The sequence below is a fragment of the Gorilla gorilla genome, chromosome 3, assembly GCF_029281585.2.
Source record: "Gorilla gorilla gorilla isolate KB3781 chromosome 3, NHGRI_mGorGor1-v2.1_pri, whole genome shotgun sequence".
Taxonomy (NCBI): Eukaryota; Metazoa; Chordata; class Mammalia; order Primates; family Hominidae; genus Gorilla; species Gorilla gorilla.
In genome coordinates, this window is record NC_073227.2 from 149,923,130 (window position 1) to 150,067,308 (window position 144,179).

Consider the following 144,179-nt stretch of genomic DNA (forward strand, 5'->3'; position numbering starts at 1 on the left):
TCCAGCTCATCTTAAATTCCAGCCTCAATCACTACAATATATTCAAATGCATCTCTTCCCTTATTCTCTGTTGGTTCATCTTCTGTATTATATCTGTAATCACCTTTCTAAAATATATAAATGTCATATATGTTTTAATAAGTAATATTATATATATATATGTGGTTGTATTTGTCCATTTTCACACTGCTAGAAAGATACTACTCAAGACTCAAGACTGGGTAATTTATAAAGCAAAGGGGTTTAATTGGCTCACAGTTCCACGTGGCTGGGGAGACCTCAGTAAACTTACAATCATGGCGGAAGGTGAAGGGGAAGCAAGGCATGCCTTACGTGGTGGCAGGTGAAAGAGAGTGAGGAAAAAAAGTGTTACACTTTTAAACCATCAGATCTTGTGAGAACTCACTATCATGAGAACACCATGTGGGAAACTGCCTCCATGATTCAATCACCTCCCACCAGGTTCCTCCCTTGACATGTGGGGATCAAAATTCAGATGAGATTTGGGTGGGGACACAGTGCCAAACCATATCAATGGTCGTATCATTCCTTAGCTTAAAATCATTTGATGGTTCCCCATTACCTGCAAGATAAGAGCCAAACTTTTAGAACACAGCTTAAATATCCCTTCCTGTCTTGGACCATGCCTACTTCTCTAATTTCATTTTCTACCCCTTCCCTTCCCAACTGTATGCTTCAGCAATCCTTTTACTTTTATTTAAAAGGATCACTTCAGTTAGGATGTTGCTGTCCCTACTCAGCCTCTCCTGACCAGACAAGTCTGGGTTAGGTTTTAGGTTCCTCTATAGAACACTGGTTATGTGTCCTTCTTCATGGCACTTGTCACATTAAGTTGTAATTAATTAATCACTTGAATGAATCCCCACCTGACTATATGCCTTTTATGAAGACCTGCCCATTGTCTGCCATGCTTTCCCTTGTATTCCTAGCACCTTGCATTGTGAGGGCACAACACACAACATGGTGAATGAATGAATTCATTTATTTCTACATATTTGTATAAAGACACAAGAGGAGGTGAGAACTTAATGGAAAGATAAATAGCATTTATTTAACACACAGCAGTGTGCTAAATGTTTTAAAATGCATTACTTTTTCAATCTTTGAAAATTCAAAACAAATAGATGAAACTAGTGTTAAGAAAGGTTAAGCAAACTTACTTAAGATAGCATAGATAGCAACTAACAGAGCTAAGATACAAACTCTAAGTTATTCTTTCTTCTGCTCTACAATATTTATTCATTCATGCCAAAAGCTTAGGAAATAATTAAAGGGAAGAAGTAGGAGGCATCATTAATTTCCTTGGCAGAAATCCATTTAAGAGTCTTGGAACATCTTATAATAGTGAGTCTGTGATGGTTGTTTTGGTATCTCGACAGTACTAAAAGCTCCCCTATTTCTATTATTCCAGATCCCATGTCAACAACATAAGATTTGTTTTTTTATTCTATCAGCTATAGTCTTATTATTCAGTATGCTCAACTCAGTTCAGAGATATTTATGAATGTATCACTGAAGGCCATCTGTCCTAGGGGTATGTGAACAAACACAATGACACCTAGAGAGAATAAGAGAAAATGATTGAAAATATTGATCATCATTCTGATAAAATTTCTCAGAATTCTGTGGTACCAAGAAGGAGAGGGGCCCAGCTATCCACTGCTAGTTGCAAATATTCTTTGACTAAAGTAAGAGTTTGTTTTCGTGACATATTTACTATATCAGGCACTGTTCTGTGTACTTTACACCTATTAACTCAATTTTACTGACTAGCTAGAAATAATTTATTGCCATTCTTTAGTTTTATTTAGGAATTTGAGACATAGAAAGGTTAAATAAATTACCTATGCTCACATAAATTTTAACGGATTTGAAAACAAGCAGTGTAACTCCAACGTCTGTGATTATAACCATTATGCAGGGCTTTGGAGAAGTGTTTAAAAGTATCTTTTTCTATGCTACTTCTTTGAATATAAATTTTATTTGTTCTTATTGTTTGCTCGTGTTCTTATTGTTTGTAGTTAAACTCCTTGTTCTCACCTCTGCTAGGGATCCTTTTATTTACTTGCTTGTCACTAGAAAAGTGATATATTGTATCCTGTATTTCAATTCTATTGGATAATAGCAAGAGCAAATTTGTTTATAGGTAAAGAAAGTTGAATTTCTAAGCCTTTCTGCTTTATTTTGTGACTTACATGTTTTTATGTTTATATTTCCATAACCAAGATGGCCTTAATGATCCTCTCAGTTTGACTAAACTTTACAAAAGCTTTTTCCTGTGTCTGGTACCCTGACCTACCTTTTCCTAGAGCATTTATTTTAGAAACCTTGTCATTGTAAATGCCTTTTCTGCTCATTTGAGGTGTGTATTTTTTAAAAAGTCGTTTGCCAATTCCACATCCCAGAAATGTATCAAGCATCTAGGAAACATAACTGCAATGTCATCTAAGATAACACCTTAATCACCCAGTCTCTGTGGGAGGGAAGGAGACCAACCGGTAGTCTTCTTGCTCCAAATTGTAAAACCTACCTCCTGTCATAAATTTTAAGATTTATTTTTTCTCTAAAGCCAATTAGCAAGCAAACACAGGCAGCCTGTGAGCTCCCTCTCAGCCCAGCCTTTAAAAATCCTCCTGCCCTTTGTTGCAATGGAATTGAGTTCAAACTTAGTTCTGGCCTCTCTGACCTATTGCAGTAGCCTCAAAAATGTTCTTCCTTGCCTGTTTAATTTTCTCAAGTGCAATTTTGCTTTGACACCTTGTCTGTAGAAAACACATATTAATATCATGGTGAATATGTTGACAACATAGATTGGTCTTTTCCAGGTCTTAATTCTTTACAAATGTTCAAAATTTTAAGACTTTGGTGAAGAAGATCTAGGTTGTAATGTTGACATTTTTTGAAAGAAGAAGTTGAATCTCAGAACACTCTGGTGAGCTCTTGTTTAAGATCAAATGAGAAAGCATGTTCTGGAGAAGAAAGTACATTTTCTCCATTTTGAGTTGTGAGTTCAAGGCATTACATCTTTTTAAGAGGATTAAAAAGGCAAAGATTGGAAAATATACATATATGTAAGCACATTATTGAGAGGTGGGGGCTGGGTAAATTTTAACTATAAGGAGAGTATAAACCAACAGATGTTAAGAAATAAACATTCAAAAGGGAAAACCTAGATTCAAAAGATAAAAAGCACTTATTTAGTCATATACTTCCTTAGGCAATAACATGATCTACTCACTAGTTTAGTAGGAAGAATCACTGTGAAGATGAGACAGACTATCTGGGGAAATTACGGTTGCTTATAATTGTTTACAGTTATTTAAACATTTTTAATGTAACCAAAAGAGGGAGTGGTATGCTATTCTGACTACTACTTTTGTTTTATTGAAAAATTCTCCAGTGGTTCCCATTGAAGACTGACTGAAAATAAATTTCCCCTTACTTTGGAAGTTTTTAATTATACTCAGTTATTTATCTGTCTTTTTCTTAGGGATCTGTACTTTTTTTTCAAAAACAAAAAGAGCAGTACATACAAGTAGGAAACATTTAATTTTTTCTGTTAAAAAACCCACAATATTTGCATATTTTTCAAATTGCTTTGTGTGCTTTCCAAAGCAGTGTTAAGCAAATCAGCACATTTATCTAAGGAGAAAATGATATCCTAAAATACTTTGAGAAACCTAACTTGTGAAATAGCTTCTAGCGTTCATGTGTTTCTACATGAAAACAAAACAAAACAAAACAAAAATACACAGAACATAAAGAGACTATCAATTAACTAATCAAGTTAATGACTTCTTTTAGGACACTTGAGCAGATTTCAAATGTGCATTTAAGTATTAAAATTAAACATTGAATATTCTGTGAAGAAAACTTCTATCATTTGAACAGAATGTGAGCTAAATTTGGGAGAAAAAATAACAGGGAATTCAGCCCACCAGATTCGATAAAATAATTTTCATGCATCTGATCTCTGGGGACAAATATTAAACTTTGGTTGTTTTCCCATAAGTCTCATCAACCCCAAACATAGAAAGTGTTTGGCTTAAGAAAAAAAAAAACCCCAAAACAGGAATGTTCTTTTTCAACTTATATTTGTTAAAACTATGTGAAATCTATGTTACAGTGCAATATAAATACTATAAGGTGGCTACTTTTAATCAATCATTTTGGTTCCTGTTTCTGGAATTGCTAACTCTGAATAGAGAACATAATAAGGGTGAGTTATCTCTTCTATTAGTTTTGGTACTGTATCATGCAATTTTAAAGCATTCATTCAAAGTAGGCATTTTATATGAAAAAAATAAACTTTATTTTTGAGATAAGTTCTTTCAATCCTCCAGGCATTTTGGATGTGGATACTTACTAGAGCTTCCACCAGAAAGTTGTACTCAGGAGTGATTCTCTGCCAGAGCCATCCCCTGCCTGGAAGGTTAGATCAAAAGCATCAACATCAACACATTTCTCTTCATGCTCACTCTGCCTGACAGTTTAGATTAGAAATATCTGCCAGCTGTTCCTTTTCCTACCTTTCTTAGTTTTGGTAAGGTGACAAATAAATATAACAGACTTATTAACATTTTTTCTATAGCTTAAATGTCAGAGTCAGCTTTCCAAATATGAAAAAAAATCCTAGAATTTAAAAAGTATCAGGAATTTCAGCACATTACACTTAATTTTTTAAATTATGGGATCTCCCACAAAATTAAACAGAATTATAAACCACTTATCTTTTTGGAGGAGTAGAGAAGAGATAAAACACATTACTGTGTTTCTTACTAAAATGCAGAAGAATATAAATATCTCCAGGAAATGAAAATAAACTAAAAGAAAAACACAACTTATGACTAGTTCGTAATTAAAATATCACTTGACAGAGGAGGAGGCTGAGAGGAAATAGGAAGAAACCCCATTTATTGACTGCTTTGATTTTTGTTCTGTATAACCTTTGTCATTTCCCTTAATTTCTATGGTCTTTTTTCCCCTTAATTTCTCTGGTCTTTTATTTTTAAAATAAAAATAATACTTGCCTTTTTCATCTGAAACAATTCAAAGTTAGAATGAAAAACTGTTTATACTATAAAGCATTATGTAATGTAAAAGATTACTACTTTTTGAACCCACTGATTCTGTAATTTCTAAAATAATTATTAAGATATTCAAAATATTTTCACTTTTTCACATATTTAGTATGGATTTTGGAGCTTAGTTGGCTTCAATAAGATCTTGATTAGGGGCCAGGAGTGGTGGCTTACGCCTGTAATCCCAGAATTTTAAGAGGCCGAGGCGGGCGGATCACTTGTGGTCAGGAGCTCAAGACCAGCTTGGCCAACATGGCAAAAACCCATCTCTACTAAAAATACAAGAAAAAAAATAGCCAGGCATGGTGGTGTGTGTCTGTAGTTCCAGTTACTCAGGAGGCTGAGGCACGAGAATCACTTGAACATGGGAGGCGGAGGTTGCAGTGAGCCAGGATCAGGCCACTGCACTCCAGCCTAGGCGTCAGAGGGAGACTCTGTGAAAATAATAATAATAATAGTAATAATAATAATAATAATCTTGGTTGGGAACTATTGGGAAGTTCTAGGTGGCTCTTGCTCATTATAATATGTCTCTGGTTACACTCACCGCTTAACTCACCACCCTTCCTGAATCTTTTTCTTCCTAGTGAAGTTCATTGTAAGCAGTGGCAATATGCCAGACACTAAGGAACATTCTGTGTTTCCAAGCAAATATGTAGTGGAGAGATCTGAATTAGGGTCCAGTTAGGCATCAGTAGCAAGGGATGGAAAACGGGGTGGGAGAGGTAGGGAAGGAGAGAGTGAAATCTTTATGCTGACCTTACAATGAGTTTTGCGTTTTCTCCACAGTGGAAAGCTGACCTTTGCAATTGACTCTAGCATAGATGCTGCATTTGAGAAAAACCGTGTGTTTGGATAACTGCATGTGCTTTCTAGCTGTTAACTATTCTAGAATGTGCCTGAATGAAATCTGGAAGATTGTGATTAAGTTTTCATTCAGAAGGTATGCCCAGGCTGAATCCCTCATTTCTCTAAACCTTAAGTTGGAAGGTCTCTTTGTGGGAGTGCTCTTTTGGTTGTGGGTATGAATGGTAGCTTGAAGTCTCTCTGGCAGGTTGAAACAAACATTAAATACAATCAGGAAAATACAAGGAGGTCTAGGCACTGTGTCAGGAATGTAAGCAAGTCTAAGGAGTCAGGCAAGTTGCTAATTTGCCACCAATAACCATTACTGCCTGGGGGGTTCTGCCCCTTTACCTCTGTCCCCATCTCAACTAGACAGTACATATCTTAAAAATAGAAAGGCAAAGCCACTAGATGCTTAGAAGAGGGCAGTGAGGCAAGGGGAAGTCCTATAAGAGGAGTGGTTGAATCCTTCAGCTGTTGGATCATTCCATCTCCCACTCTATTATTTCTAGCCTGAATCACATAGACATGGTGTGTTGCGGTTAGAGCGGCCAGGTGGAGATGGCCCCATTTCCTCTAAAGGGACTTGATTATTCACTTTCCAGAAGCACAACAGCAACTCTTTTCTCAGGAAGGGAAGCCATTGCAAATCTGGAGAACAATGCTGCCTTAGTCTTCAGGGAACTTCTCTACAGAAGGCCCCTCATTTAGATGATATTCTAAAGGCCTGGGACAATAATCCAGAAAGACAATTTCAATCATCTTCATGATCCCTGAATTATTTCAATTACCTGACCAACCCTTCAAATAAGACAGTGCTTCAAGAAGGCACAATCACATTAATCAGACATCCTAGAATGACAGCATTAGAAGAGACTTTAGTCAAAATTGATCTAAAGCAAATAATTCCTTAAAATAGCAGTGTTGGTAAAACATTATCTATGCTTAAACCCTACACCAGCAGGCGGTGCACATACTCACAGGCATTTTGATGTAGGAGAAAGCACTCGGCTTTGGAGGCAAAAGAGACTTTGGGTCCCGGCTCTGTGCTTTACTATGTGAATGCAGGCTATTTTATCTTTAACTTCCTGATATATTTACAGTGGAAGAGAAAATGGTATCTTTTTCATTTTGCTCATCTGAGCATGAGGTGAGACAATATGAATAAAGCATCAAAGAACATGCTTAACAATTGGTATTTTTCTTTGCAGCCTTTTCATGGTTACAATATGCCTTCTGCCTTTAAGTACTGCCACAAACCACGTGACCTCAAGAAAAGTACTTAACCTCTCTGGGCCTCAACTTCTTCGAATGTAAAATGAAATCCTCAGACTGATTGATTCGAAGGTCCCTCCAAGGACACTTTTTTACTAAAATATGAAACATCATGGTGGATTTCTGAAGGCATTACCTTCACTTTCATTCCCTTACAGCCAGCTGTTATCATAGGCTTGGCTGGGCTAGACATAATTACTTTTTCCGTATGGAGTCAAGAAACAAACTAAATGGCAGTGTCCTTGAATAATTTATTTGACTCCTAGAATTAGTACATTATCATTGTTGCTATGGAAGAAGTAATTTACATTTTGAAAGGGTATTTTACTTCTTTTATCTCTGAATGTATTTTAATCCTTTTACTACTTGGAAGACGTGACTCCATTATTTAATGTCAATACTCCACATATCCCGTTATTTGGGTGGGGTCAGTTATCATCTGCAATGTCTGATGAGGTTAATGCACTGGGACTCTGAGCGCCTACATTCAGTTAATGAATTTGAAGCAGAGTCTCCGGAGTGTGCACACCATGAGTACCTTATCAGTCCCTAAGTTTTTGTTTGCTTTTTGGTAGTGTGATCTGTAGAATAATAGTTTATGTATATACAGTGTTTAATCCTGAAAACTAGGTGTTGGATTTGGGAATGTGTAGTTCTGTGGAAGGAATATATATTCTGTGATCAGACATAGATTCAAATCTAGACTTCATCATTTATTTGCACATGACCCTGGCTAGGCACTTTATGAATCTGAATTTCATTTTTTTGAATTGAAATTCAAAATAAAGACACCTATAAAATAAAGACACTATTGACCTTCAAGATGACTGTGATATTACATGAGAAATTATTTGTCAAAATACCTTTTAAATACATCTCTGTACCAGTGCAATGCCTTATTTTGATCAGTGAGATTACTATCTATCAATTCCAGGAGACATTAGCTTGGAGAGAATTATAGGCAAGAGAAGGTGAATAAGATTTGTATCTTATAGGAGAACTGCTGAAGAAGAACAGCAGTAACTGAAAGTTTGTTAGAATAAGTGCCCTGGAGTTCGTGTTGTCATCACACTAAAAAAAGGCACAATACAGGATGAAAGGCAGTGAAAGCCCTGGAAGCAGCCGTGAGAGATTCCTTTTCAGTCTTCTGACAACCTGACGATAGTAAATATTGGCAGTCAATGCAGTTGTTTTGGTTCTTCTCACCCCGGAAACATAGTAGGATTGTACGTCTCTGCTCCTTTGAAATTAGATGAGGTCTTGTGACTTGCTTTAGCCAATGAGGTGTGCACAATTATGACATGCATTCATGACCAGATGGCAGCCACTCCCTTGACCAAACGCTCACCACCCATGAGGACAATATAGATCAGAGGCCACAGCCGACCAGTGAAAGCCATGAAAAATAAGGACGATGTAAATGTGTGTTGCCTTAAGACATTTGATTTTTTTTGTTTTGTTTTGTTTTGTTTTGTTAGTTCAACGTAAATTAGACTCTCCTGATAGATAGAATAAGTTAAGGTAAGTAACTCATTCAGAGGTTTATGAGAATCTCTGCTTTTTCAATGGAGAAGCCAGAAGCAAGAATTGGAGTGGATCTTAATACGGGGGAGTTTCTGGGGAGTGTGAGTGTGAGAGAGAATCGCGTTCTTCAGAGAAAGGGCTAGTCAAAGGACCTGTATTGTGCTGTATCAAGCAGTTAGAAGTCAGAGGCCCAGATTCTGCCCAGTGCCTGCTCCTATTTTTATTATCCTATTTCTATCTCATTACAATTTATACAGGGCGGGCCATTATATATGTTAATATGCTTAAGAAGAATTTTGTAATTCTCTTAAGACCTAATTTGCTATACAGCTACGATTATATTAAGAAAGACAGCAGCCATGTTTAGGTGTTTTCACATTGGTTAGACAAAGAAGATCATAGTAGCAATGGATGCAAGGGGAAAAGTGGTAGCTTTCATTGATGATCTTACGCATACACCTCAAAACTTTTCTAGTCTATGTAATCTTAGTCTCACTGCCTCTCCAATCTCATCCCATGCTTTCTCCTGTTTTCATTTTATTTCTCTCAGTGAACTCCAGCTTCTTCTTCTAATATCAGCTCAATTGCCACTTTTCAGATGCCTTCCTTGGCCCTTCTGAGTATATGAAATAATCTTGTTAACTTACTCTCATAATTTTATGCACCTTTAGTTTGCAGCACTTACCATGATTGTTATTTCTACATTTAGTTTTGTAATTTTCTGATTAGAGACTATCTCCCTCATTAAGTCTATAAACTACATGAGGGAAGGGGGGTTTAATCTGTATTCAATCACCTTTGTATATTTAGACACTAGCACAGTGCCTAACACGTGGTAGCACTCAACAGGTATTGGTTAAGTGAATAATCAATTAAAGTCACTATGGTGGTCATCTAACATACTCACCTCTTTGACCACTCAAAACCCTGTGACATAGGTAGCTGTCTTCATTTTCAAAATGAGGATTGGTTAACATATTTGCTCCGAGTCATACTTATAGATGGTGAAGCCAGATTTTGAATCATGTTTATCTGACTTCAAAGGCTGTGATCTTTCCATTACATGCCTCTGCCTCACCAGAGACTAAAGAAATGCTTTAATTTCGAGGGAGTTAATAATGCATGGGACCTGAACTGAATATAATTTTATGCTGTTCTGCACTAGAAGAATTTTTTATTATCCAGCTGTAGCTTTGTGCCTTCATGTCTTATCGAGAAGAGGTAATTATCTTCATTAAAAGGCAACCCCTTTTCTCCCATATAACTTTGATGCAGTGGGTAAAACACTATTTTCTTTACTCCTTGCTCCCTATAAAGTACTATCTTCACAAGCTGTCAAAGTTTGCAAGCAGATGGCCAACTATTATTCACTCCTTAAGTTCCTCTGCAGCAATGTATCATCAGGTCCATCAGCAAATAGTAACATATGAAAACATATTGTCTCATCTTTAGTATCTCCAAATGTCGCTTTAACATTTGTTATTCCACTCTGGTTCCTAATTAAAGAAAGCTCATTTCCAATTCCCCTGACTGATATCTACCATTTCAACAATGCCCTTTATGTTTGTCCTAGAATATTCATCATTGTCTTATTAACACAGTTGTCTTCAAATAAAATGGTAACTAACAAAGCCCTTTCCTGACTTTTTAAAAGTCTTTGATTATTTATTTCTATTTGACATCCTCTTCTGTCTTAGGTTATGATTCCACCCTGGACTCATACACAGTGACATCTGCCACCTGAAACTTGATGGGCATTTTTACCTTTTTAAGCTCTTTATCACACTTATCCCTCTCCTGCTGCTGCTAGCCTGAGTGGTATCTTTTCTGCAGCTCCCACTCACTGTCCCCTTTTCCATCTTTCTTCTCCGGGCTGTTTATCTCACACCCTCAGCCTGCCCCACTCTTTGCTCACGTTCGCCGAGGTCTAATACCTCTCATGTCATTCATTTCCCTCTCATATTCATTGAGCTTCTTAAGAATATCAGTTCGTCTGTGTGATTTAATATCTAGTTCTTAATTTTATACCTAAAAGATAATACTCAAAGAAAATCATTCTTACCAACTCTGCTCTGTGTTTGAAAGGCATTTGATCCTATCACAGTGACATTGATTTGCATTTTGAATTTGTTGCCATTTAAAATAAATTAAAATTTTGTCTTAGCTTATAATCAGATTACAGTAGCAGCACGAATCCACCTGACTTTAAAAATCTGGAGAGAGCCATTTGCTTGTATAATAGGTCAACTCAAATATCACTTTGAATATATATTGTAAGGCTGGTACTAGGATTTCTGTGATAATAACTCTGCTTCTAAAAATTAAAGGATTTGAGCATGAGTAAAGACTCTTTTATAGGCACATTAAGTGATAGGGAGTATGTAGCTTTTAAAAAACAGGCTTAATGGCAAGAAGTGCAATGTATTTGCTTTGAGTGAGCTGCTCAGAAAACAGGATGGATGGTGGAGTGACTCTAATGAAGGTGAACCCCTAGCACCAGGGGGCCACTATTCTTGCTCCCACAGCCTTGGGTTGTTTATAACTGATGAGGTCACAATATGGGACATTCAAACATCTGATAATACCCTTTTAAAATGACAGAAATAAACCTAACTGAATTGCCATATAAAAGTTAAGTTTCTTAACTAGGCATGAAGCCCTGACGAATAATGGATTCAAATTAGGGCTAGTGAGAGTAAGGAAATGAACCTAAATACATTTTGCCTATCATTTCAATGCAAACTTTTATTTGCAATTGTATTTTAAGGGAAAATAAGTATGTTTGCTAAGGACATTTGTAAAATAGAAATAGGCACAAATCAAATTGAATCTAGTTAAATATCACTCTGGTTAATGCATATTTAGCTGAATAATATTTTTGAAAATTTTAAGTTTAAAGTAATAATATATTTAATTATACTCTAGACTATATTAACAAAAGCACATTATCCCAGTTTTTTCTGTACTGGTTAACACAAGGTAAAATTCCATCAGAAATACACATCAAATGTAAGCTTGACATTACAAAATTGGACAGTGATGAAATAGAGAACACAAAGAAAAATGACCAAGATGGTATTGCATTTGGAATGGATGTTCTGACTATTTATTCATTCATGCAGATACATTCAATGGGCTCCCTGGAAGATACTAGTGATGCAATAATAAATATGACAAACATGTCCCCAACTTTACAGAAGAAATGAAAAGACTGTTGAAAATCATAATGAGGTGATTAATGTTACAGGAAAAGCAGAAAAAATAGGAGAACATATAGGAAGGTGCCTATTCAAGTTTAGGAATCAGAGGACAGTGTGTGGAAGAAACACAGAATGAAAAAAGAGGCATAATTTATTCTCTTCAGAAGGCTTAGTGAATCAGAGAAAGTATGGTGTCTTGAGAAATTGAGAGCAAATCAGGAAGTTTGGTGAGTAATTTCAAGGGAGAAGAGTAGGAAAGACAAAACAGAAACAGTAGTGGAACCAGATACTGAGAGTTCTATTAGCCAGGCATTGCAGTTTGCATTTAATCCTAGGAACAAATGGGACAGCATCTTGGTATTACACAGCTCTAGCAGGTGATGGCCATTGTGGTCTCTCTATTGTTAGTAACAGCCTACAAAGTCGTGTAGCGCATAACCTGTGCAACTGTCTACATTGATCCCAAATGGGAAGTCCTTTCATATCTGCAAACAGAAGAGTGATATAATTTTGGGGGATTATAACTATATAAGAACACTCTAGCTGCTATGCAAAACACAGATCGTTTGTCATATATATGTATATATACACACATTCATTTATTCACTCATAAGCAAATCTTTATTATATACATGTATTATGAGTCAGGAACTCCCCTACTTATTGTAAGATTCAGCAGTTAGTAAGATAGTCAAGGTCTCCACAAGTATGGAGCTTGTATTCTGGTATGGGGGAAATAGAAAAAAATAATTTATCACTAAGTAAGCAAAATAATTTCAAATGCTAGGTGTTATGTAGAAAAGGAGGTAACACATATGTAGATTTGAAAGATTCAAAGGAGTTAACCATGTGAAGATCTGGAGGCACAGGACATTAGGAACAGTAAGCATGAAAACCTAGGCAAGAATATTCTAGATCAAGGAACAAAAAGATGAGAGTGTCTGGAGCATAGTATGTCAAGGAAAGTGGAGCAAAAGGAATTCAAAGAGGCAGTCTGAGGTCTAATCAAATAAGTCTCTGTAGGGGTGGTTGAAAGAATCAGATGTGTGGATATATACAAGAGAAAACAAATTGAAAACAATAAATATGGTCAAATACATGGTGGTAATTCCATTTAAAGGGGACTTAAAACTAATTCTATATTGCTGCTGTCAAACAAATTAGGTGAAATGGGTGTTGTTAAAAAAAGGAAGATTTTATTTTCACAAACCGTCCATGAACAGAGCTGCTGTCACTTGAGATATTTATGCAGAGTCAGTGCAAGGAAATTCTGCTCTGTGGGAAAGGTCCCCTGTGCAAAAAGTACACAATTTGCTTCTAACGTCACTTCCCACTATAAATATTCTTAGTTCATTTGGGGAAAGTAAGGTGCATAAAGATTTCCTAAATTCAATATCAGAATCTTTTTGGACCATGGTCATTGACATTTGTAGTTTCAGTGTACACATGAAAAGATGAGGAGGCCCACTCTCTGTTGTTCTGAATCCCTACTGAATTTCCACTTTTTTTTTTTTAACGTGGGTTTCAGGCTCTACTTTATGATTGCTTTCATGTGACATAAACCTATCTTGCTATTATTAGTCACAGACAGAAAAATGTTGCATTTTCCTACAAAAAATACTAGTTTAAAATAAATAGGATAATCAGGCTTTAGAAAGGAAAATCAAAACGTCCATATTCTTAAACAAAAGCATTGAGACATTTTTTTCCTTTTCTATTTTTTTAAGCTCATATATTTTTTGATCTGCTTTTTCAGATTATATGTGTGGTCTTCACATCTATGTACATGTTCAAGAGTGAACATCTTAATCTTTCTAAGATTACATTTATTATACAGCTAGTAGTACATTGTTTAGTCAAAGAGTTGGAAGGAAGTTATGCTTGGGTGTCATATGTTTGGTTATGTTAAGCAATGGGTACAAAGGAAAGAGGATGAGCTCACTGAGCATCTCCTTATGGACATACTTCAGCACCTTCCATCCATCTTTAGAATAAAGACATTAGTTTTTCTCTTGGCTTGCATAATCCCACCTGTTCTTGATCCCGTGGCCTCTCTAGCATCTTCTCACAAAAAGCATGCAAGTATCAATTCTAAATTAGTTGTACTTCTTCTTTTCTTAAAGCCTTTGTACTAAAATATTTAAGGGGTTTTTTTTGGTATGGGGTTTCTGAAATATAAAGATTGAAACATTTAAATATCTTAATCTAACTTTCTGTCTCAGTACAGCAGATAATGAAACTAAACATAGGTAGGTTCCCTTTGAAGATTTTAAAAGGGTCGTGTGTCAATGCTTTAATATGGTGCTGTGAAAACTTACAGGTTTTACACTTAAAAATATTATAGAGAAAACACTGCATTTTGATGTGATGCAAAAATAATTCCTTTAGAAGGAGTGGATGCCTTAAACATTTTGTGGACAGCAGAATTTTTTTTAGGACTGATGAGTTGCTTTTGATCATCTTAGTTTTCTGCATTTGTGACTCCTGCTGCTCCATTTTTCAGAATTCATTTAGTTTTACATTAGCCTGTGTTCATTTAGTACAAGATAAGGATAACATTCTTTTGCCAGATCATCAACTTTTAAAGGATTCATCTTCACTAATAAAGTAGAAGATTGTGTCAATTAGTCAAATAATTGGAGCAAAACCTGAACGGTTCTCTGCGTTTTTCCTTCAGCTTTTTAAAGGTATAATTGACAAATAAAAATTATATGTATTTAAAGTGTACAACTTGATGGTTTGCTATATGTATGCACTGTTGAAATGATCACCACAATCAAGCTAATTAACATCCATGTATTTAGTTGCACTGCAGTATCACATTACAAATGTAAACAATTGGCTGCTCTACCTATGGGCTAACCTGCTCTGTCTATGGAACAGCCAATTTCCAATACTCTGTTCCTCTAATAAACTGACTTTGCTTTCACTTAAGAAAAAAAAAAGAGAAATGTAAATGAAGTGTAAATGTAGCTTCGTTAAAGTACATTTTGCATTGCCTTTTACTGGCTGACAGTGGTCAGGAGAACTTCTTTATACCTCAGTCCAATATTGCTATAAAGCTTACAAAGTTAATCTTGTGCATTTAACTATTCTAAGGGAGCTCTCTGGTTTAAAAAATTGAAACAAAAACAAAAAACAAAATCTGAAACACTAAAGTAAAAAAAAAAAAAATTGAACCTAATCCTTTTATAGGTATAATCAATGACTAATTTGTACAATTTAAAAATTTACTTTGATATATCTCTACCTTGACATTTCGATTTTAATTTTTTATGCTTTCTTAAAGTAGCACAGATTCCATTGCTGTTTTAGCTCTATGTACTGTCATCTATACATTTTATTTCCTCTTTTGGTTGTTTTGAATTTCTTTGACTGTAGAATAAAAGAGGGCAGGGTCAAAACCTTTTGTATAATACGCAGCATGATGATATGAATCAATTATGGATAACAGCTATAAATATTTTTTCATTTCCTTGAACAGTTGGGGCTTGGATATAATCTTCACTGTCCTTGAAAGAGTTTTCAAATGGATTTTCTTCCCTATAAAGTGCATATGAGTCTGTATTTGCCCATAAAACTCTTTGTGCAAAATTTCAGCTTTAAAAAATTAAATCTGAAAGTTGCATAGATTCATGCTCCCTGTGCTAAAATTATGTTAGAAATGAAAAGTGCCTGAAAACAGAGATAATACAATGCAAATTGGTCTTTGCATGTCATTAACCTGACATCGATGATGTGCCTTGCTCAATTTCAGTATTTAATAAGTGTCCAATTTTTAAAGTATGAATAAAAATTAGAAACAATAACAAGTAAGTTACTTTCCAATAAATAGACATGTCCTCACTGATTTAAGAATAGTAATTGGGTGTAGCACATTAGCTAAGTGGCCTAGAGCAATTTTGTAATAATCTTCTAAGAGCTTAGGGAAAAAAAATCAACATTTTATTACTCTTAACACACTGCAGTTACTGCTTCTCTTAATTCATTTTAGTGAGCTGTCAATAAATTTCACTCCATTAGATGCTGAATTTAATTAGCTCCAGGGTCACATTTTATGTGATTTCTAAATTGTGTGCTATTTACAATGTCTAGTAAATGTTACCTGTGGCAACATAAATATATTTAATCTATAGCCAGTAGTAGACAATTATTTTTCATTCCCTGGATATTACACATTCAAAACTGCTGTTTCTGATTACTTTCTGAGCTCTTCAGCTATGTTGTATGGGAACAGGACCAGCTACATAATTTGTGGTTCCTAATGCTAAATGAAAACACGAGTCCCCTGTTAAAAAGTTACTAAGAATTTTTAAGATGGGAACAGTAGAATTGGAGCAGGGACCTTTTAAAGAGAGACACCCTATATGACTGCACAGGTCACACACATCCATGAACTCAGCCTGGTGTATGAGTATAGCGTATTTTGAACAAAAATAATATCTAATGTGTATAAATTGTATTATTGGTAAATATCATGCTTGGGTAAATATGGATAACCAGAGATCAGTCTACTATGTATAAAGACAGAAACTGTGATCTCCTTGACTTTCAGCAAAAATGACTTAGGTTTATCATGTAAACAGAATGTTCTTAGAAAAAGATACATTATCCTTTGATCAAGTGTTTGATCTAAAAATCTATATCCCATATAAGTAGATGCCAACACCAGGCATTGTTTTTAAATTTGAACATCTTATTCTAAATCAAGATCCTATTTAACTCAGTTTTTCTTTGAAGCTGTCATGTGGTATAAAATGCCGGTATTCGACTTCCTCTCTATTCTTCTGTTCTTTTTTGGTAACAGAATACTGGCAGGGTGCTATGCGCAAAAACTACATTTACACTCTCTACATTTACTTGAAGAGAGCTGTGACCAACACACTTTAAGTAAAACTCTTTTATTACTCCCTTTCTTCCTGTCTGTCACAACTGTGAAGGCTGAAGCTTCAGCAGTTATCTTTGAACCATGGGGCAACCTTGAGGATGATAGATGTATACAACTTACGGTGCAACAGATAGACAAAATAAGCCTACTTCATTGATGACTTTGAAAACATTTTAAACCAGCCCTGAATTGCCTGTATAAATGAACAACCGCTTACTTTATTTCAATCTCTGAAATCCCGTTTATTAGTTGAAGCACAACTTTGACTGATACCGGAGATAACGTTCCCTTTTTTTTTTTTTTAATTGTGTTTTACTGGATCCTGCTATTGTTGTGGTAATAACAGATAGATATAAAGCATCTCTATATGATAACATAAGTAGAGAAAAGTTCTTTAAAATAAAATAAACGTAACTCCACTTCATTTTGTTATAAGAGCTTTCAAAATCTGGCCAATTGTTTGCTTTGCTTGTTCTATAAAAGTAATTAGAGTTTTCATTTTGTTTTGTATTTGTTTTTTATTTTTGTGCTTGTTTGTCTTATTTTCTTGGTTTCTTTTAACCTGTTACAAATTACCTTAGGGTTTATTCATTCATTTAAGCAGCGACCCAAACTGATGACACAAAAACAAATAACATACGGCATCATCCCTTAAATGACTCAGAGCTTAATGAGAGATTAAATGTGTAAAATACAATTTGAAATACAACTTAGTAAGACTTACAATAGAAGGAAAAAATAATACGGGTTTCCAGTTCCACTAAAACAAATGGCTGCCTTCCTTCCTATGAAACTTAGAAGCGCTAGTAAACATCCAACCTTGATGATCCAACCTAGAATCTGATGATGCCTCTTAGACCCATTGCTAAATAAATAAAACTTTGTTCTTTGACTTTTTCCAACTTTGTGAATAAGAAATGTTAGATTGACTTTATAAATTCTTCTCTCCACCCATGTAGAATCTAAGGATGTGATTTAGATTTTAAAAATTAAGCTTTATATTTAAAAAAAAGGTATTGATTTATTTCAAGAAATAGAGCAGGGTTCATGACTTTCCTTTAGGTAACATGTATTTCCTTCTGTTAAATCTATATATTATGCCTGACAGAGGTGGCATTAACTTTTAAGTCACTATTACTTAGGTACTATTTGGTTACACTCTAAATTTTCTTCTCAGTGTTTCTGCCATTCATTCATTTTCAATATTTTAGTGGAGTTTTGTCCAGCTGAGATAATATATTTCTTTCTCAACAGGATTCTGTAGTAGACTGCTGGAAAGTATAATTTCACATATGTATGATAAAAAAAAAGGAAAGCGAAGCTGCGCTTGATAAGAGACCAGACTAGTGAAGGCTTCAAAATAGATAGAGGATATAGTCTTTATCAGTAGATAAAACTTCAACAACTACTACCTTTTTAGTTTAAAAAAAGAAGAAATTCACAATTTTAAAACACTTCTAGATACATGAAATATCTAAAAGCAAGTCAAATAATGTGACCTACTGAGACTTCAAACTCAAAAACAAAGTAGACAAACTAAAATAATAAATACATTTTCAATGACACTTTGAACACCTAAGGTGTTAGAAAAACATTTTTTATTATATAATCACTATATATACATATATATATATATATACACACACACATATATATATATATATACACATACACACACACACAAAAAAACATATATGCACACACGGTAGAAAACTTGGAGAACACAATAAAACACAAGAAAGACAATGAAAAACAAAAATCACTCATCTTTCCATGATCTAGAAATAAAATTTCATGAGTAATCTGCCATTTTTAATGAATCAATGTCAATAAATCTTTATAAATACACACAAACATGCACACACAACACTGTGGTCTAATTCCACATAGCTTAACACTAACAAAAATTGTGTAAGTTAGTTTTTTATAACCCTGTGGGAGGGTTCTGGGAACAAATAGGAAACATGCAATATGAACATGTATTCTTCCCCCTCCACCTCTAATCCCAGCCTCAATCAACCTACTTCCCCTGAACCTTATGGTAGTTTGTGCCTTTTGTCAATGAGTATAGGCAAGTGAAACCTAGATTTTATTGGAGTTACATAAAGAGGGCTAGCAATTGAAAGCCTTAAGGCAGATATGGGAGATGGAGTATCCTGGGAAGTTATAGGTTCTCAGAGAATTGTAGAAACTGTAGTGACATGAACTTGTCTTAAGATATCTGGTTTCTTTGAGCACAAAGTCAATGAACAGTTGGGCCAAGCCTCACCAGACCCAAGGCAGGTATAATTTAGGGAAATGAGAGAGACTTTGGGAGTTTCAGCAAAGCCTGGCAACCTGTCTTTTTACTTGTCCATGGTCCATAAGGGATGAGATTGCTTTGTCTCCAGCCCCTGTAAGACTACGATGCTTTGGAAAAACAACTAGACCTGAGCCCCATGAGCTCAGTTGGATGAGTTACATCCCATCTAAATCAGCCAGTTCTCCGAGAGAGTAATCAATCTGAACAGGATGATATGTATTCAGTAGAACATGGCTGTTGCATGAGATAGCCACTTGAATAAAATGTAATGACAGAAGCACACAAGAAAAATAAATTCCCTTACCAAAAACAAAATAAAATGAAAAAATGGATTTGCTAGCTAAATAATTTATTAAGTGATTTAAAGATAAGATGTTCACCTAAGATCTGAATTAATGGTCTATAAATTTAAGTGCAAGAAATGGCTCAAAGAACAAGGCAAATTATACAGAGGTATAAATTATGAGAAAAAGGAAAAAATGCATAGAAGACATATCCTGGTGAACTAACAGGTGATTAACATAGTTCCAGAAAAAAATTAATATGTGTTAGAAGTGATAAGTAAAGAAATTATAGAAGAAAGTTTTCCTGTGATAGAGATCTGAGACTCATTGATTAAGTATCTTTGTCAACTTTCAGACTCGACAAGAGAAACAGAATATACTTGGATATAACCTACTAAATTTCTTGTATACTCATGAAAAAGAAAAATTTTGAGCTTCTAGTCAAATAGGAAAAATAACTTAGATTGGTACCAGACTTAATTTGCAACTGTGGGCAGCAGAATACTAAGAGCACTTATGAACTGATGAACAGAAAGTTCTACAATCCAAAAATCCTGATATGCTAACTTTCCAGGGGAAGAAAAAAGATATTAAGAATCAAAAAAACCACATCATTTATGTAACTCCTATGAGGAAAACATTCAAGGAAGAGGCTTTGTGCCAACTAACAATATGTGAACTAGAACAAAGGCCTTAAAATGGAAGAAGAGAGAAAACGGGGTAATTAACGTTTCTGTCTCCTGCCTTCTGTAATAATTGATACTAAATAAATGGGATACACTTAGAATATGCAATATCCATCTCAATATCTGTTACAAGAACTCTTGTAGCAAAAGGGATCTACAATAGGAGAACTTCCAATAATAACACTTACCTAACAGTAGTAAACAATTTCACCAAATCTCTGCATTGGAGATATGTTGAGGAGGAGGGTAATAATACTCTACCCCATATTTTTATTCTTTCTCAGGGGTGAGACCAAGAAAAAGGCAGAAGAGAGACTAGGTAAAGTCGTCTAAAATTTTGTCTTAATGTGGTTAGAAGGAAAAAAAAAAGCTTGATGAGAAAAACAATCTATGTTGTTGGGAGAAATTATGGGTATTTTTTATTCAATGAATTATAAAATTATTTTAATTTGTCTTTTATTTGTTATATATTTTTTTCTGTTTAATTATTTGGCCAGGAAGAAATAACTTTAAAAATTAGGGTAGAATTTCATACTTAGGGAAAAATGGAAAGAATAGTAGTAACGTAAAAGAAAACACAATAATGTAAAAGAAAACACAAAATGATGATGCAAAGAAAAGAAAACACAAAATGATGATGCAAAGAAATATTCAAGTAGATATAAATATGCTTCAATATATGAAACAATTTTATTATACTTTAAAGATTTCAAATTTCTGAAATACTTTATCAAGTTTTCCTACAATCTGAAAGCTAATAACAGCATTTTTGAAATTATTACAAAATCATAAAATAATGTACCTTAATGGATATTATAAAATATTTTAATGGTTTACCATTAAATATATTTCTGTGTACATAAATATTAATGATTCTATTACAGAATTTTGGCTTCTGGACTGCAGTTACCTAAGATGATTGGTTTCTTAGCACTAGAAAGGTATAAATGCCTTGATCCTGGACCACAGAGAAAATTCCCTATTAATTAAACATGCTGTTTAATTAAAAAGTCAACAGCTGTTTAATCTTACGAAGACATATGATAAAAACAAAAGAAATCTTCATTTAAGTTACTTTACTGAAGGTGTATTTGCTTGCAAAGATAAAAGCACAATAGAAAATTATTCTTTATAATAAATAAAAATAAATAATTTTACTTTTTTCTCTTTTAAAAAAAGTTATCTTAAAGTTCAGGAGTAGGAGCCAGGTGCAGTGGCTCACGCCTGTAATCCCAGCACTTTGGGAGGCCGAAGCAGGTGGATCACGAGGTCAGGAGATTGAGACCATCCTGGACAACATGGTGAAACCCCGTCTCTACTAAAAATGCAAAAATTAGCAGGGCGTGGTGGCTTGCGCTTGTAGTCCCAGCTACTCGGGAGGTTGAGGCAGGAGAATTGCTTGAACCCAGGAGACGGAGGTTGCAGTGAGCCAAGATTGCTCCACTACACTCCAGCCTGGAGACATAGAGAGACTCTCTCTCGAAACAAAACAAAACAAAGGAACAAACAAACAAAAAAACAAAGTTCAGGAGTAGGTTAAATTTGCACCTATTTATAACTTCAAAATCGATTTCTATAAACTTATAGATACTTGAATATAAAAATAGGACACAGTATGAATTGTTCTTGTACACAGAGCTCAAGCGGTAAAACTTTGAAAATCTGTTGGAAAATATTTCCTTTGATACTAATTTTAACCTGTATTCTAAAAAGGTTTAATGGAATAAATTAAAAAAAAAACAAAATGTGTTATGAAAGGCATAGAAACTACAAAAGCAACATTCTGAATTCAGTCATAATATTTTAATACCTAAAGTTCTATTCTGAGTTAAGAGCTCTAGATTCTAGAGATATCTAAAGGATCTTCATAGGATCATATTATTTGGGATTTGTTTTCTTTAAATTTGACAAAAAGCATGATTGAAAAGCTTGTTAATGATAACAATGCCATCTTATATTGGTGTATACCTTTGTTATTTATAGAACATTTTTACATATAAACTTCCCTTTCATAGTAATCTTATCAAATAAGGTTAAAAATTAGCAACTCAATATTACAAGGAGAAAAGCTGAAGAGCGGAGGCTTATCATCTGCCACCATTATACATCCAGTGGCAGAATCACGACCCAGAACCAAGTGTTAGAAATTTCTGTTGAGTTTGTAATACACATCACTGTGACTTTATCTTGAATAGGAAAGAGAAGATCAAATTTTTTCTATCTGCACACATTAATATACTTTTTATTCAGATTGTATGCAATCTGAATAAAACAGATTTAAAATATTTCTTTTTAAATATTTTTAAATATTTTTATCTCTTTTAAACTTAAAATATTTTAAAATATTTAAAATAATTTATCTCTCATTTTAAAAATTGCTTATTTATTAAAATCTTTCTGCATATTATTTTGTTATTTCAACACAGGCTTTATAGAGTTCAAGACTAATAAGACATTTACAAGATGACACGAACACTTTATTGGTCACATGAAGTTTTTAAAGTGAAGTAACAGCTTATAAATCACAAATTTATCAGAAAACAGAGATAAGTTGTAAGTACAAGCAATTTAGCATGATAAACAAATAGAAGGAAAGTGAAAACACTCTAGGAAGCATACACAATATCATGTCTTTCTTGAAATATTCATGATATTTTCCTGTATTTCAATTCATGAAGGAGAATTACTCATGTCATTATTTTATAACTAAAAATTACATGCCAAAATTACCAACGTATCAAGTATTTTGCCCAAATTCAGCACATAAAAATATTGGTTTCTGGGCTGGGTGTGGTGGCTCACGCCTGTAATCCCAGCACATATGGAGGCTGCGGCAGGCAGATCACGAGGTCAGGAGATTGAGACCATCCTGGCTAAGGTGTTGAAACCCCGTCTCTACTAAAAATACAAAAATTAGCTGGGCATGGTGGTGCATGCCTCTAATCCCAACTACTCAGGAGGCTGAGGCAGGAGAACCACCTGAACTTGGGAGGTGGAGGTTGCAGTGAGCCAAGAGCACACCATTGCACTCCAGCCTGGCAACAGAGCGAGACTCCGTCTCAAACAAACAAACACAAAAAAATTGGCTTCCTTAAAGTAGGCTTTCTTATTATGAAACTATCATTGCAAAATCAAGGACTATATTCAAAGTATACTTGTCCAATCAGTACTATTTATCACCTTTGAAAGGAATTCTTTTTTTTTTTTAATTATATTTTAAGTTCTAGGGTACATGTGCACAACGTGCAGGTTTGTTACATATGTATACATGTGCCATGTTGGTGTGCTGCACCCATTAACCCGTCATTTACATTAGGTATATCTCCTAATGCTATCCCTCCTCCTCCCCCACCCCATGACGGGCCTCGGTGTGTGATGTTCCCCTTCCTGTGTCCATGTGTTGTCATTGTTCAATTCCCACCTATGAGTAAGAAAATGCGGTGTTTGGTTTTTTGTCCTTGCAATAGTTTGCTGAGAATGATGGTTTCCAGCTTCATCCATGTCCCTAGAAAGGACATGAACTCATCCTTTTTTATGGCTGCATAGCATTCCATGGTGTATATGTGCCACATTTTCTTAATCCAGTCTATCATTGGTAGACATTTGGGTTGGTTCCAAATCTTTGCTATTGTGAACAGTGCCACAATAAACATACATGTACATGTGTCTTTATAGCAGCATGATTTATAATCCTTTGGGTATATACCCAGTAATGGGATGGCTGGGTCAAATGGTACTTCTAGTTCTAGATCCTTAAGGAATTGCCACACTGTCTTCCACAATGGTTGAACTAGTTTACAGTCCCACCAACAGTGTAAAAGTGTTCCTATTTCTCCACATCCTCTCCAGCACCTGTTGTTTCCCGACTTTTTAATGATCGCCATTCTAACTGGTGTGAGATGGTATCTCATTGTGGTTTTGATTTGCATTTCTCTGATGGCCAGTGATGATGAACATTTTTTCATGTGTCTGTTGGCTGCATAAATGTCTTCTTTTGAGAAGTGTCTGTTCATATCCTTCGCCCACTTGTTGAAGGGTTTTTTCTTTTTCTTGTAAATTTGCTTGAGTTCTTTGTAGATTCTGGATATTAGCCTTTTATCAGATGAGTAGATTGCAAAAATTTTCTCCCATTCTGTAGGTTGCCTCTTCACTCTGATGGTAGTTTCTGTTGCTGTGCAGAAGCTCTTTAGTTTAATTAGATCCCATTTGTCAATTTTGGCTTTTGTTGCCATTGCTTTTGGTGTTTTAGACAAGAAGTCCTTGCCCATGCCTATGTCCTGAATGGTATTGCCTAGGTTTTCTTCTAGGATTTTTATGGTTTTAGGTCTAACATTTAAGTCTTTAATCCATCTTGAATTAATTTTTGTACAAGGTGTAAGGAAGGGATCCAGTCTCAGCTTTCTACATATGGCTAGCCAGTTTTCCCAGCACCATTGATTAAATAGGGAATCCTTTCCCCATTTCTTGTTTTTGTCAGGTTTTTCAAAGATCAGATGGTTGTAAATGTGTGGTATTATTTCCAAGGGCTCTGTTCTGTTCCATTGATCTATATCTCTGCTTTGGTACCAGTACCATGCTGTTTTCTTTACTATAGCCTTGTAGTATAGTTTGAAGTCAGGTAGCATGACTTTGTTCTTTTGACTTAGGATTTTCTTGGCAATGCGGGCCCTTTTTTGGTTCCATATGAACTTTAAAGTAGTTTTTTCCAATTCTGTGAAGAAAGTCATTGGTAGCTTGATGGGGATGGCATTGAATTTATAAATTACCTTGGGCAGTATGACCATTTTCACGATATTGATTCTTCCTATCCATAAGCATGGAATGTTTTTCCATTTGTTTGTGTCCTCTTTAATTTCATTGAGCAGTGGTTTGTAGTTCTCCTTGAAGAGGTCCTTCCCGTCCCTTGTAAGTTGGATTCCTAGGTATTTTATTCTCTTTGAAGCAATTGTGAATGGGAGTTCACTCATGATTTGGCTCTCTTATGTTTGTTATTGGTGTATAAGAATGCTTGTGCTTTTTGCACATTGATTTTGTGTCCTGAGACTTTGCTGAAGTTGCTTATCAGCTTAAGGAGATTTGGGGCTGAGATGATGGGGTTTTCTAGATATACAATCATGTCATCTGCAAACAGGGACAATTTGACTTCCTCTTTTCCTGATTGAATACACTTTATTTCCTTCTCCTGCCTGATTGCCCTGGCCAGAACTCCCAACACTATGTTGAATAGTAGTGGTGAGAGAGGGCATCCCTGTCTTGTGCCAGTTTTCAAAGGGAATGCTTCCAGTTTTTGCCCATTCAGTATGAGAGTGGCTGTGGGTTTGTCATAAAAAGCTCTTATTATTTTGAGATACGTCCCATTGATACCTAATTTATTGAGAGTTTTTAGCATGAAGGGCTGTTGAATTTTGTGAAAGGCCTTTTCTGCATCTATTGAGATAATCACGTGGTTTTTGTCTTTGGTTCTGTTTATATGCTGGATTACATTTATTGATTTGTGTATGCTGAACCAGCCTTGCATCCCGGGGATGAAGCCCACTTGATCATGGTCGATAAGCTTTTTGATGATGTGTGCTAGATTTGGTTTGCCAGTATTTTATTGAGGATTTCTGCATCAATGTTCATCAGGGATATTGGTCTAAAATTCTCTGTTTTTGTAGTGTCTCTGCCAGGCTTTGGTATTAGGATGATGCTGGCCTCATAAAATGAGTTAGGGAGGATTCCTTCATTTTCTATTGATTGGAATAGTTTCAGAAGGAATGGTACCAGCTCCTCCTTGTACATCTGGTAGAATTCGGCTGTGAATCATCTGGTCCTGGACTTTTTGGTTGGTAGGCTATTAATTATTCCCTCAATTTCAGAGCTGTTATTGGTCTATTCAGGGATTCAACTTCTTCCTGGTTTAGTCTTGGGAGGGTGTATGTGTCCAGGAATTTATCCATTTCTTCTAGATTTTCTAGTTTATTTGCATAGAGGTGTTTACAGTATTCTCTGATGGTAATTTGTATTTCTGTGAGATTGGTGGTGATATCCCCTTTATCATTTTGTATTGCATCTATTTGATTCTTCTCTCTTTTCTTCTTTATTAGTCTTCCTAGTGGTCTATCAATTTTGTTGATCTTTCCAAAAAACCAGTTCCTGGATTCATTGATTTTTTGAAGGGTTTTTTATGTCTCTATCTCCTTCAGTTCTGCTCTGATCTTAGTTATTTCTTGCCTTCTGCTAGCTTTTGAATGTGTTTGCTCTTGCTTTTCTAGTTCTTTTAATTGTGATGTTAGGGTGTCAATTTTGGATCTTTCCTGCTTTCTCTTCTGGGCATTTAGTGCTATAAATTTCCCTCTACACACTGCTTTAAATGTGTCCCAGAGATTCTGGTGTGTTGCGTCTTTGTTTTCATTGCTTTCAAAGAACATCTTTATTTCTGCCTTCATTTTGTTATGTACCCAGTAGTCATTCAGGAGCAGGTTGTTCAGTTTCCATGTAGTTGAGTGGTTTTGAGTGAGTTTCTTAATCCTGAGTTCTAGTTTGATTGCACTGTGGTCTGAGAGACAGTTTGTTATAATTTCTGTTCTTTTACATTTGCTGAGGAGTGCTTTACTTCCAACTGTGTGGTCAGTTTTAGAATAAGTACAATGTGGTGCTGAGAAGAATGTACATTCTGTTGATTTGGGGTGGAGAGTTCTGTAGATGTCTATTCGGTCCACTTGGTACAGAGCTGAGTTAAATTCCTGGATATCCTTGTTAACTTTCTGTCTCGTTGATCTGTCTAATGTTGACAGTGGGGTATTAAAGTCTCCCATTATTATTGTGTGGGAGTCTAAGTCTCTTTGTAGGTCTCTAAGGACTTGCTTTATGAATCTGGGTGCTCCTGTATTGGGTGCATGTATGTTTAGGATAGTTAGCTCTTCTTTTTGAATTGATCCCTTTACCATTATGTAATGGCCTTCTTTGTCTCTTGTAATCTTTGTTGGTTTAAAGTCTGTTTTATCAGGACTAGGATTGCAACCCCTGCCTTGTTTTCCATTTGCTTGGTAGATCTTCCTCCATCCCTTTATTTTAAGCCTATGTATGTCTCTGCATGTGAGATGGGTCTCCTGAATACAGCACACTGATACGTCTTGACTGTTTATCCAATTTACCAGTCTGTGTCTTTTAATTGTAGCATTTAGCCCATTTACATTTAAGGTTAATATTTGTATGTGTGAATTTGATTCTGTCATTAGGATGTTAGCTGGTTGTTTTGCTTGTTAGTTGATGCAGTTTCTTCCTAGCATTGATGGTCTTTACAATTTGTCATGTTTTTGCTGTGGCTGGTACTGGTTGTTCCTTTCCATGTTTAGTGCTTCCTTCAAGAGCTCTTGTAGGGCAGGCCTGATGGTGACAAAATCTGTCAGCATTTGCTTGTCTGTAAAAGATTTTATTTCTCCTTCACTTATGAAGCTTAGTTTGGCTGGATATGAAATTCTCGGTTGAAAATTATTTTCTTTAAAAATGTTGAATATTGGCCCCCATTCTCTTCTCACTTGTAGAGTTTCTGCTGAGAGATCTGCTGTTAGTTTGATGGGCTTCCCTTTGTGGGTAACCCAACCTTTCTCTCTGGCTGCCCTTAACATTTTTTCCTCCATTTCAACTTTGGTGAATCTGACAATTATGTGTCTTGGAGATGCTCTTCTCGAGGATTATCTTTGTGGCATTCTCTGTATTTCCTGAATTTGAATGTTGGCCTGCCTTGCTAGGTTGGGGAAGTTCTCCTGGATAATATCCTGCAGAGTGTTTTCCAATTTGGTTCCATTCTCCCCGTCACTTTCAGGTACACCAATCAGACGTAGCTTTGGTCTTTTCACATAGTCCCATATTTCTTGGAGGCTTTGTTCGTTTCTTTTTACTCTTTTTTCTCTAAACTTCTCTTCTCACTTCATTTCATTCATTTGATCTTCAATCACTGATACCCTTTCTTCCAGTTGATCGAATCGGGTACTGAAGCTTGTGCATTCGTCACATAGTTCTCGTGCTATGGTTTTCAGCTGCATCATGTCCTTTAAGGACTTCTCTGCATTGGTTATTCTAGTTAGCCATTTGTCTAATCTTTTTTCAAGGTTTTTAACTTCTTTGCGATGGGTTCGAACTTCCTCCTTTAGCTCGGAGAAGTTTGATCGTCTGAAGCCTTCTTCTCTCAACTTATCAAAGTCATTCTCTGTCCAGCTTTGTTCTGTTGCTGGCGAGGAGCTGTCTTCCTTTGGAGGGGGAGAGGTGCTCTGATTTGTAGAATTTTCAGTTTTTCTGCTCTGTTTTTTCCCCATCTTTGTGGTTTTATCTACCTTTGGTCTTTGATGATGGTGATGTACAGATGGGGTTTTGGTGTGGATGTCTTTCTGTTTGTTAGTTTTCCTTCTAACAGTCAGGACCCTCAGCTGCAGATCTGTTGGAGTTTGCGGGAGGTCCACTCCAGACCCTGATTCCCTGGGTATCAGCAGCAGAAGCTGCAGAATGGTGAATATTGGTGAACCACAAGTGTTGCTGCCTGATTGTTCCTCTGGAAGCTTCATCTCAGAGGGGTACCCAGCTGTGTGAGGTTTCAGTCTGCCCCTACTGGAGGGTGCCTCCCAGTTAGGCTACTTGGGTGTCAGGGACCCACTTGAGGGGGCAGTCTGTCCATTCTCAGATCTCAAACTCCGTGCTGGGAGAACCACTACTCACTTCAAAGCTGTCAGACAGGGACGACATTTAAGTCTGCAGAGGTTTCTGCTGCCTTTTGTTCAGCTATGCCCTGCCGCCAGAGGTGGAGTCTGCAGAGGCAGGCAGGCCTCCTTGAGCTGCGGTGGGCTCCACCCAGTTCGAAGTTCCTGGCTGCTTTGTTTACCTACTTAAGCCTTAGCAATGGCGGGCGTCCCTCCCCCAGCCTCCCTGCCACCTTGCAGATCAATCTCAGACTGCCGTGCTAGCAATGAGTGAGGCTCCATGGGCGTGGGACCCTCCAAGCCAGGTGTGGGATATAATCTCCTGGTATGCCGTTTGCTAAGACCATTGGAAAAGTGCAGTATTAGGGGGGAGTGACCCAATTTTCCAGGTGCCATCCGTCACTGCTTCCCTTGTCTAGGAAAGGGAATTCCCTGACCCCTTGCACTTCCCGGGTGAGGTGATGCCTTGCCCTGCTTTGGGTCATGCTTAGTGGGCTGCACCCAGTGTCCTGCCTCCACTGTCTGACAAGCCCCAGTGGGATGAGCCCAGTACCTCAGTTGGAAATGTAGAAATCACCTGTCTTCTGCGTCGCTCACGCTGGGAGCTGTAGACTGGAGCTGTTCTTATTCAGCCATCTTGGAACTGCTGCAGGAATTCTTAAAAATTATTTATGATTTCAAATCCTAGATTTGTATTTTACCACCCAAATATCACCTGTAGAAATGCAAATGGATTAACAGTGTTTAACCAACATAATATGTTTATTAAAAGAAGTGGAATGTAAGGGCATCCAAATAGGAAGACAGAATGTCAAACCATCTCTGTTTCCAGATGACATGACTTTATATCCAGAAAACCCAGAACACCCCATAGTCTTGGCCCCAAGTGTCTTCCAGCTGATAAACAACTTCAGCAAAGTTTGCAGGATACAAAATCAATGTACAAAAATCACTAGCATTTCTATATACCAACAACAGCCAGACCAAGAGCCAAATCAGAAAGGCAATCCCATTCCCAATTGCCAGAAGAAGAATAAAATGCCTAGGAATACAGCTAGACAAGGAGGTGAAAGATCTTTACAATGAGAATAGCATAACACTGCTCAAAGACATCAAAGACACAAACAAAGGAAGAAGATCCCATGCTCCTGGATAGGAAGAATTAATATCATTGAAATGGGCTATACTGCCCAAAGCAATTAACAGATTCAATGCTATTCTGATGACACTCCTCATGGAACTAAAAACTATTTTAAAATTCATATGGAACCAAAAAAGAGACTGAATAGCCAAAGCAATCCTAAACAAAAAGAACAAAGCTGGAGGCATCACATTAACTGACTTCAAACCATACTACAAGACTACTGTAACCAAGCAGCATGGTACTGGTACAAAAACAGGCACATGGACCAGTGGAACAGAGTAGAGAGTCCAGAAATAAGGCCACACATCTATGGCCATCTGATCTTCAACAAAACTGACAAAAACAAGCAATGGGGAAAAGACTTCCTATTCAATAAATGGTTCTGGGATAAGCGGCTAGCCATATGCAAAAGACTGAAGCTGGACCCCTTCCTTACACCATACACAAAAATCAACTCAAGATGGATTAAATACCTAAGTGTAAAACCTGAAACTATAAAAACCCTGGGAGACAACCTAGGCAATACTGTCCTGGACATAGGAGCAGGCAAATATTTCATGACAAAGACACCAAAAGCAATCGGAACAAAAGCCAAAATTGACAAGTGGGATCAACTTAAGAGCTTCTGTGCAGCAAAAGAAAACTATCAACAAAGTAAATAGACAGCCTACAGAATGGGAGAAAATATTTACAAACTATGCATCTGACAAAGGTCTAATATCCACCATCTATAAAGAACTTAAACATATTTACAAGACAAAAACAACCTCATTAAAAAGTGAGCAAAGAACATGAACAGACACTTCTCAAAAGTAGACATACATGCGGCCAACAGGCATATGAAAAAAAGCTCAATATCACCGATCATTAGAGAAATGCAGATAAAAACCACAATGAGATACCATTTCACACTAGTCAGAATGGCTATTATTAGAAAGTCAAAAAATAACAGAGTCTGTCAAGGTTGCAGAGAAAAGGGAACACTTATATACTGTTGGTGGGACTGTAAATTAGTTCAACCGTTGTGGAAAATAGTATGGAGATTCCTCAAAGAACTAAAAGCAGAATTATCATTCAACCCAACAATCCCATTACTGGTTACATACCCAGAGGAATATAAATCATTTTACCATAAAGACACATGCACACAAATGTTCATTGCAGTACTATTCACAATAGCAAAGACATGGAATCAACCCAAATGCCCATCAATGACAGACTGGATAAAGAAAATGTGTTCATATACACCATGGAATATTATGCAGGCATCAAAAATAACAAAATCATGTCTTTTACAGAAACGTGGAGGGAGTTAGAGGCCATTATCCTTAGCAAACTAATGCAGGAACAGAAAACCTCATATCACATGTTCTCATTTATCAGTGGGAGCTAAATGATGAGAACTTATGAACACAAAGAAGGAAACAACACGCACTGAGGTCTACTCGAGGGGGAAGGGTGAGAGGAGAGAGAGGAGCAGAAAAAATAACTATTGGGTACTGGGCTTAATACTTGGGTGATGAAATAATATGTACAACAAACCCCTATGACATGTGTTAACTTATGTAAACAAACCTTCACTTGTGCCCCCAAGCCTATAGTAAAAGTTGAAAAAAAAGTGGGACATAAGCGACTTATTTCGGAAAACAACCACTTCTCTATTTTCAACAAATAAGGCACATTTTCTACAGGTTCATCCTGTCTGAGCAACATAAGTAGGAACTGACCAAAATATTTCCTCTTGTGATCTTTTTCCTGATCTTAGTTGCAAAAAGATCTTATAGATTTTCAACTGTCAATCTCCAAAAAAGACAGGAAAAGTGTTAGATGATGATGTGGTTACAAATTATACTTCCCTAAGAAACTATAAAGTTCTCAAGAATTAAAAGAAAAAAGCAATCCAGCTCTGTCCTCAATGGCATTGTATTTTTATAGCCAATTCCTGCCCAATATTAGATTAAAAACTGGAATTCAGAGTGTGCCAGAGACACAAAGGACATATAAATACCTAGAGCTTCTATGAAACAGACACGAACAGTGGCATTTTAAAGTCAAACTTTATGTATGTGGGTTAGAAATGAAGGAATGTAAATATCCTGTGTTCTAATTTGCATCCATTTGGAAATCAGAAATGGAACCTCATAAATTTCATATTAAATGATACATAAATATCATAGGTTAGAGGACACATTTTCAATGCAATGTTATGCTCCAGAAGTAAAATTCACTAAAGCTAGTAAAATGAATAGAGTTAATGCCCCAGGTATTAAACTGGAAATATAATCTGTAGATATTTAACTGGACTCTGAAAAGCCCATGATATTTTCTGCAGGATATTTAACCAAGTTTCTAAGTTTGGCAGCAGTTTTGTATTCACCTAATTTTCTTCTTCTGAGTTTCAAACAGACTTTCAGAGTTAAAAAGGCCAAGGATTTTCCTGAAGTTCAAGATGCCAATCATCTTCTGAAGTCACTGCTTCTTGGAGAATGTCAGCCATATCCTCACTTCCTCTCACTGCAGCCACTGGAATTATGCCAAAGCAGCTTTGGTTAATAACCAGATAAGGTGTCACTGGATACTACTGGTACAGCAGGGAATAGTGTTGCATATGCCTCTTGCACTTCTGGTCTACTATTTCTCCACCTATGATGCCTGATAAAACCACTTCACAGTTGTATACTGTTAAAGGAAAAACTTCAGCCGTATTACATTTAAGAATTTAATTGAGCAAAGAACAATTCGCCAATCGGGCTGCCTCCGGAGCCAGAGTAGGCTCAGAGACTGCAGCGCAGCTGCGTGGTGGAAGAGGATTTATGGACAGAAAAAATAAAGTGACATACACAAAACAGAAGTGAGGTACAGAAACAGCCAGATTGGTAACAGCTCAGCATTTGTCTTATTCAAACATGATTTGAACTGTTGACCGCAATCGATTGGCCAAAACTCAGTGATTGGCACAAGAATAGATTGTAGCCTGTTTATACTTCCGTTTAGGCTATAGTTCATGATGTACAGATAAATCTTTAGGCTGAACTTAAAATAAGTAAGGAGTCAGCTTTAGGCTAAACTTTATTTGACAATATTGTCCTCCTGGGGCACAAAAGGAAGGCCACCTGAGACATGGAAGGAGTAAGATCCAGCCCAGATCACCTTGAGTCTGCTCTTGGAGAGTTCTCATTTCCAAAATTTATTTACACAGCCTGGATTTCTTAAACATTAAATATTAGATCAGCTTGTGGATTGCAAATTGCCGTGTTCCATATAAAATTGTATTATCACCTTCATGTGATCTTATTTTTCTTCTCTTTGTCCCTCTCCTTTCTTTCATTCTATGTTTCTTCTCGTGTGCTCTTTTTTGCCTATTGTCTCTCCTTATAATGCTTTTTTTTGGACCACAGGTCAGAAAAGAAGGCCTCTGCCATCTTGGTGGATAAGTGGTGCTTTCTCCTGTAAGGTACCCTTCCACACCCTTCCTCATACCTGTATTCTTGGCTGTATTAGCACCATTTTGGAGAGCACCTCTGGGATTCACTATAATGCTGTCTTCAGGGTCCTTATCCTTTGTCTTAAGATGATGCTAGTTCATAAAGAAATCCTTTCAATTCTTCAGTTACAAAACCATCTTTTAAATGAGGTTCAGACCTTTTTTGATTTGAATTCAATTCAATTCTGTAATAAAGAAATTTACTTTCATTTTTAAAAAGTGTGGAGAGTAAGTCCCACCGGAAAAAAAAAAAAAACCTCTCATTTGGTTTAAGACAGATGAATAATAAAGAGAGAAAAAGATAACCAGATTGTTAAAATTTGACTGCAAGGAGAAGAAAATTTTAGCTGGAGAGATGTCAGCACAGAACAGATGAGGGATGATAAAATAGGGATCAGAGATACTCCAGGCAAGTGAGAGTTTGAATGAACATCTAATAATACTGAACAACTTGTGGACATTTTGAAAAAGTTAAGAACTTGGTATCTAAAAGCATCTTTCTCTATACTATGTGTTCTATGCAATATGAGTATGTTAGTAATTCACAGTAATTTATATAAATGTTCAAATATTATTCATTTATCACTAAAGATTACAAAAATTGAAAGGCACGAAAATGACATGAAAGAGACTCGTGCAAATAATTGTTTTTGTTACATTAACATTTATATATACTCATATACAATTGTACATATATATGATATTATATCATACATACTGTTTAGATGTCTCTTTTTTTGTCAATTGGCTTCCTCCTCTATTTGCCTTTCACCTATATTGTCTCTCCCCACAACCGTGTCAATGCCCTACTATGAATTTGTAATATATGATACACCTGTCATCTCCTAGTTCTTAAGATTTTACTCACTTTTTCCACAAAAGCTAAAATCCATGAGGAGTTATTCCTTATTCATTGTCCAAGATAAGGATTCTGTTTTATTTTCTTCCAGATAGAACTTGTATCCCCTCAATTAATAACCTATTTCCCATTTCCCCTTCTGCATTGAATAGAATGGCCACCTTGACAAACACTCAATGTTTATATAAATGGGGATCTACTTCTAAATTATCTTATGTTTCACTGACCTGCTTTCTATTTCTTCTCCAATAACACATCTAGTTTATTGTAATGGTTTGTTAGTGTTTTATTGCTGCTGTAACAATTTACCACAAACTTGGCAATTAAACAGCACAAATGTATTATTTCACAGTTTTATAGCACAAAAGTCTGACATGGGTCTCATTGGGGTAAAATCAAGGTCTTGGCAAAGTTGTCTCCATTTCTGGAGGTTCTAGGGGAAAATCAGTTTACTCACCTTTTCCGCCTTTTAGAAGCTGCCCACCTTCCTTGGCTCATGACCCAATTCCTCTGTCTTCCAAGTCAGCAACAGAAAGTCATCATTCACACACTGACGACTCTTTTATTTTCTGCAGCAGGAAAGAATGCTTTTAAAAACTTGAATAATTAGATTGGATGTACCTGGGTAATCCAGACTAATTTCTCCATCTAGAGGTCCTTAACATTAATCACACCTCCAAAGCCCCTTTAGCCATGTAGTGCAACATATTCACAGGCTCTGTGGATTAGTGTGTAGATAATCTTTGGAGGCCATTATTCCGCTCATCACCAATGGCTTTGGGTTATGTTCTGATATCTGGTCCCATCACTATTCTTTTCCATGCTTTTATCCGGAAGTTATTTTTTCATTTATGCTTTAAGAATATTATATACAAATCTATAAATAATTATAGTATGTTACATTAAATTTGTATTTAATATACATATTTTAGAGAGACGTATACCTTCTGACATCAGGTTTTTGTATTTCTTTTTTTCAGATAGATTTCATATTTAATTTCTTTTAATAATATTTCATAGCTTTCTTTTTACTGGTTCTCTCTGCCTTCTTCCTTACCTTATTCCTAGGTATTTTCTAGTTTTTCTTCCTATTACGGTGATTGAAATTGTGCTGCTATCATGAATAAGATATCTCCTCTCATTTTTATATGTAGGTGCTTTTTGCAAGAATAAGTGAAAGCTGCTGAATACACATGCATACACACATACACACATATGCATATATGTGTATATATGAATACATACACATATATTCATATATGTTATTAAAAATTAGAGCTTCTGAGCTAAACAAGGCATATAATTATTTCATTAGCAAAATGTGATAGCTTTATATATTCTTTTTGAGACAACACCAAATAATTGCAGGAACAAGCACCTCATGTTGTTTTGGATTTTAATTGAAATTATCTAAGTGTTTTAACATTTAGCACATTTGCTATTTGCTATTATGTTTCATAGATAGATAATTTTATTAGTACAGGTATCTAAGTGTTTTAACATTGAGCATTTTTGCTGTTATATTTGATAAATAGGTAATTGTATTAAGTTTTTTCATTCCTATTGTACATGGAATTTTAATTAGACATACCTGCTAAAATGTGTCAAATGAATATTCAGTGTCAATTGATTTGTAATAAGGATTTTCTCCTTTAATGTGCTGACACAATGGAGTATGTTGATAGATTTTTTTTCTAACATTAAAACACCTTTACATTCCTGTAATAAACCCTAATTGTCATAATATACAATTCTTCCCATGCATTATTAGAGTCTATTTTCTAATAGACAATTTAAAAATTTTCATCAATAGTCAATGATGAAATAAGTCTCGTAGATTTCTTTTGTAACTATCTAACATATTTTGGAATTATTGTTATGCTGGCCTTATAAAAATCTGTGAACATTTCTATCTTTTTACATGGTCTGAAATATTTTGAGTAAGTTTGGAGGTATCTGCTCTTTAGAAATTAGATTAAACTCATCTATGAGTCCACTGGGCTCCCTTACTTATTCCAATAGCGTATGTTTAATTGCTTTTGAAAAGTCATGGTTTTCACTTTGTGAAGTGTCAATTTTGTCAATTTAGATCTTGCCAGACAATTTTTCTTTCTTTTAGATTTCAGATTTGTTGCCACAGAATTGTTAGCAGAAATTCCATATAATTTTATCCATCTTTCACTTATTTGTGTTTAGGATATTTTCCCCAATTCTTTAAAACATCTCCCTAAAGCAGCTTTTGTCTGCTCATGCCAAAAAAATATTCTGCTTATTCAGATTTTAAACTCGTGATCAAATGTCTATTTAGAAAAAGTTGACAAAGATTTGCATCACATTTACTTATAAACATATGCATATTTCCCAAGCTTTTCAGAGAACACAAAATACCATGCATATGCATATTTGGCTTTGATAACAATAATCAGAGGAGCATCTTGGTACTTATGGGAACAATGAAAAACAGGGAAAACAACATGTATATGTAATTGTAATGCTATGGTCTGAACGCTTCTGCCCCACCCCCCAGTTCGTATGTTGAAATCTAATCACAAATGTGCTAGTATTAGGAGGTAGGGCCTTTTTAAAGGTGATTAGATCATGAGTGCACAGCCTTCATTAATGGGATTGGTGCCCTTATGAAAGAGGCCCGAGAGAGCTGCCTTGCCTCTTCCTCCATGTGAGTGCACATTGAGTAGTTGCCATCTACAAACCAGAAAGCAGACCGTTACCATGCACAGAACCTGCTAGTGCCTTGATATTGGACTTCTCATTCTCCAAATTTGTGAGAAATAAATTTTTGTTCTTTATAAACTACCCGCTTTATGGTATTTTGTTACAGCAGCTCCATTGGTCTAAGACATGTAATCTTAAGTTTCCATTAAAATGTAGAGTAATTTTTTATTGTTACTGTAAATCCTCAAGGTCCTTATTGTTTTTAGATTGAAAGTGTGGAAGAATGAGACTATGCAAATAAAACACTCTTTAGCGATACATATTCATTTCAGAATGAAATCCATAATGTTTGATTTCAACTGACAGCTCTCTTGTGTGTATATGTATGTATGCCTGTGTGGTAGGGGAGGGTTGAATTGGATGGCATTTGGCTGTCATTGAAATTGTGTCCACCTGTGAGAAGTACTCTTATTTCTTGATTGAAAAAGTTGACTAGCATAATGTTCTTACCAAAGTTACAAGAAAAAGCAATGTTTTTAATAGTGTAGCATCATTAGTGCATACAGACACACACACGTGTATATAAATACATATATAGAGGGAAATCTTTTCATAATCCAAGCTGATAAAATCCATAGTTTGTTTGGGACGTGTATTGGTTACCGTTTTTTGTACTGCTGCAGATCCTCTTGGCCTCATCTATCTCTTATATGGATAGATAACGATACGTAAGACACCATTGCAGTGACCAGTTCTGTGTGGGCTCCAACAGGTTCATGCAGGTTTGACCTAGTCTTAGATTTGTGCCTCTCAGTCTCTGCACTTGTGAAACTTGCAACTTCAGAGGCATTAACACTTTTGGGGATGAATAACTGACCAATGAGGAAAAGAGACTGATGAATCAATGTTCCCCTTTTTCCCCTTAGATGGATGATACATTCATCTGAGGGCTGTAGTCCTCCTTTATAGGACTTTTCCAGGCTATTTCATGATAGCTTTTAGTACTCTTATCTGCCTTTTGCACCTGACAAACCATTCTGGATAAAAGTTTCTGATTTTATTAGGGCATTGTTGCCTAAGTATGATTGGGTATGCGTTTCTCAGCCTGTTTTAATAAAAATTACTTTGAGAGATGTCTTCTATTCAAATATCATGGGACTTCAACTCTCAAGGAGCATTCTTCCATTAATACCTCAGGGAATAGTCTCCCAATGTCTATCTCTTGCAAATTCACCAAAATGTCACTTAAGACAAAATGTACAGAATACTAACTTAAAGGTTTAATGTAAACTTTTATATAACTTTATAAAAGTTATATGGGAAAGAGGTTTGACATTTCTGAATCTTTCTAAATCAAAGTCCAAAGAGTGTATTGATTCTAAATTAAGCTTCCAAGATATTTACTCTAACAAAGATATGTAAAACATTACCCAGTACCTGCTCTTAAGTGTTAGGTTTTTCTTTTTTCCTCATTTAATACTCCTCATATCATATAAAAGATGCCCACAGTTTCCTGTTATATTTGCCTTTTTGTAGGCAATTTCCTCAGGTTTCCTGAATCATTTCTAACCATTAAGTGAAACCTATAGGTGAGTCTTCCCTTAAGACATAATCAGGCCATTTAATGCATTACACATTGCTGCTTTAAGATGTTTCCTCTGAGCCAACAGCATGACTATGCCTTGTGGAGCACGTACGTGACAGTGCCTCAGCACTTAATATTCCTGAAATGCTGAGCAAATGTGTGTTTAATATGGATTTCATTTTTTTGAGTCTGAAAAATTAAAAATCCATAATTATTTTGTAAATTCTAACATTTGTAAATAGTTTAGACCACAAAGTGAATTTGTAAAACTATTTATCATCACCATTTGTAAACTGTTGCTGTGAATTCACAAGGGAACACTTTATAGGCATTAATAGTGTTTCAGAGATTTGGTTAGACATGCCCTCAAGGAGCTCATAGTCTCATGAAGGAGTTTACAGTCTATAAAACTGCCTTATTCAATTGCCTGGAAATACAAGGTACTTTGATTTCTAATCCCTCCATTTAATCTAGGCCTGAAAGAAACATTGAAAAGAAGAAGTACAATATTTTGGAATATTTGGAAATTTAGAAATTTTAGCCTATAAAACATAAGCCATTTTAAGTTGTCAATTGGATGAAATATCTACTAATTCCAAGCATATTTTGAAAAATTTTTACTTCTTCAAGAATTCTATATTACTTATTTTGGGGGAATGAGATTTAACATACATCAGCTTGCAAATAGAAGTGAATTCTTTGCATTGACATGGTTTACACACATGCATCTGTTTGTCCATTTATTTAGGAAACATTTAATAAGTTTCTGCTGTAGACCAGATGTTATGCCAAATGCCAATAATACAGTAGTGAGAAAAGCAATGGTAGTCTCTACTTTCAGGCAGCTTACATTCCATTCTATGACAGTAAATAAGCAAACAAATATGCAAAGCAATTATAAATTATGCAAGGCAAATACAAGGGTGATGTGCTAGGCAATACATGTGGTTGTCTTTTAGATAGGGTGGTCAAGAAAAGTTCTCTAGGGAGGTGATATTTAAGCTGAAAGAGATAAGTACATCAGAAAGAGATGAGCAAACATCTGAGGAAAACACCCTAGGGGAGGCAGAGCGACACTAAATGACTTATAAGACCTCTCCAGGCTGCATTACAGGGGGAAGGATCAGTGTTAAGAAATAAAGGAGATGGAAAATAGAGGCCAAGTATCACAGGGCCTGTAGGCCATGATGAAGTTTCCATTTTATTCTAAATTCAATGGAAAATCAATGAAGAATTTCAAACAGAATTTAGGTTAATATTAAAATATGACCACTCACATTGTTTTCTAAACAGACATTAAAATACACAGAGTTTCAGCTCATTGTAGATATATATATATATACATATATATATATATTTTTTGAAACTATGTGTGGAGCAAATATGGATAGTGATAAGGTTGATGTGATTAATACTGGACCAACAGCAGAAAAATCAATGGGCAATGAAACCAGTTGGAATCATGTGACTCTAGGTCTGAGGAAATGAACCCAGTCTGAAGGAAAGGAAAGTCTCAAAGAAGTCTGAAGAGAGTGCTGTGTTACTAAAATCATCACTGAAGAAAGGAGTAACAAATCAAATTGAATTTAGTTTGGAAGAGATAAGTATTATATATTCTTTGTTTGAGATGAAGAAAATTAATTCTTGGGGGAAAAATCAATTCTTGGGAAAACAGGTAGGACCAATGAGAAGGATTCTGTTTTTTAAAGAATAGTTACAGAAAGAATGAACTTGAAGTAGGGTGACTCTAAGAAAAGAAGCCCAGTGCACATTCAAGGCAGACTGATGACTATGTGGCACCAATCCCCATATAATGTGCAGTCAGAGAATCCTTACATTGCATTGTAATAGCTCTTTCAGTGAAATTGTGTATAATAATTGAAAATATAATGTAGAGCCGTGATCCCCAATGGCTCCAGCGACTGGTTTTGTGGAAGACGATTTTTCAATGGACGAGGCTGGGGCCGTGGTGGGGAATAGTTTTGGGATGATTCAAGCACATTACATTTATTGTGCACTTTATTTCTGTTATTATTACATTGTAATATATAATGAAATAATTATACAACTTGCCATAATGTAGAATCAGTGGGAGCCCTGAGCTTGTTTTTCTGCAACTAGACGGTCCCATCTGGGAGTGATGGGAGACAGTAACAGTTTATCAGGCATTAGATTCTCATAAGGAGCAACAACCTAGATCCCTTGCATGCACAGTTCACAAAAGGGTTCCCTCTTCTATGAGAATCTCATGCCTCATGGGATCTGACAAAAGGCAGAGCTCAGGCAATAATGCCAGTGATGGGCAGCAGCTGTAAACACAGATGAAGCTTTGCTTGCTCACCCACCACTCCCCGCCTGCTGTAAGGCCCAGGTCCGCTGGGGACCCCTAATATACAGAATGTGTACAGTAAAAGAGAGAGTTCATACTCCTTTCCCAGTTATATTTTAGTGCCATGGTTATACCAAATCATGAATACAATGGTGTAAAAAAAAAAAAGAATAGAATAGTGGTTTGCTCATGCACATCAGGAAGTCCATCAAAATCATTAAGTGTCTCTTTTAAGTAGGGACCAAACAAGTGCAGGCAAGGAGGCCAGTCACTGGGAGCCGGGCGCGGTGGCTCACGCTTGTAATCCCAGCACTCTGGGGAGGCCGAGGCGGGCGGATCACAAGAAGATCGACACCATCCTGGCTCACACGGTGAAACCCCGTCTGTACTAAAAAATACAAAAAATTAGCCGGGTGTGGTGGCAGGCCCCTGTAGTCCCAGCTACTTGGGAGGCTGAGGCAGGAGAATGGTGTGAACCCGGGAGGAGGAGCCTGCAGTGAGCCGTGGTCGCGCCACTGCACTCCAGCCTGGGCGACAGAGCGAGACTCTGTCTAAAAAAAAAAAAAAAAAAAAAAAAGAAGGCCAATCACTGGGAAAAAACCTCAAGGGCAGCAGGTATAGGAATGGAGACACAAAACAAAATGTTGAGCAAAAGAAAATCAAGAAGGAATTAGTTTCAATATAATAAAATTGAAATTCAATGCAAACGCGCGCACACACACACACACACACATCCCAAATGTAGGAAGATCTATGCAAGTGATTATGCAAAGGAAACGAAAGGGGTTAAGGGTTGAGGTTTCTTACAAGTAAAATTGCCCAAAGACATTATCTCATGTCAGGCTGGGGCTCATTACTAGAAGATGATTAGAATCAATGCTGCAAAGTCAAGAGGTACCCAAATGAAGAATTTGGCTTATGAAAAACAATAACAGAATTAATGAACGGGCTTTAACCTTTCAGTTCAATACGTATTTAATCTGTTTGTCTGGGCAAAACTTAAATATAAGGAAAGAATTTATTGTTAAAGCCATGTAAAGTGCAATGATTATTATGCTAATAAGACTAGATAAGTAAAATCTCTTGCTTTGTAAATGTTATAGATTAAAAATGGGTTGTGCTAATAATTAGAGCAATGATGATTTTACGATTTTAACACAGATCATTTTACTTCAGCTTTAATTGTCTTTTTTAAATTTAACTATTTTATTTTAATTATGGGTAGTCATATATAATTATTTTGAACTTTACAAAATTATTCACATGCACAACAGTTTAAAGCCTTATGCTAGATATTTAAATGACATGAATCTTTTTCCAGTGCCAGTTGAAGATTTTTTTCTAAAGGAATAGATAACTTAAAATATATATAAGGGGACTTTTGTAAGAGGACAATTTGCTTTAATAGTTGCTGCTTTTGGTTTTCTATCTTGAAATGAAGGCTGTTCATGCTTAAGTGACTCTCATATTTTGAATCAATTATCTCTGGTATTTGCAATTAGTGTACTGGTCACTTTTTAGTTGCTCTCAAGTCTGAAATATTCAGATCAGTTAGAAGAAATTAACTCATTTGTGACCTTTAACATGAATAATGTGTATTTCTGAGATTTCACAGATTATCTTTGGAAGTAATTAAATTTTGTAAGTGAACCGGTTGCAGAAAGTTGGTTTGTGCAGTGTTTGGGGGAGTTGAATATTTTATAATAGATTTTTCAAATTTCCTAATTTTACCACCAAAATACTTCACAAATCATTTCCCTTTCCTCATACTCCCTTCATCCAAACTCAGTTATCCTAATGTGGGCCTGATCATCTTTCATGCACCTAACTTTACTTTCAGTTTCTCCTGCCAATTTTTGCCAGACTGTTGCTTACTTGACCTTTAATATCCACACAGGTATAACTTCTTCAAGTATCTCTCCCTAAGCTACTTTCTTATTTCTATGTTCCCACTGATTAAATTCTATTTTGATCACATTATCTAATCTTCAGGGAAGGCAACCCTATCGCTGGGTAAGGATTTGGTTAAGCCTTGTCAATGATCATTTTAAGAGAGAGATGTGACCAATACTTAATTCTGGCCAATGAGATATGAATAAGTCTGCTGGGGGCTTTCTGAGGAAGTTATTTTTTGGAGAGATAGAAAGAAGAAAGAATGAAAAGAACAATGCCTCTTTGAATGCCAAACATGTCGTATCTAGATGTGGTTCCTGAGTCTGCTGTAGGATAAAACCAACTGATAAAAGAAATTGTTATAAGAATTACAGAGAAGCTGAGCTGGAGTTTTAGTTTTCAGGGCCTAGAGGCTTTTCTACTGATAAGTTTACTGTCATTTGACATAATCAATCTCCTTCTTATTTAAAATATTTTGAGTTATTTAAATTACTCCCCAACTGCTATAAGTAAAATTTAGTACAGCTCAGTGAGATGGGAAAAATGATTGGTAGCAGAAAATTGGGACATAGAATAATACATTGTTTTCTTTTTAAAAAGTCACTGTGCACACTCTTACCAAAGGATATCTGGAGATAAGGAAAGGAGATTATAAACTACCAGATTTGATAGAAATCTAGCCAGACTTGAGAGGAAAGCAACTATGGATGTTTGGGGCAATTGTAAAAATGATGACTCCCTCTTGTTATTTCCTGATTTTTCAAACTGTGAGTTAGAACAATGAATTTATTAATTTTCTGTTGCTGTTAATGAATTACCACAAAATTAGTGGCTTAAAACAATATACACTTGTTATTCACAAAGTTTCTGTAGTACACAATTCTGGGCATGGCTTACCTGAGTTCTACATTCAGGCTCTCACAAAGCTATGAAAAGTTGTTGGTCAGGGCTCTGTGCTCATCTGAAGTCTTGGCTGGGAAAAATCTATTTCCAAGCTCATTTCTGTTGTTGGCGGAATTCAGTTCCTTGTAGTTATGTGACTGAGAGCCCTGGTTTCTTTCTGGCTTTTGCTGAAGGCTGTTCTCAGGCCTGCACTCCCTTGCCACTTGGCCCTCTCCATGGGCAGTTCATATAGCAGTTTACCTCTTCAAGGCTAGCAGGAGGGTCACTCTTGTGTGCTAGCAAGGTAGAGTCTTATAAACATATCATAACCTAGTCATCGGGCCTATTTCATATGCTATTAGTAAGAAGCAAGTAACAGGTCCTACATATATTCATGAAGAGATAATTATTCAGGGTGTAACAATAGGTCATCTTAGAATTCTGCCTACTATAATGAAGTAAATCGATATATTTAGTGAACACAACTTGTACTATTGGTTGGGAGCAAATGGATGTCATTCTATAGCATTCAGAACTAGGTAGGAGTAATGGGAAGAAAACTGTGTGTGCCTTCATTCTTTATGTACATTGTACTAGTATATTGATAAGAATATATAATAAAAATTGTGCTTTCAAGCAAATGTTGGATATAAAATTGTTGGATATTTTCAGTGATGTGTACATTTTATAAACATGCATTTATATCTATCAAAATAATATAAAACAACCTCAACTCTATCTCTAAAACTAATAAAAGGTTAACATTGCTGTTGTGTTGACCTGATTCTGTCTCATTTAACCTCCCCTACTGAAATAATTATTTGTTACAACTTGATATTGAATGAGGAAGCTTCTTTAGATTGAGATTCTGATTTCGTAGCATACAGAATGGTTGAAATTGTTAATATTTGAAGTGGTTGAGATTAATAAGCTGAAATACAAAAGTAACTCTGTGGACCTATTGTTGTGGACTGAATGTTTGTGCTCCCCCCATTTGTAAGCTGAAACCCTATCCCTCAATATGATGGTATTTAGGGGTGGAGCCTTTGGAAGGTAGTTAGGATTAGATGAGATTAAGTCATGAGAGCAGAACCCTTATTAATGAAATTAGTGCCTTTATGAAAGTACATAGATAATTTGTGTCTCTCTGGTTTCTGCCATGTGAATATACAATGAGGAGTTGTCTGTGTATGAACCAGGAAGTGGCCCTAACCAGACACTGAATCTACCCATACTTTGATTTTGGACTTCCCAGCTTCCAGTACTCTGAGGATTAAATATTTGTTGCTTAAGCCACCAGCCAATGGTATTTTGTTATAGCAACCCAAACGGTGTATACGACACTTATCAAGACGTTGTCTATATAACATTCAAGGAATGGATTTGTACTGAGGTTTTAAATGACAGAGAGAATGTACAGAAACAGTTTATACTTCTACTTTCTACTAAACAGATTTTCTAATGTTGAGCCCATTTTAATTAACAAAGCTTATTATCAAACTATTGTGGATCTCTCATTTAAAGAGAATTAGAGTGAACTCAGATATGAAGCCACTTTTGAATACAACCTGTTCTCAAGTGTGAACCAGGTTTGAATATCTTTGTATTTACACACAACCAGATAAAATTTATTAAGCCTGAGCTCTGATTTTGTGTTGGAAACTCTGGTTCCTAATAAGAAAAATGTGTACATTATCTCCTTTAATCCTCAAACTAACCTCACAGGGTATATTCTATTACTATCTCCAATAAATGAAGATACAGAAAAGAATAGAGGTTATATAACCTACCCAAGGACACATAGATATTGTTCGTCAGATTCTAGACTCACCTGGACAACCTGGGCCTAAAGTTTATATGCTGAACTACTGTAATATTGTGCTTTCAAAGAACAGAGATAATCTTACCCTGGACTGGTTATAGTCACTAAGAAAGGCACAATTTAATACAACTATGAAAGCATCTGTTCATGTAGGTGGTAGATAAAACTCTTTAATACACTGGAATATTTGATGTATGGATAATTAAGAATGTATTGTTTATAACCTTAAAATATTTCAACACTCTCAGAAAAATAGGAGTTTTTCAGACTGATTCTATATTGATGCATGCATTGGGATACTTAAGCTTATGCTAGTGGAAAGAGATATAAATGCAAGCAGAATGAAGAATAATGAAAATGATATTTATTGTTAAAGGGACTGATTTAGTCTATATTTTGAAGGTTTCCCATTGGAGTTAGAATTGGACTTGGACATTGACTGGTGCTATGGAAAGATACTTTGAAATGAATAAAATAGAAGATTCTGCAAATTAAGTTTTTGCTGTGTTTTTAAATGTACTCTTAAAATTAATCACTTAAAGATTAAGAGGGCTTAATATTTCCAGAAATAAATATTTTCAAAACTAAAGGTGGATAGAAAAACCCTCTAATGAAAGTGTTTGCTATGGTTTAAAGAAAACATTCTTTTGAGTGTATTTTTCACTTTTCATTGGATTGCCTTGTCATAATGTAGACACAGTTTAAAAGTGAAAATGAAAATGCATTTAGTGACCTCTGAAGGATGCTGGGAAAATGCACTACCATTTTGTAAATAGCTTTCAAGATGAAATGTGATAGGTATTTTGGAATTTTCCAAAAAGCAATCTTGAAACTTCAAGCGAGGTTAAAAAAAATGTCTATAGTATTTCAGGGTGTCCCCCAAACTATAGGAAACTGACAGTTTCTAGACAGTTTTGCTGTCTAGAACCGAAAAAAAAAGAAAAGGCAATGCAAATAAGGAAATTTTTCCACTAGTAGAAGTAGAGACACTTAAGGACAGAAGGGTTAGGAATGCATAAGGTTATTCAATGACATTTACTGAATCTTAACACTAAACTTTCAGAATTTTCTGTTTACTTTCAGATTCTTCTTAACCAACTTTAGTTTTTAAGCAATAAATCTAAATTGTAAAAGTTAAGTTCTTTGATTTCTGAAACACAACTAAATAGCCTTTAAAATTTTAAATGCAAAAGGAATTAATTTTGATAGGCTAAACAGTGCAAGTCAGTTTAGCCTATTGTACTAAAGTTTAGTATATTCTACTAAAAATTGACCCAAATTGATGAATCTAATGGGAAGAGCTGGAAAAATGAGTTCATATTCAATGAAATTTATTCCTCAACAGCCCTTTACTATTAACAAATAATGGTGTTGCTTGTTTGTTTTTGAGGGGGGTGAAATGAACATTGATAAATTTACTTTTCTAAACTGTCTAAGTACCACAAGTGCTGCTTCTTCATGAGGCTGCTGTATAATGGTGGCAGGAGTTTATCACTATTTCAACTTATGCGTAAGTATAATCTTTCCTGTTTTAATATGAGAAAAAGAAAGTCTTTTAAGGACAAGCTGGGTAATTTTTCCTTTGGTGTTAAAAATGTAGCAATTATTGGAACAAACAAAGGGATGAACAATATCAGTTGATTAAATGAGTTTCCTTTTTAAGTTATGAAATCTGTTTCTATCAAGGGACATCTGAAATAAACAGTTTCTGAATAAAAGCAAAGAAAATTCTCTCTCCTTACATAATTAGGTCAGTGGCGACTGATTCTTTTATTTGAGAGATCATATAGATTTTATACACCAGAGTACATTGACCATTATGGGAAATTAGTTTTGAACTAATGGAAATGTTAATCTATTTTTGTATCGATAAGTTCAAACTATATTCAAAACATTCTAATTGGTAATTAGACAAAGTTATTCTTAGCATATTAATATTTATGTAGTATCATCAAGAAAAGATGCATTTGCTGAACATCCAATTTTACATTTCTAAATTTTTCTCTTTAATACCTGTTGTTAGATTCAAAAAATTTTAATATGACTAAGTGCCTATATGTGTGTGCACATGTATGTGTGTGTTTAAAAAGAAATAAGGAAATAAAGCTTTGCCTAAAGTTTGTTTCATAAAAGCATCATTTCTTCTTTTCTACTTCCCTCTCTGATATGTTAATACTTCTGTATTATTTTTAGGAATCAATATTTTCCAGATTAACTTCCTGGTTTATAATTTCTTGACTTCATTAATTTCCAAAACCTTCCTCTGCTTTACCAATGTGGTCCAGGCACTCACAAGCTTGGTTATTCCTCAGGTCTGTCAAAATTTAATGTGGTTTTATGGACATGGCCTCAAATTTTCAAATCCCTTTCTTTGACCACAGCCTTTTAACTGCCTGCTCAGTTAGCCTCTTATTTCTATTGAATGTATGTTTTGCCCTATGTTCAACTCTTGTCTTTTTTTGATTATCCTAATACAGAGTCTCCCACTGGCTTCATTTATCTCCTAAACTACATCCCAATCATTTTACTTCTGCACTCACCAATACCTTAAAATTCCACAAATTGTCTTCTTTTGGTTATAAGGTCCATCGTTTGCTATTACCTTAGTCAAGTTAGTTAATTTCCCAGTCTTGCTTGGTGGGAATTATAAAAGACCTCTCTTTTAGGCTTAGCGTGAAGAGTAAATGAAACCACACACATTAACAGTGTAGAACAGTCCCTGGCACATTCTGCTCACTACATGTGGATATTATTTTATCCATGACAACCTGACAAGTCACAAACTTGGATAAATTCTGTTACTCATTTTGTTTTTGGTTGTGAATCACTAAGTATTGTTGAAATGTGATCTTGTATTTTAGCTATACTATAAGTTCTTGTTAAAATATTACATATTATAATATTATTTTTTTGGGATACTATAAATCATAATATTTGTCATCTAAAACTGGAGTACATTTAAGGTGAAAAAGAGGTGCAATTGATATTTACACTGGGTCTGTCTTGGGCATGCTGTCATCCTATTATTATTTAAGTAAAACTAGGTTAAAAATGTGCTCTAAAATATTTTCTTATGTAACTATTTGTTAGCCATACTTTTTCCTTTTGAATTAAAGAGGATGTGGGAAATAAGGCTGTTTGGGATGGGTGAGCAAGTATTTGCAGCAGAACTCAAGAGAGTTCACAATGATTATGTAAGTAGTGAAACTGTCAAGGACAATTTGTTAGTGATAACACTTACGCTGTCCTGCTGAAAGTTCTTATTTAACATGATCTTCATAGAGCTTCAGTCCATGAGACATGTTATTTATCTACCCACATTACCTCCATGATGTTTAGGTGATAAATGCCGTTACTGGTTTCAGAGTGTGGCTTCACTCACTCCCCAGTCACGATACTGACACTCATTTTGCCTGCCCTCTCGGTTACATCTTAACATCCCTCTGACTTTCATCTTTAATCCTCCCACTTCTAAGACCATTTTTTCTTGACTCGTTTGTTTCTTTTATCTTAAAAAGATATTCAAATTGGCATTCCATAGTTTTCCTACCATCTAGTGCCATACTTTGGAAGAGTAGTTCACTGTCTTTAGTACTTCATCTTGCTCTCACTCCCCATATTTACAAACTGACTTCGGATATCACTATATTAGTCTAGTTCAAATTCCTCAGTTCCATCCTACTCAGCATTTACTGAACACTTTTCATGGTTGGCGATGTTGATTATTTGCTGCCTGTGTAAGAGTCTCCTCACCTCATCCATGGCTTACATGAATTTGAATCTGCTTTTCTACGCTTAGGTTTCTCTCCTTTTTTTCTGATTGTTAATGTTTTTCATTCCTTGATATTCAGAGCTTGTCATTCTCTTCCATATGGTTTATTTTAGTGAATGCAACTACTTCAGTTATAACTATTATCTGCATTCAAATGAATCCAGTGCTGTGTATCTTGTCCCAGTCTCTCCACTGAGCTTCAAACTACTGAAAACCACTATGTGGATATTCTGGTACCTGCTGTTTGGCCCATTCAAGATGTCTCTTCTAAACTCCATCCTCTATCTGGGTTTTGTATTCACATTAATGACATCAGTATTTACTTAGTCATTTAGACTCTCAGCTTCAGTCATTGTTAATTCTTTGTTACTCCTTATATTTCATATTGTTTTGATTACCAAATTATCCATTTGTTAACTTACTATCTATGCCACAAATATTTAAATGTTTTCTTTTTGATGGGTGCTCTTCTGGGTTCTGGCAGTGTAATAACACATAACAAAAAGTTCCTAGACTCATGCAGCATTCATTCTAGCAGGAAAAAGACAGACAACGAACTAATAAATTTTATTTATATATATATATGAAGCTAATTTTGGATAATTAAAGTTACTGTGAAGAAATTAAGATGGGTAAATATATTTGAGAGTTACTGCCATGATAATTTTGTTAATCAGAAAACATTTCATTAAGTAGATGACTTCATAGCGAAGATCCAAAGCGTTCCAAAAAGGCAGGCATATGAAGATCAGAGGCAAGAGTATTCTAGGGAGAGAATACAAAGTGAAAAGCCCCTAAGGTGGAACCAGATTTATTGTCTTGTTGGGGCAAAAGGAGAGTAAGTGTGACAAAAGCCTAGCAAGCTGGGGGTATGTTAGTAAAAGAAGTTGAGTTGTAGACTTGGCTGAATTCATGTAAAATCTTTTATTCCTTATTTAGAAGAGTTCTAGGTAAAGAGGTAGCATGATCTCCTTTATGTTTCTAAAAGATAACTCTGGCTTCTGATGTAAAGAATGGACTACAAGCTAACAAAGAAGCTAAGAGGCTTTTGAAGCAGCCTAGTTGATAGTTGATGGTGGCTAGGCTTAGAGTGGTCACAGTGGAGATGAATTTTGGATATGTTTTGGAGCTGGAGTTGACATGCTTTAATGATAGGCAGGTGATGAAGAATGACTTGTGTCATGGGGTCAGCATTGGTGAGTTTTACTGAAATGAGGAAAACTAGGAAAGCAAAGGATATGGGTATTAATTAAGAGTTCACTTTATAGATAGTTATTAGAAATGAAAATGGTAATGCTAAGTAAGTAGTTGACTCTTTGAATCAGGGGGCTCAGCTGAATGTTCTAGGCATAGGGAAGAGGGAAGTGTCATATCATGAAAACCAAGAGGATAGTGTTTCATGTGAGTCCAATGCTGTTAATAAATCTAGTGAAGTGGATTGGAGCAGATCTCTGATCATTGTATTGGGGTGCATAGACATGATGTACTTTCCTGTTTCAGAAGGCTGATGACCATAGATGCTTAATTAGAATGGGTAAAGAAAAGCTATAGGTGTAAAATGGAGACTGAAAATTTTTAAACCAAAAAAAGGCTCTGCATTAAATTTCTGCTTATCGTTTCCTGTTTCCTTTGCATTACCTCTTTCTGCATAACCATTTCCTCTGCCCTAATTCGTGCCCTATTATTTATCATCTGAGCCTTTTAAATAAGCTGTGGACTACTTTTTGCTTATGAAAATTATGTCTCTCCTCTGCAGAATGGCTCTCCATTGTCTGGAATCATTTTCTTAAAAGTGTAGTTTCTGGCAGACTATCAATTATCCAACAGGGATTTGACTATTTTCTATGAATATGAAAAGATGAAACCTTTGGTTCACATATATTTCATACATTTAAAATTTGAGATTAACTATTTTCACAGAAATTCTATTACATCCATAATTATTATTAAGTTTTTAATAATGGACTACAAGTACTGTGTGGGACAGTTGGTCTAGGCTAGCATTCATTTTACAGGGACTGATTTGTCTTGACTAAGATATTTTCATATAAATTGAATTTTATTAATTAAATTTTCTAAATTTGCATTTTTATTGTAACTGGGATATTGCTTTATTGTATCCCCAATTCACAGAAAAGGATCAATAGCTTAAAAGTCACTCACTGAAGCATGAAGATAGTGATAAAATATGATCATAACTACTATAAAACATAAAGCAATAAATACAAGCAGTGATTAGGTCTGTGGTAGAATGTAGAATGTGAATTTGTTTGTTCTTAGAACAAAATCTCTAAGCATGTAATGATTTCATAAAGTCAGCAGCAAAAGAAAATTGCAAATGGAAATTTCAAAGAAGGGTGTTTTAGATTCATTAAACTGGTAATCATTTATGCTGAGTTGCAACGCCTAAACTGTTATGAACATTTGGCAAATAGTTACAAGGAGGCTTCACAGTTTATGTGCCAATTTAAAACAAAGTGTAATGACCTCTGTGGTAATTGAGTTTTACCTGAACATGATAAAAATTATCATTTTGGGTATGAAATTAGTTAATTTTGTTCAAATAGGTGAGAAGAAAGCAAAACTCGGCAGTCAAAGTTATACCATTTCAAATTTTCATTTTATAATAAAAAAGTCATACTTTTTTTTTTTTGAGACAGAGTCTCGCTCTGCTGCCCAGGTTGGAGTGCAGTGGCATGACCTCGGCTTACTGTAGCCTCCACCTCCTAGGTTCAAGCGATTCTCCTGCCTCAACCTCCTGAGTAGCTGGGTCTACAGGTGCGCACCACCATGCCCAGCTAATTTTTGTATTTTTAGTAGAGATGGGTTTTATCATGTTGGCCACAATGATCTCGATCTCTTGACCTCATTATCCACCTACCTCGGCCTCCCAAAGTGCTGGGATTACAGATGTGAGCCACTGCTGCTGGTCAGTCACACAATTTTTTAAAAGCTTCACAGCCAGTGAATCATCATAAGGGAAAACAGAACAAATACAATACAGTTGTAAACTGACATGGTATGTCTTTGCATATCAGAAGTACACACTCTAGAGGCGCTGTCACCATCCAATATGCCGTCATTTATGTAGCTTATCTGTGGAGGAAACACTGATGTGTAAAGTGTAAGCCAACTTGCCTTATGTATGGTATGTGTACAAGAGAGAAATTCTTATCATATTTTTTTAATTACTGAAACACCATGATATATGTGAAGAGTTTTCTATTTAATTAAGGGCTATTTTATGAACTGAATGGAGGTGGCTATAATGCAATGCCAGTATGTGCACTTTTTAATTCTCCACATATTTATGACTCAAAAATATGCTGGCTGATTTTAATTCACTGTTGAATGAAACAGAGAAAATTGTAAAGAAGACCAAATTATGGTCATATTTTCTGCATTCTTTTAGTGTGCTCTCAAAAAATGCATATTGAGTCATGAATTTGCTTTTCTATCCTGCAGTACTGAGAACGTAAAAGGTGTAATGATTTTGAAATGCAATTAGGAAACAAACAAAAATCACTTATTCATGACAATGAAAATGCTTATAAAGACCATTTTTGAAATTTCATATATCTTACAAATTTATCTCAATGATAAATTTAGTAAATTTGCTCTTTCTGGGGTAGCCAGAATCTATCACTTGATGGACCAACATATGTCAAATTTAAACATTCAGGATAAATATAAAGGTTTCTTAAACTATGATGCAAATGGTTAGCTTACTCAGAGTTTACTTCCCTCACAACATGTATTTTCTTCACTTTTGATGAAAGAAACCAACATGTTTTAAAATGTATGTTAAATTACATATACCTAACTAAATGCAACTTAAGAATTATTTGGGGGTTTATTTGCCACTCTCAAAATTAAATCATTCAACCCTGAAGATTTGACTGTGATATTTTTCAACTGAGAATCTGATGTAACATGAAAATAGTCCTTGTTCAGAAATAGTCCATAAATTCTATCCAAATATCAGGTAACTGCTTGACAAAACCACCAAAAACTAACTGCTATTTCCAGTAAATGCCATTTATTTAACAGAATGAAAGACTATGGAGATATTCATTTTCAGAAATTTAGATAATTATGCCGGGTGCAGTGGCTGATGCCTGTAATCCCAGCATTGTGGGAGGCCAAGGCGGGCGGATCACGAGGTCAGGAGATCAAGACCATCCTGGCTAACACAGTGAAACCCCGTCTCTACTAAAAATACAAAAATAAAAATAAAAAATTAGTTGTGCGTGGTGGCGGGGGCCTGTAGTCCCAGCTACTCGGGAGGCTGAGACAGGAGAATGGTGTGAACCTGGGAGGCAGAGCTTGCAGTGAGCGGAGATCGCGCCAAGGTCGCGCCACTGCACTCCAGCCTGGGCGACAAAGCAAGACTCCGCCTCAAAAAAAAAAAAAAAAAACCCCATAATTATTAGGTTGAACTATATGAAGTCAATGATGTTGAACTGTTTTGGACTGTTAAAGAAAATAGAAATTTCCTATGGTTCCGCTTCATAGAAGATACAAAATCCTTTCCACTTGAAAACATCTAGAAACATTGGCTAACATACAATAAATACTTCTAAATACATATTTTAATTAACAAGAGTAAGGAAAATGCCAAGAAGCCACAAAGAGAAAGCTGTGATATGCATGAAAAGTGGGCACTAAAGCATGGGGGTGTTTTTGTTGATGTAGGTCAACAAGATGCTTGGTTTTCCACATTCCCACAAAGACAGAGCATTAGGGTTTGTCTAGCTAGAGAGTTAGGTGACACTGCATAAAGCTAGAATGCTTGAACATCCTTACCTATTCCTTGGCTCTCAGGAAAACAACAAAAACTTGTATGTGTCTGTAACCAAATTCTGGCCTTCATAAAATGTTGAGGTTTTAATTTATACTGCCAGACAGGTCAAGAACATATAAGGCCAAAAAATTAATTATCTGTTATTATTAGTGCCCTATCACTGAAAGAAGCAAATGCAAATGCTTTCTAAAAACAAAGCACTCACAATCCAGGCTGCATGGGGTTCTTACAGGAAAACGCTCCTGTAGATTAATTCACAACTGCAAATGCAATATTATATGCATATATTAAAGACAAATTATAATAAATAATCAGCAGAGACAACAAACAGCACAATTACGCACAGAATTATCAGATAATGAAATTATAAAATAAATGTATAAATGTCTTAAAAATAACAGACTGAAAACACAACTAAGAAACAAGATGCTGTGAAAAATCAGAACAAAAAATAAACTAACAAGAAGTTATAGCAGTGAAAAATGTAAGGATGGAAACATTAATAGAATGGTTAAATAGAAAATTGAATACATCTATTGAAAGGAGCAAACTGGAAACAGGAGCTGAACAAATTATTCAGAATGAAGCACAGAGAATTAAAGTGTAAAATATAATGAAAGCAGTCTTAGGAGAAATGGAAGAATGGATGAGATAGACCAGTGTATTTCTAATTGAAAATAAAGAGTGAATACAGAGAGTAGGAAAGATACAACATGGAAAACATAATTCCTGCAAATTTTCTGGAGTGAAGAAATTCTTGATTTCTTATGTTCATGAATCATGGCACATCCTAAACAGAATGAATAAAAAGAACTCTGCATCTAGACACACTTTAATCAAATACAGAACATTCAAGCAAAAGTATGTTTAAAAGCAATCACATAAAATATTACTTACAAAAAATGAAACTTAGCACATTTGCTAACACCAACAATAGAAACAGATGACAGTGAAGAAGAATTAAAACACTGAGAAAATATAACTAGCAACTTAAAATTTTATATCTAGTCATTTAGCCAAATTTTATATCCAGATAAACATTTATTAAGGAAATGGTAGTGAAATAAAGTATATTCTAGAAAAACAAACAGCATGAGTTGTGAGTGCAAACAAATCCTTAACAAAATATATGCTAAATGTTATTATGCTACAGGAAGAATGAAATTGAGTGTCTAGAAAGCAGGGTTAAGATATAAATAGAAGTAATGAAAAAAGAAACAAGAAATAATAGTGCCTTATGTAAACAAATATTGTTTGGATATAATAATAATTATGAATTATTTGGCCCAGGTTCAGAAGAGCCTTAGATCCCACCTGTCCATGGCAGGAGTGTCAAAGATTTTGTGGCCATCTTTAATTGGCCATGAATGAGATGGGGACTAGGATAACAATTAACATTAGTAAGTGCCCTGCTTTAGGATCCCAAAGAAGCAGGCCCTGGGACAAGGATTTGGAATTGGCTTGGAGTTAATTGAAGGGAGCAACAGTACAGAAGTAGCAAATTTAGATAGGAAAGTGAGAGGGACAATAAAGGGTGCATTGACAGTTAAGGTACCACTGTGAGCAATTGGAAGTCAATCCTTCCAAGGAGCTATGAGAAACAGTACATAGAATATGCAGCTCAGATTGTTTCCACCTTAGATGTAAGGAAGCTAGGAAATTTACATACCAACCTCTGTCAGTCAGTGCTTGTGACTGCTGAGGTTCCAAACATTAATTCCCCAGAACTTCTGGCTGCCTGCCCTGAACACAGGCAGAACAAGCTCCACCGGCCAGAGAAAGCCCTCAGCAAAGAATTACAGGTGCTGGAAGTTGGAAGTGTTTTAACTAGGCACCAAAATGGTAAGGGTTGGTAGTTATGACTTAAGTCCTTAAAAGACTTACACTAAAAACTACTCTTTTGGGTTTTATGTTTTAATCAGAGTCCTCTCCTTTTTTTTAGCTTCTGCCCTATACCTAATGGATTGTGCCTAGTCCTTAGAATCCGAGTTGTTCCCCTCCGCTAAGTGAGGATTCAGTTTTGGTTTTTTTTTTGATTTCCTGAAACAAAAGTGATCAAGCCATCTTTTACTTAAAGAAGAGAAGGCATACATTTTTCCAAAGGATACTTTACCATGTGTTTACCTAAAGGTAAGGCTGAGAAGAAGCCCCTCTCCTTCCTGCCGTTTTTTACAGTCAGCTTGTAACTGACACCCAGCTTCCAGCATGTGGTCAAAAAGGCAAATTAGAGGTAGGGGTTCTAAGGGTAAGGTGGCATGCAAAGGTATCACTCACAGCTCTGGGAATTCCACACAACTAATTTTAAGGAGTAGTATTATGTCAATTTACAAACTGGGAGAAAGCTATATATGATGAGTCTTTACCATTCACTTATTGGTTAGGCTGAGCATGTGATAAAAAGAAAGGAAGTGTGGTTAAGTCAACTACAGAGTGGACTTGAGTCAACGAGGAAAACCTGGGGTTGGAATCTGGTTTGAAACCTTGTTTAGCATGGCAATCAAGGCTTGAGATAGAACAGAAAAGTGGCAATGTATGGTTCTTCCAAAAAAACAGTTTTAGGATAATAGTGCATCTTGTTACTTACCTTCCCCTAAATTACCCCTTCGTTGTCTCAGGCTACGATTCAACAAAATTTACTTCATTTTAAAAGTTCACTTCAACACTGTCCAGATAAGATGTGCCATCCTGTATGTCCAATACGGCAAGTGTTAAATGTGTGTGTGTGTGTGTGCACGTGTGCAGGTATGTTGGTCACAAATTTGCAGGTTGCAAGTGACAGAAATGTACTCAAGCTACAGGACCAAAGGGGCATTTATCCTCACATAACTGGTTGGAGAAGGAGGGTTGTCCAAGGAGTAAACCTCACTTAGGGATTCAAATAGTGTCATGAGGATATTCCTCTCACTTTCTTTGGTTATTTCTTATGCTTTCCACAGAGTTGGCTTCATTCCCAGGCAATCTCTTCCCATGTTGTGGAAAAGACGTCAGGCCAGTAGCAGACAGTGCTGGGTTCAGGCTTCCAATATTCTTACACCAACTTTCCCAGTGAAAAGAAAAAAAAGAAGCCACTTTTTCAACCACTCAAATGAAATTCCAGGGAGGATTCTGTTGCCTTGGTATCCCTACACCTCTTATACCAACATGGCCAGAGAGATGGGGTTCTCTGATAGCTAGAGACTGGCTCATCTAACTACCCTCAGTTGAATTTCTCACAAGGAAGAACTGTTCAGTTAGCAGAAGGAAAGTGAAAGAAAGTGTAATGGGAAGCCAGAAATTTTATCCTGCTTAGAAGTTAAAGAGTATGCACATGAAGGTAAATATTTGAAATAGGAATTTTGGGCTAATATGGAAGGATGTGTCTTCATTAGAGTTTAATATGAGCAAACAAATAACATACCCAATTGTTTCAGCAGAAAATCACTCTGTACACTGAGTTTGGAGGTCCTCATTCTTGTAGGTTTTGCATATAATCACACTCTGTTTATTTCCCCTGAAGTTAATTGAAACAGAAATGTACATCATCATTAGGACACCTGCAGGTAGTTTCTATAATACACATTATTGATGAAATTTTCTAAAGCTGTTTTTATATCTTAAAGCTGCATACAAAGATGACTCTGACAACAATGGAAATAAAAATCGCTTTAAAGCAATCTCATGTGGTCACATCTATTGTTTTGCTATAATGGGATTCTGTTAATATCAATATATTTCTGAAAATCTTCTCAGTTCCCATGATCAAAAGAAAATAGAACTATAGTCCCCTAGTAGCTAATTAGCACAAAAAAAATTGTATTTGAGAACAGAAGGAGAGAAAGGGATGTGCTATTTTCTTACCATTTCAATTCCTTTGAGTTCTGCAAACTTGGGTATTAGACACATAACTAGATTAACATCAATTTGTACCACTCTGATTTTTAATGTTTCTGCAAAATTTATTAATAAAAATATTATTTTACATATATATATTCTTAATATGGTACATTGTTTATATATGTGTATACACACACGTGCATGTGTGCACACACACACATATGTTTGTGATGCACATGTTGAATGCTATCACACATTCTCAGCCCAGGAGAGCTAGTGCAGCAGGCCAACTGCATCCTTTAGGCCAGTGAGCATTTGTATACTGTGCTGCAAATGTTCTCAGCCAAATAGTACTGTCTGGACACCAAGCAGAGAGAATTCTCTGATGCATTATTTTTTCACTGCCTCTCTCTGTCACTTATTTAGTTCTTTGAAAAATGTCCCAGACCCCAATTGCCAATACATAAGGAAATAAAATAAAATGTAAAATTGATAGTGCAGTTCTGTCCAAAGATGCAAAAGAAAGGTTTGACTGAGGCTTAAGGTAACTTGAAAGAGATAATTTAGTCTACTCAGGATACCAAGGTAGTGATGAATTAGTGATTGATGGAAGTCATTTGGCATTATAAAGGAAATCATAAGCATCATTATAAATTGGTGAATAGAATAACAATTATTTGCAAGGTATAAGAAAGAAATGACAGAGGTATGTTGTGATTTCAGAGTATTTGGAGAGCATAAAAATGATATTTCTAAAACCTAGAAGATACCACCGTGAGAAAACGAGTGATGCTGTAGCATTGAATCAGGTACTGCCGAGAAATTATCCTCCTTATCAGCCCCAAACAGTTTGTTCCTATTTAATTAGATGAAATTGCTCTTCAGAGTTTTGAGAATGAAAGAATAAGGGAAATCAAGGAACGATTATTTCTATATGCCAGAATATAAAACTACAATTTGAAATATATTTTCTTGCTATAGCATAACATATTTAATGCTTTATATAATTACTAAGTGTATAAATAATTTTTGTGAACCACTTGATCTTTTCAAAACATTAAAGCAGAATTTCTTTTACAAAGATGCTGTTTGTAATGCATTGTTAAAAATGAGAATTTGCCTCATTTTTCTTTTTCTTTTTAAAGTAGATTTGCCTAATTATTCTTTTCTTTTTAAGGTAGACCCGTTAGAGAAGCTCTGCTGAAAGCAAAGTAAACCTATACACGACCTTTTTAATAATAGTATTAATTATAATCACACTCTGTTTTGATTTAATGCAATGCCAGAAATTCTTTCCAGTGGCAGCAAAAGAGATAACAAAACCAGAAACTCTTAGTTGGAGGAAACTCTTAGTTTCCTTTTCCTACTTCCAATTTGTATGAAAAGGAAGTATCACTGTATTGTAATTTTATTATTTATACTTAATCGAACACAACTGAAAGTTCTAATTATTATTTATCTTAATGATTCATGAAATTATATTGGAAGAGTTCCTATAATATGTACAGAATATTCCCAAGCTGTGCAAAATAATTACCGTTGATGAAAAAGCCACAGTGAAATGGTATTTCACAAGTGTTTGGAGCTATTCTCACCAGGGGCAGGCTGTGGATCATTGGCATTAACTAATGATGACCTGAGATCAAAGACAGAACCCTATGGAACTCCAGCTTTCAAGGTAGCATAATAAGTCTGAAATGTCGAATGAAATATTCTACAAATGAAATCTGAAGTACAATAATGGTCCATCAAAACTGTCAAGCTAGCTCTCCAACTGATGGACACACACGAACACGCACACACGCACACACACGCACACCCCACATGATTGATGATTTAAAAGCTCTAGGCTAGGAAAGTGAAATAGTTGCAGACAAATGACCAAAAGCAAATTTTTAAGTCCAGTTACAAAAAAGCAAATGTAACCAAGTCTATCATGCACTGCAGCATACCTCGTGCCATGCCAAGAATACACAAAATGACCTTTCCAGAAAAGAAAAAATATAAGACAAAAGCAAGATTGATAAGCAAAATCCTGCACTACCTCTAAACAGCAGTGTTAATCAAGCAACTATAATTGTCCTGTTAACTTATATCAGCTTGCTTCTAAAGCTCCAAATTCTTAGTCTTTAGAGTAGACCATGCTATTACTGAATGTGTAAAAGCACAAAGGTACAAATTTGGCATCCAGCAGAAAACAACAAGTTGTAAGAGCATACAAAGCTTCTGTGATGGCAAATCACTGATTATGTAAAATTAATTAGTATAATTCTGATCAGAACAATTATTTCTCTGTAACAGTTCGTTGGAATTAATAATAATAGGACAAAAAATTCTTAACGCGTGTCTTCAACTGTTACTGCAAGCATTAAAAATAGAGCTGTGAAATCTTCGTGAAGCCTGTGAGTTGAGCACACACTGCTTTACTTCTGAGAGAGAGAGAAGGCAAAAAGACAAGCTTATAGAAGATATTTAATTAAAGTCAGAACATTAAAATAGAAAAATTAGCTCAGTGAAAAGTATCTTTTCATTTCCACTAAATCAGAAACAACTTAAAGACTGCAATGGAAACTGGAAGTAAAAGAAAAAAAAAGCCCTTTTTAATTGGTTTGGAATTTTCTATTGTACTTCTGGAGTTCTGACTGGGTACACTATTGAACCTACTTGTTTTAATTATTCATTTATTTGTTCTTTTATTCATGTAGTCATTCATTTATTGATTGACATATTCTCTTATCCATTCATTCATCTATTCATTTATGTAACATTCTCTGATATTCGTTAGGTACCGCGCCATACGTTGAACATGCAAAATGTATATGGCATGATATCTGCTCTTGAAGTACTTAAAGTGACAGACAAGCATGTAAATCAGTATGTATAGTAAAATATGGTGCCATTTAATATGCTAAAGTGGGGTACAGAAGTATTTAAATCTACCTGTGCTAGTGGGGTGGATATGCTCAAGGAAGCTTTTAGGAAGAGATGTTATTTGAGCTATTCTTTATGATGGCTTAAAATTTACCAGGAATCTACAACATCTATACTTAAACAGGAAGAATATTTCAAGAAACATTGACATTTGCAGATAATTAGAAATGACAAATTTGAGGCTTATTTTCTATTATGTTTCACATAATTACATATTTCAAGTAATAGGTAGTCAGCTTTATATGTAATGAACAAGTAGAACAGCAAATGGAATAATAATTCTTAGGGAAACAGTTATTATATTTAAAATTATGTCAGTCTTGACCACAAGGCCAAAACTATGAATGAGGTAGGTTACTAAAAGGGCACTAAGCTTCCCTTCATAGTTATTTAATAATTACTAAGCAGAATGTGTTAAATGAGAGGGTCATAGTCTCTGGCTTATTAATACAACCATGATAGGTTTATTTCTTGTAAGTATGCTCAGCACACTCAACTGGGGCCATAACTTTGACTGGAGGCCCTGAGAAGAGGGCTTTCTGCCAGAGGAAATTTTGGAAGTTAACAGTGACCTATGAGATGTCACTATGTGGTAATAATGGGGATAGAATGAAATTGAATACATAGGAGAAATGTTTCTGTTAAAGACAGAAAAATTACGCAAAATTCAGAGGCACTGGGAAAATGTTAAATTAGATACTTGACCATTACTCTTCAGACTTAATATAGAGAAGGATCTTAAGGGCTTAAAATATTTTATTTTTCTGGTTCATTGAGTACTTTTACTTATTATTGTCATTATTATTATTATTATTATTATTATTGGAGTGGCAGTAATAGTAGTAGTACCCAGTAGAGGTTTAACCAATAGATACATTTTATTGCTGAACTACATTATTATTAATATATTATTTGGTTTACATTGTTATTTAAGGGCATTTTGCAAATGTCATCTCAAGAAAAAGAAGTGAAGGATAGACTGGAGGTAAAACCGGAAAGGATGAGAAACCAAACAAGGCTGGGTTATTAAATTGTTTACTCTAATAAACAATATTGCTTGTTCCTTTGGCACCTTGTGAGAAGCCTTAGGAAATGTGCCTCAGAACTTTTGACTCAGGGAGAAAAAAGGTGGAAATGTTTATTTATTGGTCCTTATTGTTCATTGCTCAATAATGGCATTGTACATTTTTGGGTGGGGTACATGTGTGAGCACAAAGTGGGTTCCCATGGGCATCTCATCCTATAATCCATAGGATCCCAGGAGCAAAGACTAACACAGGTGGTGCAGGCCTGAGTCAAGGCTGAGGGCACCTGGGCAGAATGGTTGAAGCCTATGCAGGACTGATGATGACAATAATAGCTGGAGCGGCCAACAAACATCTGAAAAAATACTCATCATCCCTAGTCATCAGAGAAATGCAAATCAAAACCACAATAAAATCTCATCTCACACCAGTCGGAATGGCTATTATTAAAATGTCAAAAAATAACAGATGTTGGTGAGGTTGCAGAGAAAAGGGAACATTTATACACTGTTGGTGGGAATGTAAATTAGTTCATCCTCTGTGAAAAGCAGTTTGAAAATTTCTCAAAGAACTAAAAATAGAACTATCATTTAACCAAGCAATCCCCTTACTGGGTATATATCCGAAGGAATATAAACCATTCTATCAAAAAGACACGTGCACTTGTATGTTCATTGCAGCACTATTTCACAATAGCAAAGACAGGATCACCCTGGGTGCCCATCAACAGTGGATTGGATAAAGAAAGTGTGGTACATATACACCATGGAATACTGTATCACCATAAAAAGGAACAAAATCAGGTCGCTTACAACAACATGGATGAAGCTGGATGCCATTATCCTAAGGGAATTAATGCAGAAACAGAAAATCAAATATCACATGTTGTCACTTATAAGTAGGAACTAAACCTTGGGTACACATGGATGTGAAGATAGGAACAACAGACACTAGGGGCTCTGAAAGCAGGGAGAGAAGGAGGGGGACAAGGGCTGCAAGACTTCCTGTTGTTACTATGTTCACTGTCTCAGTGATGGGATCAATAAACAGCCAAACCTCAGCATTGCAATATACCCGTGTAACAAACCTGCACATGTATCCCCTGAATCTAAAATAAAAAATAAAATTTACAAAAGTGGGGCACAAGAGGCGCCTAACATAAATGCTGTGTGCTCTTTAACATAGAAGGAGACTTGTTTAGAAAAGCGAAAGGGGCAATTTTATAAATGCTGCAAAACATTGTTTCCAGTGAAATCTGAAATAGCAGATAAATATGGCGAAGTTCTAAACTTTGACTATGTCCCATCACATTCAATAAATTCCAATCACCACTTCTGCCTCCTTCAAATCCTTCCTAATGGAGAAAGCCCAAATTATTTAATGTATACCAGCATTTCTCAAACATTTGGTCTCAGGACTCCTTTATACACTTTAAAATCATTGAAGATATCAAAGTGCTCCCCCACCACAAATGTAACTTAAATATATTCATATTTATCATATTAAGAATTAGAGTAAATTTTAAATAGTCTTAATACATTTAAAATAAAAGCATATTGCATGTTAACAACACCAATATTTTTATGAAAAATAACTATATTTCCCAAAACAAAAAAGTAGTGAAGACTCACATTGTTCTACTTTTTTTTTTTACAAATCTCTTTAATGTCTGGCTTTATAGAAGACTTGTTTTCTCATATCTGCCCCACAGGCATTCAGTCTGCTGAGATATCACGTGCCACATATCCTCTAGAAAACTCCACTCTACCCTCACAATAGAATGAAAGTGAAAGGGAAAAATGAAATCTTAATATTATTCAAATCGTTTTGTCCTTGCAGACCTCCTGGAATGGTCTCAGGAGCTCCCAGAGGTTTCTGGATGACACTCTGAGAACCGCTGGTTTGTTCGTTTGTTTGTTTATATTATAATTTTTAGAGACAGGTTCTTGCTGTGTTGCCCAGGCTGGAGTGCAGTGGTGCAATCACAGCTCACTGCAGCCTTGAACTCCTGGGCTTAAGTCATCCTCCCAACTCAGCCTCCTGAGCAGCTGTGATCACAGGTGTGTTCCACCATGCCCGGCTAATTTTTAAAATTCTTTTGGTAAAGACAGAGTCTCACTATGTTGCCCAGATAGGTCTTGAACTCTGGTCTCAAGGGATCCTCCGACCTCAGCCTCCCAAAGTGCTGGGATTACAGACATGAGCCACTGCACCCATCAGAGAACTGCTGGTTTCTATACGTTCATGCAGCCCAATCTACCTCTGTAATTTGATTCCCTGATATTTCATAAGTAAGTCTTATGCCCCATGCCATAGTGAGCATCACCATTGCTCCAAATACAGCCTCTAGACTCCCTGCATGCAAGCTTTCCACCCACCTTTCCCTACTCCTTCCCCTGCCACTGTCTTCCCTTATGCTATTGATGTTTGTCCAAATCCTTTCAATCACCCTTAGGAAAGTTTCCCAAATTCACTTATTTCTACTTCTACTGAGTGAGTATCATTTTTTTTCTTGCATAATAGATATTTATTTGTGTTTTGCCTCCTTGGCAACTTTCCTCTAAAGCCTCCATATCCTGTAGCTTATGCTTGTGTGTAGTAGGTTGGTAAAAAAAATAGCTGTTGAAAATATGTTATTACTTTTTACTCTGCTATATGCTTGTTTTACAGTTTATTGTATATGAACCAATACACCTTATCATTTCCTCATCTATGCATTTCAATACTAATTAATTTTTTACTGGGGAGTGATACTTCAGAAACCTGTTAGAAAAGACTCAAATATATGGGTCCATCAGTCCTGACAAGTGTGCAGCGGATTACACATCTTGTTTGCTTTTAGCTCATCATTATTGTTTTATGCAATTTAGACTAGACTTTTTGCTTTTGACAGGAAGTAAGTTAGAACTAGGAAAGTTAACCTAATGGATGCAAAGACAATAATTGTAGTCTGCAATTAGTGACTAAATATCATTCACTGATTGTCACATAAGATTGATCTTGGGTTTTTGCAGGAGACTGATATTGTTGAACTTGTGAATGAAATACTCATTGTTCTCCCGTTCATGAACAATATGGCCAAAACTCTAATAAACTTTTTCAGATAATTACTACTTAGCACAGACCAGGGGCTATCTGGCAACATAGATTTTCAAGCTTTCCTTATTTGTTTTTGAATAACTAAAGAAAAATAGCTAAATTTGAAGGGAATACCACTTCATTGTCTCATAATTCAGAGGTTGCCAAATCATGACCATTGAAGTGCTTATATCTATATAATTCATTATTTTCTTCTTTCTTATGCATAAGTCCTGCAACCTTAGATATAGTCATAATAATATAGATAGACAAATGTACTTGCTTATTTTGTTCCTGTCTGGCCAAGTTAGTTCAGCATTAAAATTGAAATGCCTGTTGATCAAGAACTAGCCAAACTAAAACACTTGGCGTACTTAAATGCAATGAGCTTGGAAGTGCTCATATTTTCCACAGGTGATTTTCACTGCCTGTACACTAATCCTCTTTGCACTCAATTTACAGAGAATGTACACTTCAGGGAATCTGTATACTAATTAATTTCAAAGCCTAATGCACGGCTAAGGAATATATCTTTAAAATATCTAGATTAGCTAGATTAAATGACAATTCAATAGCAAAGGAACTTCTAAATTCCATTTAAATGTCAGATTAACAAGATGTAAATTCATCTATAGAGAAAAGCCTTTACTTATTTCAGCTACACAAATAGTGACAGCTAAGAAAAGATAACCTCAGTGTTTTGGTCAATATGCTTTTTTATATAGTTGCAAACATATGATGCTATAGCTTAGATAGTTGAATCTCCTCACATCATTTTATGAAACCTCCTCTCTCAAAATACTCATAGATTCCCAAATGGGATTATTCACTAATTTTAAAATGCCTCAAATTTCCAATGCACGTGTTATGAAAAGCAGGACTTTTTTTTGTGGCTAGGACCATCAGCTGAGAGAAATATAAGCACTACTCCATTGCTTCTGATCTTCAATAAACTAACGCCTATTTTTGTCTCACTCTGTGACTACAACTTTTTGCTTTTTTTGTTTACTCTCTCTAGTAAGCCATCTCCTATAATCCCTATAATCCAAGGAGCTTAATACAACCTTTGATCCATTTATCCAATGCCTTTCACTGTTCCTTACCCTTGTATCCCTTCCTCCTCACCTAGATTTAATACCATGGTCAATCATTATTATTTCCTTGCATATACCATCAACTCCTTTGTCCCTCTCTTACTTGGTTTTGCTCTCTTGGCTAAATTGCTGCCTGGTTAGATCCAACTCTTTGCTTTCTTTCTGCTTGCCCTTGCACAACTGACATACACATATGTCTCAATTTAAATTCATAATAATTTAAGAGGCCCTTAAAGCTTTGCAGTAATCATACTGTATTGCCAAGTCATTTTCCATTCCTACTCTCTTGAATAACTATTTATCTTCTTTCACTTCAATTTTTCTAATACTTTCTCCATCCCCCATACTCTCAGATCTTACCTTGGAATTCACTGGGAACATAAAAACTGTCAGAAAAGAACTTCCATCAAGCTAGCTACCCATCTATCATATCTATGCCCGTATTTTCTACCTTTCTTTCCCCTGAGCTTTATTGAGATATAATTGACAAACACAGGTTGTACATATTTAAGGTGTAGAATGTGATAATTTGATATATGCATACATTGTGAAATGATCACCACAAGCAAACTAATTAGTTCATTCATCTCTTTTGCTCCTACAGATGAGATGCTTGTGCTCTTGCTAAGACCACGTACTCTTGTGCACTAGATACTGGTCTCTTGCCTACTCAAGTACAATTCTTTCCTCTCCTACCTTATCCTCAGATTTTCCTCTCTGTTGTATCCTTCCTATTAGCATACAAACATATGGTATTTTTCCCATTTGAAAAGAACCTGTGCTTGATTGCAGTTTTATCTCCAGCGAATGCACTCTTTTACTCCCACAATTAACTGCAAAGCTCTTCAAAAGAGTTTTCTAATCTTGCTTCTTCCTTTATCTCTCTTGAACCTCCGATCTGCATTTTTTCCCACATAACTCTACTGAAAGTACTTAATCAGGGTTACTAGTGTCTGTATTGCTAAATCTAATGACCAATTCTCACTTTTTGTTTTATTTTATCCATCAGTAGCAATTGACTTAGTAAATGACTCTCTCCTTGAAATGCTTAACCTTTCTTTCTCTTAGTTCTCTCATCTTACTAGCTGTTCATTCTCAGTCTTCTTTGCTGGGTTTCCAGAGCTTTGTCCCTGGACTTTTCTCCCCTATCTATACTTGTTTTATTATTATTATTATTTCATTCAGTCTCACTGTTTTAAATCGTATCTGTACCCACTATTCCAAAATGGGTATCTCCATTATTATACTACTGCTTTTGAAATGTAACTGCTCAGTATTGCTTGCTGATGAGTTACCAGTATTTAAACATAAGGTGATTACTTTTTACTCTCTCCCTTCTACATATGATTACATAGTTCAGAGTCACTACTGTTAATGCATTGTTTCTTCCCCATCTAAACTCTAAGACACTGATGATTCCTTTTTATCTTTCCCTGGAAATCTGACTCAGAAGAGAAAGGGATCATGGTGGGAAAGAACAGAAAGAGCAAAGAGAAAGACATGAAAGGAACCTCTTGGTTAAGTTTAGAAACTGGATAATTGCACTGGTAAAAGAGAAGAGATGTTTAACGTTTTATTTTTAACCATCAATTTTAAATATTTACAATAACTAGGGAGAACAGAAAATCCACAGAAGATTCTAAGAAGATATAAAGTATTACAAAGTCATGAAATTTCATCATCACTAAACATATTCTTGAAGATAGGTTTGCCAAATACAAATGGAGTAGAGATTACTTGATTATGATAAAATGCTCATAGCTGTAATTCATTTATATATTTAAAAACTAGTAAAAATCTATATTTTCTATTCTTATGAGAAATATATATTACTTCACTTTTCCATATACTGCATAGCTAGTATCAGGGTCTTTGGAGAGTTTTATGACAGTTCGATGGCTTTAACTCCTTTTTGAGGTGAGGGGATTTACTTTGAGATTTAGTCAGTGAATAGACCCATCTTGTAGGCTGCATCCCTCTCCCATTTTGCTCTGCTTCTAATGACAAGTTGAATGGCTCTTGCCTCCTGTTACAGGCAACCATTCATGCAAACTCTGAGCCTGTCTGGGGCTTTCCCTGCTATCTTCACTAGTCTAACCACTTCATCAGTACTGTTGATCCAGCACCAGTGCTAATTCTACTTCTGTAGCCTTAGTCAACTCTACTGCTACTTTTGTCAAGGTGCCATTCATGCTGTCATCAGATTCTTCCAGGTGTATATCAAATTCATGTAAGCCATGACACAGGGGTCCCCACCAAACCTTTTCTATTCTCTTCACTATTGCCCTTCTGTAAGAAAAGGCTGAAACTGGTAAATAATTGATTTGCCCCAAACAAGCCCTTGATACCATTCTCAAAATTTTCAGCCTGAGACAAATGGTGACCCTAAAAGAAGCAAAAATTATTATTTGGTAACTTTTTAAATACTGGACATTTTGGACAAATGTGGCTTATGCCTTTAATTCCAGCACTTTGGGAGGCTAAGGCAGGAGGAACACTTGAGCCCAGGAGTTCAAGACCAGCCTGGGCAACATAGCAAGACCCTTTTTCTAAAAAAAAGAAAAAAAATTTAAAAATTAACCAAGAGTGATGACACCTGCCTGTAGTCCCAGCTACTCAAGAGGCTGAGGCAGGAGGATTGCCTGAGCCCAGGAAGTGGAGCCTATAGTGCTCTCTGCTCATGCCACTCCACTCCAGCCTGGGCAACAGAGTGAGACCCTGTCCCAATGAAAAAAAAAAAAAAAAAAAAACTAGAAGTTTTGCATCAACTCCTCTTACTACTGAAGTAAATTCTTTCCTGTAATTCTGCTTTCTTGTATGATTGTTTTTGGCTCATAACCAACTTTCCTTTGACAAATAGACATTATCTGATTTCATTCCTTCAAGTGTCCCACTGTCTGGAGAGTTTCTGGACATCAGATTTGTTGAACATAAACAGAAAAATATTTTGGCAGGCTGGGAAGATAATAGAAAGTATTGAGTTTAGGTTCAAGGAAATCTAGTTATATTCTAACTGTATTGTTTACTAGTTGCAAATATTTGAGCAAACTTTTAAGCTTCTTTGGCATTTTAATTTAGTAGCACAAATCCCCCAAAAAGTGGGTATTAAGTCTAATTATGTAGACTTATCTTGTAAGAATCACATAAAAATCATATAGTGGATATTGGCAAATGGTAATCTTCATGACTACTTTTATTTTGAAACAAAGTGAGGTGATATAACAATAATAAAAGTAGAATTAATTATTTTATTCTAAATTATTGTTGTGCCTTTAGAAAATAGGTATGTGCCTTCATTAAGACTTGGCTCTTGAGTGTTTCCCAGTGATCCTGATTTTATGTAACTTTATCACATCAAGTGTTTGATCAGGTTTATTCTTTCTCCTTTCAGGACTGCAAATCACTCTTTTGGTGTAACTAACAAATATCTGAGACAAGGGCATCACAATTTCTAAACTTCACACTTATTATTTTCTTATGCAGGAAAAATTCTCATGCTTGTAAATATAATGCTAATTGCTTTTTATAATATGTTTTCTGTCTCTAAAAGTAATTCAAGTTATTATAAAAATTTTGAAAAGTACATGAATATACAAAGAACAGAAAAACCATCCAGAAACCAACTAAACAATCAATTAAGACTTTGACATATAGACATCTTGAGAATATGCATAAATGATATATGCTGTTTTGTAACTCTCTCCTTCCTCTTTTAAAAGTTGTTAATAAAAGATGATACAGCATTTAGGATAAAACTTTCACAGCATCATTTTAATGAGTACATAGCATTCATAAAATAGATGCATTGTAATTTATTTAACCACATTCTCATATTGCAGGATGGGCTATTTTCCATTTTTGTTGTAATAAACAATGCTGCAATGAACATTACATACATAAATCTTTATGTACATCCTTAATCATTTCTTCAGGATAAATTACTAGATACAAAATTGCTGTGTCAAAGCTTATGCATATATTATTTATTTACTGTAACCTAGTTTTTAATCATAAAGTGACAAATGCACTTTGAAAACAATTAATACCTAAATGTTAAAAAAAGAAAAGTAAAAATGTGCTTTTACTTGGCATCATAAATTAGAGATAAACACTATTACATTCTTAAAATTTTTTCTGACAATTCTTTAGTGATAGTCAAGCATATTTAAATAAACACATTTATTCTTATTATATACAAGGGCTCATAATACATATTCTTTATTGTATTCTTAATTTTTTACTTAATGTACTTCAGAACTATTTACTCATAATTTTGTGTCTCTCTTTTTACCTGTTGCATAGTAATTCATAGTATAAGTGTATATTTTATTTAACTAGTCCTTTCTTGATAAACATTTAGGTTATTCTTTTTGCCATTCTAATTCATGTTGTGTTGGACATCCATGTACAACTGTCTTTGCAAACTTTTTAAAGCATATAGATAGAATGGAATTCTAAAAGTGGAATTGATTTGTCAAAGAGTATGTATATAGTTGAAAATTTGGTATGTAGATGAGTATTTTGTGGAGTTTAATATATGTTAGTGTTACTATGTTCTTGGAATGTTATTTCTCATATCTATGATGTAAATGAAACAATGCATTTTGAAGTAAAAAATTATCTCCTCAAAATCTTGGATAGCTTTAGTGTTTATTTTCTTGTGATACACACCTATTTTCTGGCTGCACAGAAATAATACTACAATTTAATGATAAAGAGATATTTCTATTTTCAATTAAAATGCTGAAAAATAACAATCTTTTTCAGGGGACTATTGGATTTGCAAACTAAGCTGTGTTATTTAATGACTTAATATAGAGTGTCATGCTCTTTTACCCACAGCCACCTTCTATTTACATTTATATAACATAAATAATTGTGGAAATTAGGCAACTATCTGGATAATTTTGTTTATCCATTAAACAAATATTTAATGAGTGTCTACTGTATGCCAACCTCCATTCTAGGTATCAAGAATGTAAAAATGGGCCGTACAAAAACAACTACCCTCATGGTGCCTATATTTTAGTGATGGAAACAAAAACAAATTAAGCAAGTAAAATATTGCTTAAATTGTGAGACAGCAATTCATGCAAAGAAAAAATAACAAGAAAGGAGAATAAGGAGTTTTGAGTGGGAGGTAATGCAATTCTAATTAAAGTGTTGGAGAAAGCCTCATAGAGTGGAGACATCTGTGAGGAGACATCATCTGAAGGTGAGACAGTTTGATCAATGAAAGTAGGTGTGATGGTCAGTTCAACATGTCAACTAGGCTAGGCTACCACCCCCAGTTATACAATCACACACTAATCTAGGTGTTAATGTGATGGTGTTTTATAGATGGATTAAAGTCCATAATTAGTTAACTCTAAGGGTGGTGATGCTAGATAATGTAGGTTAACCTGATCCAACCAGTTGAAAAGCTTTAAGAGTAGAGATGAGATTTCCCTAAAGATTAAGACATTCTACCTGTGGATAGCAGCTTCACCTGGTGCTGAGAGATTCAGTGTTCCCTTCCTGATGGCATGCCCTGAGTATTTGAACTTGCCTAACTAGCTCTCACAATAATCCAATAGCTTATAATAAATCTCTTCATACATATCTCCTGCTGGTTCTATTTCTGTGGGTAAAGCCTGACAAGATACACTAAGCTTACTAGATAATTCAGTATATCTTTAATTTTATGCTATGGAATATATGAATGGTCAAAATATATATGACACTTAGAATGGTTCTGTCTAACATCAAAATGACCTTTGAATGAGTTCTAACTCTGGACAGTTTCTATTTCCTCCTGATATCTTTCTGGGCACTGTCAACAACTAACAGAACAACTAAACAGAAAATCAGCACGTATGTTAAAAAAACTAAACAACATCATTGTATTAGTCTGTTCTCACTTGCTACAAAGAAATATATGAGACTGAGTAATTTATAAAGAAAAGAGGTTTAATTATCTCAGGGTTCTGCAGGCTGTACAGGAAGCATGGTGTCATCAGCTTCTGGGGAGGCCTCATGGAACATACAATCATAGACGAAGGCAAAGAGGTGTTTACATGGCCAGAGCAGGAGGAAGAGCAAGAGAGGAGAGGTGCTACACACTTTTAAACAACTAGACCTCTCCATAACTCACTCACTCACTATCACACAAACAGCACAGAGGGGATGGTGCTAAACCATTCACAAGAAACCACTCACATGATTCAATCACCTCCCACCAGGCCCCACCTCCAACATTGGGGATTACAATTGAACATGAGATTTGGGTGGGGACACAAATCCAAACCATTGCAATCATCCACCAACAAGGTCTGAATAACATTTATAAAACACCAGACAACAGCAGAATACACATTCTTTTTTAAGTTTCAATGAACATATTCCAAAATAGACTTCTCTGGGAGCCATAAAACAAACTTCAACAAATTTAATATTATTGAAATCATGCAGAGGGTCCTTTCTGACCACAATTAAATCAAATTAGAAATCTAACAGGTAGGCCGGGTACGGTGGCTCAAACCTGTAATCCCAGCACTTTGAGAGGCCAAGGCGGGCGGATCACAAAGTCAAGAGATCAAGACCATCCTGGCCAATATAGTGAAACCCTGTCTCTACTAAAAACACAAAAATTAGCTGGGTATGGTGGCACGCGCCTGTAGTCCCAGCTACTCAGGAGACTGAGGCAGGAGAATCACTTGAACCTGGGAGACGGAGGTTGCAGTAAGCCAAGATCATGTCACTGTACTCCAGCCTGGTGACAGAGGGAGACTCTGTATTAAAAAAAAAAAAAAATCTAACAGGTAGATAATAGGAAAATCTCCATACACTTGGAAACTAAACAACACATTTCTAAATAGTCTGTAGTTCAAAGATGACATCTCAAGGAAAATTCAAAAACACATTAAACTGAATGAAAAATCCAACTGCTATGGTCTGAATGTTTGGCTCACCCCAAAATTTATATGTTTAAATCATCCCCCACCACTCAAGTTTATGGTGTTTGGAGGTGGAACCTTTGGGAGATGATTAGATCATGAAGGCAGAGTCCTTGTAGATGGAGTTACTGTCCTTATAGAAGACACCACACTGTGTCCTCACATGAAACTCTTTTAACATGTGAGGACATCGTGAGGAGGCAACATCTATGAACCAGGCAAAGGGGCCCTTACCAGACACTGAATCTGCTGGCACCTTGGTCTTTGACCTCCTAGCCCCAAGAACTGTGAGAAATAAATTTCTGTTGTTTATAAGCTACCCAGCTTATGGTATTTTATTACAGGAGCCTGAATGAATTAAGACAGACTAGTATCTAGAATATATAAGGAACTCTCAAACTCAACAGTTAAAAATCAAACAATCCAATTAGAAAATTGGCAGAGGTATAAACATTTCAGCAAAGAAGACATGCCGATGGCAAGCTAACAAGATAGAAGATCTTCAACATCCTTAGCCATTAGGGATGCAATTTAAAGCTACAACGAGATACCACTACACACCTATCTGAATGGCTGAAAGAAAAAATAATGACAACACCAAATACTGATGAGGACGTGGAGAAACGGAATCATTCAACATTGCTGGTGGGAATATAAAAATTGAGCAGCTACTCTGGAAAATGGCTAGGTAGTTTCCTTAAAAATGAATCGTGCAACTTCCATGTAACTCAGCAATTGCACTCCTGGACATTTATCTCAGATAAATAAAAACTTACTGTCTCACACACACACAAAAAAACCCTGAACAAACATTTATACTAGCTTTATTCATAGTAGCCAACGGCTGGAAACAACCTGGATGTCCTCTAATGAGTGAATAATCAGACCACAATACATCCATGCCTGGAATATTCCTCAGCAAGAAACAGGAACAAACTATTGATGTATACTACAGCTTCAGTAAATCTTCAGATAATTTTGATGAAAGAAAAGAACCAATCCCAAAACGTTATGTACAGAATAACTACGTCTTACAATGTCAAATTAGAGAAACGAAGAATAGATCAGTGTCTGTCAAGAGTTAGTTAAGGAGGTGGGGTGAGGTGGGGCTGGTGCCTGGTGAGAGAGAAATGTGTGTGGCTATAAAAGGGAACATGAGAGATCTTTGTGTAATGGAAATGTTCTGTATTTTGACTGTTTCAATGTCGATATCTTGATTATAATATTATACTACAATCTCACAAGATGTTGCCATTTAGTACAAATGGATAAATGGTAAATGGGATCTCTGTATTATTTCTTACAACTGCATGGGATTCATAATTTTCACAAAATTTAAAAGTTTGATTAAAAAACACAAAATTTATAAGATTAATATGCTGTATAATGTTACTTCTTTAGAAGTACTTCATTTCATGAGTGCTAAAATGCTAGTTTTTAAAAATAATTTGTGTAATGTGTTTATTTCAGCATGTATTTTACTAATGAACATTGTTTAATTTGGCACCACTATTTTCTGCCTATTTGAACCCACTCATTTATGTATTAAATATTGTTTCACTTTTCCAATCCCTCCCAACAGTATAAATTAATTTTATGCAGAATTTTATTTCTCAACATTACTTTTCAAAGCCAGAATGTTGTTAAGTGTATGCTTCTCTAGAATAAATTTTATGAAATTTCTGAATTCCCATATAAACTACAAACTAATAAAAGCAGGAACAATCTGAGTCATTACAAATTATTTTGTCCATGAATAGTAGAATAAGGAAAATATAATGTATTATTATATTTACATTAAAATATTTACATAAATTAAAATATAACGTATCATTATATAAATGCCTAAATCACTTTTCAATATGAAAACAAAATTAAAATACTTTGAAGAAATGACCTTTTTGAATGTTTAATGGATAATCCATGAACACTTGCAGTGACTTTTGATAGTTTGTCAAACAATTTTAATTAAAGTCATTTCCTTATGAGGCAATCACGTTGCTCATAAAAATCTGAAATATGTATTGAAGACATCCTAGGGATATACTAATTCAAGTCTATTAGGTAAAAATGACAAAAATAATAGTTACACCAGCATCTGTTCTAGTATCTTTGTTAAGGGTACACATAACTTTTTGTAAAAGGAAGTTTTTCTATGGTTTTCACAAAAATAGTCACATGAACTTTGGCAAATATTATTTTGCAAATGCCACTCTTAAGAGAAGTACGGCTAGCAGTAACCTGACATTTATAACTATTCTAAATAATGCAACAAAAGCATTTTCAAGGTTCATGTGCGTCTTTTCATATGCAGACTTTGCAGTTCTCTTTAATAATTTAGCTTGTTTGGACACATCTTACTGAATCATATTTTATGAGTTGAAAAATATATTACCTTGTGAGTCAGTCAAGCATTTGCAAAAAGTCATAATCTTGGTTCCCTGCTTTACCTGACCCTGTTTTGGTTTTGCTTGGCTTCTACTATTCTTGATCAGATGTTTGCTAGATCTTTGGCAGGTAATCATATTTGTGGACCACACTCATCTATTAGATATCTGTTCAATTAACCAAAGTAATCATGTAGAGTTTATATAGTTAATTGACTGAGAATCTGACTTCCTAAAAATTCGATTACTAATATTTCAGATGCTTTTTCTAGATAACCTAGACTCATTCTCGGAAGCTTGAGTCTGACTTTTGCATTCCGGATTCACTTGACTGTGAATCACATAATTTCTTACTCTTTTTCTAGCTTGATAATCTCTGCTTATCAGTTTCCATTCTAAGAATGTATTAATTTCTACAGTGACCTGATTCATGCTGACAATACTGAAAACTAGAATTATTATTATTATTATTATTATTATTATTATTATTATTATTTTTCTGAGATGGAATCTTGCTCTGTCACCCAGGCTGGAGTGCAATGGCACAATCTCGGCTCACTGCAACCTCCGCCTCCCAGGTTCAAGTGATTCTCCTGCCTCAGCCTCCTGAGTAGCTGGGATTACAGGCATGCACCATCAGGCCCGGCTAATTTTTGTATTTTTTTTTAGTAGAGACAGGGTTTCACCATGTTGGTCAGGCTGGTCTCGAACTCCTGACCTCATGATCTGCCTGCCTTGGCCTCCCAAAGTGCTGGGATTACAGGCGTGAGCCACCGCACCTGGCCTGAAAACTGGAAATTAAAAATAATGAGTAAAAAGTGGAGACTACTTCATTTGCATCTCTGGATCACTATTAAGTTACTGACAAAATGAATACTCATATCATACAATTTATTGTTCTATGTAAATAATAATATATTATCCTATTACATTTTAATAAAACTCATGTTTGCTTTGGTGACACTTTTTAAAACAAAGGTTATAGACAAAATCATGATACTTACAAAAATTTTGGTAAAGGCTCACAGTGTGGCACAGGACATACTGGGAGTTCATATCCCCACTGTCTCACTTAATAGCTGCAGAATCTTAAGTAATTTTCTTAATCTCTTAGATGGGCTAATGCATTTACACCAGTGCTAGGAATATAGTAAATGCTCAGCAAATGAAAGTTCTTACTATGATTATTCTTATAACTAGTACAATCAGTACAACTAGGATAACTAGTACAACCACTACTCTTTTTAAGTACCAGTACTCCACTACTACTTAGACTAGAAGAGAGAAAAGTAATACTACAGAATGCAAAAAAAAAAAATAATAAATAACTGATGAACATCAATAGCTTTATGATAGAAGGCATTATTTAGTGTTCCTTATATTACACTGATATAATTAAAAAGATTGAGATGTTCTTTTATTAGACACTGCTAATCATAAATCCCACTTTGGAAACATTTTCATTTCCCTAGCTCAGTATTCCCAGTGGATACTTTTTTGATTATGATAGTTCAAGTGGTATTGAATGTTGGTTATTATCAAAATGAATTCTTTTGATTTGGAATGGCATTAGTTTAATGGCTACTATATTTCTTGTAATGTAAAATAATGTAGAAAAAGTTTATCTTGCCCAAATACAGTTGAATGGGAAAATTTCAACTCTAATACACTGCTTAAATACAAACACTTTTGGAAGGAACACTATTATTCAAATTCACAATCAGAAAAAGACATATTTAGGATAAATATTATGTTAATTCTTATTTAAAAAATCACAAACATTCCATGTATATTTGAGTGTGTAATCCCAGATGAACTTTAATCCCTGGAGATATCTAATGTGAACTTACCCCCTTTGTTTCCTATTGAAATTGGTTCTAATTAAAAATAAATTACATATTTTTCAACTTTCAAAATATTATTGCCACAAGTTAATTCTCTCTACTGTAGAGAGAACCATACCTACATAGGATTTCCATAGCCACATGGAATTTGATTCTATTGCAGAATTCATTCTATAAACATTTGTTGCATAACTTTTAAATCTGAATTGCTATACAAAACGCAGTTCTGTGTATAGTGCCTCAAGGTAAAGATGATTTTACACAATCTGCCCTTCTTTTCTGCCACCAGAAGAAGCAGAATTCACTCTCTACAATTTTATTAACGTGTCTTTTTGTCCCTATTTTCTCAAAGTTAGAATTTAAACAAAAGATTCCAAAAATAAAATCATGGAAAAAAGATTTTTCATGAGATGGATGGAGATGACTGCAATACTATAAAGCTATTGCAATAGCTTTAATTATTCATCAAATGGAAAGTTTCACTACCAAGGCTGCCAAAGACTACAGCATCTTCATAGTGTATTTGCCTCCAAGCTGTACTTCGGTGCACAGAAAGAAGCCACAAATAAATAGCAACATGACTAAAGGGTGTTAAATGTCAAATTTAATTCACTCAACAATTTCTGAATTTCTAGAAAAAGAGTTTAAGAGCTAAGCAATAGGCACTTTTTGTAAGTCTGAAGATAATCTGTTTCATGTTTGCAAAACAAGTACACTTCTCCATGCAATTCAAACATTGAAAGAAAAATTTAAATATTTAGAAAGCATGTTCTGTACAGATTTAAATCAGCTTTTAGAGTACTGTACATCTCAATTTGAAAATTATTTTTATGTTTTATCCAGGGATATATAATTAACAGATGCGATTCTTCATTATAATATCTAAATATTTTTAAATTGTTGGCAACGTTGGGATTTAATGTAACATACATATGTGAGATGACTTAGAATAGATGAAATATAGGCGATTAAATCACTGAAGTAACAATAACAGATCAAAAGATATGTAACAAGGAAGAGATTCATGTAATCTTTAAAATGAATTTTCCACTGACAATATAATAGAGATTGCAATTTATGGAGTTTTAAAGTAAGAGTATTTTAAAATCTCTTTACTGAATTACTCAATGCAAGTCTTTACAAATGCAAAAGCATAATGCCAATTACAACTTAATGTACGTATATCAATGAAGAGTTAAAGTAGTATAGGCCTGGTCACCTAATTTTTTAACTTAGTACAGAGATTTAGCTACCTGAGTCAATGTTTCTCAGACATCATTAAACATAAGTATTACCCGGAAATTTGTCTAGCTCCAAATACACTATATTTTGATACTATATTTTGGTACTATATTTTGATTTAGTGAGGACCAGGAAGCTATTTAAACTAATTCTCCAGGAAATTCTGAGGAAGTTGGCCAAAGGAGGAGTCTTCTAGACTATCCATCTAATAAATATGTTATATTTCATGATCTAAGATGCCACCAATTATAATGTGGATCCTTAAATATTTCTAAGAAAGAAAACTAAATAGTGTCAATTATACAGTCTCAGTATAGGATGAATTTTAATTTTAGGGAAATTAAAATATGTTCATCTTGAGATTGTTGAAATACCATATTACTTCTCTCTACTAAGTTTGTTTTGACATCAGTTGAATAGCAGATTAAACATTAAACTCTCTAATAAATGTCTGATTCAATCAAATTTATTTTATTTACATCCTCTACTCTGTGCCAAGAGTTTTGATAGGCATCTGTTCTTACTATCTTTTGCTGAATTAAAAGCAACAACAACAACAACAAAACCCCAAAACACTACCCCAAAACAGGATCTTTAAACAGTAATTTATTATTATTTTACTTTGTTCTGTGAATTGATTGGGCTTAGCTGGGCAATTCTCACTTGAGACGTCTCACACAGTTACAGTCAAATGCTGGCTGGAGCTACACACCGTCAAATTAAGGCTCAAATAAGGCTGGACTTCCAAGGTTGCTCATTTACAGTGCTGGTGGTTGACACTGGCTATTGGCTTAAAAGTCAGCTGAGGATTTTAATTGGAGTACCTACCTTGGCCTCTCTTTGTGGCTTGGGCTTCATAGCAGGCTGTTAGTTTCCTGAGAGGGAGAATTCCAAGAGCAAATGTTTCAAGAGGCTCAATCTGAAGTTCTTCTGACCCAGCCCCTGGTCATTATGACCATAGTATCACCTCCACTGCATTCTGTGGGTCAAAAGTGAGTCACAATTAGTTTACAGTCAAGGAGAGGAGACTGCATAGGGTGTGACTATCAGGAACCATGGCTCACTGGAGCACCATCTTTGGAGTCTAGCTAACACAGCATCTTGGTATGTAATCTAATTTAATCTTAATTAAAACTTCTAGAAGATATTGTGTTAGCCAAATGGAGCTGGTTCTTTTGATAACTCTCAGAAAATGACCCATTTCAAGAATAGTGAGCTCTTTACATAATGAGTTAGCTTAATCCCTGACAATTTTTTTTTTAAAGGTTGCCCTTTATTCTTTCTTTCTTTTCCTTCTTGTTGCCCAGGCTGGAGTGCAATGGCATGATCTTGGCTCACTGCAACCTCTGCCTCCTGGATTCTCCTTGTCTACCATGACCAAACTTCAGGCTTCATTCATTCTCCTGCCTCAGCCTCCCAAGTAGCTGGGCTTACAGGCGCCCGCCACCACGCCCAGCTAATTTTTTGTATTTTTAGTACAGATGGAGTTTCACCATGTTGGCTAGGCTGGTCTCGAACTCCTGACCTCAGGTGATCTGCCTGCCTCGGAAGGTTGCCCTTTCTATTGTCACCTGCTTAAAGGCAAACTTTTGCGTTTTCAGCCTGATTGATCACTGAAACGTCTTGAATGTAAAAAAGTCATTTTGAGCTCCCCGTAATTCCTCCACCTTCACGCCACATACTCCTTTTTTTTATTGGTCTCTCCCCCTCCTCCCTTCCCAGGCAGCTAGAACCAAGCAGGGAAAAATCAAGGGTCATTTTAAAATTAAATTATCATGCTTGATTTGGAAACCACAAAAAGCACCTACATGGCATATCAATCAACTTTTGATGAGCTACTGTGTACCAATAATGTGCAAAGTACTTTATGTGTCCTGTCTAATCAAATCTCCATGACAAATCAGTGAAGCAGATACTATCATCCTCATTTTTATGAAGAAACTAAGGCAAAGAGAAGCAAGGGATTTTTCAAAAACCTAAAAAAATTGTTAGAGAATTATTATTATTATTATTATTATTATAATTTGGAGACAGAGTCCCACTCTGTTGCCCAGGCTGAAGTGCAATGGCATGATCTCGGCTCACTGCAACCTCCATCTCCTGGGTTCAAGCAATTCTCCTGCCTCAGCCTCCCAAGTAGCTGGGATTACAGGCACACACTACCACACCTAATTTTTGAATTTTTAATAGAGATGGGGTTTCACCATCTTGGCCAGGCTGGTCTCGAACTCCTGATCTCAGGTGATCTGCTCACCTCAGCCTCCCAAAGTTCTGGGATTACAGGCATGAGCCATCACATCGGGCTTATCATAGAGAATTATATCCAGTGGTGTCTACATGAATACATATGTGCATCTATCTCACAGTGTATGTTTGAGCTTTGACTCAGTTGATGCTGAACTGTTCTTTCTCCTAGCAATTGATCGATATTTCCAGTTACTTTCTAAGGCAGTTCTTGATTTATGATAACGTAATTTAAAGCTGTTATTTGTCACCTCAGTGACTCCCTTCATGCTGGCACCTGCCCTGCTTATTTTTAAACTTTTACCTAGTTTTTGCCTGTATTTGGGTACCCGTCCCCAACTTGTATATTCAAGCCCTAAGCCTAATGACTTCCCCATTCTAGCTCTTCCTCCTTTCCATGTTGACTCAATTTCATTGAAATTACCCAGTGAGGATCCTTCCTGCCTGCCACAAGTTGCCCGACCCCATGACACTCCATAAAGGCATTGGCTCGTGGGTCCTTGCTCTGATTTCTCCTTGTCTACCATGACCAAACTTCAGGCTTTTGGGTGATTGGTGTGGATTGCAGGCCATGCAGTGCCTCCCTGTCTGGGACCTTTAACCTCCTACGTTTCATCCTTTAATCTCATATACCTCTCCAAGGGTAATTTTCACAGCTTTGTTGGAGTGATCCTTGCAGACTCCACAACAGGGACCTACTTCCTCATTTACAATGAAGTTAGTAAGCTGTTTGTTATATTAGAAGAAGCAACTTGTCTTCCTGTTGCTGCTGTGGCAGAGAAAATATATGCAGCTCCTCTCAATGAAGTATTAGATTGTCCAAATAATCTTAAAAGAGGAGGTAGAATTTAGCCTTGTCTTTTGCTGCTTAAGAACAGATTTTGCTATGCTAAGATTCCAGTCTTACCTATTCTACACATGTAGCAATTTAATGTTACAATCTCAGAGACAATATCATATGTCAATGTAATGGGACTTATGGTGAAATCTAAGAGCTTATCCCAAAGATAGTACTGTCTAGAAAATCAAAGACTAATCAATAAATTAATGTCACACAGCATTATGCTATATTTTCCAGAATATTTCCTACATTTGCTTGCTTTTCATGGCAGTTTTTTTGCAGCTTTTGCAGATTTACAAAAAGTTATATAGAGCTTAGATGAATTTACTGCAGTGAGTCGGGTGTGAAATTTTGGGATAAAAAAAGAGTTGGTCTTTCTGAGCAATTTGCTGGAGATGAGTACAGTTCCTCTCTGGACAGTGTCAGTTTGTCTTTCAACTGAGCTGAACTCCTTTAAGCATGTTATATCCACATCAGACAATCAACCATCATGCTTTCTCTCTTTGTGGTAACCTGTAAGACTTTATCATACCCCCAGTATGATTTAGGTCCCAGCAGAAAAAATACCTAGTCTAATCTAAAAAGTAACTGCCTGAGATTTGCAGCTGACTTAGAATTCTGAGCTATTTTCCTCATTTTCAGATTCAACAAATACTATTTTTATGCACAGTTACTGTGTGTAAACAATGATCACCTTTGCCATCAAAGGTCTTACCATCTGGGGGAAATACATAGAAATAAGCAATGAAAATTATGGGAGGTCAAGTACTTTATGATAGTACAAAGTACCAGGGGAACACAAAATACTCCCCCAGTATTTGCATTCTGAAGACACCTTCCCAGCAGAAACTACTTCTAAAGCACAAACCTGCAGAAAAATTAAGAGTGAAAGGGATTTGTGGGAAGAGTGTCCCAGACAGGGGAACCAGTTTATGCAAAGACTTACCCATGAATGAGGAAGAACACGGTGAACATGCAGAACTGAGAAATGATTAGCTTGACTATAACACAGAAAGTAGGGGGTGAAGGTGAGAGTTAGTGCTGGAGATATTAGCAAGGGCCATGTCATGTATCTATGCTAAGTATTTTGAACTTATGCTGAAGGCAAGGGGTGCCAATGAAACTCTTTAAGTGAGGGAAGAAAAACTGGGCTTCATAATGAATAAATGAGTTCCTCAAATGGTAACTTGGGGAGTAGAATTGTAGGTGGGGAAGAGGATAATGACTTAAGACAAAGCAGCCTCTGAAAATGCTTTCAGGACATTTAACTGATGAGCCAAGTGCATGCTTTAGGAGCAGAGTGTTCATTCATTCATTCATTCATTCATTCATTCAACAGAAATGTATTGTGTACCTACTCTATATCAAAGACTACTCAAGTCATTAGCAGATATAGCAGTGAACAAACCAGATCACATCTTTGCCATCATAGAGTTTATTTATATAAATGAATATATGCCAAGTATTTGTCCTCTAAGAAAAATAAAACACTATTAGAAAATGGAGACTGCAGGGAGGAAGGTGTGATTTTATAACTGGTGGTCAGGGAAATGTTCACACCGCATCTGTTACTTTTCTCTGGATGCTTCTTGTCTGAGAAAAAAAGTTACAATGTTTGTTTACCTATTCATTCAATATTCCTTTAATGCCTCTGTGTACTAGGGACTCTGTAAGGCCTTGTGGCAGTGCCATGGCAGGCAGAGAGGCAGGAAAGATCAATCAAGCAGTACTTTGTAAGCCATGTTAAAGGTTAGAAGTTTGGATGTTTTTCCTAGGAACAATGAAAGTCATTGTGATGTTTTAATTAAGAATTCCATGTGATCATGTTTGTATTTTTAAAAGATCATTCTGACTATAGTTAGAGGAATGAATTGATTAACAGGGCTTAAATAGGTTCTCTTCAACTGAAGGGAAAAGAATAGATTTTCCTTGCTTAGCTACTAGTAGTGATGGCTAAATTTCCTTTCTTTCAAGGAAAAGTAATACTTTTTGTTTTACTATGATAAAAGGTCTTTATTCATTTTCAGAGTCATAAACAAATTTCCTATGAATACACTTTTTCCTCTTGAGTGCAGAATTTTTTGTGAAGGCTAAGACGTGAATGTATTAACTGAGTGAATTTATCAAAGAAATTCTAACATGTCATTTGCTAATTGAGGGACTTTTGCATCTAACAAAGAGTAATATCTTTATACAAGACATTTGATTGGCAGCAGAAACACACATTTTATTATTTAAAATGCACCAGGCACACTTTTATTTCATGGCTAAACACCTTTCTTATTCACATTTTATGTAAGTGGAATTTCAAAATATTTGTTTATATAACATTCTGCAAAGAAATATCCTAATACAGATTTGGCCATATTAAAAATGCCTTATGTGCCATATTGCTCAGAAGGCATGTTTATGAATAAGTTTTCAAAGCTCCATATGCACAAATATGAAATACAAAGTCTTCCTCCAAATAGTAAGAATATAGCCCATTCTACATTTGCTGGTTTATACTGCTAACATTTATCTGCATCTCCATATCCCAAGATTTGCAAATGAGATAATTCTGTTGCATTATGCCACCAAGTATAAACAGCTGGCTCTCTTTGGCGAGCAGAATATCATCTGAACATTTAATGCAGCCCTTCCTCTAGGATACCTTTCATCATCAGAATTTAGGGAAGCACAGTTGCTTGGCATGTTTCAAATGTACTATTCTCTAGAGTTTTACAGCTCATGGATTCTCTTGATAACTATAATAACAAGAGACATGACAAGGACAAGATATTAATATTAAACATTGTGAATGAAATCTTATGAACCTGTGAGTGGGACATTTCAGGGAAGCCCTCTGAAATTTTAAATAGGCAGTTTAATATAGTGATACCATCTTAAATTATTTTCAAGTGGAATAAAATTCAGTCATTGGAGTTTTGAGGAGCCACAGTATATACAAATACATAGTAGGGAGAGTTTCTCCATCAATCCATATATGGAAGACATTTATTTTATTTTTCCAGAATTAGAAAAAATATTTACTGGCTTACGTTCATAAAGTTACAGGTGAAAACACAAAAATAAGAAATCAGGACTGATTTGGAAAAGAAATTATATGAATGAATATAAGAACAAGAGATATCAATGTTTACCACCTTGTACCCCTGCCATGTGACACTTGGCTTCAGGCTTTGCTTGTCTTTTTGTTCACCCATGGTCTAGGCCAGTGCTGTCCAATAGAACTTTCTACAGTGAGAGAAATCTTTCATATCTTTGTTGTTCAAAATGATGCCTGCTAGCCACTTGTGGCTATTGAACATATAAAATGTGGTAAGAGCAACCAAAGAAATGCATGTTACATTTTATTTAATTTAAATTAATGGAAACTTTAAATTGTGCACCCAGATAGTGGCTATCACATTGAACATGTGTGTCTAGGCCATGAGAAGGGTCTTTCTGCAAGTGGAACATAATGCAGAACTCTGTCTATAGCCAGTCTGGCCCATCTCCACAGGAAGGCGCAGAGGTTGAGACCTACACAAAGTGGTGTAGTTCTAGACTCCTTTGTCAGTTATCTTAGGATGGGTGACAGCCAGTCAGGCTGGGGAAGACTCCTGAGAACCGTTACTCATTCTAATGACTACTTGGAAGTGGTGATAGCCTAGATGAAGAGAATATTTTAGCTACCCAAAAGAGCAATAATCATTATCTTGACTGAAAATCAAATGTTTCACAGGGAAAATATGATTAGAAGAAAGAAATTTACTGTTGATGTTATAAATATAATTTTATGATGTTTCAAAATGTTTGTTTTTATACTGACAATTATGAATTATTTATATTACTGCAAAGACACTAACAGCTTTGAGCTTTCCTCATTTATTTTAATCCTAAAGGGTAAACCTATATGTCAAAGTAACTTTTATCAATTATTTTAACAATTCTTTTGTTCTCCAAAGCAACTTACATGGAAATTACCTACTTGAAATATGAGTGACCCTGCCCCGTCTCCAAAAAGAAAAAAACAAGCAGATAAAAATCAATAAACAGCAAGAGTAAAAATAAAAATTGTTTAGGGGAAACAAGATTCTCTTACAAATCATAATTGCTAAAATGTACTTGAGATATTTATCAATAATAAAACTAAATTACCATAAAAGCTAACATGTACTGAGTATATTCTATATGCCTGACACTAAAAGGGTTGATGTGGATTACATCCTTTAATAAATCTACAAAATGGGTGTTATCATTACTTCCATTTTGCAGAGCAAGATGCTGAGACTTAGAAACAGGAAGTAATGCTTCCAAATTCACATAGCAAGTCAATGGAGTGGCCAGAATCTGCATCTAGGTTTGCACAAATCTATTTTTAGCCAATTACATGGAAAATTCAGAAAATCTAAATTGATTTCATTTGATGTCATAGATAGAATGAAAAGTTTCCATAGACTGTGACTTTTCCCAAAGAAACCAAATTGACAACAGAAAATACATATAAGTTTATACATATTATGAAGCAACTTACTGTTAAGTTATAAGTGATACTTTTTTTGCACATAATTTGAGTTTAATACACCGAATTTGTGCCGAAGAAATCTATTTATTACTGCAATTGTGATATAGTGCTAGAAAATCTGTAGAGTCCAAGGGAGTGTTTTGGCTGCCATTGTCATTTAAGCCTCTGATTTGCTTTGGAGAGCTGGAGGGCACTGTGTGTCCACTTGCCAACTTGGCCAGGTGCATGAGTACATCTCTAAAATAAATGTAGAACCACTTTCACAGGAATTGAAAAAATGTTTCCTAGATTTCTTTTGACAAGAAGTCATTATCAGTAGCTTTGGGGAAGAGTTGCAGAAGCTTCATGAAAAGTATCAGGCCGTTACTTACTTTTCATACTGCAAGCCTAGGTCTGAAAGGGCAGACAGATAATAATACCTTTTCCTCATGAAGAGCAAGTCTCACCGTGACCCTCAGCCACTTTGAAAAACACAGAACTGAGCCCAGAACATGGATTTTATTGTAGATGTTGTTCTCATTTATTACCTGTTTGAGGTTTTGATTCTGCTGGCAACATTGGCCTTATAATACTATATATGTATGGTATTATACCATAATACCGTATACCATATACCAATACCAATACCAATACCATAGGTTGTGTGCATGTAGTCCCAGCTACTTAGGGGGCTGAGGTGGGAGGACTGCTTGACCCAGGAGATTGAGGCTGCAATGAGCCATGTCATACCACTGCACTCCAGCCTGAGTGACAGAGTGAGACCTTGTCTCTAAAACACAAAAATTGTTTGTAGAAATGGGGGTCTTGCTATGTTGCCCAGCCTGGTCTCAAACTCCTGGCCTTAGTGATCCTCCTGACTTGGACTCCCAAAGCAATGGGATTACAGGTGTGAGCCACCACATCTGGCCAGAAGATACTTTAGTGGAACCAATCTGGGCTGGTAACAAACCACTTACATTGTGTGTGTGTGTGTGTGTGTGTGTGTGTGTGTGTGTGTGTGTGTGTGTGCGCGCGCCTTGCAATATTACCAAAAATTTTTTTTCTTTTTACAACAACGTCTTGTCCAACAGACCTTTCAATCATTTTTAAATGTACAATTTAGTGACATTAAATAAGTACATTCATAATTTGGTACAACCAGTACCACTCTCCACTTCCAGAATTTTTCATGATTTCAAACAGAAACTCTGTACCCATTAAACAACAACTTCCCATTTCTCCTGCCCCTGGTAATCATATTTTAAAAATACAGAAAACTAAGCAGATCAATGTCATATATAAGGATGTTCAGACTATCTTTGGCAATAGCAGTAGAAACGTAGACGTTCCCAAAACGCTGTAGAGAAGCCTGCAAAATTTCCCTCTGTTTCTGTATACCAACACCAATCATGAATCTGAAAGTGGCCTGACTTAAGAGTAAGGAACATTATAAAACATAGGTGGGACATGTGTAATGGTAAGTTCCACCCGTCCTCTTTTCTCCAAAAACTTGGAAGAGGAAAACTCAGGTTGAATAAGAGCAGAGGCAGAATGGTTCTCATGTTAGAGATAAGTCTTAATCAAAGAGGGAAAAGGGCAAAAATAAGTTCTGGAGTAGAGAGAGAAAAAACGCCTAGTTAATTAATGAGGTCTTGTGTCCACTTGCATATCCTTGTAGTGGAGTCAGATGTACCAACTCACAGCTCACGTGGTAGTCATTGTGAGAAGGATAAGCACATCACATATCACATATCCTCACATATCATAGAGGATAATGTAACAGAACATCTGAATTATATAACTAACTTTATTTTGATTCCTTTATTTTCAAGATGCACTCCTAAGAGAAGACTACCTGAAAGGCGTGTACACTGGGCTAGCAGTTGAGGTCAGCTAGTGTTCCATCTATCTTCTGTCATGTGTCAGTATAATTTTCAAGAGTTAAACTCAGCTTTAGGGACACTGGAGCTCTAGTTTCAGCAAAATTCAAAATCAACCTCTGGACATGGTAAAATTACCAAGTTAATGTCACTCTGTGAAGTCTCTCAGTGGGTAGGCATCTGGCTTTTCTTTGACTACATTAACATGTTCATATGCTTTTGAAAAATATCTTTATAACTCATAAATACACAAATCCAGTGGTGTGTGTGTATGTGACAAGTGATGCTGCAAATTGTGGCAAGGTTTCCTCTCACCTTTGTGCCACATTTCTTAAGGGTAAATTTCAATATTGATTTCGACCTCTTCTCAATTACCTAATTTTGGCTCTCTTCCTTTCCATGATATGGGCATGTCATTATTATTCTTTCAATGCCCTCTACTGGACCAGAAATTTTGTACTGGATGAACATTACTTCAATGCTATCCTATCAATTATGTTCAAGGACTTCGGTATTGATGATCTGATTTAACCTCAATATGTATTAATTACAGCACAGGCTTGGGATGGGGAAGAGAAGATCATTGCTAAAATATTCAAAACTTTTATACATTTTTTATAGGTATACAGAGCATACATTGTAAACCATTAGTTGAGGTTTTGGGTTGATAAATTTTTTTTCTACCACTTTTGATCAGTTTCTTAAGTCATACAACTTTCAATTACTCACAATTTGATGAGTTAATTACTAGGTTATTTGTTAATGTTACCTGTATGACAGAATCTAAGGAAAGAATGCATTCTTGAAATTCAAATTGAAACCTTAAGATTACTTTGGGATATGTCTGGTATATATGTTTTTAATGTAACCTGATTCTATGTCAAAAATTTAGCCATTAATTTTATATTTATATAACTTAAATCAAGATATTTTATTCTATATAACTTGGATATAATTGTATATTATGGCTGTAACTCTGTTGGAACTTTAGTTTTCAGAGATAGCATTCTTATAGATTTTGCACTTCCCTTTTCATTCTCAAAATCAACCTGATTAATCTAAATCCATCTCTCAATTTAAAAATTAACATTCTCTCCGAAATTCCCCTATTTCAATGTAAAAGAGTCATCTTTGCTATCAAGAAATTCCCACTTAACTGGTCAAGACAGAAAGGTAAACAAATTCAGGATGGGGCAGTGGTGAAAACACTATGACAGAGTTTGAACAGAGTACAGAGGACCAACAGAGGACGAGCTGCATAGCTCTCTTGTGGGGACAGCAGCAATACGTAAAAATGCCTTCAAATAGGAGGTGATGCTGGAGCTCAATTTTAAAGGTTACCATGTTTGCCTGTTGGGCAGCGTGGTAGTCACTGTGAGAAGGGTAAGTACATTAGGACATAGATAGCCAATAACTGTGTAGAAAAAAATAATTGCTGTTATCTTCTATGTTCTTACAGTATTCAATACTTCCAGAACACTTTACTTCTGATGCCAGATGTGGCAGGGTAGGGGCGAGCAGGGAGGTGGTGAGTAGTAGTTCCATGCCAACCAATTCTCCAAAACCAGCTGGAGGCCCTGTAACTCAATTTCCTTCTGACACTATCTACCTGGACTTTGTACAGACCCCACAGGTTAAGGGCTCAGTTCCTCAAAGCTGCACCCTACTTCAGACACAAGTCACAAGTCCACGTTGTCACCAGTTTATCTGACCATCTGACTATGAATCAGACATTCTCACAACCCACACCTCAGGTTGATCATTTGCTAGAATGGCTCACAGAACTCAGGGAAACACTTACCTACATTTACCAGTTTATTATAAAGGATATTACAAAGGATCCAGAAGAATAGCCGGATGAGGAGCCACACAGGGCAGAGTTTGGAAGGGTCCTACATGAAGGAACCCCTCTCCCAATGGGGTTGTGGTGCACCACCCTCTCAGCACATGGATGTGTTCACAAGCCTGGAAGTTTCCCAAACCATCTTTTAGTGGTTTTTATCATCATATAGACATGATTGATTATCAACTCAATCTCCAGCTCCTCTTCCCTTCCTGGAAGATGGGGGTGGGGTTAAAAGTTCTAAACTTCTAATCATGGCTTGGTCTTACTGGTGACAAATCTCCATCCTGAAACTATCCAGTAGGCCGTCAAGAGTTGCTTCATTTAAAAAAAGATGCTCCCATCACCCATAAGATTTTGTAGCTCTGCATCAGGACCTGGGGCCATTGTATTGTGCAATACGGAAGGCAGATTAAATTATTTGAGGCATCTCTAGGAGTAAAATGTTTTTAAAATATGCATTGTAATAAAACTTTGTTCATTATTAGTATAATTAAATAAAGCTTTATAAAACATCTTAGCCGTTAAATTAAATCATCAAAGCCCTTAAAGATAAATCATCAAAATTAAAACATCAAAGCCCTTAAAGATAAATCTGTTATCTTTTTCACTATTCATTGATTAATTCAATAAAAGACATAATATTTCACTCATGCATTGTTTCTCCACTTTAAAATATAGTCTTATTTGTATAAATAGAGCCATATTTTTGATTGACAGTTGTAAATATTTTTAAAATTCATTTTTGAGAATGGCATTTGTCGTGGTTAGGACTACTTCCTTGTCAAGATTCAGCAACTCATCTTGCAAATGATACAGTATTTTTGAAGAGCTTTATCTCATCAAATGTTGTTAAAATGTAAATAAAATAAATAAAATAAAATTTGGATCCATGGGGTGCCTCTAATAGCTTTTCCTCCTTGACAAGGAGCTAATATGAACTTCAACTAACCAGCTGATTTTTATAAGGTTGCAGAAACTGACAGTTATTTTTCCAGTGATGCTTGCCACTGTTCTATCTCACTTTAATTCCAGAGTCAGTGGGCAATACCCATATCTATGAATTACATGTTAAAAAGGGATTTATGAATTATGGATGAACTGGGACAGTTATTGGTATTTAAAGGCATCCTACTTCATGTTGAATATTAATAGAAATGAAAGACTGGAGAAATATAGTTACCAAAAGCATTAATATTTCAAAACAGGGTAGCTTCTTGAAGCCATGGGATATTAGAATAAAAGTTAAAAGAAATTATAGTTAATTCATTTAGTGATAATTTCTATAACAATAAAGAATAAAGATGAGAATTCACCATCAAAGGCTTTTTATTATTATTCAATTAGGAAAAGTCTAATCTGGACATTAAATAAAAAGATAGTTAAGTAAAAATTGTGACAGTGCCTATTGTCTCATGGTTTGTTTTTCTTTATGGTAGCTAAAAGGAAGACTATGTGACAATATGCAATGTAATCAGAATGTAATTTAATATTTTAATTCTAAAGGGCCAAGTCACTCATAAGAAAATAGAAAAAATTATCACACAATACTTGTATGATGACACCATAATTATTTCTTTTCTTATGTACACTAGTTAAGTTGATGCAGAGTGAAGGCAACTAGCCCTCTGCCTCTTAAGGATTAAGCTCTTATTTCCTAAATTGGCATAATCACAAAAAGCAAATTAGTCCTTTTAAAAGGCTATAAGGAATTGGATTTTGCTCACCAACTCACAAGAAACTAATAAACCTGAGTATGAATATACAGTCATGGATTACTGCGTAATGAGAAATAGAAAAGAAATACCAAGAAGACTAGATATCTGTGCTGACTGAAAAGCACGTTGTATTCCCAGTAGGAATGCCATTTATTATTTATTCATCAAATGTGTATTGACGTCTGATTTATACCAGACATTGTGCCAGACACAGAGATGAAAAATCAAACAGGGAATAGTCTCCACCGTCAAAGAGCTTATTGACTAGTTAGAAAGACAGCCAAATAAAAATAACAATTATAGCGGTGTGAAGAGAAGACAATTCCAAATCTGAATAGGGATCTGGTAAAGCTTCCCTGAGGGGGTGAAACAAAGTGGGATCAAAAGTAAGTAGAATTAGCTAGTTGAAGAAAAGAATTAGGCTATCCTGTACTCTCTGGTTTCTGTACCTGTGCAATGGCATGGCACTCATTCAAGGCAAGAGATCCCTGCATGATGGGTATGGCTGTGGAGAGCTGTTGCTCAGCTCTCTGGCTATAAATTTCTCTCTGCTCTGGATTCCATCCATCATTATGCAACTGTGTGTGCCACACACTGTACTAGGCACTGGGTATTAAGTAGTGAACAAAACAAAAATCCATAGAGCTTAGAATTGATTTCAAAATACCCTCCGTTGACCCATGTACTTCTTCAGTTACTCTCCCATTTCTTTTATTTTTCTTTCTTTTTCTTTCAGAGTCTCCCTTTGTCTCCCAGGCTGGAGTGCAATGGTGCCATCTTGGCTAACTGCAATCTCTGCCTCCTGGGTTCAAGCAATTCTCCTGCCTCAGCCTCCCTACTAGCTGGGATTACAGGTGCCCCCCACCACGCCCAGCTAATTTTTGTGTTTTTAGTAGAGACTGGGTTTGACCATGTTGGCCAAGCTGGTCTTGAACTCCTGACCTTAGATGATCCACCCACCTCGGCCTCCCAAAGTGCTAGGATTACAGGCGTGAGCCACCGCACCCAGCCTACTCTTCCATCTCTCCACTAAACTTGTTCATATTTCTACAACCATTTCTACTGTTTCTTCTGTCATTCTTTTCTTATCTACTCAAATCCCTTCACCCTACTCTTGATGTCGTAACAATCTCCGTGTGTCAAAACCAGTGGCCATGTCACTATTCTTATCCCATTCAAAATCTCAGCAGAAGGAGGCATATTTACCTACCCCTCCTCTTTAATACTCTTTCTTATTTTGGCTTCAAGGACAGAACATTCTTTTTCTTTTTCCTCCCTGGGTTCTCCTTCTTCATCTCCCCTGCTGGTCTTGCTTTGTCCCATCTTCTAATGTAGTGCTGTTGGTCAATCCTGATTCTCACCCTCTTTTTTCCCTACTCATCCCACTTTTCTTTCTTAGTTCTTCTCTTTTCTGTCCCTGAGGAATGTGTGATCCTCATTTTTGAAACCATCAATTTGGGGACATAGTAAACTATTTAAGAGGAACAATGTCAGGATTAAATTGACATTTCGAAAAGATATTTCACAATCTCCTAGATGGATTTCTTGGTGTATATGCATGATTAGACAGAGTAAAGATAGTGAAATAATCTTAATCATAAAAAATGGAGATGTAATGGCTAAGTGCTTGGGAATATTCCTACTTGCTGCTCAGGGAACCCTTCTCACTGGAACAAGTGCAAAGTAAACTGAAAAACTATTTTGTTTAGTCTCCTTTCTTCTATATTTTGTATGTTATAGAAACTTTCTGTTTTAAGGAGATTATAACTAATAACTTCATAGCTCATCTTGGTGCACCTATATTCTATAGACCATGACTATCTCCTTGAAGCATCTTAGTCATCCTGGGGTAGGCATAGATATATCATCATCCTATTATAATATTACCAGCCTTTTTATTGAGTGATGATTTCTAAGAATGTTAAACTGATTTTAAAGTGTTATTTTCTCATTTATTTAATAGGTCCTAAGAATATTTTGGAACTTCTCATCACCCTATGCCTGATTATCTAAACTCAATGTACTTGTAACCTAATATTTATTTTGAATCCACCACATCAATGTCAGGGCATCAGTCCTGGGATGTGGTAGCTTCTGGGTTTTTAGACAGAAGTGTCCTATAAATAGTGCCATCTTTAGTACAAGATAGTATAAAAAGAATAGCAATTTTCTGAACATAGATGACACTGTTCTAAGTGTTCCACTGTATTAATCCACTTAAACTCCATACAAACTCCTGAGAGAAGTTAGTTTCATTATGTCACAGAGCTAGAAAGGCCCACGGTCGATCTCCAGAGCCTGCAGTCTTAATCACCAAACTACACTACAATGGTAGAATGAGAACAGCTCCAAACTTATGCCATTAGAATTGAACACATTGTGGTGGCCTTCTTTTATTATTATTATCACTGATGAGGCTAAATATTTGTTTCAGGCAGCTAGACCTAAGTGACAGAGAAAAAACTGAATAGGGATTTACCCCTTATTTTCCCAACTATCTGAAATTCTGCATAGCTCATAGCATTTTGTCATTCCCTGCACTGGACCATACCCACCTGTTACAATTTAGACACTGGAGAAGGATAAGCAGTCTCGTATTTAGCTATGAAATTACACAAGGTAAAATATTACCAGCTTGGGGTGGACCTTACCAATACGTATAGCTAAAATTAGATCATTCAGCTTCTCCTAATTTAGTGTGCACCAATGAAGGATTTTTATCAATGAATTATTTGCATAATTATTTTATTTCCACTATTTAATATGACTTTATGTAAAGACACATAAAAAAGAGGGACTGAAAGTAGAAACTATTAACTTGAGTCAATTACTTGGCTATCTCCAATGAGAGAAATATATTTTAGAATAATAAATTAGTTAATTATGGCTTCATCCATATGACCTTCCAACATCTACCATTTTGGAGAAGACTGATTTTCTCATCTTTGCAGATAACAAAACTTTTTCCTGGATAAGACTCAAAAGGTGTCCATTTCTTGGATCTCCATCCTCTCAGGTTTTATTTGCAGCATGTCTTGGTTTATTTCCCCTTTCTTGTATTCTCCATTTCGGTTTTCTATTATAATTTGATAAAGTACATGTTAGAATCTCATTGATTATGCTTTCTTACTTGTTATATGTCTTGCTGTAGGGCTCACGTGTTTGTTTTTCAAGCAATAATAATGAGATGATAACTCAGCAGCATGAAGGAAAGAAAATAGTTTTATGTTGCTGCTCATATTTAAATCTTTGGGGCATAGTTTAAAACTGAGCCTTCATGTTTGTTATTGCTACTAGTTTGTGTGTGTTAGCAAGGGGTTGTTTGGGTGGGAAGATTAGAGGAAGGATCCAAATCCCGGGGATAAATAAAATGAAATAAGTGGAAAGCACAATCCCATGTTAAAGGAGGGGTTTTGTTTGATTTTTTTAATATAAAAAGGTAATGTTTTCAAGGTAAGATTTGAGGTGAAGTGATTGAGAAAAAAATTCTGCCCCAGTGAGAGAGATGTTTGGGGCTGAAGCCAATCTGAACCCTGTCACAAGGTGAGAAGTGGAGCAAGGCAGGAGTTTCCCACCAGAAAGAGGGCAAAACTGAGAAATGATGAGGAATGAGGTCTAGTATTGTACCCTTCTTTCCAGGTGGAGTGGAACTCATCTATTAGGTGGAAAGGGGAATGTGGCTAAGTGGAAACAAGAGAGAGTTAAGAAAGAAATGATGGTCAAGAGAAAAATAATACCATTTTTCTACTTCATCCAACATTAGTTGCCTTAAAATATTAAAAGTTTTTCTTGGCATAATCTATTTCTGTTTAAATAAAGGTTAAATTACATATAAAACAACTAACAAAATAAACCTACAGGATATCTCTATTTAGTAGTGAGAGAGATTAAGGTTCCACTGTGTGGAGCCTTATAACACAGAATATAGCCATGAATACAAAATGATACACAAAGGCCAAAGGAAGCTAGGAGAGGGAAGAGGTAGAGCAGAACTAACATTTATAGAGCACTTGTGTATATTAATCATTGTACTAAGTAATACCATTTGTTTGGTTTTATTTTATCCTGACAACATCTCTTTGAGGTTTATTATTATCTTGATTTTTAGATATATTACAACTGGTTTAAGATCATATTTTCTTTAAAAAGATGTAAATGGAATTCTTATTTTAGACTGGCTAATTTTCAAAGATCACATTCTTACTATTCTACTACTCCTTATGGTATTCTTGCTAAAAAACCATGATTACCCTGTGAATAATTTCACTATTAGAGACTAGTGTTCACAAAACATTTTATATCATGTACCACATGGGTTAAAAATATTTTGAGCATGCTCTTCCATCATATATATACTTAAAATCTACTTTATAAAATATGTATGTGTACAATTCTACAAAAATAAAAAAAACTATGTATATTATGAAATATACATAAAACTTTAAAAGTATGAATTAAAAATAATTGTAATTAGAAGTGCTAATGTTTCCTGCTTGTATCTCAAATGGCTGTCTAGTTCAGCCCACAGGACAAATAGACCCTACCTTAGAGAGCACTGTTCTATGTTACCAACACCATCTCCTATAGGATATGCATATTGGTTATGCAAATATGACAAAAATCTCAGTGTAGATTTAAGCCTCTTCAGCAGGTCATAAAAACAGTGAATCTGTTATGATGATCAGTATTTCTTCTGGTGTAAAATAATTCACAGTTCACTTAGGAACAAGGTTTATTTTTTCTAATGCATTATTGAGAGGAGATTCCCTCTGTAGTATGTTATTTTCTAAGAAATCACAGCAGAGTTGTACACACTACTAAAGTGGAATTTAGCAAAAGATACGATGCACAGGGTATCTATTATTTCTGATTCTTTGATAAACCTTAACTTCCACATCTCAGAAAGAATATTTGTTTTAGGTAATTTGTTATTAGCTATAGTACTTAGGTCATTTTCCTCCCTCTGTCATTTTTTTGATGGTTGTTCATTGTTAGAAGGGGGTGAGAGGTGAAATCAAGTTCAACAGTTCAGTGGACCAGAGATGTGATACGCAGAGACTGAAGCTGTAATTACAGAGTCACTGCGTGGAGCCTTATGAGAGAATGTCCTCACTGTGAAGCCTTCTGTTTTGTCAATACACTTACATCAATACTTGGCAGTCAGTTCTGCTGCTTTAGGGCTTCAGCATACAAAACAGACAAAGTCACTAATATCAAATTTGAGCTACTTTGCATTTGCCGTTGACAAATCTTATTTCAGAAATATGCATGAGCATGAGGATCAGATCAAGCTTTTAACATTTACGTTTTTTTTTTTTTTTTCTAGCAGGGAAGACTCTGATCCTCTCATAATTTACCTATTGTAGATTTCCTGAATCTTTTTAAATCCTTTGCAACTGAAGATGGTCTCTCCATCAGAGAAGCAATTAACCAAATGCCTGACTACAGCGTATACAGCATCTGTTATAAAAGCATAAAAGGTTAACTTAAATCCTGGCACACAAAGGAGATGTCAGACCAGAACAAATCAGCATGGAAATACCTGGAGGAGATACAAGGTTAAGGTGGAGCATATGTACAGTTAAGAGGATGTTCATGACTAGTGGAATGTGTTTTTCACATTGCAAAGACTGGAAGGTTAGAAATGACATGTCTATTATGAATCAACATAATTCATATTCTGCAGCTTTTACCTGACAAAAGAAAATGTGCCTTATTCTTCCCTATGCAACTCAAAATCCAAACAAGGAACTATAAACGTGTCAACTTTCATCTCATAGAAATGCTTAGGTATTTTTTAAAGAAAAAGAGAACACTTTTTAAAAGATTATGCATTGCCTGAGTTAAGAGAGTTAAGAAGATAAATAAGAATAGATTTGTTTTATCTTATAGATGAACCTCTTTCAATCAGTTATTATAGGATGGAATAATAAAACATTAAAATACTATACATATAAAACTAATCATTACAAATTAAATGGACTGCACTATCACAATTTTAGATTGAATTATGCAGTAGATTAATAATGATTACAAAGGTTTAATATTCATTCAATTGAGAGAAGAGTTCAAGTTCCTCTTCACTTGAATCTTGGTGAGCTCTGTGAGTGCCTTATGAATATAGCTGCAATAATTCCATGCCAGTTTCTGGGCCACAGCCTTAAGAGGCTAATAGCATCCACTTTTTGTCTGTTATGACCCTTGCTCTTAAGGCCCTAAGCTGTAGTATGAGTCCAACTATCCTCCTGAATAAACTACGTGGTGGAGAGGCCCTGAGATTACAAAATAAAATAGTGAGCCCAGTAGAATCCAGCTCTGCCAAGATCCCAAACATGGGAATAAAGCTGTCTTGGATCCAGCAGACCACCTCAGCTATCTACGGCTACTACCAAGTATTCATGTCATGTAATGTGGAGCTAATAATTGTCCAGAATGAGCCTGCATTATTTGCTATTTCACAAAATTATAAAATATATTAGAAGGTAGTTATTCCAAACCACTAAATTTTGGGATATTTTCTTAAAGTAGTAGATAGGTAGGCTACTAAATATGACTAATTTCATTACTTTTAGAATTAATTTTAAGAATTAGGATATGTTCAATTTAGGATTAGTAAAGTAAAAAAGCAAATATGATACCTGAAGAAGTAGAAACTATAAAATTGTATGTCACAGTAACACATTCTTCTGAAGAAGTTCTTAACTTTGTGTAATTATATAGATAAATCTATCATAATATTTGTGTTTTTTCACCATCCTGATGGGTGAATCAAGTGTGTCTTTTTAAAGGTACAGGTTCTAAACCATTGTCTCAAACTTCTGTATTTAGAAAACGTGCAATGTGACATTACACGTGAATTGCCTGTTACAACTGTCATAGGTATCAGCTGAAATTTTCTATCCTTGTAAATTGAAAGCCCATCACACAGACTGTTAAACCCCTGAATTTCTGCAGCCTTTGTGAAGTTTCTGTGGAAGAACAATGGTGACTTTTCCTTCTCCGTTCTTTTCTTTACATCTTCATTTATAAACTCCTAATTCCAACTAGTTAGTTCATGTTGGATCATCTTACCATTCTTCTGGGGACCATTTCAGACAGATATAAAGTATAGCTTTTTTACTATTATCACTATTTCCCATTGAAATTGTCTACAGAAAGCATTTTATGTGTTTCAGACTCTAATGAAGGTTTGGTGAGGTAAATATATTATGCCAACTATGCTGCACTCCCAATTTATTTCTCTCCTTCTCCAGGCACCTCCATTCCAGCAAACTCAATTTATTACTTTGTTTTTTAAGAAAGTTCTTCTTTCTACCATTTACTTTTTGTCAGTTGACTTTTTAATATCTAAATTTGTATTCATACATATTAATGGACTTTGTTAATCCTAAGACAGTATTGCAAAATTCACCCCCAGTAGGCACAGAGGAACTGACAGAGCTTAGTTTCCATTTTAACCATTTTCCTATCCCACGTGTTTCTGTGAGCGTAGGGAAAATGGGGGAAAGGGCACTTTTGATATACCATTGGTTCTAGAATTGGATTAATAAATCCTGCTCAAGCAAATCCAATATTATATCCTGTATTGAACATTACTAAGGATTTCAAGGATACAGACAATAAGGAGGTTCAGATGAAGAAAAGAGGGCTATGGGACAGGAAGAGCCTTTCCTCTGTTCTTTCCTTCTCACACCAGACACACATCTTTGCCCAGAATAATAGAGGAGATACATAAGTGAGGCTTTTTAGAGTTATTATGTCGCATTGCAGAAAGAGTATTTAAATTATGTATTATAAGCATGAGGAATATTATTTCCATTCTGTACACCAGGGAGTTGTATAGCTTGCATGACATTCTCTAGGAAGCCAAGCCTCCAATCTGTAGATCTTGATTTTATTTACTAAAAATAACCCTCAATCAGAAATATTTTGCTAATGGCATTCTATATAAAAGGACTATTTCTTCTAGAAAATATTATTTTTGTCTTTACCTACGGGTGCAGGTGACAAGGAGATTAAACAAGGTCACTTGTTTTCTTTCCTTCTCTGAAATAAAGAAGGTCAGTCTGGTAATGTGTGTGACTTGATTACAGGCTGGATGCTTTAGTTCCTCTCTCTCTCTCTCTCTCTCTCTCTCTCTCTCCAAGTGTACATGTATACCTTACTTTATTTTCTGTGGTCCTCTTTAGACTTCATTAACTCAATTTTTACTCACAATAACTCTATTAAGCCTATAAGGCAGGTATAATTGTTTCAACTTTAAAAATAAAAAGTTATTTGTGGTTTGAGGGGTTTCATTGCACTCTTCCAAACTGACACAATTTAACATGCAGTCACAGCATACGTTCAATGCACCAGGCATTACTCCAGATACTGGGGATTTAAACAGGGCTGAGACACCACTGGTATGTTCCCGTGACCCTGTATCATCCATTTAAATATTGAAATGTTTCCTTTTAGGCCCTATTTTGGATCCACCTTTAGGGTGGTCAAGCCACTGAAGTTTTACATCTGGCTCAGGTGGCTCACATGATTCTACTGCAACTCTGAAAATAGATTCTGTCCATGCAGTTAAGTAATCGCTTTCATAAATCTTGCCTCCCTGCCACCTTTAATAGGGAATAGCCAATTTACAAGGCTAAGTGGTGCCCTGCCTGAAACTCTCATCCTGGGTGTCGCTGGGCCACCCTTGCAGCTTCCCTTTGAGCCTGCCACAGCTCTACACACAAGCCCCTGGCCAGAGCCAGCCACATCACAACCCTATTACCCGTGCTGGCATATAAGGAGATCACTGTCTCTTGACTATCTGGCTCCATATATCCAGACAGCCTTCCACTGGCTCAGGGGTTTTCCTTTCCCCTCCTCCATCTTTCAGTTGCTCTTATGTGGTCACTCGTGGAAACTGTAGTTGTTGCAGCTCTTCGTCTCTGAGTTCCAGAGAAAATCCCAGAAGGCAGGGAGGTTTTTTTCCTACTCATAGCTTCAGTCTGAATGGAAACATCTCAGGATCTGATATGATGTTCTCAGCTGCACAAGCATTTCTGAAACTTGTGTTACATAATTTGGGGAGAATGGTGAGATCTTGATGCATGATTAAGGACATGTCATTCCTAAGATTTGCATTCCACTTTCTGCCAACCGGTTGAAATTTCCCTTTATTTAGTAGTAAATGATCACTAAAATGAACCTAAGGTCTGCTGCATATTTCATTAGCAATATTCATCTTCGTGACTGATTAGAGAGTTGATGCATATTATAAAGCACTTAATCTGAGATCTGTTTATAACTTTTTTATTATAACTGTTTATAACTATTTATAATCTGTGGTCTGTTTATAACTATTTTATTAGATATATTTTTAACTAATTTCAGCAATAGATTGACTATAATCATCCCTATTTTACAAATGAGGAAACTGAGGCACTGAGCTAGCATCTAAAGCTTACATGGGGCAGTGAGGATTTGATTCCAGGAAGTTAGGCAACGGGATCTGCACTCCTGACATTAATAATATGATACCACTCCACAAAATACCTCCTCTCATCTGGCCTAACAAAATCGGTTTGCCTTAAAAATTTTTGAAGTTTGGTTGATGATGTATACCACATTATTTCAAAGTCTTTATTCCTCCTTACTTTTTGATATGTGAGTTTCAGTAGTGTCTAGTAGGAGTGGAATATATTTCTCAGCCCTTTTAAAGTTAGACTTAGCACTGTGATTTGCTTTGGTCAATGAAATGTAGGTGGAGGTGGCAGTGTCATGGTTCCAACAGAGGCCTTTCAGGCATTGCCATTTGCTGCTTTCTTGTGCTGCTCTGTCATTGCAATGAAAATATTTCCTGTGTAACTACTGGTTCCAGAGTAATGTTTGACACCTGTAGCAGATCTAAACCTAACCTTTAGCTTGAAGCCAAGCCCAGATAATATGCAGCTTGAAACCAAGGTGCCCAGATGAATTGACTTAGATCAGCCACAATCATAATGGGCCTGCAGAACCAGAAGCAAAAGAGTAAAATGCTTATTTTTGTACAACATTGAGTTTTGGGGTCCTTGGTTTGCAACATTATTGGAGTAAAACATGACAAATACCTTCAATAAAAGATATATTGAATATATTAAAATAGCAGATATTACTATAAGTATAAAATTCTTTATATAATTGCAATTTTTCCACAAAAAACAAATGAAGCTTTGGAGCTATGAATAATATTACTGATATTAAGAGAAATGGAAACTACAAATAACTTAATATCTATCAAATTTGTGAAGAAGTTTTGGAAATTTTTATATTTTTTCTAATGTCAAATCATAACTATGACAGCCATTTCAAACAAATCTGATACCAACAATTTCTTAAAATCAAAGTGTTTTGAAAATAATTAGAATAATGTAATAAAAAATTAGTACTATAACTCATATCACTTTGACAGTATTTGGTAATATAGTTTAATTTTATTTAGAAAATGAAAGAGAACATAGTTTTAAAGCTTTTGACTTATATGTATTGTTGACCCTTGAAGAACACTGGTTGGGACTATGTGAGTCACTTATAATTGGAATTTCTTCCTCTTCTGCCACCTCTGAGACAGCAAGACCAACCCCTCCACTTTCTCGTCCTTCTCAGCTTACTCAACGTGAAGATGATGAGGATGAAAACCCTTATAATGATCCACTTCCACTAATCATATTTACTATTCTATTAATGAACGGTAAATATATTTTTCTTTTGATTTTCTTAATAACATTTTCTTTCCTTTAGCTAACTTTATTGTAAAAAATACAGTATACCTATAACATATAAAATATGAGTTAATCCAGTGTTAAAGTTATCAGTAAGGCTTCCAGTCAACAGTAGGCTATTGATAGCTAAGTTAAGTTTTGAGGAAGGCAAAAGTTATCTGCTGATTTCTGACTACATGAGATCTTGGCATCCTAACCACATGTTGTTCAAGGGTCAACTCTAACTTTATATTACTGTACCAAGTTTTAAATTCTGGATATTGCCCTTAAATAAAAAGAAAAATGGCAAATGGCCTTTCCCTGGGGGATTTCACCAGATTATTACCAAAAGTAGGTATTTAAGAATAAAGTTAAGGGACAAATGAAAATAATACCAAAGACATTGTATGGAATTAACTCATAAAACTCCCAAGTTATAAACTAAATTGTGTTATCCTACAATCTGTCTTATCTCAAAAATTTTATGCTACTGAGGCTAGTACGCCATTTTTGTATAAGGGGAAATTTATGAATGAATTACTTACATTTTTTATTTGTCTTGTTTTGTTCCCATTGTCATGTTTTCCTGTCTGATTGGTGAGACTGAATGGAATTGTTTTCTGGAGTTTGAAGATTATAAAATTTGGAGATTCTCATTAAGGAAAAAAACATAAATTTATTAATGTAAAATTAGTTTTGAAAGTGAATATTTTAAAAAAGAAAAGTTATAACAAATTAGGCTTAGAGTTTCTGGTCCCTTAGGCAATCTATCATGAATGCTTAAATAGAAGAGCTTGCCAATTGTACCCTGCACAGCGCAAGGTGCAATTTATATTTATTTTCAAATACATATATTTGAAAATAGCCACAAAATTTTCCCTCTCTCAGGTGCTGTGCAAGGTGGGGAAGGGAGGACTAGCTTCATAGTACATTGATCTCTATTTATTGGTGACATTTTTCTCAATCTCCACTTAACTTCTGTACTCTCTCTTTTTAAAAAATTTTCACAATTTGTTTTTCACTTGTCTTATATTCATTATGCAACTTTCTAATAAGTTTATTAAATGCACTAAGTATAATAATCAATGCTATATTCAAAGGTACATCTGACATACCTCCTGCCCTCAAGAAATTTATAGCCTAAGAGAAACTTCCATGGAAGTTAACAATTATAAAATAATGGAAGTAGTACTGTAGTTGACATTTTCTGTAAATATTAGAACTAGAAAACAAAGAAAAGAGTAGAAAATTATGCCTAAGATTAAAGCAGAGACTTTGTGGAGGTGAAAAAGCTTGGGTTGAATTGTGAAAGATGAGAAAGTTGTCACTAAGAAGAAAAGAGTAGGAAGGGCATCTTTAAGTGGAGCCACGGCCCAGGAGTAAAGGTGTGATCGAAAGCACAGAAGCTCAACAGTTTTGGACACTGATTAAAAGGAATCGTTAGCTAGCATGACTGGAATGAAGTATATTAAAAGGGTCATGGATCTTATGATAGAAAAATTTGATGCCAGTCTAGGAGCCTAAACCTACTGCATAGGAACTATGAATGCAGTCTATTGCAGAAGGAGGCCAGATATGGCTCTATTTCAGAAAGACAATTCTGGCAGTGATGTGCAGAGAAAATCTGTGAGATGAGATTTGAAAGAGATGAAGTGGAAAGACCGATTAGGAGACTGTTTTGATCCCAGCCAGTTTTTACAGTGCTGCTTGACTTATGAAAATGGAACCTTTAAAGTAAAGAGAGTCAGTTTGCTAGGAGATAGAGTTCTTTGAAAGTAATATCAAATGGTTTTTAAAACTATTCATTGATTCTAAATGAAACAAAATCACCTCTTTTTATCTTTTGATTAATGTTCAAAAGTGATAGAAAACTACTAATAAGCAAAACCTAAGTATGAAAAAGTTACTCATTCTAATGCTTTTTTTCTGAAAAAAAAAGATTTTTATTTAGAAACTGATCACAGTCAATATTCATAAGGCTTAAATGATTGAGAAAACATGGCCAGATTGAAAGACTAGATTGTCTTCCAGTTGTTCAATGTACCCTGAGTTGATTTTTATCCTTCCCACCAAGTAACCAAGTAGATGAAAAGGATGAAATGTCAACAGGAGAGAGGAGGATGGGGGAAGTATAGGGGTGAAGAATTATAGGTGGATGGAAGCTCAATAGAAACATCTAAGACAAGAGCATGGGGGTGGTTCAATATCTTGAATAAAAGGGATAATAGATTGTTGGGGAGGGATATGAAACATCAAAAGAGCAGAGGAATATTATAGTGGAATAATGCTGAAAAAGGCAAAAAGCTACATCATTTAAAAAGTGGGAGAAAAATCAATAGCCTTTTTATGTTGAATGACTGAAATATATGACTGGAAAGATCAGGTTGCACATGATTTCTATTGACATACTTTTTAAACATATATTCAATATAAAGTTATTATCTTTTAGTCCTTTTAAATGATATCAATCTACCCAGGAAAACAATTGCTTGAAGTAATGAGCTGTACTGAGAGTTATTGGACCAATGTCTGACTAATCAAAACAATGTCCCATTCCCATCCTCTTTGATTTCTGGTTTATCACAAATCACATCTTGAAACATTTGCCTTAATAGTATATACTGGCTCTGTATAACTCACTCTGTTATGAGTGATATGCACTCTGCACATATATGAGGATATGCACTGTGATAAATTTTATGCATATCCTCTTACTTGACCTTAGAAAAGCTTATAGCATTTAATCTTTAGCCTCACCTACATTCTGTTCTACTGGGCTAACTAGATAGGCCTCCCTTTCAGGCAAGGTTAGCAAATACAATTCATAAATAGAGGGGAGCTTATTATAGTGGGTAAAGAGGTAAGAGAAAGACATAAAAATTTTCAGGAAGAAAGAACCAGAAAGACAGAAATTTTCAGGAAGAAAGAACAAGCAAGATAGTTCTTGCACACAAAATAACTTGCGCTTGAGTGAAAGATATGCATAACTAACACTAGACAGTGCAAACATGGCCAAAAACCTGGGGGGAAATCAGTGTTTGCTGAACTGTGATCTAGAATGTTGATTTTTTGGTAAAAGGGGCTGCTTTTATGTCTCAGAGGCAGAGGACACATTTTCTCAAGCTTGGAAACAAAAAAGGGAATTGGATGGGAAGAGTGACATTTAAGTGTTGTTCCAGCAGTGTGCTGCAAGTGGAACATAATCTTCAGTATAAAGGAAGAGGTGAGCTTGGTGTTCATTTTCTCTCATACAGCAAGATATTAGAGTGTGTTGTGGTGTCACGGGACAGCAGGGGTTTTCATTGATTTCAAGTTCTTCATCTTATACTGTGACTTTAGGCAAACTCTTCTGAGTCTCTGATTTTTTTCATCTAAGAAAATAAATATTTAATAATTAGTAGAATAAAATGTGATGAGATAATGTATGCTAGCATGTGGGAAGGATGCATAAATTAAAAAGTAGGCCTTATCTTTCCATAAAAATAATATGTTTACAAATATATGTAGTATTCATTCTTTATACAAAGATAAAATTTTATCAAAATTATAAGTCAAAATTAAGAGAAACAGATTATATTATATATCCTTTAGGCCATTGTAGGCTTATATTATGCCTAATATGATTCCATTTAAGCATGGACATGATGCTAATTTGTATGGCAGACTGTATGGGGTTCAGGGTAGTGAAACTTTATTTAAAATGCCATGTGTATTATGTTAAATATTTTATCCTACTCCACTTCAACTAAGGCCATTGATACTTATTATGCATTTTTGTGTGACATTTTGGAGGTCATATTTCTTGAAGTTTTCTTTAAGGCAAGATTTAATGTTTATCCTTGGTAGACAATACCTAATATTTATCCTTGTCTTTTGCACAGAAGTGGCCATATCACACAATTTTGACCCATGGGATATAAATGGAAGTCAACTGTGATTTTTCCCAGTCATTGCTTTCTGATAATGAGATCTGTTTTATTTCTCTTTTCATCCTAGTAAAAATGCATGTGATTGTCATAGCTGAAACAGCCTTGTTACTTCGAAGAGAAAACTAGCAAACATAGTAGCTAGGCCATGTGATACTGCTGAACTAGTGTCTGTACCACCTGCTCAGGACCTCTTGCAATGGGAGATGAAATTTGTTTAACTACTGTGATCAGCTCTTTGATTATTGGAAGAAAAGGCATTCCTAAGTGACACAGAACTAAACTTAGTGTTCTAAGTATTTTGGCTGATCTTGTGTTACTGTTCATTCTGAATCCTGATACATCATATTCACCTAGAAAGACAAATATTGGGTTTCTTTTTTTGATAGCCTAATCCATTTCTGATTGCCCAGTTCATTTTCTTTTCTTGGTCTATCTGACCATTTGAATATGAACAGTGTCCTGATAAATGCTGAGACTGTATACAAAAGTTCTCTTTCTCACTGTCTTCCTCTCACCGTTACTCTTCATTGCTCTGTAAGATACATGAACCAAAATCAATGTTAAGTTACTTTGAGATAGACTTTCCCCAAATTCTATCTCATCTTCACTGAAAGATCCTTCTATAAATATAGCCAAGTTATACTTTTCTTCAAAAAACCTGATACTTCACAGTAGCAAAAGACTGAGATATTTTAATGTTAGAGAAAGATTGGAAGTCTGTATTATATGGTATCCTGAAAGCAACAGATTTCAAAATATGTACCCTGTTGAACTGAGGATATAGAGCAGAGAGAATACTGAGAACCTTGCTCTTTCAGGTTTAGAAGTTTCAGTATTCATTATGCTTTTCCTAAAAAGTTAGTTAAATTAAGGCTTATTTTATGCAGATACTTAGATCATGACATAGGCCTGTGTTGTTTACTTTTCGTAGCATTCATTAAAATCCCAGAGGAAAGGGACAAATTTACGCTGAAGGTGAAGAGAATTGAGCTTTATGTCTGAAAGAAGAAAATGAACAAATTATAACTTTGTTAAATGCTAAGAGAGACACAATTTTATGCCTCAAGAGCTAATGTGATCAGGGTCTGTGTTGGGGGTGTTAGCAGGAGATATGATTTAACATAGCATTATCTCCCTCAATGTGAGCCCACCTGCAAGCATTCCTGTTAAGCTGTCCCTGGCTGAAGAAGACTTCTCTCATTGTGAAGACTGAATTGATACAAAGCGAGGCACAAGGAGAAGATAATCATTCCCTTCTCATTCAGAGCTAGTAGAGTCCACTTCAGTACAGAGGCCATTAAAGTGATAGCAGAGGTAAAGAAGTACAATGCCAAGAGCCAGATACCCCTATATTCAACGAGACTCTAGGCAATATATCTGGCTGTGGAAATGAGGTAAAGAAAATATACTGAGAGCTAAACAGGGTATTTTAGAAGAGTTTCCGCTAAAGATACAGCCTAGTTAAAAATTTCTATGACTGTTAAATCCTAAAGCAATACCCAGACTACAAAATTTATACCACAGGAGGAGAGTTGACAAAACTGAACATTTCCCAAAGAGATAAACTTCTATATTGCCAATTACAGGTCTTACTACAGAGGACAATGAACAAGGGAGATCCTACCGCAGGGCTGGATCCGAGGTCAGCAATTTGGCTGCCTAAAGAATCCCACCTCTGCCAAGGTATCATGGCCCAACAAGGTGTAGATGTACTAGGCAAATGGCTACTGTGTTGTTGCCCATATCCCATTTTTCAAATGAAAGCTTTTATAATATTTATTCTAATTGCCCCACTGTTACATATTATATAGGGTTGAGGTAATTTGTATTTCATCCACAGGATGCTGGGCCATGAATAGGAATTCTGTGATTCAAGGATATTATAACTTTTCAAGTTGACATTCGACCATGAAAACAACATGCAATTGTGCTTAAGCGGGCAAGAATCTTCAAGATCTTCTTTTGTAAAATGATCTTCTTTTTTCATGATGGCGAAAACCAGTCAACCAAGAGATAAAACAAAATATATAAAACTCAGAGAAATTTTATTGAAAGTGAGGAATTTTCTGAGCATTGGAATATTTAAATAAAGAACATACATACGAACGACAGCTGGGGTTAGTTATATAAAGGCTGTAAAACCTAGATAGAATGAAAACGATAACATAAAAATAAAATGGCAATGAGGATAGAAGAAATCTGTGGAAATCTAAGAAGAATTTCCTCATCCTTTAAAGTGGATCATTAAAGACAGTTATTATGTACATAGTATATCCAATGCCTTCATATTTTATTTCATTATATTTCCACTTTATTGAGGTATAACTTACAAATAAAAATTATATATATTTAAGGTATACAACATGATGATTTATATGTGTACACATTGTGAAATGATTACCACAGTTAAATTAATTATCACATCCATTACCTCACACAGTTACCATTTGTGTATATGTGGTGTGGACACTTAAGAACTACTCTCTTAAGAAATTTCAAGTAAATAATATAATACTAACTACAGTCACCATACTGTACATTAGATTCTCAGAGCTTATTCATTTTATAACTGAAAGTTTATCTTGATATTTTAAATAATCTTTCCTTGTAACATTTCAAGAACCGTGCAATATCAAATATCTATGTTAAAGAAACATTAACTTTGTATTCTTACATCCTCATGATATAAATATGCTTAGACATTTGTATGATTTATTACATATTAGGACATAATATGAAATTGAGACTTAACCCTGGGAAAGATATTACCACTAGATGATTTGAAGTAGGAAGCAATTATTCTGGCAGTGGTGGTTGTGGTGGGTGGATTGTAGTATGATCAAAAATAAATTAGAAAGTTAAGTTTGGTAATAATTAAGGAAATATTAGATGTGAGGGTAGTGAGATTTAGGATATACATTGAAGAAAGAGCCCATAGCTGTCAAATATGAAGGAAAGAGAACTAGGACTAGCTCCTTATTTTTTTTTTCTGAAGAATTGTGTGCCTCTTACTGAGATATTAGCATTGAATGCTGATATTTATGAAGCACTTAATACAAATATATAGAGACTCATTTGAATTTCAAATGACTCAAATTAACACTATTGAATAGTATTGTTATTATTCCCATTTTCCAGATAGAAAACTGAGGAATAGATAGGTTAATAACTATCCAGTATATCATGTAACCAGTAGTAAGTAGCACAGCCAGGAATTGAACATTTGTAATTTCTTAACAATCATGCTTTTAAATAGAATTGTATAAATGGAGAAGACTATGGAAATAAAAGTTCAAGTATCATGGTAATGCTTATATGTCTATTAAACATGCAAAGGGCAAGAACTTCAATCTTCTAATATGATCAGGAGACGGTCATAAAAATTAATTAGAAAATATTTATATATTAAAATTTGATATAGGCTGCTTATAGCAGAATGGACTTATGTGTAACTTATTTGGCCTCCTTTTGTTTACCATTTAGCCCCTTGTTAGTGTCTCCAATAGATCGAATCATGCAATGAAAATGTATTTTTTTTAATCCAAGTGAAGAAACTGAATAAACAGTGCATTATCTCAGGCCATATCACTCTCAAGGAAAGGGGAGATTCTTGTGTGTTTTGGACCTTTTGTCATAATTTGGTTATATCAATAATTACAATTCATACTTTTATATAGTATTTTACTTTGCTTTACTAAGCACATTCTTATACTTTATATCAGTTTGATTTTAAGTCTCACATTAACTCTACGATGAATATAGTACAGACATTATTATTCTGCCTTCAGAAGTGAATCTACTTGTCCTCAAATAGGTTAAGTGACTTGTTCAATATCAACCTGAAAATCATTGGCAGAAATGGGATTGTAACTAGAGTTTCTTTAGTTCATACTGTCATTCATTCCAAGGACTTTGGATATAACATTAGAATTGAGAGTTCTGTCTGAATCTAATATGTCCATGTGGCAGCAGTATGATTACATGTAATTTAAATGTGCTATGGAGTATTTTAATATAAAATTCTATGTGGTTTAAGGGCATACTTGATGATACTGATAGAGTTTTTGGTTGGTTTTGCATGTATGTGAAGACAGGATTGTTCAAACTTGATCCTCAAACAACATCCTATCACCCCCACAGGATTCTGAGTGAAAAGAAATGATTAAGTATGCAGAGCCTAGGTTTGATCCCAAGCCCTATGAATCTCCTAGCCTTGGAGTGGCCTGGACTGTGGGCAAACATTCAACTTATTTTAGCCTGCTTTAAACTTAAGCCAGTGGTTCTCACAATTTCTTTCCAGTAATGCATCACATTTGTACTCGTGCCATTTCCATGACCATATTCAGATTTTAAAGTTCACTCATTGTGGTTGAGGATTTTATTTTTTTAAATTTTACTGATACATAATAGTTGTACAGATTTATAGAGTACCTGTGATATTTTGACATATGGATACAATATGTAATTATCAAATCAGGGTAATTGGAATATCCACCACCTCAAACATTCATCATTTATTCATTTCTTTCTGTTAATAATATTTTTTTCTCTCTCTCTCTTTATTTTTTGTAGGGAGGAGTTCTTGCTCTGTCACCTAGTCTGGAATGCAAGGGCACAATCATAGCTCACTGCAGCCTCATACTCCTGGACTCAAATGATCCTCCTGCCTCACCCTCCTGAGTAGTTGGGACTACAGGCATGTGCCACCATGCCTGGCTAATTTATTTTTTTTTATTTTTATTTTTTTAGAGATGAGGTCTTTTTATATTGCCCAGGCTGGTCTCAAACTGGCCTCAAGCTATCCTACTGCCTCAGCCTCCCGAGTAGGTGGGAATATTCTAAATATTTTCTTCCAGCTATTTTGAAATATACAATAAATTATTGTTATTAATAGTTGCCCTACCATGCTAGCAAACACTAGAACTTATTTCCTTTATCTAACTGTGTTTTTGTGCCCATTAACCAACCTGTCTTCATCCCCTAATACTCTGTACTCTTCTCAGACTCTGTTGCTCTAATTCTTAAGCCTGTTTCCTCTTTTGATAAACCTAAACACTCAAGGCTTTCTTAAAGACAGGACTTTTCTCCCTCTGATCCTGGAAATTATGAAAAGAGCCGTCACTAAACCTCCCACTGGAAATCATTGACCCATGCTACATGCAGACCTCCTTTGCATCTGGGCTCACAACATATTCCTATTTCTTACATCTTAACATGGCAATGGTGAGAAGAGGCAAGGAATAAAAACCTAAAGGAGAAAAGAGACAAGTGAAATAATAGATTTTCTCCAAAACTTACCAAAGAGATGACTAAACCCATTGATTTCACCTATAAGCATCCCCAAGATAAAGATCTCTTCCAAGCTGCAGACAGCTTTTTTCTCCTTGCACACCGATTTCAGGGTCCTTGCACACTGATTTCAGGGAATTTGTAATTCAAAAGAGAATTAAACACTTTTGAAGCAGGATACCAAAATAAAAAATGTAAAGAGAAAGCAGGCTACATGGAGGAAAGCACATTTAATGCTGATAATTAGCATCTAAAAACTGGATACCTTAGTTCCTTGACATCAAGTTTTCTGCTTGACCCAAATGATAACTTGTTCTCCTAGGGGTTGAAGTAGATTAGAGCAAGAAAGTTGTAAAATTAACAGTGGTAAAAACAGAGACATTGCAAACAATGTTCTCTTTGCTTTTTAATGAAAACATTCTAAGCGTTTAAATGGTTAAAAAAATGCTAGTTATAAGCATGTCTTCCTTTATAGCTTATGTCTTTCCTTGGGGCATATTCTGTTCATTTTGCTTACTTGTTCTCTGGTCTGCGGTTTTATACAACAATTCACCACAGAGATCCCTGGGTTAAGTAGTGAGGGAAATCATTCTACCTTAAGCATGTTAAGTTTGGATGAAGGCACAGAAATCTAGAAGAAATCGAAACTTACAATTGTGCTTAATTGGCTTTAACCCTTCAACATATTGTGTAGAAGTACATTGGGTAATGATATATACTGTTTCACTGTGCATACGTTAAAATGTAAAATCCTTTAAATGCAAACAGCACTTGTCACTCCATCAACTATTCAAATTGTCAGAGATGTATCAGCCAACCCTAACTACCCTCTGCAGGCGATCTGGAGCCAGCCTGCTGTTTAATAACCAGCATTTAACAAGAAATAACATGTAGATGTGGTGTGTGGTTTAAAACATTGTGTTAAGCATCATTAAAACTCAGTCTCCTAAGAGCCTTATTAAGAGTCCTTTCCTCACCATAATAAAACATTTCTCTGTGACTGTTTCGATCTAGTTGCTAACAATACAAACAAAATGCCTCTTAATTTAGCATCCCACTAGAGGGCCATTGTGATTGTAGAACTGTAAAGGCAGGGAGAAAAAAAAAACCTAAACCACCCTTCCCAAGTCCCACCTAAAATCAGTGAAACGGAAGCACTGGGAGCCGTTGATTTTAGGATTTATTTTTACAGTTTTTTCCCCTTTCCTTTCACTCGCTGTGTGGTTATTATTTGGGGCTGCGTCTTTGTTCAGTACTATTATGGAAGTTTGCCGATGACTTAGAAATGGGCCCTGCCTCACGGAGTCAGCAATACCAGTTGTTGGATGGGCTGGTGCTGTTCCCAAGACAATGCGTACATGAAACTTCTATAAAAATTCATGTGATCTTGATGCTAACATTTATTTGAAAAGAAAATGAAATTTGCTTACCCTACAATTAGCCTGAAGTTCTCTCATCCTGTTATTACACAAGAAAATACATGCATAATTGTGTCAATTAATAGAGATAGTAATTCAAATCTGCTGTGACAGAAACACAGAACAATCCAATTCTGTTTCAGATCTTCCTCCTTTGAAAATGTGTATGCCAGTTTTCTCGGCACAACTATCCTCACTGCTTTATAGACAGTTACAGAGTTAACAAAATCGACAAACCACAAAAATATTTTGATAGAGGATGCTAACAAATTAGATTTAGGGGAATCTCATTCTAATATTTCAATCTATTGAATAGTTCTGCTAAGCCTGCAATATGTAAAGTGAGTCAAGTGAAAATATTTTAAGTGACCAGTTGATTGAACTTGACCTTTGCTTTCTTTTGAAATGGACCACCAAGAAAGAAGAAAGTATTTTATCTCATTTTTAGTTAATCTTGCCTATGAGATTGCGACAATATGTCATGCATGCATCTATTTTCATTCATGCTGTTTTTATACAAATGCTGAAAGGAGGAAGTATTTGTACCCCAGATTGTCAAAACTCCCCTAAATATGGAATAACTCTCAAAGGTTTGTTAAATTCATAGTATTTGCCACTAAAATATATTGAGGTTCAGGAATATAGTGTTTGATGTTCAACAAAACATATGAAATCACACTTTTTAGTTAATGCAAGATGATTTGCCTTTAGATTAAATTTGAATAGTTGAAAATATTTGGTATTCCTCACAAACATCAAAGTTGTCTCTTGTTAAAATAGGCACTTGATTTTATGCTGTTTTAGTAATATGAGCTATACATATTATTCTTAATATGAGTTGGTAGGCCGTATAAACTAATGAGATCACTCTTGTAAATTTTCTCTAGAAACATTTGGGTTGAACCATATCAAATTTCCATTTTGTAGTTCAAAAATGGTCAACAATCAGCAATTTCATATGATTCAACTGTCTCTCCTTGAGATTAAAGCGGATTTCAAATTCACTTTAATAATGGTTTCTCTCGACACAAGGACCATGGTTCAAACAGCCTTTCCTCATGAAAGGATGACTAACACATGTATATTTCTGTAACACATTCTTCCTTAAAAATCAGAGGAGAAGACCCACAAAACCTTTGTTAGTGAACTAAGCATTTCTTCAAACAAGTTCTATTTGAAAGTGCATGTTGATGGTGAAGGACAAACTCAACTGAAGATTGAATTACTTACCTGTAAAGGTGACATCTCAAAATAGTGCCTAATGTTTATTAGGGGAGACTGATGTATTTTTTCTCTCTATCTTATCTCTCAATAAGTAAAACTGTGAAGGTACTACCTTTTCACCACATTAAAATTCACTCTGGGCCCAGTAAAATCTGCCAGTTGATTCCCAAGAGGCCCTCTGGGGACAGAGCCATTAGTGAAATGCACAATGTAATTAGACTGTAGACTGTGAAATTTATTCACAGTTGTATGATATGAGATTTTTACCTGCACTCAACTGTGGTTTTTCTTTTGAAATCCCTCCATATCATGTTTTTCTGCAGCATTTTTCTTCCATGCCTCTTCTCAAGGCATGTGTTTCAGCAATTTAGAGAAGTTACACAATATTCTATTTCAATAGAAAGTATGTCATCTAAAGTTAGCCCATAATAAAGGTCTTATGGAATTCACAGATTTAATATAAATGAGGTCATTATGTTTTAACTCTTATAAATAAAATTTCAAATAGGGTTTATGATAATTTTCCAGAAATGGAGAATCTCACAAAATAACTTGCTGTGTTCCAATGTATTGATATGCAATAAAACAAATTAAATGCTAAATATGAATTTCCATTCATTTAAAACCAAATGTTTTTTAATGCTTCCTCTCAGGCTATACTGGTTATTGTGGATCCAAAAATCCTAGGATACAGACTTTGCCCTCAAATTATTTACTGCATAGTGGGTGGCCTGAAAAGCAAACATAAGCACTAAATATGGAAAAATGCAAAAGGCAATGGGACCATAAAAGGAACAGGTTTGTTTACCAAGAAAATTCTTTTTACTTGTTGAGACTTGAATACTAGGAAAATATCTTCCAGGCAAAAGAGACCAAATAAATAACAAACCCACAATTACAGAACCTTGAAGAAACTTGGAATGTTTGAGTACTACAGTTCAGATTGTTGAAGAATTAAGTGCCACAGAGGGAAGAATTGAGGGTAAAGAGCTGGCTGAGTAGTGAGGTCTAGATCTTACAGGGCAGTGCATGCCATGAAAATAAATACAAATTTCACTCTTCATAGAAGTGCAAGGCAATTCAAGAATTTTGAGCAGTTGAGGAATATAGTACATTTAATTGTGAGTTTGATTTCTCTGATGGCAGTGTGGATAAATAACTTGAACAGGGGTGAGACTGAGGGGTGAGGTGTGACTCCAATAGCCCAGTAAAGAGATGATAAATGTCGAAACCAGTGCACCTGAAGTCTGATGGAAGCAGAAGCATGGATAGGAGAGAGATTTAGAAAATGGAGTTGACTGGACTTAACTGATTGAATATGAAATGCTGGGTAAAAAGAAAAAAGGATTTAGGATGATGTCTGGTAAGACCCTCACATTTCTTTCAATTCTCATCTATATGCTGGGGGCCATCTAATTATTTCTTCAGCCAATTCCTCTAAATTTGCCATTTTCATTTCTAATATCTACTTCAGCACATTGTGCCCCATGGTTCTCTTGCTGCCAGAGGTGCTCCCCTTTGGATGTACCTTACACACGCCATGCCATCATCATTTGCCTTAGCTCCAGCTATAAACCTGTTTTTCAGGCTTAAATATCATTCTTCTTTATTTCCCATATCCAATAACTATGTAGCTCTATACATTTTTCTTAAAAATATTTCTCAAATCTCTCTACTACTTTTTATTCCCACTCCCAAAAATTCTTGTGAAATATCATTTTAACTAATCTCCCAGTCTTGCCTTCCTTCTCTCCTGCTCTCCAATTCACACTTCACAGTGAAACTAAAAAATGTTTCAATACTTAACTAGACACACCTGAAATCGTTAATCATGGTTTTTAAACTTTGATCTCTGCCACCTTCTTAAACCAAATCTCACACCAGTGACTCTGCCCTCCATACAAGTAATTTCTTTAATTTGGGTGTACTGGTCTCTCTTTTTGCTTCAGCAACTTCACCATGTGCTTTTCTCACTTTCTGAAATGCTCTTTCTCTTCTCCCACCTCTTAACACAAATAACTGTAATGTTTCTGAAGCCAGCTTAGGTATCACTTCCTTAGGGAAGTGTTTGTGATCACTCCAGACTACAGTAATACCCTAGTCATAAGTTTACATCATGCTCTAAATCATTTTGTTGTATCACTGAATAAATACTCTTAACAGGGAATAATGTGAGACTATAAAGTTGGAGTGTTATGTTTCTGCAATGGGATGGTCGTAGGTGAAAGGAAAAAGTTGAATGGAGGGAAAGGTAATTAGAATTTAAGAGGTCCAGGATCTGTGAGGTTGGTTTGTTACGTGTCAAATACAAGGAAATTAAAGAACTGCAAGGTAATAGCAAGCCCTGAAAGGGTGACCAATAGGGTAAACTAGGTACAAAACTCTGTAATGAATGCGTAGGAATTCAATGGAGAGGAACATTAGTCTAATTATGAGGACATTAAAGAAGAAATTTTTTTAGTGTGTTGTCCTTGGCTGCTTAATTTTTTTATTTCAATAGGTTTTTGGGGAACCGGTGGTGTTTGGTTACATGAATAAATTATTTATTGGTGATTTCTGAGATTTTGGTGCACCCATCACCCAAGCAGTGTACACTGTACCCAATGTGTAGTCTTTTACCCTCTCCACCCCCTACCTTTCCCTGAGTCCCCAAAGTCCAATGTATCATTCTTATGCCTTTGTGCCCTCATAGCCTAGATCTCACACATGAGTGAGAACACACAGTGTTTGGTTTTCCATTCTTGAGTTACTTCACTTAGAATAATAGTCTCCAATTTCTTCCAGTTGCTGCAAATGCCATTATTTCATTCCTTTTTATGGCTGAGTAGTATTCCATTATATATATATATATATATATATATATATATACACACACACATACCACACATACCACATTTTCTTTATTCACTTGTTAATTGCTGGACATTTGGACTGGTTCCATATTTTTGTGTGCAGGTATCTTTTTCATATAATGACTTCTTTTCCTCTGGGTAGATACCCAGTAATGGGACTGCTGGATCAAATGATAGATCTACTTTTAGTTCTTCAAGGAATCTCCACACTGTTTCCAAAGTGGTTGTTTACATTCCCACCAACAGTGTAAATTGTTCCCTTTTCACTGCATCCATGCCAACATCTGTTATTTTTTGATTTTTTGATTATGTCCATTCTTGGAGGAGTAAGGTGTTATCACATTGTGGTTTTGATTTGCATTAGAAGGAATGAATTTTGAAGAAGTGTGTGATGCAATGAGCTAGAAACAGCAATAAACTGCCACTAGGAAGAAGATATGGTATTGACTTCTGAATATAGAAAGAGAGTTCAAATTAAGATGGAGAAATAAACCAAGGAGCTAGATGTATGGACAAAGGCTGAAATGAAAGTAATATAGAAGAAAGATATTAAGAGAGAGTTATACCTGGTGAATGGCAATAGATGACAGGAGAACAAAGGGAATTTCTCAATTCAAAGTTTCTGAATAGAATTTAGTTGAAAATTACTCTGATAAAAGCATTGACACAACCTTCCATGTAGGTGGATACGTAGCAATTATCACCTGCTGATGAATCTCACTTGCATTAAAAGGATGAAAGTTAAGTAGGTCTCTATGTCTAAAAAGTAGGAAGTGAGGATACTGTGATGCTTATGATCAGTTAGAGGAGAAGTCCACAAACCATAGACTGTGAGCCAAATCTTGCCCTATGGCTGTTTTTGTGAGAACCATGAATTAAGAATAGTTTTATATTTTTATATGGTTGAAAAAATATCAAAAGAAGAATACTTATTTATATTCACTGTTTTGACAATAGCCATGCACTGACTGTTCTAAACTTTTGCATTTGTTAACTCACTTAAGCCTTACCATGAACCTGTGAAGTAGATACTATCAGTAATTTTTAGATGAAAAAACTGAGACTTCTATATAGGTTAAGTAAGTAGTCAAAGATTACAAGTCAGTCAGCTGGAACTGAAACCCAAGGAGGGTTCCACAGAAGCTATGGTTTTAACTTGCTTTCTTATGTGAAAGAAAGATTGTGATGGCAATCTATTAAGTTTGAACAAGAGAGAAGCAGGAAACATATTCTGATATAATTCAGAATGAAGAGCACTTGCTTTATCGAAGCAAGGAAAGACTTTGTAGAATGAGACCATGATTCTACCATGATGATAGAGAATTAACTTTAAATCCTAATTAATCAAAAATGTTATCTTCCCCCCAAAAGAATTCTATTATAATTAGTAGGTGTGTATTACAGAAATTATACTCAATTTTTATTATTATTATATTTTGAATTTTTTCAATTAAAATTTTGTGGATATCTGTTTTTATTTTTTTGTTATGTAAGTACCTAGAGTTTTCTGAATTTTGTCTCTTGACCTGCAAAGTCTAAAATCTAACATAGTTAGTAACTAGCCCTTTATAGAAAAAGTTTAATTACTCTTGTGGTATGGTTTGGCTGTGTCCCCACCCAAATCTCATTTTGAATTCGTATGTGTTGTGGGAGGGACCCAACGGGAGGTAATTGAATCGTGGGGGCAGGTCTTTCCTGTTCTGTTTTCGTGATACTGAACAAGTCTCAGAAGATCTGATGGTCTTATAAGAGGCAGTTTCCCTACACAAATTCTTTCTCTTTGCCTGTCACCATCCACGTAAGATGTGATTTGCACCTCCTTGCTTCCCACCATAATTGTGAGGCCTCCCCAGCCATGTGGAACTGTAAGTCCACTAAACCTCTTTGTTTTGTAAATTGCCCAGTCTCTGGTACATCTTTATTGGCAGCATGAAAATGGACTAATACACTCTGGCTTAGGGTAATAACCTGCAAGTTACTCATTCCAATTGAAAAATGAGATAAGCATGAATTATATAAAGTCATGTCTACCATTAATATTTGATAAGACCATTAAGCATTTTTGCATCATATCATGCTTAGATTTCTCTTACCAAAGTCTTTGATCCATTTTTCAATCACTTCCATTTTCTTAGTAACTAAAGAAACCAAACTAGAATGTCTCTCAGTGCAGGGAGTTTGCTTTCTCCATAGGGGATATGGCCATTGGGAAGTACATCTGTTCTTGCTGTTTGAGGTTTCTTTGTTAGCTTATTCCTCCCCCACAACCAGTATCAATTGTCCCCTGTGCATATACTCACTTCATTTCTGCCAAATTTTGCCAGATGTTAGTTGTGTTACTGAGACAAGAAGATGGCCAACATCCAAAGTCCCAGATCAGGTATCTCCTGCCAATGCTCACCTTAATTTCTAGGGGATACAGGTATACAGAAAATCCCTCTATGTAGCAACTCACAGTGACAATTTCAGTGTCAAGCCAGTTTTATCCTAGTATGCTGTTATATTTGCATATAATAAAGGTGCCTAACATAATATCTTTGCTGTCTCCAAAACCAGGATTATAATATTTAAGTCTTTTTAGTTTATTTTCCAATTTTTTTCATATCTATGCATCTAAGTGAAAATAAATGTGATGGGATTGATGTAAATAGCAAATGCCATTACATCTAGACCATGAATTTCTAATTTAAAAAGTCAGAATGCCAAGAAGAGAAAGTTGTGTAGATCCCATTGTTTTGAGAAGACTAGTAAAGGACACAGCCAGACAGAGATGAGCTTTCAGGGGGAAGCCAGGAGAATAAATTTGCTGTAATTGCTCCCCTTTCTTCCCCAGATCTCTTCTAAGATGTCTTGATCGACTGACCCCAAAGCCAGAGGGTGCCAGGTCAAAAAGCAAGGTACTAAGGGGGTTGGGGGTAAATTTGGAATACCTGATAGAAGACATCTCTTATTACTTCCCTTTCAAAATTCAGTCAATGAAAACTCACCCATGTTTATGTGCCTGTTATTGCACTAAAACTGGATATACTACAGTAAATGAAGCTGACTCATAGTCTAGTCCATGGGTCACCTGGTGGGCAGTGTAGCATTATAAAATGAAAGAGTGAAATCAATAAGTGCTAGTACTAGAGGGCAAGAACATATGCAGAATAAATAAACAGAAATCACAAATGAAGTATTATTCTCTTTTGTTTGTATTTTCACAACAGATGGTTGAATGAAAAACTCCAATAACCACAGAAGACTGATTTAATAATGGAATACTATCAGTAAAGCTCATTTAGAATATGTAATTAGATTTCATCCTTGATTATATGTGCAAATACCTCCTAAGAAAATAACCGTTTAATAGCTTAATTTTGGTTTAGAAGCCATTTCCAGACTTTGAATCTAATGTTCTAAATGGTTTCTAAATTTTTGTGTAGTATGATATTCTATGAAAACAATATGCATTATTAAGTTAAAACTTATTATTTCTTACATTATTTCTAAGAAAACAAACAATACTGACATTAGAGAGAAGCAAAGTTTCTATAGAAAACCTATTACACTGTGGTATAAATCAAGATAAACCTGCAGACATCTATTTTAGGTATGTATTAAAGTTAATGTAATAAGACTGGCACTCCAAATGCTACTATTAAAAGTTTTATATCAATGACAATGCTATTACTACTAATAACAATCTATAAAAATATAAAGATCCCGCTCAAAGTAGATTCTGGATTCTTATGAGAAAAGTTTTAAGTTGAAAATCTCTTCAGTGTGCATTTGTCTCAAAGATGATTCTGGAGGCAAGAAACCACTAATTAATATAATAGTCATTTATCTTATTGTTTTAAGCACCTTATCATGCCGCTCAGATTATATAGCCTCTTTGTAATGAGATTAAAAGAGAGACTTGTACAGCTTGTGTTCAACTAAAATTTTCTAATACATTTTTTCTGTTAACTTATTTGAAGCTAAATCTTTCTCTTAAATGTAATTAAAAAAAAATCTCAAGTTTAGCCATGTTACATTGATTTGTTTTTGTTTTGCTTTGTTTTGAGTCATTTATTCTAATTTATTATATTTTTTATTCACATTAATTCTACCATCTGGTATATTAACTATTCTTTTTCTTTGTGAATGGATCATAATGTTGATGAAACAAAGTGAATACAGAATCTTGTGGTATTTAAGTAGAGACATTTCTTTCAGCTGACAGTGATTAATTAATCAACATCCGTTTTGTGTTTATCTAACTGCACAGATTTGGAAACTTCATTAAAAAAATTATGTCCAATGCATATCCTTAAATATTTCTAAGCCCTGGCTATGTGAAAGAGACTGGGCCAGGTGATAGAAATACCAAATGAAAACCCTTGATCTCTGCCCACAAAATCTCAAAATCTAGCTGAAAAAACTGTCACATTTACAACTGACTTAGTCTGTTTAGTATTGCTATAAAGGAATGCCTGAGGCTGGGTAATTTATATTTAAAAAAAGGTTTATTTGGTTTGCAGTTTGGAAGTCTGGAAAAGTTCAAGATTGGCCATCTGCAGCTGGTGAGAGCCTCAGGCTGCTTCCCCTCATGATGGAAGGTGAAGGGGAGCTGGTGTGTGCAGAGATTACATGGTGAGAGAGTAAATAGGAGAGAGAGGATAGAGATGCCAGACTCTTTTTAACAACCACTTCTCAAGGGAACTAATCACAATCCCCCAACCCCAGGGAGGGAATTAATCCATTTATGAGAGATCTGTCCCCAAAATCAAAATGCTTCCCATTAGGCCTCACTTCCAACATTGGGGATCAAATTTCAAGCCACATATTTAAGAAAGGTAATTATAGAATCAGTTAGAAAAGGGGAATGTATGGGCCAGGCGCGGTGGCTCATGCTTGTAATTGGAGCAATTTGGGAGGCCGAGGTGGGCGGATCACTTGACGCCAGGAGTTCGAGACCAGCCTGGCCAACATGGTGAAACCCCATCTCTACTAAAAATACAAAAATTAGCTGGGTGGCAGGCACCTGTAATCCCAGCTACTCAGGAGGCTGAGGCAGGAGAATCACTTGAACCTTGGAGTCAGAGGTTGCAGTGAGCCGAGGTAGTGTCACTGCACTCCAACCTGGGTGACAGAGTGAGATCCTATCGAAAGAAAGAAGGAAGGAAGGAAGGAAGGAAGGAAGGAAGGAAGGAAGGAAGGAAGGAAGGAAAGAAAGAGAGGGAGGGAGGGAGGGAGAGAGGGGAGAATTGAAGGAAACTGGAAAAATTGAGTTTTTGACTTCTGTATTGAGGTGCTGAGGATCTGAACTAGGACAAGTTTTTACTCACCTTGATCAGTTCCACCTCCACACCCATGACTCCACTTAGTAACTGAGTCACATGACCTCCTCAAAAACATTCTATTTATCTCTTATCTCAGGGAATCCCTTCCAATTGCTACCCACTAAAGCCACTTGCTCTGTGCTATTTTTGCAGACTGCCACTTTTGATGCCATGCTTATTCATGGCAACTGGCACTGTTTCTTGGTATTGTAGACTTTATTCCCCTAAAACACAAATTTGATTTCCTAAAGCCATAGCTCATTCTTTCCCACATTTGTACCAGTTTTATAGCCTATGAATCCCAATGTGAGTCTGAGCACAGAACCCTGGATTTGGCCAGGACACTAGAAATGGAGTGGAAGAGATGTTTCAACAAGAAAATTGATCCTTTCCCTCAAAGGTCTCATTGAGTGTCAGAGTAGATTTTGAAGCATCTCTCTTTGCCCCACCTCTTGTAAGTTTCAAAGTCCCATGGGTTTACTTCTACCACACACATTTAAGGCTCTAGAACAATTTACCATAATACCAGGGCTTAATTAGACATTGTGTGGCCCTAGGCTATGCCTACTTTAAATATCTCCAGTCAATTTTCCATGAAATGTTTCTTTGTGGCAAGTTTGCAATCTCTCTGTAATGAGAATATTTATAATGTATTAACTCTTTTACCTGTACACATTCATACATGTGACACCAGGTCTGCAAACGTATTTATTGTGAATAAAAGCCCCATCCTGGCTAGCAGCCACCACAGAGAGAACACAACAGATGAATTCATTTTGATATTTTAAATCATACGCATTATTATAAATTATTTGTTTAGTTAACACCTTCTGCCTTAACAAGGGGTGTTAGCATATGGAAGCATCTGTTGAGCCTGCCTCCTGATGTGAAATGCAAGATTTCTGAAATTTTAACATTTGCACAGATATATGAAGACACATTCAATGTCTATAATCAGCATAGCTCCTCAGTTAATGAAATGATTTTGTGGATACAGTATGAAAAGATTTACAATTCATGATGAGATAAACCATTGTTCTCTGTATATTTTTAAGTATTGTCTTTAGCTCCAGTTTATGACAACCAATTATCCTGGTCACCACAACAATGGAATTTGTTAGATAGTTAGATTAACTATCTAAAGTCAGCATTAATTTGAGAAAGCTTTATGAAAGAAGTGACTTTGTAAAACCGGGTAAGAAAATCCAGTGGAGAAATAGAAGAGCAGCTCTCTACACATGAGTTGAGATTCAAAATTTGATTTATTTGGCTCAGGATTTGTGATGCCCCATCTATGGTACTTGTAGGAGAAAAAAAATCACAATATAGAAAATATGTAAGTACAAGGTTATACTTGAGGGATATTAGGATGAAATTAAGTTACTATTTATGATTAGGAATTTCAGTTTAGTTTGAAAGATAAGTTAGAGTCAGTGTAGAAGCCAAAATGAATAAATTGGTTGCAACATGTAAATCAGTGGGAGAAGTTGACTATAGTCCAATAGCTCCAGCTACAGTTCAATCACAGAGTGTTTACAAGTGAAATGAGATCTATGATTGCAGGAGTAAAAAATAAATGCCTAGACACAAAACAAATCTGAAGAAGAAAAGGTTAAAATAAATGAGTCATTATTTTAACCTTTTGAAACTGAGTACTTTAACATCATTAATAATGGAACAATTTTAGAGAAGCAAAGAGGTCTTGCAACTGAAAGTGGGGAAATAATCAACATGCAAAAATATTAGATTTCAGATATTGATGTGCCAGGAGAAATACTTATAAAGTAGCAAAAAATAAAAGTTAAGTCTTCACCAGTAGAAATATTCAAAAAGTTTGGATATTATTGCCTGACCAGCAAATGGACCAGATACTGCAAATTGAGAATTCTCCTGTGTGCCTTTTCCAGTTTTATTGTTAAAATTGGCTCTTTTCAAGAGATTCTGGTGTGAGTGTGTGAGCGAGTATGTGTCTATGTGCACACGTGCATGCACACATATGCCATTCCTGCCTTCTTACCACTCTATTTTGTGATGCTGAGCATCAGCATTGAAAATCAGGCAACAGAAGGTTGAGTGCTAAATGAAAAGTGTAAAAATAGAAGTAGCAGACTCAATGATGTGGTGAGATCTATAAGACTACAGGATTAAGGGAAGAGAGCAACTGCTCTTTTCCAGCATTTGCTTAAAAAAATGTAATGGAGTAAGGCATAAACATTTCCCATATAATGAAGATAAAAAATAGCAATCAATCATTGAATATTGTTAAGCTCCAGTAACAACCCCACGTTCACCTGCCCAAACTCAAAAGTCATTGGAGGATAAGGAAAATGAAGCTTTAAGGAGAAGTGGGCTCAGACTCTGTGGGTGGGAACATGGTCATCCGATAATCATAAAACAGTCTTGAAGAGCAAGTAGAAGCAGACAAGGGTAAATGAGTAAAAGACTTAAAGGTCTCAGAGGGTTATAAAAATACACGTCTGAATGTCTGTAGGTGAGAATATTATTTGAAAGAAATGCCAGTTCTTGCTACTCAGGTTTTAGCATAAATTCAATTTACTTTATATGTCAGACTAAAGGAACAAATGAGAGGAAGCAGCCTTTGGGAGAGGGATAAAGAAAAGCTCAATACCTGACAATCTTGAAACTCCGTAGTTTGTAAAAGTATATTGTAAATTCAGAAGAGCCATTGTAACCCTAATTAGAAAAGAATAGAAACCTTAACTATAGAGAAAGGAGTCCTGCCCCTTTACCAAAAGCCTCAAATAAGAGCTAATTATCCAAGTAATTATTTTTCTTGAATTTTGTACTGTTTTCTTTCTTCTAATTCCATATCAAACAAAGTAATTTGTAACAATTGAGAAAACTCATTTTAGTCTGTTTTCTTCTGGACAGTTTTTGATAATTATTCCTTCTTTATTGAGCTCTCTGTTGTCTTATTCTAAGCCTACCTTTGGCTTCTTATTTGATTTTTTAAAAACACTGATTTTCTTCCTTTAACACTGATTTTTATTTTCACGTTTTTATTTGATCAGTAATAATCCTGTGAAATAATTTCCAAAGTGAACACTGGGCATTCCCTGGGTGACTCAACCTACAAATGGCTACTGGGAACTGGAGGACCTTTTCTGTATCTACCCATTACTTTCCAGGCTTAGGCCCTTTCCCTTCTAGGAAACTCTCCAAGATCACTTGTGGGGTCCCACTTCAAACCTCAGCTCCTCCTTAACTCCTCTGCCCTTCTCTTATTTTCAGAGGATCCTTCCCCTCTTTTCTGGTTTCCTTCTGAGGCACGCTCACATTCATTTCTTCTCAAATGCAACTGTCCTCTAGTTCTTTTGTGATAGTCTTGAAGGCTCATATAACCCAGATCTGAATCATTAGTAATTGAAAATGACTTTGCATTTCTTTGAGACTTTAAAGGTTAACTTCAGGGAGAGAGAAAAAGCATTCTCAATTCATTCTTGTATGATAAATGAAAGAAAGAAAATAAAACAGCAGCTTTTAATGTTAAAACGATACAAACATTTAAATCCTGCCACACATTCAATAACAAAAAGTACTGAGCTATTAATTTATGTGGATGAAGGCTTCTCTCTTACCACTTTCCACCACAGAGGGTGGAAAACCTTCTTGAGATCTTGGGGTGGGCCTGTGGCACAGTTCTGTCCCCAATGGGGAAGAAAGTCATTTGGTGGTGATATGGATTAGGGGTTTCTGGAATGTCTTTTTCTTTCCTTATAAAATGATCAAATGATGCTGAGCATAGATGTGATACCTGGAGTTGCAGCACCATCTCTGCGATCATGTAGCAATAAACATGGAGATGAAAAGGCATGCACTGGGCATGATGAAGCAAAAGTATGCAACGATCCTACGTACGGATGATTTCTGAGCAGGAGAACTGCCACTCCTAATGGCTTACCTTCTTGTACTTTTTACTGTGTAAGATAAATTTGTCTGATTCATTGTTTTTCTGTTTTCTATTACTTGCAATTAAAACTCTTCCTAACACACTGTATTCAAAGTATTTTAACTGCCAAAGCTTTAGACCCGTGAGTACATGCTCTGCAGTTATGACTGCAGCAAAGCCAAGTATGTTTCTTAGAGAGAGCTCCTTCCCAATCTGTGCTTCTGAATCTCAGCATATTTTGGAGAGAAAAGTTTGTTCAACTTCAGCTGCATCTCTAGATTCGGATACAAATCTATAAGGTCAGGAAGAGGAAAGGTATTGAACATTGACAAGGTAATATATTTTCCCCTAACCCACAGAAATTACTTGAATAAAACTATCTTCTGTCTGTAGCTAAAATCAGCCATGCAAATTGGCTCCTTTTTTCTCAATCATTAGTTCAGGAGACATGCTCAAACATATCTGAATTCCTACTTTGTCCAAGTTGGGATGTCTAGTATATTCATTATATCCTTACAGATTATTTAATTAAACATATTTGGGATGGCAGTAGGTTGCTCAAGAACTTACTACTAGTGATGTAGACAAGCCCACCTCTTTGATTAGCAAGAGTTGAAACAGTCATAGATCTCTGTCTGTATTTTGGATAATTAAGTTCCTTTCTCAGAGTTTGTTTTTGCCTCTAGATATCAATGCTAGCTTTTAAGTGAACATCATAGTACTTGTCATTTCTTTTTCTTCCACCATTAACTGTTTTATACTCTTAAATATTCAGACTGTTGGCAGAAACTTCTCTTACAGATGATCATAGCTCTCATTCTGACTTATTTCCTTTTACACTTTGATCCACTTCATAAAGCCTCCCAGTTTTTCTCTTCATTCAGGGTTTATTTCAACTTTGAAGTTGTCCTCATCTTGAAAATATTCCTTTCTAGTGTTGTAAGACCAAGAAAATGTGTCAAACATAACATATATTACAAATACTAGAGTTTAAACTCAAGTACTTATTTTTAGAAATAGTATGGCTAAAACTGTTAATAATGTGTAAGATTTCATATATTTTTAGAATATTTATATACCCAGTTTATATAAATATGAGTTTTGTGTCCCTAAAATTGTACCTCATATAGGTTTGACAAAGGGAAAATTTGTGTATCACCAGGGCATAATTGAATTTCTGCCTTTACAGTTATTTTACATAAAACGGAAAACTTTGAATTTCATATGTAAAATAATGAAATTATCCAATAATTTTGAAACAATTTGAACTATTTTCTGTTGTATATTTTTTTAAAATGTCATATTTCCCTTAACCGGAGAGTGCATTGTAACATGTGCAATCATTAGAAGGCTTGAGCTGCTCTCTAGAAGAGTAGAAAGAACATTGGTAGGGTCAAGTTTCACTCCTCTGTATATGGTTTTCCAGCATTCTCAGAACCATTCATTGAATGGGATGTCCTTTCTCTATTATTTCTGTCGACATTGTAAGATATTAGTTGGTTGTAGGTGTGTAGCTTTATTTCTGCATTTTCTATTTGGTTCCATTGACATTGACCTATGTCTATTTTTTTGTGCCAGTACCATGCTATTTTGGTTAATGTAGCTTTGTAGTATAATTTGAAGTCAGGTAATGTGATGCCTCTGGTTTTGTTCTTTTTGCTTAAAATTGCTTTGGCTATTCAGGCTTTTTTTTATTTCCTACCTTTTACCGTATGCAAAAATTAACTCAAAATGGGTTAAAGCCTTAAATGTAAGACCTTAAACTATACAAATCCTACAAGAAACCCTAGGAAATACTCTCTGGACGTTGACCTAGGTAAATAATTTATGACAAAAACAAAAATTGACAATTTTGACCTAAACTAAAGATTCTGCAGAGCAAAACAAACTATCAACAGAGTAAACAGACAATCTAAAGAATGGCAGAAAATATCTGCAAACTGTGCATCTGTCAAAGGACTAATATCCAGAATCTATGAAGAACCAAAACAAATCAACAAGAAAAAAAAAACATTAAAAAATAGGCAAAGACTTGTACCCCATAAATGTACACATATAACATAATTGAATTTGCTTAAAAAAAAAAAAAGAGTACTGGCCTACCATATGGGAAAAAATAAAGCTGGATTATTAGACACCTACAGCAAAATAAATTCTAGCTGAAACAAACATATAAATATATAAAATAAAATAATACATATTATAAAAATAGTAGGCAAAGGACATGAATGGACTCTTCTCAAAAGAAGTTGGACAAATGGCCACAAACATGAAAAAATGCTCATCATCACTAACTGTCAGAGAAATGCAAATCAAAACCACAATGAAATATCATTTCACAGCAGTCAGAATGGCTATTTTTGAAAAATAAAAAAATAACAGATGTTGGTGAGGCTGTGGAGAAAAGGGCATGCTTATACATTGTTTGTAGGATTAGTTCAGTCTGTATAGAAAGCAGTTCAGTCTCTATAGAAAGCAGTTTAGAGATTTCTCAAAGAACTAAAAATAGAATTACCATTTAACCCAGCAATCCCATTACTGAGTATATACTCAGAGAAAAATAAATCATTCTACCAAAAGGACACATGCAATTGCAAGTTGCACCACCATTCACAATTACAAAGACGTAGAGTCAACCTAGGTGTCTATCAACTGGGATTGGATAAAGAAAATATGGTATATATACACCGTGAAATACTGTGCAGCCAGAAAAAAGACTGAAATTATGTGCTTTGCAGCAACATGGATGCATCCGGAGGCTATTATCCTAAGAGAATTAACACAGAAACAGAAAGCCATATAGCACATGTTCTAGTTTATAAATAGGAGCCAAACACTGGTGACACATGAAAATAAATGTGGAAACAGTAGACACCATTAGGAGAGGGAAGAGGTGAAAAACTACCTATCGGGCACTATGTTCACTATTTGGGTGACAGGTTCAACTGAAGCCCAAATGTCAGCATCACCCAATATATCCATGTAACAGACCTTCACATATATCCCTGAACTGAAAATTTAAAAAAAAACTTAAAAAGAAAGAGCATTGGCTTTAAAAGCTGACAAACCTGGGCTGAAACATCTGACTCTGCCACATTTTGCCTCTGTCCCATTGGGTGTATCATATTACCTTTCTGTTTCCAAAGCTTAATGGCCTTAATTGTAAGCAGTTATAATAACAGCTACTTAATGTTTTACAATACTAGTTTTATAAAACTGTCATTTTTTAAATTCCTCAAATCAACCTTTCTCCATCTCAGAATAATTTAAAATTTTTGGACTAAGGCTATTGTTTCACAGCTGCAATTATTACAAGTCTCCTCGCCACCCCCTGTGACCTATAGCTTTGGTTATTTGAGATTTAAAAAAATATACTGACCATTCTGTTGTAAACTTGTTAGCTTGTTAACTAGCAGCCTAAGATAGATATTTGATATCTCCTATCATTCTGATACAGGTTATTCCTGCTTGATCTGTGTTTTCCAGGTGTAAAGATAAAATCGATAGCCATGATTTCTCTCTTAGTTTCAAATGATCATTCTCACAGGCATTTGGTAGAATCTCTCACAATTAGCATCACCTGTTTACCTTAGTTATATGTGTAAAAATAGTTGAGTATGTGTTAAATTTCTCTAGTGTCATAACATGTGCTAGATTTCTCTGGTGTCATAACATGACTTGTATTTAAGGTTTTGTGGGCCCTTTGGCACATGTACTCCCTGGACAGGAAAAAGAAACTGGGACAAGGAAAGATGATGCAGCAGAGGGCTTGGGTGCCTGCCTCACATTCCCTTGCACAGATCTGATTTTAGCTGTAGTTTTAGTAGACAGTTTCTTTAAGCTCCAATTCACCTTATGCTGACCCATACAGAGCTGGCAATACGTATTTCCATTTTCTGCTTAGAGGCTTCTCTGATACCACAAGAACATATGTAGTCTACCCCACCATCTTTTAGAGGAACAATTCTAGATTATTTTATTTTTCATGCTCTGAGAAGATTTCAAAAGTTCAAGCCAATCTGTCTCATAGTTGTGACCTCAATACAATTTTTTGTTAGCTTTTTTATTCTTCTGTGTCTCAGTCTACCCCTCCTTTTCTCCTGCTTCTTGAGATCATCTATCAAATAAACTACCTGCACTCAAGTTCTTATCTGAGACTCTGCTTTCAGGGAAATCCAGCCAAGAAAGTATGTGTTCTATGAGTGGCTGCCCTTGTAGTTATTCAAGTGGTCCCACAAACAATGCTCGAAAGGCACAGTAAACCAAGGTATGGTGAAGACAAATGTGGGCATGAGAAGGACATTCAATATTGCTGAGAGGTTACGGCAGAAAGAAAAAAGGGTGACACAATATTTTTTCTGGATAGTCAGCTCCATTCACAGTGGGAGCCCAGCTGACACCTGGAAAAACACGATTCTTGATAAGGGTAAGCTGATCCAGCCAGATGGCCTGATGCCAGCACAGGGATCCTTGCATCAGAGGGATACTTTGTTGGTAGAGGGCCTGAATCAGAAACTCAAATGTAACACTGGTTCAACAAGTCAAGGTAAAGCGAGGAATGCTGCAGCTCAGAAGCTACATGGGAATCTCAAACTCATTCACAGAATATGGCATACTAAGCCTATGTAATGAAGTGATTCCAAACATTTTAGGATAATTGCCCAAAGTTATATGATCTTTTTGATTCTATTTTCCAAGTGAAAGGCACTGGTCACTTTACCTTCCTGTCTCAAGAAAGTAGGAGCTGATGAAAATAGAACAGAATTTCTCTACATTTTAAAATTTTCTTCTGTTTTGTTAATATAGTGGAGGTACTTGGAGGTTAGAGGGTTAAAAGAAGGAAGAGAGATTGCTCCAACTTCTTAATCCTCTTGGGGCATCTGAGTCATTTCCATGGAACCCATGGTGTTCTGGCTTGATAAGTTTTTGCAGAGACAGGACCCTTGTCTTGTTTGGCTTCTGTTCTCCAAAATATCAGCATGGCAAAATGTTTAGAAACTTAACTAATGAAATTAGTTAATGAACAAGGTAAAATGGATAATTCACAGAAGTTATGTATACTTCCCAAATTTCTGAAGTAGTTCAGGGTAGAATAAAGAAGAAAACAGTCTTCTTTAATTTTAAAGGTTAGATACAACATACAAAAGTAACTAGATAAACAATAACGATGATGTTTTAACTTTTTTTCTGGAAAACAAAGTTGTCATGTGGCTCATCTAGAGTTATTATAGCAGGCTCCAAGTGAAAATTCTGCCATAGAAGCTGACTGGGGTCTTGGGAGTCTTAAGTTCTGCATTCAGATCTAAACTCTATCACTTGATGAGTATTTTAGTTCTGGCAAGTCACCTGATCTCTCCCTTTCCCTTTCTACTAAATGAATGGTTAGCGTGAAATAATCTCCATGGCTTCTTCAAGCACTCACAGTTTTATTCTAGCTCACAAACAGCCCAAATGTTCAAAAAAATTCTGGAATTAACAGTACCATGAGTAATAGGATTCTTAAGTGAACAAAATGAGTCATTTTGGGATATTTACACTAAACAGTTAACGATCATTTTATTTCTTTCAAAATGCATATTTATTTTTAGTTTAGGCATTGAGGTATAGATTTAAGTGTTGTTGGCATGAAGGTTCTGGTCATTTTTATAAAAGAATGATACTCTTGGGGGATTAGAAATTCTAAGATGCAAAAAAGCCTGGGAAATGTAAATTATATTTTAGAGAACCAACTGATTTTGCAATTGTCAAATGCATTTATATTCACATTCACAATAGATTTCATTAGAGATTCTTAGTATATTGTTACCATTTGATTAAAACCTTTATAATGTTTGAAGACATCTCTCTTACAGGAAGAAATGCAATAGAAGCAGTTATAGAAATCAAATAATATATGTGATATTTTAAAATTATAAAGTGCTATTTAAATATAAAGTAATATTAAAATTATGTATGATATAGTTACTGAAAGCATGTAAATTATTTCTAGATATTTTAAAAAGCCAGAGTGACATCATACTCTTATTTTTGTTCTTGTGATACTTTTCAGTAGTCTCAATTTAGAATTCCATGCTTCACAGCTTCTGATTTTACTAACATGTTCATCTGGGTTAAAAAATTGCAAAGCTAAATAATTTTTGTGGTGGAAGGCTTCATGGATTTTCTAGGCCACTTCTTGCTGAAGTATTAGCCCTCTATGTAGGATAATGAAATCCCTGAACTAGCAAGAGTATAATGGGGTAGAAGTAGAGATTGCACTTGTAGTGTAAGAATGATGGAATGGGAATTTGGAAGAGTTACCCTAGAAAGAAAAAGGGATAGCACTGTCAATGGCAGAGACCAAGTCAGCTAAAGAAAAGGCCCTCTTCAGCAGTGTTATGACTGAGAGTGGTTGAGTCAATGTGATAACCTGCAATCCATAGATTTATTAGCTTGCACCGTAAGGCCTGTAGGCTGCCTATAGCAACATTCTATTCTCTCCAGGTGAATCTGTAAAGGAGCTCATAATGTTTCTCAGTTAATCCCTGGTACCTTTTTTTGTGAAGATCCAAGTCTTGAGAATGCCAAGAAAAATGAGCATTCTGGTATTGAGTAGGTTTGAGATCATTCTATTGTGATGAGAGAAAATATAATAAGGGTACAACTAATTGTTGCTTATGATGAGTAGGTTAATATAAACGTTCAGTAAATCAGTGAATCTACCAGTCTAATAAATATTGAGTCTTAAAAAAATATGCATACCTTATAAGGGAAAAGTAAGACAAGTAAAATATAATAAAGAATTAGAATAAGGAATACATTTTATAGATGAGCTAATTTATGTCAAAAATTGCTTTGAATCCTGCTCCCAATTACTTGTATGGGAGCAGGACCATTTTCCTCTCTCTCAATAATCAAACTACTTGTTCTTAGCTTTTCTAGGTCATCATTCTAGGCTTTGTTGAAGCATGCATTTTTGGCATGAGGGTGGCAGCCTTTGCACTATGTGCATGGCTGAGGAGTTAGGATCTGGAGGGTGATGAAAGGTAAGTTGTACTTGGTAAAGTGCATTATTTTTTCTGCAATTCTGGTGGTATGATTATTTGCCCCATATCAGTCTGCTCCATATGTGAAAAGGCTAAAATTAGATTAAATTAGGCAATAGAAAAATCAGTGTTAGAATACAGATTCCCGAGAGTTACACTCAATTGCTTGGTTCACTGAGCCATGTTGTTTTTGAGGTAGTTCTGAATCTGTCCTAGTGTCTTAGAGGTATTTCAAACAGCTGTCAACCAAGCCTATAAAGGTGAGTTATGTGGACATAACCTTCCAGTCTCTAAACTTCCATTTTTTATACAGATAATTTTAATAATGTAATAAAAATCTACTAAATATATACTTAGCAGTAGCTTATAAAATAAATCTCATGACAAAGAAAGAAAACATTGGATAAGATATTCTATGTACATAACTTGAAGGTTTGTAGTCTGATTTTTCAATAGGATCACCGTCTGATTTTCTTTAGCCTATGCAGACTTTTTGTGTGTCTGCATTTGGAGTCAGTGATTATCTTTATGTTGATGTAAGAGGTTTTTATTAGCAAAGTTATTAATAGAATGCTTACTTTTCTATTACCCTAAGTCTGGGCTTGATATTCAAATCCTTTCCAAATAAACAAATTTCATAATAGAAATGACTCTCACCCCTGTTTTCAGTAACATACAACCTTGACAATTTGTAGAGGACTAAATCCTATTTAGCGGCACATTATTTTCTGTTAGTCAATGCCATTGACTTTAGAAAATATCTGAAAACAGAGATCTTAGTTCATTGCAGCTTTTTTCCAATTTTCCCACAAAGTTCTCCTTCTTTATTTCATTAAAACCAATTAGGCATATTGCACTGGCAGAGATTAATACTGCTAAATGTCAATGATGTGTCTGCTTTGAAAAAACTATTGAGCTGAAGAGTAAATAGCAATACAATAAAAATGCCCTGACATCTTGCTTGCAGGAAAGCAGAGAGCTGTAAGATGGCAGGAAGAGTAAAGGAGATAATAATGGTTGATCACTAAATTGATTTCAGTAGCTTATGTTCCCAGAAAATCAACTGAATATACATGCAGAAAACAAAGCAAACCAAAAAGAAAAGATGGAAGGTCATGACTGGTGGGTACAATCTTTGATAAGTGGATGCTCTTGGCAGTGTTCTCAAGAATGTGTTGAAAATGAAATAGTGACCTTTCTTCTCTATGACTCAAAATGTCATTAATTAGCAACATCCTTGAAAAGCCTGGTTGTCCTCTAGGCATATGGACTGTGTTGTTCTTTGTTAAAATCTAGTTTCTATAAGAAATCCCTCACCATGAAGCAAAACATCAGACATAACAAAAATACTTTTCCTAGTTGGAAACCGAGGGCACTGACTAGATCAGGGATCAGCAAACTATGACCAGTGGACCAAATCTGGCCTACCGCCTGTTTCTTTAAGGTACTTGTGATAAAAATAATTTTATTTTTATATGTTCTTTTAAATTTTGTATTTTTTTTAAAAGAATTATATCCCAGGGCCTCTGGGGTCTTTGTCCCCGCCCCCAGCATCATCAGCCATTTGGTGTTTTCTTGGAGAAGAAGCTATTTTCACATTTTTAAATGGCTAAAAAAATCAAAAGTAGAATAATATTCTGTGATGTGTGAAAATTACATGAAGCTCAAAATATCCATGTCCCTAAGTAAATGTATACACTGTGTGGAAACACAGCCATGCCCATTCATTTCTGCATTTTCCGCAGTGGCCTTTACACTCCAACAGCAGAGTTGTGTAATTGCTGCAGATACCACGTGGATGGACCTCAAAGCCCGAAGTAGTTCCTACCTGGCCCTTTACAGATAGAGTTTGTCGACCTGAAGGATAGAAAATTATCTTAGAATAAGTCTGAAGCTTGAACTTTAATGTTGAATCAGTATTTTTTTTCTATCTTCACCAATAATCAAATATAAGGAAAGGAAGAAAAGCTGGAAAGGGGACAAAAGGAAAGAAAATTACAAAAGTTGAGATTTATGTAAGAATTAAAAATTACTCTGTACGTTAGTATTAGTCAGGGTTTTTCAGAGAAACAAAGTTATCTATCTATCTATCTATCTATCTATCTATCTATCTATCTATCTATGTCTATCATCTGTCTATCTATCTATCACGAGGTTTATTTCAAGGAACTGTGATTTTGGGGAGCTGGTGATATGAAATTTGCAGGACAGGCACCTAGAAATTCCAGTAAGAGTTGATGTTCCAACCTGAAGTCTGAAGACAGACTAGAGGAGAATCGTTTCCTCTTCAGGAGACCTCAGCCTTTCTTTTGAGGCCCTCAACTGATTGGATAAGGCCCACTCACAATATGGAAGGTGATCTGTTTTATTCAAAGTCCATTAATGAAAATGTTAATTACATTTAAAAATTACTTTCACAGCAACATCCAGACTAGTGTGGGACCAAATAACTGGGCGCTGTGGACTACCAGTGGTGACATAAAAGTAACTATCACATTCTGAAATGACATAAATGATATCAGGAAGGGTATTTATCAGGAACACTGGTAAATAACATTTCTATTCAAGCAAAGCCAAATTGAATTCCTCTGCCTCATTTTCAAGTTGGGAAAATGGAGGCATAACATTTATTATGTTTGAGGAAGAAGGAATATTTGGAAATGAATTTTAACTCACAATCCTATCTTGATGGATCAATGCACAATTTCATAAACACAGGGCACAAATAAGAGCTTGAAAAAGTTTTCTCCTTCATTTTTCAGGACTACATAGACATTATTCAGGATTATCATTTTTCATGTCCTTTGTTATCCCAAACATATACAATGGTAATAGATATGAAAGTTATTTTCGTATGTTGATTTGTTGGGGCTTGCATGACATTGTACCACAGACTGGATGGCATTAATAACAAAAAATTATTTTCCCCAATTCTGAAGACCATAAGTCTAAGACCAAGGTGTACACAGAGTAGGTTTCTTTTGAGAACTCTCTTCTTGCCTTGCAATGGCTGTCTTCTCATTGTGTTCTCACATAGTCGCTCCTCTCGAGGTTTGTGTGTTATTTGCATCCTAATTGCCTCTGTTTATAAGGACACCAATCATATTAGATTAGGGCCCACCCATATAACTTTATCTTAATTACTTTTACAAAAGCCTTATTTCCAAATGCAGTCATATTCTGAGGTACTGGGGGTCAGAACTTCAACATATAAGTTGGAAGACAGAGATGCAATTTAGCCCATAATACCTGGAAAATATCCAATGAATGAATATTTTCTGTCCACTAATGGAAAATCAGTAGCTTTGATCTATTTTTCAAGCTTAAACATTTTCTGCTAATAAAACACCATATTAAAATATTACATATGTACAGAAAAACCAAAAATAATAAGTGTACAGCTCAATGCATTATCAAAAACAAACATGCTCTTGACAAGAAATAGATTATTACCTGAACTCCAGAATCTCCTATCATATCCCCTCCGAATTGCTACACTCATCTCTTCCCAAAGTTAACCACTATCTTGCCCTGTTTATTTTTGAATTTTAGATGAATGTAATATTTTATGTCTGGATTCATTGGCTCAACATTATGTTTATAAGATTCATCCTTCTTGTATGTGTGGCAGTAGTTTATTTTTATTACTGTAGAATATTTGTTATGTGATTATATCACAATGTATTCACTTTGTTTCCAGTTATTGGTTATTATGAATCACATTGCTAAGAATATTTATCTAAATCTCTTAAAACACTTTACATTGTGAGTCACTATGTCAAAATTACTTTTTGTTAAAGAAAGGAATAAGGAGAAGTACCTTTTCTCACAAAGTTTATATTTGAAAATACTGTTATTATGTTGGTGCAAAACCAATTGCTGTCTTTGCTATTAAAAGTAATGGCAAAACCCACAATTACTTTTGTACCAACCTGTTCACAAGTTTTTTTTTGTTTTTTACTTGCTTGTTTTGATACATGTATGTCAGGCATTGTGCTAAGAGCAATTGTAGATACACTGATGAGCACCTTCTAAACTTCTCTGAAGGATTTTGAAGTACAGTGGAGTGGGGCAGTGGTTTGCAAAGTATGGTCTATAGACAAGCAACTCCCTGTCAGCATAAATTGGGAATTTATTATGAAAAGAAATTCTCATGTTACTAAATCATGAACTCCAGGAATGGAACCTGGAAATCTGTGATTTAGCAAGTGCTCCAGGTGATTCTGATACATACTGAAGTTTCAGAACCATTCTGATGAAAGAAAGTGAGAAGACAGAAAATGAAAACACAATGCACACTTTCTTTTATAGAAGCCAAGGGAGTCAGTGGTAGGGCCACTTAAATCAGCGTCAGTTTTTAATAAAGACAGAAGCCTTTTTTAGATGACCTTAACATTTTTTATCATTAGTAGGAACAACATTTACCTGCTGGCTTTTAATTTCCTTCAAGCTTGTCTCAAAATCTGTCACCATCTGTTAGACAAAGGTCACCTATATTGCAGCATTACGTTATCCAGCTAGGCAGTAAGGGAGCAGCCCAAATTCAACACTTTTATAGTGATATTCCTGTTAATACTGAGACTTGTCAAACTCCAAACCCTCTTAGCTGGATCTATTATATATGCCAGGTCTTGTCTTACCTATTTAGAAGTGAAGAAAATAGTCAAACTCCTTCTTAACAAAACATTATAGCATGATGAGAAATAGTACAGGCTCTGAGGAAGAGATTCATGTTCTGTTTGCTTCTTAACTATGTGGCTTTAAACAGATTCCTTAACCCCACTCTATCTTAGTTGTTTCCTCTGTAAAATGGGGATGATAACAATACCTAACTTGTAGGGTTGGAATAAGGATCCAAGGAAGTAATACTCAGAAAACGCTTAGACCTATGATTAGTATATTAAAATGACTCAATAAATGCTGAATTTTTCTTAGTGGAATTCACAGTCCTATTTCTTTTTTATTAATATTATTACATTAAAGCAACTTTCCAGCGTAACAATTTACTTTAAACAAGCGGGTTGCTTTTTTTTTTTGATTATGAGTAACTTTGACAGATGAACTGTTGTATATGATATGTACTATTTTACAATATGAAATACATTGCATTCATACAGATTGTTATACCATATATAATATAAAGTTCCACACCCAAAGTGTAGATAGATGTCCCTGTTTTTAAGTATTGTGAACCTGGGATCTTCTTTGGAAATGTTCACTTCCCTACAAATAATTATACATTTTGTTGAAAGAAGTTTAGTGTCAATACATATATACATCTAAATCTATACATTTAAAGGCTTTTTTCTAGAATTTCTAGGTTAAGTTTCTTGCAAATGCTGAGAAGGGAGTAGAAATAATTTTCTACTGGGTTGTCTGGAATTTTGAAATTATGATTGTTTTTTCCATTTTTAAGCTCTCCAAACCTTTTTGAGAACTAAATCAGCTCCAGGAGCTTAGTCTCCTACCTGTCAAGATGTAATTATTTCAACTTCTTTATATCCTTTTAAAAACAGAGTAGACTACTGTCCACTCTCTTCTCTGGGAATCCATTCCTTTGATGATTGGCTATAGCGTGGGAGGGCACAAATTTCCCAAAGCAAAAACTCTTTACTTACTACCTTGTAAAATAATTGCATAGACATTTTTTATTTAAATATTTACTTTTTTTGTACTATGGGGGAGTCCAAATCAGAAACATAAGCTAGACAAAAAGAGAAACAGTTATTGACCTCAGGTGTATAGTTATTACATCCCTTGTGGAATAAATAGTAGTATTATTGGTTTTAACATATGAGGTTTCACTCATTTAGGAGTCACTCAGATGCTCATGACATATAGTAATTTTTACATCTTGAGACAAAAATGTTTTGCTGGAAGTTTGCAAGTCTTATAAACAGAAAACCTAACTAAGATAAGCTGTGACTTTTCCAATTCCAAATCTTCTTTCCGGAATCCTTGATATATGCCAGTTTTTGTCTTTTCGCCTATCTAGACATGAAAAAAATCATGAAACATGCCTTAGAAAAGCATTATTGCATGGTAGATGATAGCACAGCTTCTGAAGACATTACCTGCACTCACGTACTAGCTTTTTGCTTCCTTTAAAAACATTTATGTATCGATTTATGTAAATCATTTCAGCCATTTATCTTGTTGCCTTCCTCAAGATGGTTCCATGCTTGGGCTGCATAAAGCAACTCTAGACATTTCTGGTGTGGTTATAGCAGTTCTCACAGTCACATACTCATCAAAAGCCAGAGAAAAGGTCTTATATTCCCAGCTAAACCTAAAAGACTGTTAACATCTCTCAGAATTGGGTCGTATCCTCAATGCTGAATCCAAATGTATGTGGTCAAAAGGTTTGATATGCAGATTGATGTACACAATCATAGCCCTTACTTGGAAATTGGAGTTGAGGTAAACTATTCAAAACACAAACTGAAGGGGGGAGAAAACTAAGAAAAATTTGAGGTCCTAGTATACGGAAGAAAAAGATTTGCTGCAGAGCAGCAAACAGAAGTTCCCATCAAGATCAAAGAGCCTTTCAGATTGTGAATGTGCCCAGTGGACAGCCAGTATCCACACTCAATCCAGCTCTACATCCTCTGCTTCTCTCCAAGTATGCACCACTTCTTGCTAAGCGAAAAAAAACCTTTTCCTGGTAGAATATGATCCTGAAACAAGAGATAAATACCTGTGCTAGGTCAGATGTAAAGAGAAAGCAACAAGGACCAGGAAAGTAAAGGAGTTAACATATTTAGGGAGAAAGGTCTCAGAATTTTCTGTTATGAATATCAGGGGTTGACTCCATTAGGTGGTAGGTGGTAGGTAGTAGATTCGACTTTCCAAGTAGCTCAAGCCTACTTTTCTCTAGAGGGCATCTGTCTTTTCAAAAATATTTGAACAGGGTCAACACTTCGGTAGAACTTTGTCCAAACATAATGCTTATACCAATCATTTAATTCAGTGCTTGCTGATTTTATTTTATTTTATTTTTAAGTGACATTTAAAAATGTCTCAAATGTGTTTAGTTCTATCTAACCCCTAGGTTAGGTGCTATCCAACCTTTGTACAACAGCTTTTTAATTTACTACTTGATAATCCATCTCTCCAAATCACCCTTCAGAATGCTACCAAAATAATCATTACAAAAATCTCAGAAGTGTCCAATAAAATAAAATGTTTTTATATGGTAAGCAAGATCTCTTTATCCTATTCCTCCAGGTTCCTTTTTAATGTATCTTGCATCATAAGTTTTATCAACACTTAGTTACTATAATCTCAACCTGCCTTGCACTTTCATGCCTCCACAAATCTAATAATGTAATTTCCCTAGTTTGAAATGTTCCTTTTCTTCTGTCACTTCCTTCTGTCCATAACTAGTGAACTAATGATCAACTACTTGAGATGATTTTTTTGACTCTCCTAGTCAGAACTCAACTTTCGGGGAGTTCACTTTGTACTTCTGTTACAGATAGATGTCTGGTGTTACAGATGGCATTAAAGTAGTGCTACAGTCAGCCTCTCTACTCCCCATCTGACTGTAAACTAGATAACTGAAGAGTGGGGTGATTGGAAGCACAGGTTTGGGAATCACAATTACGTTCACATTGTAACTTTTCCACAGTTGTATTACATAAGGTAAGTTAACGTAAACCTTCAGTTTTCCCATCAGTTCAGTGCCACAGTACAAGGACTTCTGGGCTGGCTTATGTGATTTTCAATCACCATCTTTTACATCTTCCCTACTATATCTAAAGAACAAGAATTTAGCACCATGCAAACACTAGAAGCCAATTTTTCCTTTGGAGGAGGAGACACAGTGGCCAAAAGAAGAGAAAGAGTTAATCTTCTAAATGAATATGATTAGCAGTGGAGGTGATGTTAAAGACTTCTTTATCAGCAGTTGGCTGTGATGCACACCTTGTTGTCTGGTTTGGCTTGTTCTTAAGTGGGGATGTTTGTTGGGTGACCATGTAATTTATCATTGAAACCCAGACACATGTGAAAGTGATGCTATTAATAATTACCCTGGTACAATAGGATTAAACAACATTGGCACAGACAAACCTTCCCTGCATATGCTAGGAGGTTAAGTTGAATTTTTCATCTGAAAATGGTGATGAATCCTATAGCAGGCCACTCCCTGATTAGAAACCCAGCCTCTACTAGTACTCCTTCTAATGCTTATATTGTCTCTGGAGCAAGACAGCTTTTCATTGGCTTTCTTCACTCAAGGCTCTCCCATCAGAATGGAGGGATTGAAGGAGGAATAAATTCTCACAGTTAGTGAATATGAACTCTAATTTCTCTTCACTTGATTTAGAAATACACATTTAGTAATAGATCTCTTTACCTGATTTAGAAATACACATTTAGTAATAGAAATGAAAACTTTTTATTGTCCAAGATCGTACTGAGCTGAATAGATATCTCTAGTTTGTTGTCCCTTTTAGCATTTACTATCCCCAAACCTGTCACTATCACTGTTGTTTTTCCTTTAATGGGGTGTAAAAAAGAATTTATAGGGAAATTCTTTATGTATAGGCTTGCACTTATATTATTTTCCAATATCTAAGGCTAGAGTGTCCAAAGCAGGATTTAAATATTCCTTAAAAATGGAGATAATAATTCACATTCAAAAGAAAAAAGATTAAGATATATATTTCAATTGACATGCTATTGAAGATTAGACCATGTAAATGTGTGGTTGATTAATGATTTTTATTTATTTTTCAGCAAAGGTGCTGCTGGTTACTCTTGGTTCATCTAGCAATAGATGATCTGAATGTTAGAGTTTGCCAAATATTGTTCCTGGGCATTCTTTGCTCTACCAAAGCAACTTTCTCCATGGGTAATATCCTCCAGTTCCATGGCTTAAATATTATCTATAAACTAAAACTCCCAAATGTTCATGTCTAGTCCCCACCTCAAAAAACTAAATACTTTCTTGCTATCTCCACATGGATATACAGTATACATTTTTCTAACTTAATATGTTCCAAACTAGCTCTTCTTTTCCTGACACCTCACAGCCCTTTGCTTATTATACTGTTCAAATCTCATGTATTAGTCCATTTTCACATTGCTGATAAAGGTATACCAAAGACTGGACAGTTTACAAAAGAAAGAAGTTTAATAGACTCATAGTTCCACGTGACTGGGGAGGCCTAAAAATCATGGCAGAAGGTGAAAGGCATGTCTCACATGGCAGCAGACAAGAGAAGAGAGCTTGTGCAGGGTAACTCTCCTTATAAAACCATCAGATCTCATGGGACTTATCCACTATCACGAGAACAGCACAGAGAAAGACCCGCCCCCATGATTCAATTACCTCCCACCAAGTCCCTTCTGCAACACATGGGAATTGTGGGAGCTATAATTCAAGATGAGATATGGATGGGGACACAGCCATCCCATTAAAGTTTTCTACCATCCCTCCAGTAGCTTATGCCAAAAACCTAGGAATAAACCTTAGTTTTGCCCCCTTTCTTCATCTATTTATGCCCTTTAAAAGTATCCATTTACTTACTAAAATAAGTCTAAACCATTCACTTGTCTTCATATGCATCACCACCATATGATCTTCTTACCCAGAGCACTGTCTTCTAAGCCCTGCCTCCCAACTCATAGAATCTATTCTTCTTAATGATTCTTTATTTTAGAGAAACAGATGACGTTTCACTGCTACTTTAAATGCTCCTTGAACTTCATTTCATTTACTACAAGGCTTGAATGATCCTGTCCCTCCTACGTCTCTGACCCCATCTTATGCACTTACTCAATATACTCAAGGCACATTGTCTCCCCTTGCTTCCGTGAACATTTTGAGCTCTTCCTGCTTCCTGGCTTTGCTCCCACTATTGCTGTTGGTTAGAATATTTCCTCTTCTCTTTTTAGGACTTGCTGCTTCTTACCTTTTAAGTCTGAGATCTGGGGTTACCTCATGATGGAAGTCATCCCTGACTACAGTTGTTCTATTATATTTTAGTATCTGGGGATTTTTGTTATAATCTGTCTACTACCATAAGAATGTGATCCTAAATGGACTACCATGTATCTCTATTCATTAATATGTTCCTAACACATAGCCCAGTGCCTGGCTCATAGAAGAAGCCAAATACATATTTTAAATACTCAATGAATATCTTTGATTCATTAAACTAAGTTAAAAAATAAAATAACATTTAATAATTTAACAAAAATTATTGCTTCCTGTCCATAGACTACATGAATGCATTTATTTGGGTAGTGCAGCAAAAGCAAACCCATCTGCACTCTCCCCTCTTAGTATTAGAACAAGTTACCAAACCCTAATAACATGACCTTATATTTTCTATAATTTGTGAAAGGGCCAAGTGGTAGCATAAGCATTTCTTGTGATTTGAAAAAAAAAAAAAAGAAACCAAATGTAAATGAACAAGGTATTAAATTTTAAACCAGTATATGTAGTGTGCAAACTTTAAAAAGTAGTATAGTTTGAATAAACATATCATTAGATGAGCAGATAGATAGCAAAGCAATATTCCCTGAACAATTAAAGAAAGGGATTCAGGATAGGACTTACTTGCCTAAGCAGGTTTTTAATGGAGATAAATTTGGTTTGTTTTAGAAGCAGATGTTTTTTGGAAGACTTATTTATTACAGTTAAAAACATTATTTAAATCTATTTTTATCACTTTTTCCACAGAACCCTATTTTCAGTGTCACTAATTTTATAAACAACAAATTCTGTCAACCATATTACTTTTTCTAAGTTATATAAATCTCATAGTTGGAGAAATTGTGCATGTATTTATGTATCTTTGTAACAGCAGTGTTCTACTTCATGATTTAAGGTATACATAAATAGTCCTGATCAGCTTACAGAATATAACCATGAAACTATTCATCCAAGGTAAAAGCTGATTTGGTCTAAGAGTCTATCCTGTGCTTCACATTGGCTCTTTCCACTTTCCATTTAGAAATCTAAGGATCTCCTCTCTTACTGAGACAACCTGTCTTCAGCTCAAAGCATCTATTCTTGCCTGAGTCTATCTCCATTGATTGCCTATAGCAATGTCAGGCTGGCTGCTGTTTTAAATTGAGCATTTCATGTATAAAGCATACCAG

General features: G+C 35.4%; 2 long non-coding RNA genes across 2 annotated transcripts; one reads left to right on the forward strand and one right to left on the reverse strand.

Annotated features, from left to right (window-relative positions):
• Positions 1 to 31,964: 31,964 nt before the first annotated feature.
• On the reverse strand, positions 31,965 to 79,303 carry LOC109026525 (uncharacterized). Its single transcript, XR_008679247.1, has 5 exons — positions 79,207 to 79,303; positions 57,427 to 57,519; positions 34,727 to 34,838; positions 33,407 to 33,595; positions 31,965 to 32,449 (listed from the first exon to the last, which is right to left on the reverse strand). It is a non-coding gene; the product is annotated as an uncharacterized lncRNA (long non-coding RNA).
• Positions 79,304 to 96,738: 17,435 nt separating this feature from the next.
• On the forward strand, positions 96,739 to 108,151 carry LOC129533187 (uncharacterized). Its single transcript, XR_008679248.2, has 4 exons — positions 96,739 to 96,957; positions 102,017 to 102,101; positions 105,211 to 105,334; positions 107,881 to 108,151. It is a non-coding gene; the product is annotated as an uncharacterized lncRNA (long non-coding RNA).
• The last annotated feature ends 36,028 nt before the right edge of the window (positions 108,152 to 144,179 follow it).